Raw genomic sequence first — 115,979 nt, forward strand, 5'->3', positions numbered from 1 at the left:
GGCTTTGGGTAAAGCAAGCAAGTTGACCATATTGACATGATTAACGATTTCGGCTTTATTATGGTAACGGTCGGTTTTATCCTGTGGTTATAACGGTCGGTAACTCTAAAACTGGGACCATTAGCTTAAGGTAGGTCAGTGGGTTTGGTGGGTCAGTGTCGCTTCAAAACGGAATCGCGCACGTATATTCTTTGGATTTTCTATTGAGACGCGGTGCTTTTTGTTTTTACTTTCCCATATCTATATCCATATATTCATATGCTATTACATGTATAATACTGGCTACCGGACCTGTATCTGTTTACATTTGGTAATTGGGTGGATGTCAACTCCATTCCATTTCAAATATAAATATATATATTTAAATAAAATTATAATGAAGGTTAAAAAAAATATGTGAGGAAATTTATTATTAAATAGGAGGAAATAAAAAAAAGTAATGATTATATTATTAAATTTATAGAAGAATTGAGTGAATGAGAATTTATTATTAAAAAATTAATTGTATAATGATAGAAAAAAATATATGTGAGAATATATTATTAAATAAGAGAAAATGATAAAATAGTAATAATTATGTTATTGAATCTCAAGAAAAAAATGAAGTGGAGTGGAATTGAAATGGGTTTAACTCCGTTCCTGAACAAAACAAAGCTTGCATTACATCCGGTGTTGTATAATTGTTTTTGGATATACTTGAAGGTGTAAATTTATCATAAATAAAGCTATTAAGTATTAAGTAATATTTTAACTATTTCTTATACTTTTAAAAAATTTTAGTTTTGAAAATATAAATTCACAAAAGAGACCCCGTTGGCCTAATATAAGAAATAAAAATCTTAATAGTTATTAATAGAGTACGAATAATTACACTAAGTGTGTGTGATAACTCAAAATTTAAGTACTAAAATTAAAATTTTGGCACTTAATTAAGTTGAACTTGTTTGATAACAAAAAAAAATTATTTAACTTAATAATTCAGTAAAAAAGTGCTTAATCATTAAGTAGGTGTGAATTGTTTCGTTTGGGGATGTGGTGGTGTCGTCCCCCAGCATCCTCGAACACAGAGGATGTCGACAGCCTCCTCTATGGCCATGATGGTCGAGATTGAAGCCACCACTGTCCCGATTTCCTCTGCATAACAGACGGATTTATGCACGGACAACTCTTTCTTTTGGAAAAAGGAATTTTCCATCCATAAATCTGTCTATACGGTACAAATAGAAAAAAGAGACGAAAAATTTTGTCACTTGGGGATGAAAGATTTTAACTATAATTACATAAGAGATGGATTGTAAGACGTTGAAGTAAACCCGTTCATTTATTTTGAGATGTCGAGTTCCTTCTCTATAAAATGAGAAAAATGAGAAAAAGAAATCGATGATAATTTCGCAAAATCACCAACGTATTAAAATTAAACCATGATAGTCTCTTCAATCATAGTAAAATCTACATCAATCCATACATCAACCCACAAGCATCTCAAAAACCTACATCACTTCACAAAGTCACAATCTAGCAAAATCTACATCAGTCCACACATCAACCCATAACCATCTCAAAAACCTACATCACTTCACAAAGTTACAATCTAGCAAAATCTACATTAGTCCACACATCAACCCATAACCATATAAAAAACCTACATCACTTCACAAAATCACAATCATCACAAAACAAACTGTCAAAGATTCATGGATTCATAATAAGCTAACGAAACATTACTACTAATCCTCATAATCGGCATCATCGGCTTTATCATCGTCCTCATCTTCCTCGTATTCCTCGTCTTCCATGGGTCTGGGAATAATCTGCGAGAATATGCTCAAAAAAATCATCACCCTTCTTCCTCTTCTTCTTCTTAACCAGCTGCCCCATTATAGCAGCGAAACCATCGTTCATCTTGTCTTCCATGGATTTGAACCTTTTTAAAATCCCCTTATCGTGTTTCTTCAGCTCCTTCCCCAACTTCTTGTCCATTTTACTTTCCAGTTGGGCGAGCAATTCTTGCACCTTACTCAGTACCTCGCCCTTGAACTTGGAATTATGCTGCTCTAAGTGCGCTCTTATATTGGCCTCCAATAGAGAGACTTGTGTCTTCACCCGGTCTGGGTCCTCCTCCATTGCACGCGAAGAGCTGGGAATATTATTAAAGTGCTTCAACCAGTATACTCGTCCCTTCTTGTCTGGGAGCCCTACGAGGCCATGGAGCGACTATTCTTGGGAATACCCCAAGTTCGAACCCAAATGGCCTCGAAGGCACCGGGGTAGGACCCATGGACGGGCGCCTCTTTGGCTCAATGGCATCGAGGGCCCAAAGGCTCAAGCATCAATGCTCGAGGGCCACAAAAGCTTGATCCCCTCGGAGGTGAGATGGCCTCGAAGGGAAGGGTCTTGAAGGCTCAAGGGCCTCGTTGGCCCGAAGGCCTCGAAGGCTCCATGGCCTCGATGGCCCCAACCCCTAACCGAGTCAATTAGTTCAGCCCTCATACCAAAACATTAACCCAAGCGCGGTGTGTTTCCCGAACCACCGAACATCGATGGGTCTCTGACATAAAAACATAGGCCTCGAGCCCTATAATGCCAGCGACGACTCATGCTCAGGGAAAAAGCCAGCGCAATGGCCCATTCTTGCCTCAAAATGATGCAAGCTAGACTCGTATAAATAGAGAATTCGCTCATTATTCAAGGTAAGTACACATTTCTAGGGAAAGATTCCTATAGAGTTGCCTTTATTCTCATTTGAGCGTCGAACGGGGTTTCCTTGGGATCAACCTTAGGCCCCCACTAAAGATTGTTTCTGTTGAATTAGGCGCTTGATTGATCAGAGGAAAACACGAGAGATTAGCAAAGGAATTGACTGAAAACCTTGGGATTCGGGATCATTAAGAGAAGATCAAGTCTTGATAATTTATTTCACATCACATTGGAAATTTAAAAGCTAATTAAAAGTATTGAATTAGTATTTATTTATTGTACTTATAATGCATGCTTAATACAGTAAAGTATTTTCTTAGTAGAATATTTAATGCATATCTATAATGAATAAAAATATATGAATCATATGTAAATTGACTATAGAGTACATTCATGACACATTAACTAAAACAAATGGACATTGTTAAAATATTAAGGTACTACAATATGAAAAGATAAAATTATAAATAACACAATCAATATAATTAATATAAAATATTACAATAATGCAACAAATATAAGAATAATTAATATAGTTGGAAATATATAAAATTTTGATAATTTAATTGAAGTAATAAATTGAATATATTTCAAAACGAAGTTCGGGTTTCTACCTTATCTATCTATACATCTATCCATTAAATTAAATGAGAGTTTCAAAGGGGAATTCTTCTTTAGCCACATGTCATCAAATAGGAATTCGTATAATAAAATATCCAAGGATATATATATATATATATATGTATGTGTGTATATTAGGGTGTACAGCTTTTAAGAGGGATATGTCATTGCTTTCTTTGCATATTTATATTTGTATTTGTTTCAATTTATCTATCATATTCTTAATAATACAAGCACTTGAAATAAATTTCAAGAGTTCTTAGAACCTTTTCACTAAGAATGAATATTCAAAAAACAAAATATCATTTTCATTTACGTAAATTTAAGGTTGATATATTACTTATAAATAAATAAATATTTTTTAATTATATATATATAATTTTTTATTCTCAATTTTTTAAACTTCACAATCTTCTATAACAAACTTTTTTTTATATAGAGTTCTCTTTTACATTATCATATATATATATATTTATTAAATTTGATATATTAACATGAATTAATTACATTTTTTATATTCACGTTCATTACTTAAAAATTATTTAAAATAACTATGTTCGTAAATTTAACACGTATTTCATAATTATAAGTAAGTGTAATTCTTGACAATTAACATTAGCAAAAATAAATTTATTGTTTTAAAACTTTAGACCCGTGTATCTCGCGGGTGGAATAATTTAGTATATATAAATATCAAGTTTCCGGAGATTCTCAAAAGCCTGGGAAGCAAGCTAGTCTAAGAAAAAGAAAATGCACACTTTCACATTAGGCCAAATTGAGTCGTGTCCAAATCCTGAGAGGGATTTTGTAGATAGTGAAAATTTATAGGCTAATTGGAAATTGCCGTTCATTATATCTAATATTCCAATTAAATTGATACTAATATTTGGGACCCTATGGTGGGCAAATAAAATGCCATGTGCTCGAATATCCGATATGTTAATCACAAAACTAGTGTCATCCAAGGGCAGATTTGGTAATTCTCACCATACAAATATCCGGTGGTTAACCGATTTAAACGATATTATCTTAAAATAAATAAAGTAATTTCAAATAATTCGTAACCGACAATAGGTGAAGTTACAAAAATATTTGAAATGTATAATTATCTCTTTAAAAAATTAGATAGTTATTTGTAACTGATCAATCATGTGAAAATACGATGATCGACAAACTCTTTCTTCTTCTCTCCTCAATGAATAGGGACTCCTCTTAAATAAGATGACAACAAAATAGGAGGTATAAAGACTCGGTGAAGCTTTGCTGACGTCGAGACTCTAGCATCCTCTTTAAGCCTTGTCGAACCAAAGACTCAAAGGACTTCAAAAAGGACTCGGAGGCCTTCCAAAAGGATTCATCGAAATTAAGCACGAAAACTTACCTCGACTAGAACAAGTTATTCAAGCCCTCGATTGAGGCTCTGTTGCACATGGAAAAGAGTCAAAGGATCGTCTTGTACCATTAGAAATTGCACTCCCAGAAATATTAGACAATTGTAGTGCGTTTGGTTTCAAAGTTAAAGTAATTTTGATTTTAATTGTGGAAAATGACAAATGATTGTGTAGTGTGTTGAGTTAAAGTTAAAGTTAAAATTTTTAACTTGGGAAATATGTATTATTGTTGTGTAGTGTGTTGAGTTAGAGTTAAAGTTAAAATTTTTATGATTTTAACTGCGAAACCAAATGGAACATTATATTCAGTGGATACCTGTTAGAATATCCATCATCATATATTGTTATATTGTGCATATTATTATATTATAAATGAAAATTTTGGGACATTTGTAAAATGAATTCCTTTTATATAAGGATTGATATTTTGATGATACGACGGCTTTAAATGCCAGTCGTGCATTTACTATAACTATATTTAGCCATAGATTACTTGAACAATAAAACGTTGAACTAATTTAATAAATAAATCTGATTAATTATATTTTTCGCGATAGATTACATAAATAATTTATTAAAAGAATACTTCAAATAAAAAATCAATCCGCGATGGTCATTTTATATAAATCACGCTAAGTAAAGGATACTTGTTAGTACTTACTGCATCGTAGTTGATTATATAATGACATTTACAAGTTATTAAAATGTAACATTACATAATTAATTAGAATGTTAGAATAGCAAATCTTTACGGATGTGAATCTATAATTCACTGAAATTAATATTTACACGTAATATGACAAATTATTTTCTCAAAAATATAATTCAAAAGATAGAAAATAACTTATAGAATATAGCTCTTTGCACATGTAGAATTTTCAAACCAAATTTATGTTTAACATTCTGCACGCATTGCGCTCTTTGGTTCTTATATGATTATTATAATTGATCCATTCAGAGGATTCATTCGCTGGAAATAACATATCTCCATATCTCTATATATAACTATATCTATGCCCGTGTTACAAGTGGACGGATCTTATTTTAACAAAATCAAATATATATCTTTATTGTTTTTTACCATGTATCTTTATATTATGTCTCTAATTCTCAATGTAAATATAAGTCTCTTTCATAATTGAAAATTAACAAAATAAAATTTATAAACTATGATAAATTTTAGAATTAATTACCCAGAAAAGCACGATCTTTTCACTTTTTCCTAAATATAGCACGACCTTTAGAAACTATCATAGAAATGCACGCTATTTGCATTTTTCTTAAAATAATACGACTTTTAGAGAGTAGTACAGAAAAACACGACATTTGCATGTTTTCCTAAATATAACACCACATTTTAAAAATAACACAGAATGACACGACCTTCAGATTTAGTTACGATTATAGCACATTAAAAAAGAAGACCATGCCAAAAAGCAGTATCTTTCTATGCTACGTTTTAAAGGTCGTACTATATTTAGAAAAAAAAATGTAAAAATCGTGTCTTTTTTTACTATTTTTTAAAGGTTATGTTATATTTAAAAGTATAAATGTCGTGGTTTTTTAGGTAATTAATCCTAAATTTTATGACAACAACTTTAAATGATGGGCTATTTATTAGTGATTACATAGATTACGCAATACATAATCGGACATCTTCGGCTGCAATGCAAGCATGAAGCCCAATCCTCTGCCCCTAAGAAATGGGCTCACTCAGTCATACGAGAGTTGATAAAACATTGCGCGCCACGTGGCATCCCCACATTCCACCTGCGGGGAGGTCTCGGGGCATATAAAGTGGGTCCGACTCCCTTCACATGACCCGAGAGCATCCTCGGGCCCCACAAGACAAAGGCGCTGCAGTGTCACCCATCGCCACTTGTATCCGCAGGACAGGCACACACCTCCGACAAAGGGGAGCGTGAAGCTGACGCCCCCCATCTCCGAAGCTCTACCTGAGGGTCCGTTACCCGCACGCGCGGTCGATCCGAGCGTGGGGCTTGTTCGTGGCTTATAATGGTCTGATGAGGGAGTAAGGCACCTCACCTGCTGCAAGCGGAAAGGAAGGGAAAGGGGAAGCGCCTTGTCAGAGTGTCTGACAACCGCCTTAATCCCTCTCTCTCCTCTGTCCCTCTCATGGCGGAAAGAGGAAACGAGAAAAGCGAGGATCATCATGATCTCATCTCATCTCATCGCAGAAGGTCTGTTCTGTTCCGGTCATTCATTGCTTTGGCTGACCTCTGATTTGAAATGACTTCACAGTTTGCTCTGCTCTGAGCTTCAGACTCTCTCTGTCCGTCGTTCCCGAAGCTCGCTCATGTGAACCATGGAGGCACGGCCTCTTCGAATGGTCGCTTCTCCGGCCTGTCAGCTGTCTCTGTTTACGCGGAACAGTCATCAGCTCGACGATGCAATGTCTGATACGTCGGGACTGGAAGCAAAGGCTGGGTGGCCTGGAGGCAGGGGATTTTGGACGGGGATGATTGGAGGGGTGAACACCGTCGAGGAATCTGGGCCGTCCGTGAGCCTCCGCCTCGGGATCGGCGCCGACGAAAGTGCACGGAGCCCCGCGAGGGGAAAGGCTGGGGAGTTCTTCACGCATGCTCAGTTGGGTGAACTTTATCATCAATTTCTCGTCTACAAGTACTTAGCCGCTCGTCTTCCTGTTCCTCCTCACCTTCTCCTCCGGAGCTGGAAGAGCGACGCTGGTGGCTTTCTGTTTCCTGGTAATGGCGTACCGTGGAGCCATCACCCAACCTGTGAGTCTACCTTCTCTGCTCTTTCAGCTCTTTTCCTGCTTGCTCTTACTATTCTATGAGAAATGGGAATTGGGTATAATACTGCATAGGATTTTAGGTTGTTTAATTAATAGGAGCTTTTGCTGTCGTTCTGCTTCGATTTTCCGTATGGAACATCCTAGGATGGACAATGGAGCAACATTATGACACTTCCATTAATTCTAGAACGTGAGATGTGGTTTGTTGCGAGAGGAAACTGAATGCTGCTATCATGCATTCTTCGACAAATTGCAATCTCGACGGTACGACTTACAGGCAACTGGTGTTATGCAGCTGTAGGCTTCGGGCGTAAGGCGCTTGATTACATGAACAGGATGAGTCCGGAACCGGAGAGGTGTAGAAGAACCGATGGGAAAAAGTGGCGGTGCAGGAAGGATGTAATCCCCAATCGCAAGTATTGCGAGCGGCACATAAACAGAGGCCGTCGACGTTCAAGAAAGCCTGTGGAAGTTTCGAAATTTGCTTCTCCTTCTGAAACAAGAACGGCATCTAAGACTACGAACCGTGATCTTGGGCACTTAAAAGCTGATATCACTGTCGGTCTTCGACTCGGTACCAGCGTTTCGCCTGAGGTCACCACCGAGAACAAAAGCACACCAAATGACAACAATGGCTGCGGAACTTCCGTGTCTGCTGTGAACAGCAGTAGCAGCTACAGAGCTGACCTTAACAATCATGGAAAGTTTGCAGGCATAAACTGCACTGATCACCGTCCGCCGTCGCTCAAAACTGGGGTTGGCATAAACAATGGGATCAAAACTAATGAGCTCTCCGGATTGAGGTTCTCTCCTAAGAGCGTAGTTCAAGGTAATTATCATGATTCTTGACCCAGCAGTGGCACTTTCTTAAGATCAAAATAGTTTTATGTGTCCAGTGCCCTTTCTACGAGTGATAGTTACGTATTGGAAGGCTCTCAAGCTCTCCTATTTAAGCGATCAATGATGTCGTGAAGATGTCTGAGGAATTCCAAATTCAATCCTGTTTGCTCAGATGGCGAATTTGCCCTTCTTCTTTTTTTTCCCTTTCACCAGCAAATCTTGATGTAATTTTTCCATGAGAAATATGATAGGAAGAAATGTAATTCATCAGGCCTTTCTGGTTGTTCAATGTTCCACTGGCTTATCGCCGATTCCAAAGATCCTAGCTGATGATAAGATAATATGATCACAACCTCGCCAATGGAAATCATTTATAACCTCAGGCATTAAAATTATTCAACTTTAACTAGTTTCAACATGTGGTTTCTAAATATGCCGATTGCTTGTTCTCCTGTTGTTTTTTCACTATCAAGTCACAGGTCGCACCAACCCATTCCAACCCAAAGTTGTGGTGGAGCCTGAGCACGACAGGAAGAGGTGCAGGAGAACGGACGGCAAAAAGTGGCGGTGCTATAGAGATGTCCTTCCTGATCAGAAGTACTGTTGGCAGCATATGCACAGAGGTTCAAAGAAGCTGCCACAAGCTCGCCCATTAGGAGCCTCAGTTATCGACTGCGGTCCTCTCACGATTTCTATGGCGGCTAACGGCTCAGATCCTGCAAATCTGAACACCAGTCTTTCAATCTCAACTCCTGCTGCTAGTCAAAAGGATGAGAAGAGTTGTAGTACTAGCAGCAGCAGCGACAGCGATACAACTCTCAGCGAAACCACCGTTGTTGCATGTGAGTAAGTGATATCTCCTCATATGGATAGTAATGCCTTGGAGCTTCTAAAACCCTTACCTTTTGAGGTCTGTCAACAACCACTTTCGAATATATAGAAATTAAAGTTATGATTGATCCGGCACTGGCAGTGGCATCTTGTTTATAATCAATTACTGGTAGTGCGACTCTCACTGAACTGTTTATAATGTCCAATGCAAACTGAGATGCTATTTCGAGGATTCAGGTTTCCGATATAGAACGACGGAGCCTTCCTGTAGCATTCTGATTGCAGGAATGAAGTGGTTGGGTTGGCCAGTGTAACTTTTCTGTCCTGAATTCTCTTCTTTGGGCTCGTGAATATTTTGCTGCTGTTAATTTCAGATGTTGCATGACTGAATCTGATATGTTTTCGATCTATTATGAGCAGAGCACAATGAAATTGTAAAGAAAGGTTCCTTGCATATTAAAGCTGAAGAGTCTTTTATCACTCTTATTTGTACAACAGATATTTCTCTTCAAATAACAGCAGGGTGAAAAAGACTGAGGACAAAACTCGAGATGCACAGTTACGCTGCTAGATCCCAATGGAACTTTTAAGTCGGCCGGTCCCTCGATTCATGGTCATGGTTCGCTTGGGTTGCCCCGACTGCATCGCGGGGCAGCATCACCTTACTCCTAACCAGCTGCACGAAATAATTGAACGCTGAATAACGTGTTGTTTTCAGAATAGACATAATCCCCTCGCGAAGATGATAATGGTGCGGGTTTGTTGCCATCATCATGATTGGAAACAAGCCGATGATTGGCCACTTGAAGGGGGAAGCGAGAATCGAGTGGATAATTAACCCGAAAAACAGATCTCCCAGTATGGGAAGAACGTAGTTGAATACGATGTCGATAAATGCTGGGTCGGGATCTCCCTGCACTATCCATGAATAAGCGGCCAGGTACGAAAGTAAAATCAGACTCATCATGACCCGAGTTGCTTGATCTCTTGCGAACAAATGCATAGCTCCAGCAAGAGTCGCTAACCATTGAAGTGGGTAGACGAGAGCTTCTTTAAATGTTTGGGAGAACTGATCAGTTGCCTGGTCACTTGGCCTGCAAAGAAGGGGAAAGAGAACTCGACTGAGATGAAATAATAATCAAACGACGCGGTTCAATCGAGATCATCTTGAAGAGGCAACCGAGTGTGTATACCTTAGGGTCGGACGATCGGTAGAATTGGCACGAGACATTTTGATTTCGCGATCCTGTCCAACCACTAACTATAGTTTGGGGACTGGCTGATATGAAAAATCGCGTTTGGGCCGTTTGGAGAGCTCGTGGGCATTATGTAGAGGACGGTACCGTGGGACCCCCTCGTAGTTTCTTTCTTCTTTCTAGTTTTCTCAAATGAAAATATTAATTCCTGCGGCACGTATCATACTTCGACTTTGAACAGAAAGGCAGAAAATAAAATGGAACGTACTCGATAGAGCAGCACTGCAGGCTGCGACCTGCTAGGGTCAAAGGAATGTTAAGGACTTTTCATAAACGGATTTCTATCTATCCCAGATCTTAAAGGGTAATTAAAGAATTTTATCCGTTTGGGTCACATAAAGGAGTTTGAAAATTTTTAGTTAAAATCCTGTAAGGTTTGGGAGGGCACGATATTTTGCCAAATAAACCGTTTCAATCTCGTTAAAGTTAAAATTACTAAAAATTACCATCAGTAACATGTATTTTTCTTTGCCGCAACTATATTTACATTTATTTGGTGTGCTTCTGTAACATGTATTTTTCTCCTCGCTAGATTTGCTTCTTCTTTTTTTTCTCTGTAATTTACCCTCATGGACCGTTTCCACCATTTTTATCGTCAATGAATATTTTGCTGAGAAAAAAAATGATAAATGCAAATACGCAAGATAAAAGTGAGACTAAAAGAAAAGTTTTGGCTTTATATATTATATATATAATATAGTAAAGATAGATACTTATAAAATATGCGTACGAAATTTTTTCGGAGTGAATTTTAGTATTCGGAAGTTTAATAGTGTGTTTGATTTTAGAGTTGAGTTGAGTTGAGTTTTGATTTTAATTGGGTTGTAATGATTATTTTGTTGAATTATGAAAAAAAGCGTGAAAAAGTAATGAATAGTTGAGAGAATTTAGTATTAAAAATTAAATTGAATATAATGAAGGTGTATGTGAATTTATATATGAGCTCCACCTTTTTTACTTTGAAGAGTTGATTTTTGTTGTACAGTGAGTAGAGTTAAAGTTAAAGTTAAAATTTTAAAATTCGATTTCGACTAATTCAGTCCAGTCGAGTCGGTTCACTAAAAAATAATGTTATCTTAGCGTGGATTTTCTCCATCATGACTTGAACTTGAGAACTTACTTAAAGGGAATAAATGCTGAACCGTTCGAATCAACTCACGTTAGTTATATACATCAGGAAAGTGTTGGCTGAATAGGAAGCAATTTTAATCATCGTAAGGAGGAGAACACAAGTTCGAACTTAGAAAAATGCACTTGTTGGGAGAGAGAATAACAATTAATGCTCAATCATCGGGAATTGCGAGAGGACTGACTCCCATAATTTACTTATCGAAAACAAAAAAAAAGAGAGAGACCACGGTTATGATGCACCTGTCCATTTTTCACGAACTATAATTTCGAGTGGAGTTTTGAAGAATTTTATCCTTTGAATCTCATCTATATATATATATATATACACACACATATATATCTGTCAACTAGAATTACCTCATTTGATTTTTTTTGTGAAACTTCCATATGTAAATATATAAACATGCCCATTAGTCCGAGCCTTTCCTTGCATGCATAGGCCTCCATAGTTCATTGGGTCATAGACAAAAGTTTAGGTCCATATGGAGAAAACCCTTGATGAAAAATCATCATGCCAATCATAGTTACCAATCCAAAACCATGATGGTTGTTGTGGCTTCTTATACCCTCTTTGTTTGTTTTTTTTTTTTCAGGAAAATCAGTGCCATATGTATATATGGAACTTACCAATTTAACTTTTTTTTTATCACCATTGGTATTCGGAAACTCAATTGGATCATGACTAATTCAGTTGAACAACATCGACCCATTAAGAGGTAAAACTCTAACAGCGTGAATTTTATTCATTTACAAGGATTAAAACTCGATACAATTTAACTTTTTAATCATCTTTACTTTCATATATATATATTCATCTAAGACTTAGGAAATATGCAAATTTCCAAATTTAGGAAGAGAAGTGTGGTATAATGATACCATTTTCATTCGAAACCGAATGGTTTCGGGCTTGATTCTCGCCAACGAGACTTCCGTGCAGTCCTACATGTGCTCAAGTTTAGAGTCGAGTCTTACTGCTTTCACATGCTACTTAATCTTGCCTTGCTCAACTGCTCCAAATTCAGTCTATGTTGTAATCCATGCATTCTCCTCGTAGAAGAAGTTGATCTCACAAATCATTTGCTAATGTCTCGTTGGCGGGTTGCAGTTGCACCGAGCTTTGGCAGCAGTTAGGGAGAAACCTCCGCAAGGTACTAATGGTTGCCTATATGTTCTTATTATTGGCAACTCATAGATGGCTATCTTTGACGAGTCATGCTTCATTTCATTTGAAGAGTTTGGAGCAATTAAATTGATCTACTATGCAATTGAAGTCTTATACACTATCGCTCATCTAATAATGTCCATGAGATTGAGCTCCCACTGGACTCTCCTGCATGCAGAAATGATTTTCGGAATGCTCGGGTTCGAGATAATGCTGTGGACGTGCGTTTCCCTCCACGTGTGGTTCTTCATAAATGTAGGTATATTTTATGGTGCTTTACTATGTACGATGGGATGAGAACTCCTGCCCCTCCAGCAGACCGATCTCCAACCAATCGATGATGGACTATTTTCAGAAGTCCCTTCTGATTTAGTAGGAAATGCTTCGATCGAAATGGTTTAGTAAATTTCATTTCTTTTACACATGTTGTTAGTTGCTATATCGATTATATACATGCGAATATAATTGCCTAGTCATAACAACATCGAATTTTGGTGACAAAATGCTTGTTCCCCCATCAAATTATTGATGTTGATTTCCCACGGCTTGAGTGTTTCTTGTATTTTTTTTTTTCTCTTAGTGGATGGGGCAAGTTTTCGAAGTCGCACTCCACTACAATTCCTGTATAATCGATCCAAATAGATCACTTAATTAGTTCAAGCAGACCATCTAAATGGAATTCGAACTTTCATCGAGTCAATCCCGAACATTTGACGATTTGTATCATCTCGCATACACTCCAATGACATTACACTAGCCGTTTGGCTCCGATCGAGGGGATTAGAATAACTGACAGAGAATTGAACTTTTGAGGATTCCAATTGAAGCTTTTATTCAAAATCTTCGGTTGGGCCTTGAAATTAGCACGGAATGGCTCCCACCCACCATAGCCACCATCATCGCCGACGGTCGCCGCCCAACCTCCTCCCCGAGCCTCTGATCGACCTCTCCCGGCCTGTCTCCGCACGGCGAGGTCAAATCTGGCTTCGCCGTGACCAAATCTGACCGGCACGCGGGAGATTCGGCCCGGTAGGAGGGCCGGTCAGAACCCTAACTCGCGAGCCTCACCAGGACGAGGCTCCTCGAGGGCACCCGGGGTTTGCCCTGGGCTTGCGAGAACAGGGCGACCATGGGAGGAGGTCGCTTTACCCCACGGCGAGGCTCGTCGTGGACCGTAGACCTCGTGAAGGCCTCTGAAAGTCCCAGCCCTTTTCCTGCTTGTTTCTTCGCTGTTTTGTGAGGTATGGGAAATTGGGGTTTTCCCTGTTTCAGGATTTTAGATCGTTTTCAAATGTCGTTCTGCTTCCATGTTTTCTAGAGTGTGATCACTGTGAGGTGTGGTCTAGTGGGGGAGTGCTACTCCGCTGTTGTAATGTATTCTTTGACAAATTGCGATCTCTATCATACGACTTACCGGGAGCTAATGTTATGCAGCTGTAGGCTTCAGACATGAGGCGCTTGATTACATGTATAGGATGAGTCCGGAACCGGAGAGGTGTAGAAGAACCGATGGGGAAAAAGTGGCGATGCAGTAAAAGGATGTAATCCCCCATCAGAAGCAAGTGATATCTCACAAAACATTGGAGTAAGTGATGTCTTCATATAGCTGATGATGCATTGGAGCTCACCGAAATTAAGGCTATGATTGCACCCGTCCTGATAATGGCATCTTGTTTCTGATCAGTTCTGGTAATGCGACTCTCACCAATAAGTACGTTTTTTTTTTTAATGTCCATGCAAACTGAGAGATGCAATTTTGAGGATTTACATTTCCAACTTAATACGAGGGAGGCTTTTTGTAGCGTTATGATTGTGGAAATGAAGCAGTTGGGTTCGCCAATGTAAATTTTTTTGGATGAACTCCAGCGTTTACTCTTCATTGATACCATATAATGATTACAAGGCCTAAGAAAGACCCAAAATAATACAGATCAGACGCCTATGTAAATTTTCTATTCTGAATTCTCTTCTTTAGGGCTATTATTAGTTAGACCTGCATCCCGCTCGTGAATATTTTGCTGCTGTTGGTTTGAGATGTTGCTTGGCTGGATCTGAGACTGATCTGATCTCGATCTATGACGAGCACAGTGAAATCTCAAAAAATGGTCTAGTAAAGGTTTCCTTGCATATCAATGGTCAATCTGACCATCTTAGTTTGATGGAAGCGTCCGCTAGTTTTGTGTTGTTTGATAAGAAAGGTACCATGAGCTGCTTTGCCCTAAAACTGAATAAAGTCTTTTTTTATCACTATTTGTTTTTACAGTATACATCAATGAAGTGAACAATATAGCATACATTTCCCTTCATATAACAGCAGGGGCGATAAATAATGTGGGCAAAACTCGGGATGCACAGTTGTGCTGCTAGATCCTAATGGAACTCTTATCTCAGCTGGTCCCTCGGTTCATGGTTTGCTTGGGTTGTTGGGGTTCCCCTGACTGCATCATCGGGTGGCATCAACCTAACCCGCTGCAAGAAAGATTTGAATGATGAATAAACTGCTTCAGGTGTTGTTTTCAGAATAGACATAATCCCCTTGCGGAGATGATAATAGTGCGGGTTTGTGGCCATCATCATGATTGGAAACAAGCAGATGATTGGCCACTTGAAGGGGGAAGCGAGAATCGAGTTGATAATTAATCCGAAAAACAGATCTCCTAGTATGGGAAGAACGTAGTTGAATGCGATGTCGATATATGCTGGGTCGGGATCTCCCTGCACTATCCATGAATAGGCGGCCAGGTACGAGAGTAAAACCAGACTCATCATGATGCGAATTGCTTGATCTCTTGCGAACAAATGGATAGCTCCAGCAAGAGTCGTTAACCATTGAAGTGGGTAGGCGAGAGCTTCTTGAAGTGTTCGGGAGAACTGATCAGTTGCCTGGTCACTTGGCCTGCCAAAAAGATACAAAGGAATCATAAGATGAGAATAATGCATCAGAATCGGGGATAAAGTCGGACATTTTCGTGAACTACAAGGAGCAGTTCGAATAATTATTTTAAATTTTTACCGCTTTTACTTGTTCAAAAATTAAAACTTATTTTTTAGTAATTATATTTTAGCAACAATACTCTTAAACAAGTCTTATAACCATTGAAGGGGGGGGAGATGAAAGCTTCTTGAGAAGTTCTGGGGAAGTCAGTTGCATGATGAATTGGAAACTGGGCATATGTTAGGGTCAGAATATCAACGGAAAATTGGCACGTGATGTATTGATTTTCTGCTATTGTCCGACTGGCAATTAGAAATTATAATTTGGGGGCTGTGAGAGAGACACCTCGTGTTCGGGGAGCACGTGTCCGGTTTCCATGTTTGTTTATCTAAAGGTCAGTACAATTCTTCCTTTCGGAGAAACACGCCGCCGCAAGTATTATACTCTCTGGCCAGAACATTCCTAAGGGCCAGCAGCAGCACTGCAGCCTAGTCAAAGGATTTTTTTTTTTGTTTTTTAAATAAAAAGAGTCAAATGGATGTTGAATACATGTATCCTCTTATACTTGATGATGACGTTGTCCTCCAAATTTTCCACACGGAGGAAACGTCCATGGTTTTGCAACAATTATGGGGTTGTAGTTGCGAGAGATTTGGAGGAATTTGAAATTGGTCCACATAGCATGGTGGGAAAATATTAGGCGTGATCAATGCATCACCATTTGTAATTTTTCAATCTATATAAAAAAAAATCAAATTCAATACATTATTTCGTGGGGTTCATAACATTTTCTTTTTTTATTCTTCCTAACATTTTCATTAGAAATCGCACGTAATACATTGAGAAAATCATCATTGGTCATATCTGATAATAATATAGTGAGAAAAAAAAAGTAATAAAACGATCATGATTAAAAACAATCGTGGTAATTATTCGAGTGATTAAAAATCATTCTCCTGTTTGATACAATCCGATTGATATTTCCTTACACATTACACCACGCGACAAGATAGAATTATCGGAAAGTTTTTCTAATACCTAATTGTGTTAGTCTCGTCTAATATTATTTTTCTATGATCTCCTCAAATATAATACAATCCTATTTATTGCTATTGCTGGAAGTTGGAACAACCAATTATATGGATCGATGTTCAGCTCCCTCGCCAACGCACGCGGGATTCGAACTACCTACCTCAAGCTTAAAAGAACGTGGATTTAGGCGGATAATCATATGAAGTTCTATATTTGGTCATACAATGAAGACGAGGCCCTTTATCCATCCAAAAGACCAATATTTCTTTTCACATAAAAAAAAAAAGAAAAGACAAATATTTCATCTTGTTTTCTATTCTGCCTCCCTCGAATTCTAGTTAATTTTCTATTTTAAAAAAATATATTTTCGGGTTATTTTGGCGTACGAAATAAGATTTTCAACGTTTTGTTTAGGAAATTTCTATGCAACTGCTGCGGTTGCATACCGGGGCACTAAAGTGCAAACATTTTATTTGCATAATAGTTCTCAACTTTTCAACTTTCAATTCAATTCCCAATAAAAGAAAAAACTCTTTACTAAATTCTGATACATCTAATATTTATAATGCCCGGACAAAATAAAATTCACGCAATCACACTAGGTCAAGCAATTCAGGTTTGGTCTATGATTTGAGGATTGTATAGGGATCGTGTTCCTTTCTTCCTTCATTGTCATACCTAGCTCAATTTCTCGTATTCATTAGAGTAAAAAGCGATGCAACAAATCCAAAATTGGATAACATTCTTTTACCATTTTTGTGTTAATTGCGTAAAAACTAAAAGAAAACCTGACGTTTCATTAAGATTAGATTCTGTCCCGACGTTTCATTCACTGCAAGAAAATGGGGCTGGGGCCTGCGGTTTTGAATTGTGGCAAGAAAAAGCCTCCGCTACTTTTCCATCCATTTTTTACCCTTTAAAGATCAACCATAGAATTGGGGCCATTCTTCATGCACCCCCATAACTTTTTAGTTTTGTTACAAAGTTATCCCAATTATTTTTCAAATGAAAAATACATGAACACCAAAGCTCAGCTCGACATTCTGCTAAGGCAGAAAACAAAGACAAACGTGAAGAGACAGCAAAACAAAAATCGAGCACAAAGCTCCCACGAACTGCAGAACAGAGAAGTCCCCTCGATAACGTAACTAAATCTTGAGTCCTGGAGAAAGTCTTCAGTGCGGGAGAGACAGTCTTAGCATATGAATTTTCTTCTTTCCGAAGCTTTAGTTTTCGTGCCTTGAAATGTTCAAACTGCACAGATTGAATATTGACTGAGATCGAGCTCAATCCTCCCTGGAATATTATGGTATATATCCAGCAGCTTCATCGTTGAATCTCTTGTTGCAAGATTCGCCTTGTGTGGGATAACTGGCTCCCATGTTCTCCATATACACGGTCACGTACTGCAGTACACATCTCTACACAGGGACAGACACAGGATTTTAGTGGAGGGGGGGCGACCCTTTAGGAGGGCGAAAGGGAAAATGATTTTGCCGAGTTAGAGAGGGCGAATATAAGTAATTTCATTAAAACTAGAAGAAAAACTTATGATTTTCTACATAACATCAAAATTTTAAGGGGGCGACTGCCACCGCCGGCCCCCCTCGGTCCATCCCTGTCTCTATACATGATTCACAACATGACCATTAATAAGGAGAACAGAAAAATAAAAATAACCAAACAGAGAGAAAGAGCACCATCTAGTCATCTCTAGACATTAATTGTTCTCGATATTAACATATCATTGCGAATTTTTCTAGGATAATTTGTTCAAATCAATTAAACTCGCACGAAGCCTTCATTTTACATGGCAGCTCGAGCAACAGCGTGATCAGGAGCCTTCTCATCCTTCAGACGCCATCTACCTCTATTTTCTTTAAGGAACACAAAAATGGCAGCACATCAAAATTAGAACGTTATATCAATACGAAATAGAAAGATGATCCCTGTACATCTTGTTTGCAACTTTGATTTGGCTATATTACCACAATCCGCCATGTACGAAACTCGATGTTTTCCATGAGAAAATGTGAGATAATAACTTCACAGTTGGGTCACTTCAATCCACCTTTCCACTTATCGAGCTCCATTCCAGCTATTGTGAGGAAGAAACAATAAGCCAGAAAGCAAGGTGTGACTCCGACATCAGAACTATAGCCTTATCAGTACCGGCCAGACCTTCTTACTCTGTCCAGCACCATTATCAGAGAGTTGCTCCGAGCAACATCTTAATCGACACCACAGTCCCTCCCTGACGTCAAAATCCTCTTGTTCACTGAATAATTCACATGTTTGAGAGCAAATGACATATGAAAGATGAGAAAAAGCAGCGAAAGGAGTGTCAGAGACCGATTTGAATATGAAAGGAAGGAGTAATTGGTAGGACAAAAACAGAAGCCAGTGGAAGGCTGCGAATTTTCCTCTGGTAAGAAGGAACTCCTATAGTCCCATTTTAGCTTGCCTATATGGGGGAGTGGCAATTCCTTAGACAGCAACCAATGGAGTGTGCAGTGAGGTAGATGTGCTAAGGATCGACCAAAACGACCATTCTCTGCAACTTTTCAGCAATTGAATCATCAAATGCATTAATTTTTCCAGACCATTGTGTTTATAATTGTGCGTCATGAGAGCATTCTGGGCCTATGTTTTCCGAGAAACCATGAACTTAGAGATGTCGGTCGATGCTTTTCTTGTACTACTGAGGAAAGACACGATCTTTGGTTAGATGGGCAGAGTGACAACAGGATTTACGTAGGAATGGATACAGTAAGGACGTACACATATAGATTAGTCGGCCCGATCCGAATCCCGGTTGATCTTCTCGCCCGACCCGATGTTTAGTCGGCCCACTCCAATTCGGCCCGACTGTTTTCTTTTGATCCTACCCAATCATTCTCTCTGGGGTGGGCTGGGCTGGGCTCAAGCCCATAAAGTCAAAACCTCCGCCCTGTTGACTGGTTCAGTCCAATTTTGATCGGTTCTGGCCAGTTTGACCGGTTTGATCAGTTTGACTGGTCGGTCAGAATTGTCCAGTTCAGTTCAATTTTAAAACGGTTCAAGCCCATTCGATCTGGTTAGGGCCAATTAAGTCCGGTTCAGATTAATTAACTCCAGTTTATACCTGATTTTGGGTGTTTCAGGCCCAATTTTGAGCATTTCAGATCTATTTTTGCCCGGTTTAAGTCTGACAATAAATAATGGCATTTTTTCGAAATGTCTAATATTCTAAATATGCTAGTTGAAGCAACATCTCACCATAGTGAGCACTTTTGTTTAGATTAATCTATTTGGAATAAAAGATGTATTTTGCGTGTTTGGAATTTCATGCGAATAGTGATCGACCCTTAGGAAGGTCACTATTTGGTCGGATTCCTTATATGCCCTGTAGTAATAAATGTGAGACTATCATAAAGTTTTCCATGTGAATAATAAGTCGGCCCATAGGAAGGTTTATTATTTGACAGGAATGATTATCTGTGTTTGATTAGTACACTGAGAGTATCGCTTACAAGTTGATATTTCCTGTCCATAGACAGATTGTCAATGTTGTGTTGGGTATCTTGCAATGAGACCAACCATAATTTATTTATTTTTGGTTTTATTGATTGAGCGAACTGATTTTATTTTTCCTCCATTTGTTCTATGTTCAGTTGATACTTATTTACCTTCATTAATGTTACACTTAATTCATCCTGGTGCTAAATGGCACCAGTTTTAATGTTTGGAATGAGAACATTTTTTGATAGTTCTCGATTGCATAGATTTGAACATGGCACTTTGGATGGTACAATTTATCGCTCTAACAGCTGCAAGTCCTCTAAGGAGAAAAGGGATTTTGAGTGGTGAGATCACTCCGATTGCCTGAATTTAATGATCATAACGTGTGTGATTCCAGAAATTTCAATAGGTGTGTTGTCTGACGAGGCCAATGCCAAATCGTTCCTTACTGCTATTGAGAAGCGTTTCAAGAAAGGACTAAGATGAGTATGCTTTAGCAAATCTTATCTTAATAAGGTATAAGGGCAAGGGGGACATAAGGGAGTATAGTTAAAAAAAAAACAAAAAAGAAGTCTAATCTTGCTTCAATACTAAAAGTACTTAAGATAGAGCTGTCTAACGACCTACTAGTGCATCTGGTTTTCAGTATATCTTCATGCACAATTCAGCTAATTTAAGGTAAATTAGTTTATTTTAATTCAGTAAATCAATTTAGTTTGAGATCATTAAGTTTTATGATTTGGATGGATGCCCAAACAATTTAAGATCCACATCTGGTTATGTTTATTTACTGGCTGGAGGAGCCATCTCTTGAAAGAGTGATAAGCAAAACTCTTACCCACTACTTCTATGATAGAGGCATAGTTTATAGCTGTTATGCGCCATCTAATTATGGAATATGACTATAAAATTTTGTTACTAGCTGCGGATTATGTATAGTGTAGAAAGACCACTAAAGTTATTCTGTGACAATAAGTTGATAGTATTATATTTTAACAACAATTTCAAAGTGGCTAGGTATCTCTAGATCATATCTGTACAACTTCCATGATTGTAGATCCCCTCACTAAACGCCCTTATGAGCATGTTGCTCATAATGGCGTTATTTGTGAGAATACTACGGTTTAGTAGGAGTTAATACTTTGATGCTATTTGATTATACTATTACAGAATGGGAAATTACGGTTTATATAGAATACAATATATGGCATATTCTACTCTGGTTAAGTATCGTTTGATCTCACTAGAGATTACCGTGGACCAGTTAGAATTATGCATGCTCAGATCACACTACATGTAATTTTCATGTTGCACATCCATATTTGATATTTGTTGTTGGATGTATTAATATATGTGATCATTGATGAGTCTAGCCACGATATATAAGTGACGAAGATCGTTTTGATCCGATATTGATATGCTCAATGGACCATATTATTTGAGATGTTTGTAAGGATAATAATTAAATAGTACTCATAAGGTTAATTGTAATACATAATTCATTGGTGAAATATATGTCGATCCAAGTGGGAGATTATTGAATTTTATTAAACAATGTGGTTCAACATATGCACTAATTGTTATGTATTATGGGTGATCCTAATTGTAGGCCCGATTAGGTGATCTGATAAAGTTTAAGATCATGGGCCTTAATGATATCTCGGTCGATTAGGTGATCTGATAAAGTTTAAGATCATGGGCCTTAATGATATCTCGGTAAAATATGAGAATAAATGTGCAGATACTGCAATGTAATTTTTGGTTCTGTGATGGGCTGAATTAGAAATTACATAACCTCAAGCACTTATATGCAATCGAGGAGTTATGGTCTCCGAGTAGTACGTTAAAAGGTAGTCTTTTGAGGCCTCATTATCACTAGACTAACATAGCCTCTGTGTATTAACTTGAAAGATCACATACCTGTCATTTCCTCACGTAATCTACGTTATGAATTCAGGTACGATTCCGATTCAGTATTTTCTCAATGGTTTAGCATGTGCAATATTTGGGATTTCTGGAATTCGATTTTCTAATGATGTGTTTGGTTTTAAAGTTAAAAGTAATTTTAATTTTGATTGTAAAAAAAGACAAATGATTGTGTAGTGTGTTGAGTTAAAGTTAATGTTAAAAGTTTTGATTTGGAAAATGTGTACTTTTATTGTTGTGTAGCGTGTTGAGTTAAAGTTAAAGTTAAAATTTTTGTGATTTTAACTGCGAAAACGGAGCATAATAGTCTCAGCCTAGCATGACTCATTTCTGGCAGTTGCCTCTTCATTTCTGGCTGTGGGATCTCGAGTGGAGGCGGGGGCCTCGTCCGCAGCCAGCCAACACCTGCCCAAGGCCGCCGGCCACCAGTGCTCAGTTAAAAGAACTTTACCATCAATTTCTCGTCTACAACAACTTATTAGCTGCTTTCCACTCCGCCACTGAAACAGGAAGAGTGAGGCTTGTAGCTCTCTGTTTCCTGCTTGTTCTTACTCTATGACAAAACCAGGATGCTTTTCCCTTTTTCAGTATTTTAGTTGCTTTTGTTATCGCTCTGTTTCGATTTTCTGTCTGGAACATATGATGAGCTGCTCGAGCTTTATGTTAAATCAATCAGAAACTGTGTCAATGTTCTGCTTGGTAGACTCTTTAGAGCTAACGTTAGAGAGTCATTTATTGAAGACTCTTACTCTTACAAGATACGTCAATGAAGCTAACAATACAATAGGCATTTCTCTGTCAAATTACAGCGGGGCGAACAATAACAAGGACACAACTTGAGATGCACAGCGATTTCGAATTGCACGGCTAGATCCTAGTGGAACTCTTATGTCAGTCCACTGGTTCATGGTTAACTTCGGTCATTGGGGTTCCTCCTATTGTCTTATTGTTAAATGGAAATTTGAATGCTGAATAAATCGCTTCAAAAATTGCTCTCAGAATCCTCCCAACCCCCTCGCGGAGATGATGATGGTGCGGGTTTGTAACCATCATCATGATTGGAAAAAAGCAGACGATCGCCCATTTGAAGGAGGAAGCGAGAATCGGGTTCATTATAATTAAACTGAAAAACAGATCTCCCAGTATGGGAAGAGCATAGTTGAATATGACATCGATATATGCTGGATTGGGAATCCCCTGCACTATCCAAGAATAGTTGCCCAGGTCCGAAAGCAAGATCAAACCCATCGTGATGCGGGTTACTCGATTCACAGCAAATAGATTCATTGCTCTAGCAAGAGTCATCGACCATTGAAGTGGGGAGATGAAAGTGTTTGGGAGAACTCAGTTGCTTGGTTACTTGGTCTGCAAAAAAGGAAGACAAGGAACAGTAGGAATAATTAATCGGGGATAAATTTCGGACATTTTCACAGACTACATGGAGCATTTCGAATAATTAATAATCGGGACCGAGATGCAAGATTTAACTCATCGTCCTCTAGACTTGTCATACCTTTGGGTCGGAAAAGCGATGGAATCGGGATGAGACATTGGATGGGGCAATTATCGATCTGGACTTGGGGGCTTTACGTGAGGGAGGAGTTGAGAAATGGGACCGGCTGGGGGGTGGGGTGGGCCCCCCCTTGGGCTTATTATATATATGAGGCAAAGGAAGAAACGTATTAAACTCCGTGGAAAAGGACAAGAAATGTCCCCCGGCGGGCACTCGGGTGGACGGAGCCGATTTTGTCCAAAAATCGTTAAAATCGTCTTATTCATTTTCTGAAGAAACGTATTTATCTTATTTATCTTTTTAATTACAAGGGAGGTACATAAATTTATCTATCGTCTTTGATAATATGTATTATATTTACATTCATCTACTGAATATGATAATGAAGTGCATGAACTCGGCAACATGAAAAAATATTCATCCATGGTTGAGTTTCCTCTAGACAAATACACGAATCTCTTTTGAAAAATTAAATGCTCCAAGTAATTCAAAAAGCGATTAACTCCAAGTTAAGAGTTTTCAAATGAAGACGTCTCATAAGCATTTTTTAACTTTTATATATGATAATAAATTTACTGAATGTACATGGATAATGTATTATCAACTGGTGGGGCTTAATTTCATGAATAATGAAATATGAAAGTGTAAGGCTTTGTTTGGGATTAGGATTGCAATGATTAATGTTGTTTAATTATGGGAAAAAATTGAAAATAATAATGAATAATTGAGATAATTTAATATTAAAAATTGAATTGAATGGTAATTAAAGAAAAATAATAATAATTGTGTTATTAAATTGAAGATAAGTGAATTTAAGTAGATAAAATTTTTAAAAAAAACTTCAAAACCAAACATGCCCTGAATTACTTTAAAAATAAGTTTTCTTAAATCTAACATGTACTTTAAATTTTTTTTTTATAAAATCACAACATTTAAAAATTATTTTAAATTTAACATGTCGTTACGCTCCGTCAATTAACTGCCTTGAATTGCCGATATGACCATTAAATTGCGTACAGTTGGCCCGCCATTTCCTCGAGCATAGTCGAAAGCGCAAATGTTTATGTTGTTTTGGGGGGGGGGGGGGGGGGGGTAAAAGTGACCCGACCCGATAGTTTAGGGAGGTGAGACGTCTTCTGTTCCCTTAAAATTAAAAGGACGATTGAGATTACCCATTGGCCCTCACTCTATTTGAAATTTTCGTTTGACTGCCACTAAGCATTTCCATCCTCCTTGAAGAAAGCAGCCACAGCTCGCCACCGTTGACTCTGCTGCCGTCGCTTCTCCGATGAGTCGATGCCCCTCTTCCTTCTGTCTGGTCTCCTGACTAATCTGAGGTCTCATCTCTGCCGTTACCATGCGGGACTGTCCCCGACCTCACCACTTTGATTAGGTGCCATCGGCTCGCTAATCGGTCGAGCCCATCAGATCTCAGAGCTCTGCTCATAAAAGACTCCACCGTCTCGAGCTCGGAGATCGCCGGGGAAGATTTTTCTTTTCTTTTGTTTTCAATATAATATTTATCGACTCTTAATTTTAATATGTCTTAGATTTACTATATATTTCCCCGCAGAAAATTTTTGAGATTTTATAATATTATTGAATCTGACATAAAAATTTTAGCCATTTATTTATAATTTCTATTTTAATGAAAGGTACATTCTTGTAATTCTAAATAAATTTATTGTGCCTCATTCTCCTCCAATTGCCCTTTTGGGAAAACTACACTTTTAACCCACTATCCTCGAATTAAAAGTGTAGTTTTCCAGTTTCCTTTTCTCATCTATTCTATTTTAGTCACCGATAATTAATCGCCAAATCTATTCGCGAATTATTTGCTAATTATTGATCATGATGCTTTCTTGTGTACTTTAAGGTTACATTAAATCCTTACATTCATCAAAAAGAAAAAAATTACACCCGTACAATTACAACAGAATAGATGTAGAAATGAACCAACTACAGACAAACATATATATACTACATCAAGAAAATACAAGACTACCATATGACGGTCTCAAACATTACTATTGCCGTACGTAGCATTCGGTCCATTCTCCGGTCCACAGCTCATGGAAGAATCAATCCTTTCGGATCGGGTGTTCTTAGCCACGAGATTGGACCATACGGCAATGAATTTCTCACGCAGCATCTTACATGCTGAAGAAATTGCTTTTTCGATGGTCTTAGGGATTTGTGGGTGATTCATATATAAAACCGACATTATCAGAGCAGATGTGCTGATTATAGCGACCCATCTCAAGGAGGAGTCGAAGAACAATGTCGAAATTATCAACCCGAAAAACAGATATCCCAAAATGGGGACAAGGTACTTTGTCACTAGGCGCACGTGCACTGCGTCCGGATTCCCTTGTATCGTCCTCATCCATAAGTCCGCACAGAACAATATGATGAAAATCAGAACCGAGATGATGAGCGTTGTTTTATCCATTGTGAGCAAATGCTTTGCCCCGAATAGGGTAGTCATCATTTGGAGTGGTGTGATGAAAATTCCTTCGAACTTCTTGCAAAACTCATAGCCGCGGTTGGTCGGGCTAAAAGTTATAAAAGAAGAAAACAATTAATTGATATTATATTAATTAATAACAGTAATTAAACCAAAATTCCATAAGATTTTTCTAACATATATATATATATATATATATATATATATGGTATATATCTATTATTGTTGAGGATATACTGACCTAATTTGACCAGTTGTGAAACTATCCGAATTTGCTCCCGACATGCCCGCTTCCTTCTCTCAAGACGAATGAAAAGAGTTAGCTAATGAAGCTTTGGAGTTTGGGTTCTATTTGATCCAGTACGACTTGTAATTTATAAATGGGGGTGGGGGTGGGGTGGAAGGTGGGTCTCATCTTCGTGGACCCGACCAATTTCCTCCTCTTTTGTGTTAATATAACGCTCACGTGTTGACGTATTATACTCGAAGGGACCCAACGTTTTCTTTGAGGAGAGGTCAAACTCTATTAAACACCTTTTCTCTTATTATTTTCTCAATTTCTTTTCGCATTTCAAACTTTACTATAAACTTCTTTTATTATAACATTTAATTTAAGCCCTTATGTCACCCTTTTTTTTTTTTTTTGGTTAGCTAACCGGGGCCTAAGCCCAAGCCCAAGCCCTTATGTTACTTTGTCTTATTTGCAGCTATATCTTCTTTCGGAGTAATTTCCGGTTTCCACTCATATGGTATTTTAAATGACGCAATACTCATTCTTGACAAAAAAAAAATAAAAAAAAATAATAATAATAACACTCCACTCAACCAACTAAGTTACCTAATAGAAAAATGGGAAAAGTCAAATTTATTCTAACTTTAACTCTTTTTCTATCTTAGTCCTAAATCTTTTCTTTAACTGGATTTCGTCCTCAATCTTTTTTGCGCGGTATGAGTTCAGTCCTTCCGTCCAAAATTCCATCAATTTTCCCTGATATGATATTCGTCAAATGAGAGTGCGCCACGTGCGCGAAAGATCACTACTACTATAAACCGATTATTATAAAGTAAATCCGATTCTTTTTTTAATCAGTTTCGTAAACCGGACTATGATATTTCTGGTTCTTTTAGGATTTTAGCCATCGCTTCTCTTTCATTGTCTCACGCACCGACAGATGGCTAGAATCCTAAAAGAACAAAAAATATCTTAGTCCGATTTACGAGTCTGATTAAAAAAGGAATCGAATTTGCTCTATAATAACTGATTAAGAGTAGCAGTGATCTGTCGCGCGCGTGACGCACTCTCATTGGACGAATATACATGTCAGGGAAAATGAATAAAATTTTGGACGGAAGGACTAAACTCATACCGTGCGGAAAAGATTGAAGACGAAATACAACCAAAGAAAAGGTTTAGGACTAAGAAAAAGAGCTAAAGGTTGAGGACCAAATTTGACATTTTCCCTAGAAAAATTAATGAAGAGCTTTCCATATTAAGCTAAAACCCCATGCTTAACAAAAAAAAAAATTTGACACGCTACTGCACTAGCCATGTTAACCTACAAAGTAAACGTAATCTTTCTCGGTCACCGAAAACTATTTAGGTCTTTGGTTATCTAAGGTGATAGTATAACTGTCAGTGAGTTGAGGCACTTATCCTTAACATCTATTTTTCAAACTGGGACCTTTATAATCTGTCTTGGGGATGGGTGATTCCTGAGCAGTCACACTATAGTACCTGCAGTTATTAGCTGCCAGAGAGGACACCCAAAATTTCTTTGTGTTGATGGGTCCACCAGAGTGGAATCATATGTTTCTTATATAAAATTGCAAAATAATTATTTCATATCTTCAAGAGACCCCAATTCTTTTAGTACAAATTAAAAGTACTAAATACAATATGTTTTGATGCGAACATTTTATGCAGCATGTTGAGATCGTATTATCTTCACAAGAATGGAATTAACATTGTGGGCTTTATATGAACAAACTTAAATGATTTAGTTTATTTAAGGGAAAAAGTACAAAAACTTTAATTATGGTTTGAGCTTAAGACAAATTGCACCTTATGGTTTTTTAAGGATAAATAACACCTTGTGGTTCATTTCGTGAGATATAATAGACCTCACCATTAATTTTTCATTACTTTTGGACCTCAAACTTTTATTATTATTATTACCCTCAAACTTTTAACTTTTTTGCGATTAAGTCCAAAAATTCTGAGGAAAAAAGGGGGGAAGGGCTTGGACCACCGGTTGGCGACCTGACCCCACCACCGAGGTTACCGACACCCATAGAGGATGCCGAAAATCTCGAGGGTGGGGTCGGGGTCATCGTTGATGACCCTAACCCCCGAATCGACCGGAATCTCGAGATTGATTCAGGGGCAGGGGCCGCCAATTTGGGGTCCCGACCCCACATCCATGGTCACTGGCATCCTTTGTGGGTGCATGTAACCTCAATGATGGGGTCGAGGTCGCCGACTAATGGCCCTAGCCCCTTTCCCTTTTTTCCCACGAATTTTAGGACCAAATTGAGAAAAACTGAAAGTTTGAGGTAATAATGGCAAAAGAAAAGTTTGATGACAAAAAATGATGAAAAAATTAACGATAATGTCCATTATGTCTCGCGAAATGAATCACAAGCTGTTGTTTGTCCCAAAAAAAATCATTGGGTTCAATTGGTCTCAAGCTCAAATCACAACGGGTTACTTTTCCCTTTATTTAAAGATACAAGAATGCAAGATATACAATACCGATATGACTATTGTAAATTTTTTCTTTCGGTTGGAGACTATTGTAAAATTTTTACTTTATATCTTATATAATATTCCAAAACTCTTGAAGGTCTTTTGTTTTTATTATTATCCTCTCTGTTTTTTTTTTCAAAAAGGATATGCTCTATGAAAATGTATACAAATATTTTGACTAAGGATACATGAGAGAATACTTCATTGTAATTATGTAATAATATCAATATAGCTTATGATATGAATAGATCAAAATCATACAACAATTATTGATGAAGACTTAAATTTTTGGACTAAACCAATTAACTTTTATCATAATATTTGTTCAAATATCTAATTAATATCATATTAGAAAAGGCAATAACGTTAGAGAAGAAAATATTATATGGGCGAGAGTGAATTGATCACCAAAAGCAAAGGATGCAATTAAAGAGCCAACCTAGAATAATGTAATTAAAACAACTAAATTAAGTTGGAGAATTCAACACGTATGATTTTGAAATGCAATGTATTGATGCGTGCATCATCTTAATTTATTTTAAACTTATTCACTGATTACATTTGATTGGTTCAGTACTTCAATTATGTCATTTGCAAATATAAATGTGACATTGAATATTATTGAATATTTTAATTCATATAACCTAAAGAATGATAATAATATTATTTTTAATATTTAATATTCTCACAGCTAAAAAATTTTGGTAAAAAAAGAACATTAGATAATAATATCCTCATAATTTTATAGAAAATTTATAAATGTAAATATTGTGACCCGTGATAACACAGAGGGTATCTTGCCCTAGTGTAATAACTAGTAACTAAAGCAAGAAAAAGTAAATAAAGATACTAAAAGTCTCACGCAGTGGTTTATATTGGCCTTTTTTTTACATATCCATTCGCTCTTTATATACGCGTTTAGACAATCATTTTAGATGGTATCTTATCAGGAATATACCGATTAGATTATGTTATTACCGGCTCTGGAATTAGTGGGTCCATGCACAATATAGACAATCCCGCAAGGGCAATAGTTAAAGGGAAGTTAAACATGAAAATATGCATATTCATTATAACAATAACAAATAAAAATTTCTTGGAACACAAAACTAAAAAAATGTTGATAAAGAATATATATGTTATGTGTAAATTAAACAACACTATTTATTTATTACAAAGAAAATGACACTATTTATTTTTGGTAACTTAGTATTAAAGAATTTTTCTTAAGAAGATATATTAATTTAAAATCACCATTACCACGTTAAACATTGCAGTGTTCCCTCAGGGCATTAGCTGAAACCATAGTTTGTAAAATGCTTGTACCACTAAATTTGGGAAAATTTATAGATTTTCTTGGCCACGGAAAATTTATACATTAATTACTCTTTAAGGCCATTTTGTTCATTAAGTAACAAAAAATGCTAAGTGCCCATGAAAAGTATGCATAATGATTCTTATAAACTAACATTTAATAAAATCTTAGATCTTAATTACATTGCATTCTAGTCATTATGAACAGTTAGGACAAAGACTTCGCAAAACTCTATTCCGAATGTTTTTCTAATTTAACCTATTATAATGTAAAATATCCACGTGGATCTATAAACGATTTGGTCTATCTCCAACCCAAAAGTTTAACCTGATAAGTTGTGAGGCCCAATCCCATATAAACCACTATATTTTCTCATGTGCTTTCGATGTGAGATTAACTTTTCCTAATTGACTTTTATATTCCCAATTGACTTTTATATTCCCAACACCTTCCTTCACGTGGCACCGTGTGGTATTTCTCATTATTTGTCTACTTGGGCCACGTGAACCTTAACCACCTGCTCTCAACAACTTAGCTCGAGCCGGTCTATCATCTCTTATGGACTCGGACCTTAACTGACTCGAGGTGGGCTTCTTCTTCCACACTCGAGCGAGGGGGATCAACTACTACAAACCGGGCTTCTACTTCCGGTCTCAGACTTCACTGGCGTGATGTGGGCTCCTGTGCATACGCGTCCCCATGATCATTACCTTAAGCTCTGATATCATCTTAAATTTCTATTAGGCTTATATGGGCTCAGGCCCATATCCACTTAAAAGCTCGAGCTGATAAGTAGTGGTACCCAAATCTCATATAAGCTTATGGTTTCTTTATCATATTTTTTTGTGTCGGACAATATATCACAACACCCCCCTCACATGGCAGAGTGCGGTCCAGCACGTGCCACTTGCCCTTAAATATCCGCCATCAATAACTGACCACGAGTTGGATATCATCTTCTGTGCTTAGGTGAAGGGGACAAACACCAAACTAGTCTCGAGTTTCACACTCGGGCCTAACCAGAGGTACACTTTTAGCTACCTCAGAACTAGACCGGGCCACTCTCGGGCTTGATTAACATGAGGCGCACTCTTGGCTATCTCGGAACATAATATGACGTGGTACGGGTGCATACACACGAATGGACGCGCATATGCATAACCTGAGCTCTGATGCCATGTTCAATTATACTGGGTTTACATGAGCTTGAACTTTTGAGTTGAAAGTTAAGCATATAAACTCGGTAGAATTTAATATGGTATCAGAGCCCAGGTTACACGTATGTGCGTCCACTCGCGTGTATGTACCCATAACACGCCAAGCCCAATATGTTCGAGTGCAGTCAAAAGAGCGCCTCATGTTAGTCCCCTTCGCCCGAATATGGAAAATGGGCCTGGCTCGAGGTCAATTATTGAAGGCGGATGTTTAAGGGCACGTGACAACGTGTAGACAGAAATTGACTACACGTTGCACATGAGGGCAGGTGTTGGGAATTAAAATTCTATAGTGAAAAAATAAAAGAATAATCATTAGTTTATATGAGGCTTGGATCTTTTAAGTGGAAATGTGTTCGGATCCGTATAAGCTCATGGAAATTTAATATATAAAGTTTTGCAAAAGGAAAATACCCTACTAAGATCACTTAAATTATATGTAATTAATTTATTTAGAGTATAAGTAATCTAGTTGATATTACAAGAGTGATTTACAATAAATTAAAGTAATTTGATTTAATTGTACGTTATAATCATTTTAAAATGATTTACCTGAACTTTTTCCCCATAAAAAAGCGGTTACATGTACTTTCCCATAAAAATAAATAAATGCAGCTTTGCTGTTAGAGTAGAGTTCACCCGTGCTATGCATGGATAATTTAATAAAATCTCATCAATCTTGAGATATGCAATTACTTTGATCATGTCTCAGTACAATCTTGCAATTTGTCAGAATACCAAAGAAGCAATTTGAATACAAATGGAATGGCGGAGGTTTGACAATCTATTATATAGAAAAAGTTAAAAATGAGCACGAGAGTGGATTTAAGCCTTGTTTGGATTGTAAAAACTTTAATTTTAATTTTAACTTTAACTCAACACACTACACGACAAAAATATACGTTTCTCAAGTCAAATTTATACTCTCATCTCATTTGTCTTTTTTCACAATCAAAATCAAAATTAAAATCAAAGTTACTTTAACTCTGAATCTAAACCCACCATAAGACTTCATATAATGTGTCATGAACAATTTGACAAAGGCCCTAGGAAGACCAAAGGGAACATATCCAATTATGATAGTCCTATATATATATATATATAATAGATAACAACATATAGAAAAATCTCAACTCAGGTAGCGTAGAAATATACCCCATATGATACATTCATCAGCTTTTCCCATTTTTCCGAATTTAACTCGCAATAACTCTTGTAATAAGATCAAATATTAGACTTTGCATGCTCAAACCCTCATCCATCATCTTTCATCTTTTCATGTGCCTTTCTTTTATATTTACCCACAAATGCTCCAAAAATCTAACTAATTTTTGCAAATTTAAAAAATGTTAACCTTTGTAAGATACTTCAATATGCTTTCCTTATATGTGGTTAAAGAAAAAAAAAATGAAATTTCGATTTGGGTGGGCATAAAAGAGATTGATGAGTACAAAGAAGTATTCAACCTTACCAAACATACGTAGTTTCAACCCTTTTCAAAACCTGCTCAGCGGTTGATGCTAGCAAGAGAAATCCATTAGGGTCAATCTATATGAATGCCTCGATCTCACTCTCGACCTAAATCCTCAAATGCACATTCATACACCTGCTAATCATGAGTGAATTAAATCTCCACATTATGAAGCCAATTAAACCACAAAGAAATATCAAATAATCCAAAAATATAAATTCAAAGTTGTGAAACAAAATATTGATATCTTTTATTCAAGACATGCATAAATCTCCACATTACCTCGAGTTTGCTCAGACTGCCACTAAGGTAGTTTGAATCTTCTTCTCCACCTTGGTCACGAGAAGCTTGATTGCTTCTTCGAACAATTAGATAAAATAACAAGTCCAAGTAGCATTGCAACTCTACAATGGGGTATGACAGACGAAGGGAGTGCCACCTGCAAACAATCAATCTGCGCTGTGATCCTTTTCCATTCTCTATAGTACAGATTTTATCTCTATTGAATTAATAACAACTAACTAGCAAGTTGATCCGCGCAATGTGCGAGATTATTGTTTATAAAAAAACTGAAATAGTATATTTATATTATTTAACTTGGTCTTTCAGAATTCTATTTAGTCTATTATTATTGAGTTTACTCTTGGATAATCATCTAATTAACTATAAATAAAAAAAATATTAAGGTTTCTACTTAGTATTTTGCTATTTCTGAAAGGACTATTTAAGTTTTAACGCTGAAATTGTAAAAGATGTTCTTGAACTTCTGAATTTTATATCTTATAGAAAATAATAAATCAATATTAAATTTGAAATGTTTTAACTTAAGATAATGCAAATTTATGTAGCATTTTATTAGATTGACTTAGTTTTTTGTCCCGTGCATTACGTGATTCACTAATCTTTTTATTATTGATTTTGTTTTAAAAACCTCCATTTTTTTTGTTTATAGATTCTCATGCAAAAATTTGCCTTTTTAATAAGTAAATGTTACTACTTTGACTTAAGTTTTTGCATATAAGTAATTTGTTTTATTAAATCAATATTTGCTATTCAAGTGAGAAATAATTTATGAATTATGGATAGCAAAATAATTATTTAAAAGTTTTGATCAATTATGACTTTTTTTGGAATAGCACTTTACATGTTTTATGGGCCATGAAATAAATTTTTCATCACCAAAAAAGGGAAAAATAAATGTAGATTCAAATTCAAGAATATAAATTTAATTAAACTATTACATTTTTATTTTGAAAGATTGTTTAGTTTGGTCCGAGATACTAATTTTTAATTTTTTCCTACATTTTTTATATGTTATGTCAAAATCTATTGTATCCAAAAACTATAAGAGCAAAATGCATAAGCATGAAAGTATTCCAAATGTCATCATTTCTCATAATAATGAAACTTTTAAATTTCTTTTTGTATTTATTGTTAACATGAAAATTGCTAAATTTCTAAAAAAATTTAAGAATGGGTTTCGTTTTTAAGAAAGCAATTGGTTCTGAGACAGTCAAGTAGATAAGTCTGAAAGTACTTCATATATCAGGGTTTCTTTGAATATTGAACATTGTCGGAATATTTAGTATTAACATGGAATTGCAAAAGTTGCTAATTTTTTCGGAAGCCATTTACATATTTGAGAAAATAAAAAATTCTATTAAAATTTTAAAAAATTATTAGATGATTTTAAGAAATTATTGCCTAATAATCACAAGGTAATTCATACAGATAGGATTTTTCTTAAAAAAACTAAAGGCGGGAATTTTCGACTTTTACTACTCCTAGTTTATGTTTTTCTATGCTTGGAGGGAGTTGTTGAAGCTAAGAGACAAAGCATATCCCAGTATACCATAGGAGAGAGTGTTGAAACCTCATTCTGGTGATGACAATTGACACCCCTCAAGCCCTCTCTATGTTAAGCTCCGAAGGACGCTTTCGATAGTTGAGGTTATAGAGAGTGACTCCTAGAAATGAAGAACTAATAGGCTTCTTGAGATGACCTTGATCCAAGAAGACTTGCAATGTATATAGTCTGGATACCTTTTCTATTGCTGGCTCATGGAATATATCTTGAGCAAAGGAAACGCAAGGTTAACTTGGCATTAGCACATATTGATCCAGTTTCAGCCCTCATAAAGCACTACTTTATCTTCATGGCTGTTTTTGAGAAACATGCTTCAACTCTTAAGAGGGTAGGAAATGGAAAAACTATCCTAACATCACAAGTTTATTATGTGGAAAGGTTGAGGTGAGCAGAGATCAATATGATTTTGGCAATCCTTCAGAAAAGTTATGGCTTATTCTAGGACAGGAATGGTTTTGGTAGGAGCTGCAGCCATTGAAACTTTGAGACAAAATGAGTTGTCATTTGTGCAGATATTGGGTGAGTGTGGCTCATCCACTTGAATGAGTAACATCCTATCAATATACTTGTGAGTGAGAAATTGGCCCCATACATTGGTCCCACGAGTTCTCACACATATAAAGATTCTGATTGGGTTGTCGCTCTTCTACAATTGATGTATAATACTCACTGAATGTTTAGTCCAAGAATCTTAAAGGTAAGTCCGTTCAGGCTGTGTGGCACGCCCATCTAGCTTGGTTGATGAATATTGTTGCCAGTGAAAAAGTGCTGAAATAAAATTGTTGAAAAGTACATAATTGCTCATCATAGTGTTTGGAAGATCAATTAAGTTAAAACTGCTTAAAGTAAAATAAGTTATTGATTAATGCTTGGAGTATAGAATAAGTAGAAGTCATTTTCATGATCACCTATCAATTTGCCATAAAGAATTACGTTTTCAAACTAGATCATAGTTTGATATATTTTCATCAAAACACTTTTTCTTTAAAAATAATTTAAAAAAAATCAGAAAAATGCTTATGCGACCTCCCGCTGCACTCTCAAACATACTCTTATCTAGAAAGCATATAAATGTCTTAGTTCAATTATACATATATAAAGAGCGATCATAGTTCATCTGAAAAAATAAATAAATGTTTATGCGTAATCAATGTTAAGTTCATGCAAAGAGTCAGAGAGTAATGAGCTGGAGTACTACATGTTCAGCGTACATGGCGAGTTCTGATGATTCTTCGATTCTAAACAGTGACACTGTCCGAGGAGCCGTGCTTCGAACTTCTGAATTTCAAAATATTTGCCAAAATAAAAAAGGGAAAAAAGAAATCAGAAACACCTTGGAAGGACTATTTGACATGGCTCTCCGATACCAGTTTGTCGAGGACAATCCTCAGGGAAGCGCCAGCAGGGATCATCATCTAAATCTATTAAAGCGAACTGTGCAATGGATAAGATATATATAGATTAAAAGTACGATACAACCGCGCAAACCCCATTGGAACTTAGACGATGGTCTCTTCATTCGGTTGCTTTATTCCCTCGTTCAGTTGTGAGCAATGAGCATTCCATTCATGGAATGATCTGATCTTCATGAACTGTGGAAAGTCTATGGCTCTGAAGCTTTGCTGGGTTCTGCACTGTATATGACGCTAACCATCGCAGGCAGGACCGAAAATTTCTATAAAGGATTTCGTGCTTTCGCCGAAATATGATTCCCCTTAAAATATTACTGTTGACTGCAAATAAAGAGATGGTCACAATTCATACACAGAATTACCTTTTTGATCCCCATAAATCATAATTTCCACAAAGACAAACGATTCAGTCCTAACACACAAAAATGAAATGCCGCTAGATGATTACCTGAGAAACATGCACGTCTGCCGACCTCTTTACATCACCGGTGGCCTTTGCGTCTCTTGATTCTGCATAGTGGTGATTCGTTGCTACGTTCAAATTAACGCAACGGAGCTTTTGTGGCAAAAATGATTTTCGAGAAGAACTATACGTCTTTGAGCGTGGATGAGAACGTATGTCAAGGCAGACTCATAAAGAACAGAAGTCATTTCACATTTGTTATGCGTTTTATATTTCTGGGCCCCACTTTTCAATTAATGATTAATAAATAGAATATTATTTCGTTTTCACGTGTTGGGGCTGGCCGTATTAGACGTATGATACTTCCAGATTTCAACGTTTTATTTCTCTTTTGGGTTGGGCCCCACATTCGTTCTATTGAGGTGGTGGGGCCAAGACGTATCATACTCAGGAAAATGACATGAATGAAACGTAAGGAACCAAAGTACTAAACTTTGATAATGACATCTCTTTTAAGTCAGGTCTGACTGTTTTTCTTTTTTAAATTAATATCATTGTTTGAGGTATCATACTTGATGATTATTGAACTAAAAGATCAACTGAATTGGATGAATTTTTAATTACAACAGGATTTCCATCAAAATGAATTTTCATGGTGACGTGCTTTGTATATAATCCGTATATTTTTGTTCTTCACTCATAAATAGAAAAAGTACAACAGGATTTCAAAATTACATAAATTTCTTCTTCTCAACATGTTTATTTAATATTAACATAAAAAAATTAATGCATAAAAATGATTAAATTTGTAAGAAAAGGAAAAACAAAATCAAAATAGCAAAACGAATTAAACAGTAAAACTGGACCAAGTTTATTCAAAGGGAAAAAAAAAGCACCCAAATTTGAGTTGCCAAATCTAAAAGTTTGTTTGTTTCTCCAAATACAAAATTTTGTTTAGGCGATCTCTATAGGCATATTAAGCTTGAATTCTCTTGGTACGTCTTTTTTTAACACCGTTTTTATAATATTTCAACTTCCAAGTCGCAACGATTTGGCTCTTTCGATTGATTATAATCTTGTGCTTAACCTGCATAATTTCGCTGCCAGAGAAATATATGTATATGCATTCTTTAAGCCCAAAACGGAAAAGGAATATACGCTAAAATAATTTGAATATTCAGTCATTATGTGGGGACAAACGTTTTCTTCTCTTTTGGGGTCATATATACAAATGAAACGTGGACGGACTAATAATATTCCAAAATACGTTCATCTTTTCTTCCCTTATTATCTCTTTGCCTCGGAAAAATATGATACAATGCACATTAGATGACTACGAAAATAACAATAATAAAACTAGACCTATAACTCATGCATTGTGCGGGCATATTTGTTGACATTGTTGATATCATAATTTTATAATACAAAATGCTATAAATAAATGAAAAATAATTTGAGTAGTTACATTAATTAGTATTTCTTAAAATAATTGTAAAAGTCTCATCGGGAATGTATAATAAAATTGTAAATATATTATGAAAAATTTGGAAAAAATTGAAAAAAGTCTAAAATTATATTAATGGGCCAGGGACTCGAAGAGACAGCTAACCGCGAGCTAAGGGGCACGAACAGGAGATTTCGTGAGTCCAATACACTTATGTGGAAAACCCATGTTGCACGAATGGAAGAATTTCATAAAAGTAGACTAAATTTTTGTGTGTATATATATATATATATATATATATAGATTATGCGAGTAATAACATTAATTGGAACAAGGTCAAATTAATTCGACAAAACACCTCAACAAGAGTTAGTCTGGTAGTTATGTACCCCATGGATTTGTAGGGCTTTTAATGAAAGTCGAATGGTGATCTTTTTATTGGTTAAAAGATACGACTTTATCGTTAAAGACTTAGTTCAAGTTATTCTGAAATCATGTAAGAGAACACTTTATATTTGAGGCTAACTGCAGGGACAGAGCTAAAATTTTTTTGTAGGACAATATATAAAACTACAATGAACGTAACAGATAAGCTATATTTACTATATGAATGAATGACATTATTAGATGAAATTCATTGAAATTTGAAAAGAGAAAAAAGGATTTTTACAAATGCTCTCATCAGAGATATGAACATATGCTCAATTTAGTTTTTTTCACCATAACTTTCTTCTCTTTTGATCCTTTGCCTTTAACAACCAATTTCTTTTACCTTTACTTATAGCAGACTAAAAGTGTAGATCGAATTTCGCTACTTCTAATTTTAATATCACGTAGACTGGTTTTCTAATTCTTTACAAATAACAAAAATATGTCAAAATTTCCTCAACCATACCAGTTCTAAGAGATATTACTCCAGAAAAAAAAAACAATTAACTACTAGTCTTTTAAGTTTTAAAAAGCACAAAATTAAAGTACAACTTCTTTCATTCTCAATTAAATGGGGACTCATGAAAAGTCATATATTTTTACTGTGACTTGTAAGAGAATTCTGAGAGCAAAGTCAAAAAATAAATATCGTGGTGCATTTTTTGAGGTGCAAAATTTTAAAATTTGACAATTTTATACATATATTAGTTGAACGGGCGGGTGGGGTAGTTGTTGAGCATATTCCAACCCACCCCCCCCCCCCCCCCCCCCCCCCCCCCCCCCCCCCCCCCGAAATTTCAGTGGCTCCATCCCTGCCTGTACTGCTTTTTCCCAAATTTACCTGCCCCGTGGGCTTTAGATGTTGCTCATGTAGGCCATGGGATTAAAGGAATCGGACCAAATACTCATCGTAAATATATATAAATAAATAAATAAAAAGAAAAGCAAAACATAGGGTCCAACGTCCAGCCCGCCAAGCTATATCCTCTTCCCAGCTGAGGCCCAATCTCATCTTCTGTTCTTCAACCTCTAGTCAAGAGTCGTTAAATTCCTGTCTTGAAACTGAAAGCTGCTCGTTCAATGTACCTTAATTTCATGAGTGGACTTGTTTGCGCTGATTTGCTTGCCAAGATAGTCCTGCTCAGAATTTATGTCTGTGATGGCTAAGTTTCTTTGCTAATCAGGAGATATTGTTTGGCCTCCATATGCTATCTTTATACCGCGTAATTTCCTTTGTCTTGGGTTAAGCCTTTCTGCATTAAAAGGAAAAATGAAAAAGGAAATTAACATGCCGTGCATGATTTTCGTTTGTCCTCCACATGCTATCTTCATACCACGAAATTTCGTTTGTCCTGTTTTTGCATTAAAAAGAAAAATAAATTAACATTCCGAGCATGATTTTCTTTAGAAAAAAAAAAGAAAAAGGAAAACATCGTGCTAACATGACAAGTAACACGGAACAGAGATTCATGTCATTGATGAGATTGCAAAAACCGTGAAGCATGTCAATTATCTTAGCTATTATTAAGCATTAGATCGTATCATATCTATATGACAAAAGATACCCTCGAAGCACCTCTGGTCTCTGCTTTTCCCCCTCATATTGTATCCTCTATAGCTTTCTCGTTAATGACGTATTGATATTGTATGATAAACTGGCACGAAATTGTCAATATGAGACCGATTTATTCTTTTAAGTAAGACAAGGCGAAATCTCAGGTTATGCGTAGTGTGATGGATTAATCTCTGAGATTTGTATGTAATGTAATGGGATTAGTCTCAGGCTATGTGCAGTACCTTGACAAGACAATCGATTATTTCAGTTGTATGCTGCCAATAGTACTATCTTTTGTCTATCGGACCATGACGTTAGGATATCAATTACTGGGAATAGACCATTTCGTTGTGCCATATTTGCAGAATGGACCATTTACTTGTGCGTTTTCATCTTATCAGTTGGCCTTTGTAGCATTGTTGTTTTATACGGCTCAAGTGTAGCTGTCACGGCAGTAGGAAGTCAACAAAACTTGAAATGGAAGTCTCAACTGTCACGAGGCTCGAAGGAACCCTCATAACTCCAGATTTGCTTTCTGGTATTGCTTTCAGTATCTTCGGTAAGTTGGTTTTGTCTGTAAATTAAAACGCAGTCCAAAGAATGCGGCTTTACAATGAATTTTGGTTATGAAATGAAATCTGTGCCTGCTGGTGAGTGCACAAAATTGTTATCAGATATGTAGGCCTGTGCGCCCTGCAGCTGATCGGTAATGTGGGAATGCTTCCTGCATAACGAATTAGACAAACACCCTTTTCACCTTCTTTTTTATTTGATATCATGATGTACCGTTTGGTCCAGCCAAAGACAAGGGTAGCATAACTGCGATGAATTAACTGAAATAAATTGAGGATCCTTATGCTTACTTGGAGGACCGGTAGTTGCACATCATTTCATGGATGTATTTATCTCAATCAACTTCACTAGAATGGTTGATGGAACAAACGGCTGGCATGGACCTTCTCATGGTATGGCTCCTATTACCCAAACGTATTTAATGACGATGTTTTTATTCCCAAAACACTACGACTTTTGTCTCCAGGTGTGAAATTATTGCCTCCTGATTTTCCCGAGCACTGGTGGTCCCAAAATTCAGATTTCGGCTTTGTTAATTCAATTTCTTGAAGGGGAAGTATTTCTTTGCCAAAAGCAATAATCTATTCTCATGTATATGGATGTGTCGTCGTTGGTTGGATTTGGATGAGTTTCAGAGATGAACGAATGAGTTAAGACTGCAGCTGCCCCATGCAAACTCACATCGACCGATTGAGGTCGGGATCGACCTTTGCTGATGTCTGGGAGAGTCTGACCTGGGCCAAGCCTCCAACTGCTGCGGGGCAGATGGGTTTGAAACCGAGGTTGGAATGTGGTCGGGCCAGCCACCCTTGTTGATGAGACAGTCACTTGGTGATGGCTACTCTTAATACTGTCGAGTGGAAACAATGAAGGAGTGCACAGCTGCAGCTTCGAGTAGGCGTTTGTTATTCCCCTGCTAATCTTGGGAGGAGTGGTTTCCGGAAATTGGGATTGTAAGCGATTGTTACCGACTTTCCCTGTTAGTTTGGAGCCTCAATCTAACGAATAAATTATCAGCCGGGACAAATTTAATCTGCATAAAAGTCATCAGCCTACAGAATGAATGGCTTAGTATAAATTTTGGAGATCTTGTACAGTCACTAAATTGTCACAATCTCATGATGTTGAGCCATCCAATCGATTTCACGGGACGCAACCTGATTATTGACTTATAAGTAGCATTAATGAATTGAAAGGAGAGCAGGATGATAATCCACTTTTACCGCTGTCATCCTTACGCCAATTATTTCACGTCTTGATTGAAACAGATTGGCTAGTTGGCTATGGATCTGATAAGACAAAGGATTGTCTTGAACGTTCCAGTTTATTTGATACCAAAGGGATTACATATATACAAATCCACTCTCTTGCTAAAGAGGAAACTAGAAGAAACTAATTCTAGGTAAGTATCAAAAGGTGCCTAATCTAGGGAGATTACAATATTAAACATATTTACAAAGTGTATCCCGAGATATTGTCATAGAAGATTTAGCATATCCCGAACGTATCTCGTAATATTTCCCCTGAAGTTGGAGCATGAGATTGTCGAATACTCAGCTTTCCAAGGAGAAATGTAAACTAATCTCAACCCAATGCCTTTGTGAATATATCTGCGAGCTGCAACTTAGTTGAAACATGTGCAGTGGCAATGACTCGAGACTGTATGTGTTAACGAATGAAGTGACAGTTTATCTCTATATGCTTGGTCCTCTCGTGAAACACAGGATTAGCTGCAATATGTAATACAATTTGATTGTCATAGAAAAGACGTGTAGGATGGTCAATCCTAACCCCAAGAGAACTCAACAAACTCCGTAGCCAAAGTATCTTGCTTACAAGAGCAACCATAGCTCTATACTCAGGCTCTGTAGACGAGCGAGACATTGTAGTCTTTTTCTTAGTCTTCCAGGAAACTGAAGATCCTCCAAGTGTAATGAAACATCCCGTAACCGATCTTCTAATCATAGGACAGCCTGTCCAATCCGAATAACAATAGGATACAAGATCTAAAGAGTTGGGTTGTATGAAAATTCCTTATCCTGGAGATTGATTTAGATAACAAACAACTCTCATGGCTGCATCCCAATGAGGTTGACGTGAATCCTGCATAAATTGGGCTAATACGTGCACTAAGTAACTCAAATCAAGTCTGGTAATAGTCAGATAAATCAACCGACCAATTAGATGTCTATATTTGCTTGCAACTTCAAGACTTGGACTTGAATTAATAGAGAGCCCATGATTTTGCTCCATATGAACATAAGAAGGCCCAGACCCCAGCATACCGCATTCAGTGAGAATATCAAGTGCCTCTTTTCTCTGACTTAAAAAGAAGCATGAATCAATATGAGTCTACTCAATTCCCAAAAAATACTTCAATGGACCAAGGTCTTTAATCTGAAAGCACTAATGAAGATACTTCTTAAATGAAGCACAGTGAGCAGGACTGTTGCTTACCACTATAAAATCATCCACATAAACAAGAATTCCCAGAAAAACCTCTCCTTTCAAATAAATAAACAAGGAGTGATCAGCACCAGATTGATGAAATCCGTATCCTCGCAAGGCATCACTAAATTTAGAATACCAGCTGCATGAAGCCTGTCGAAGACCATAAAGAGACTTTCGGATATGACAAACAACTCCTTCTTTTCATGAAAAGAAACCCGACGATAGTCTCATATATACTTTTTCATCCAGATTCCCATGTAGAAAGACATTTTGTACATCCATCTAATGCATTTCCCACCCCCCTTCCACTGCTACAGTTAACAGACATCTTACAGTGACTAATTTTGCTACAGGAGTGAAAGTCTCGTGAAAATCAATACCTTCCACCTGAGTAAATCCCTTGGCAACCAAACGTGCCTTATAACGCTCAACACTCCCATCTGCTCGTCGCTTTATTTTGAAAACCCACTTACAGTCTATGGGGTCACTTGCCAGGAGGTAAAGTCTCCAATATCCACGTTTGGTTCAATTCCAAAGCTCATATTTCCTCCGCCATTATAGTTCTCCATCGAGAATCACGAACTGCCTCCCGATATGTCTTACGCTCAATATCCGAATCAATATCAGCCAAATAAGATAAATCAAAATTAGGAGAATCAGCATGAACTAGATATGTTTCAATAGGATATGGTGTACCTGATGATTTCGGTGGAATTGGGGAGCAAGGGGGGTAATAGGTGGCAACATGAGTAACAAATTCCTTATTTTTATGATCCATAAAATCCCTGAGATGCTTTGGCACCAAAATCTCTCTTTCCGACTGTCGCGAAATCATGGCTTCTAGGTTTTTGGCAGTCTATTCTGTCGTACTGCTCTGAATATTCTCAGCCTGCTAGGCCGGATCAAATTGTCTTTCGGGCTGGAGAATCTACACCTGAACTGGGCTGGACGAATTCGGCCCACTGGAGTTGTTTGGCTGTGGACTGGTCATTGCATCCTGAGCTGCCCGTTCCGTCGATTCACTGGGCCTGCTTAATTGTGGGCTTTCCTCTCCTTGTTTCGCCAATCCATTTTGGCCATTCAACCGTCGGTCGCTCATTAAAACACGGGCCCTTCCTTCCTCTTCTTGGTCGCCCATTAAAACACGGTCCCTTCCTTCCTCTTCTGATGTCGGCCCAAACATGTTTAATTGGCCCTTTTCACCTCCATCCCGAATCCCTTCACCAATATCCCAAATTTCATTCAACTCCCCCTCTCCTTTGACATTCTCCTCGGCCCATGTTTGAAAAAATAAAGGATTTCCCGCGTTCATCTTAGGACGACCAATCTACTCGTATGGAAATTCATTTTCACAGAACTGCACATCTCTTGAAACAAAAAATTATTCTTTCTCCAAATCAAACATCCGCCACCCCTTATTCCATGAGGATAACCTACATATATACACCTCCGAGATCTCTTAGCAAGTTTATCCTTGTCACGTGGTCGATGATGCGCATAACATAGAGAACCTAATACCATAGATTCGAATAATTCGGCTTTCTCTAGACAAGAACCTAATAGGGACTTTTGCCCTTTAGCACTTGCGTCAGCACTATATTGATCAAGTGAGCCACCATCGCAACACCCTCTCCCTAGAAACATATTGGAAGAGATGCCTTAAACAATAATGCTCTTGCAATGTTAAGGATATGTCTATGCTTTCTTTCGACTCTTCCATTTTTGCTATGGTGCGTCCGTACAGGACGTATGATGTATAATCCCATTTCGAAAGAAGAAATTTGGCAGTTCTCGAGGTAGAAATTCTAAACTGTCATCACTTCGAACTACCTTAATAGTTGTTCCAAATTGATTTTTGATTAAGTTGCAAAAGCCCATCAAACTTTCTCTTGCTTCTGACTTGTCCTTCAACAAATACAACCATAATGCTCGGCTATGATCATCCACAATAATCAAAAAATAACTAGCTCCAGATATTTCAACAAATACAACCATATGCCCGTCTATGATCATCCACAATAATAAAAAAATAACTAGGTCCATATATTGTTTTCTCCATATGAGGACCCCATAAATCACAATGCACAAGATGAAATGGAGTTGAAGCTTTATTCGAACTCAAATTGAACTGTGAACGAGTTTGTATAGCTTAGAGACATACATCACAATTCTTATTCTTCAAACAAGTAGAATCAAAGTCGATTTCCTTTATTGTAATACCATTGGATGGATGCCCAAGATGTTTGTGCCAGATATCTCTCGAGCCAACTCCCAATACCTGACAAGCCAATGCCAAGGACGCCACCCATTGCAAGTAGTATACCTCCCTTGCAGCTCACCTAGTCCAACCGTCCTCTTCGACACGCGGTCCTGTATAAGACATAGCTCAAGTAAGAAAGTCACAAGGCAGTTCATATCTCTGCTTAGTTGGCCAACCGAGATCCAGTTGCAATTAAATGCCGGCACAAATAAAACATCCTGCAAAATAAACGAATCTCGAAGTCGAACAATCCCAACACTCGTTGCTCGAGTGGAATTCCCGTTAGGGATATAGATAGAGAGTTTATCATCAGTCAAACTCAAATCACTCAGATTATTTCCACGTCTTGTCATGTACCTCAAGGCACCAGTGTCAATTATCCATTCTCCTTTCTCGAAAAAAATGAAATTATCATTACCGACAAGTGGTTCATTCCGCCCTTCGTAAGTTGCGATCATGTTTAGTGGGGTCTCAAATTATGCGCTGGATAGACCCGAGAATGAGCCCCCTATGCTGCTTGATGCCCTCCCTTCATGAACAGCGTTGGCCATAGCTGGGTGCCCTCCATTCCTAGACTGTCCCCAGAGGTTGCTTGTTGCACTTCTTGGAGCCATGAGCTTGTGTGCAACGTTGGCTGCTGTCAGTCGGCCTCCACTCCACTGCCCTACACCTTGTCCATATCCCTTCCATTGAGTTTGTGTCACCTGTTTTCCATGGCTTCCTGATTTCTTCCCTCTCCCTTTGCTGCTTTTGTCTGCAGGTGGACCATGGAGAGCCTAGCAGGAGCTCTTAACATGGCATGGTTGTCCATATTGGTCACAGATCGGTTTTCCTTCAGAAGTCCACCTTTGTCCTTGCCTATTCTCACTCAAACTCCTGGTTGCAAAGGCTCCTAGTTTAGTTCCCCCTTCAGGCGTGCGTGCTGCGTCTCTATACCGGGCCATAGCGTGTTGCTTTTCCTCCTCTGAAACCATTTAATAAACCCTACTCATTGTCAGTAAGGGCTCAATCTAAGGATGTCAAACTGCACGCCACGAAACTCATAATCCAATCCCATCAAAAATTGATAATTTTTCTCCTTATCCCTCTGAGCAACATACCGAACTGCTGCATCACGGGAGCATCCTGGTGACTCGAGGTAATTTTCGAGCTTGTCCCACAGTGTCTTAATGCCTGAGTTGTATTTTTGGATAGTCCTGCCTTCTTGCCTGTACAAACTTATGTCTGACTTCAACTGGTAGATTCTCATTTCATTTCCTTGAGAGTATCTCTCCTTGAGATCATCCCAAAGGGTTTTGGCTTCTGTCGCATAGGCTACACTCGGCTGGACTTCCTTCTCTAACCTGTTGAATATCCAAGCTAGAACGAGGGGATTGCACATCTCCTAGCTTTCCAGATTAGGGTCTCCTGCTGGTGGCTTTGGCACTTTGCCTTCCACGAATCCTAGCTTTCCGTTTGCCGTGAGTGCGATCTTCATCGCTCTTGACCATGTCAAATAGTTCTCTCCATTTGGGAGACAAGAGGTGATCTGTACCCCCGTTGAATCCGATATATTGATCTTGAATGTGGCCGAAGCCTGCATCCCTTTCCCAGAATCTTCAGCTTTGTCTTCTTTCCTTGCCATCCTTCCTCAAACTAATCCCGGGTCTCAGAGGTTTCGATGGAAACCTTGCTCTGATACCATGATAAGACAAAGGATTGTCTTGAGCGTTCCAATTTATTTGATACCAAAGGGATTACATATGTACAAATCCACTCTCTTTCTAAAGAGGAAACTAGAAGAAAGTAATTCTAGATAAGTATCAAAAGGTGCCTAATCTAGGGAGATTACAATGATAAACATATTACAAAGTGTGTCCCTAGATATTGTAGTAGAAGATTTAGCATATTCCAAACTTATCTTGTAATAGGATCCAGGGAAATTGTATGTGACATACACCAATTGTAATTTATATGTGACATCGATATTTTGGCCTTATTTGCCAGCTTCTTTCATAGTCTTATCTGCCAACCACATATCGTGCCAGTATTACATAAATTGGTGATCATGTCATGCGGTCTATATAAAGGCCCCAACCGATACTATCCCTCCGGCAAGAAAAACAGAAAATGCAAAAGGCCTGGTTGTATGAAGAATATGGTCCCAAGGAAGTTCTCCGAGTGGGAGAATTCCCCTTTCCTTCTCCTCTGCCTGACCAGCTCATTGTTCAAGTTCGAGCTGCCGCTCTGAATCCTATTGATTTTAAAAGACGTCTGTGTCCCATATTTCCCTCAGATTTTCCTGTAAGCAGCTGTGATGGTTATGCATTTTGTAATGTGCGATGCTTTTAGTTCTGGCCCTTAATTATCATATCTGCATAGCAACTGTGGGTAAATACGACAACCTTCCGATGCAGGATTCGCTCAGGGTGTTGAATCTGTATGTTTACGGGTTAAATGCAGAGAGGACAAACCCACTTGAAATTGAGAATTTTGCTGTTTCAGACTCGGAAACACGCACTCATTACTCACCAAAATAATTTGTTACATCTTGAAAAGAGTAGGAAGAAGATGAAGTTGAGATCATGTTTGTTGCCTTTGCTGAGATATCAGGGCATCTTGACAGTTGCAACTGGAGCAAGCTTTGTTACTCGACGAACTTCTAGAAACAAAATTACTAGTGCATGGGTTTGGCCTCCCAAGCCGAAACTACATGCTGCGTGAAATGTGATTCCAGAGGAGCATTGTTCTGAGATCATATGGTTAGGAAATTCATCTTCATGTACTATATATTAAACTTGCAGGTGGTCCCAGGATGTGATATGGCAGGTGTAGTTGTTTCAAAAGGCAACAATGTCACAAAATTCGATGTGGGAGATGAAGTCTACGGGAACATCCAGGACTTCAATGCTCAGGTGAAGTTGAAGCAGCTCGGGACACTTGCAGAATTCATAGCAGTAGAAGAGAGCTTAATAGCGAAGAAACCCCCAAACATATCGTTCGAGGAAGCTGCAAGCCTTCCCTTAGCAGTTCAGACAGCAGTTGAGGGATTCATAACTGCAGGATTTAAAGGAGGACAGACGGTTTTTATAGTTGGAGGAGCAGGTGGTGTTGGATCATTGGTTGTGCAGCTCTCAAAGAATGTTTACGGTGCGTCTCGGGTTGTAGCTACCTGTAGCACACCGAAGGTGGAGTTTGTTAAGAGTTTGGGGGCCGATGAGGTGGTTGATTATTGGAAAACAGATTACGAGGATGTCGAAGAGAAGTTCGATTTCCTTTATGACATGATCGGTAAGTTTGTCTTTCATGGTGCGGGAGCTCTTGTTAATAACAGAAAGAATTCTTGGACTAATTATTCGGTCGCAGGTGATTGCAAGAAGTCCTTTGTGGTGGCTAAGGACGGGGCCCCGGTGGTCGACATAACGTACCCTCCGTCGCACCAAAGAGCGGCCTATTCGAGCTTGAAAGTCTCAGGGGAGATCCTGGATCGACTCAGGCCTTATCTTGAGAATGGGAAGCTAAAGCCCGTGATCGACCCATCGGGCCCGTATGCTTTCATGGATGTGGTTGAAGCGTTTCGGTATCTCGAAACTGGAAGAGCCCTAGGGAAGGTTGTGATTTCTCCCTTTCCATCACAGTCTTTCAACTCCTGCTCCTTCAGGGGAGTTAACTGCAAGAATTGCATTTCCAAAAGTCGTTGCTCGGGGAACTTCGGCGATGCTATAATGTTGTGACACTTCCTCGGGTTGTTGTCGAGTTACTTGTATTCCAACTGTAACAGCGAGCGCAGGATTGCGAGTATATAGCACTTGAGATTTCTAGAACTAAATTGTACCAGTTTCTTCAATTAAGCTCGTTTAGATGCCGTATTTGAAGCCGAACGGAAAGCATTCCACGCAACCATGATTTCCTAGAACCATCAAGACATTATTATTTGCAGCCTCTTTTCTCTCGGTCGATTGATTTGCTGGCTATAAGAAAGGACTTCGTTGAGCCAGAAGAAATGATCTCAAGAAATGAAAATTATTCTTCGACTGTCAATCACCATCTATGATAAACAATTCCTAATATAAAAATAAACACATGGTCACGATGATCACACAGCCTAACAACTTGATAATATGACGATGGTCCATCTAACATGATAATGAATCATGGTAGCACATTTGGTACTCTTAGTTCAAGTGCTTCTGCTTTCACTTTAAATGTTTAGTATTTTGTACAATCCATCATAAATAATAAAAGACTAAACACCTGAATTGAACTACTAAATGCATCACCATAACACTATACCATGTTAGAATTTCCCCAAATTATAACCGGTAATACATAAGTGTCAAGACTGTGATTAAGAAAACTAATGAAAATCTTTGAGACACGGACTGCAAGAAGTAGCCGAGAAAAATCCATACTCTTTTTTTTTTTTTTTTTTTGCTAATCTGAGATGTCTAGACTTTGCCAGACTAATTCCCGGCTCTGTGAATCCCCGGCGATGCACAAAATAGGTAATCACGTCAATGGCGCTCCGACGACTCTAAGGGGTTTCGAACCCGAAATCGGATGGATACTTGAGCTCCTCCTTAACTACTAGGTCAAACCCTTGGAGTTAAATCCATACCTTCATGACTAAGCTTATTACCTCATCTAATCTAATTAAATGAACCATCCCATGCCATTGGTTGTTTGTCTTGTTTACATATGTAATGGCGATGCAACCAAAGACTAAAAGACATTTTCAATGGCTTCTTTTTTGTTTTTCTTCCTTCTGACCTCTTCTTTCAGTAAGTATAAAAACAAACAAATTAAGATTAAGGTGGAGCTAAATTCACACCTCATATGATTAGGATCATCACTTTTATAATAAATAGACAAAATTACCCTTAAAAAGTGGCCTCTATAAAATTGGATTTTATGAAGAAAAAGGATAATTTTGTCTATGGATAATAAAAATGGTGGCCCTAGTCATATGGGATGTGGATTTAATCCAGACCTATTAATGCACTATTTTTTTTAGGTAACATTAACAATTTAGTTTTTTTTTTCTCTTTTGTAAAATTGTGATATGTGCGCATTATATTGTGATGTGCGCATGCATCGGACTAGGGTTATGAAAAGAAATCGAAACCCGAATCATCTCTATTGAACCTTTCCATACCAAAACCCAAAAGCCGAATTAATTGGATTTCAAACAATATTTGGTTCGAGCAATAAGGAGGGGTTCCATGAATCATCGGTGATGCACGAAGCAGGTATTCACGTCAGAGATATTCCAGTGGTTCCAAGGGATTTAAAACTCAAAATTAGGTGGATACTTGAACTCCTCCTTAACCATTAGGCCAAACCTTTTAAATTAAATCCATACCTTCATGACTAAGCCTGTTACCTCATCTAATCTAATTAAATAAACCATCCCATGCCATTGGTTGTTTGACTTGTTTACATATGCGATGACGATGCAACCAAAGACTAAACGACATTTCATTGGCTTCTTTTCTGTTTTTCTTCCTTCTGACCTCAGTACGTACAAAAACAAACAAATTAAGATTAAGGTGGAGCTAAATTCACGCCTCATACGGTTATGATCACCACTTTTATAATAAATAGACAAAATTACCCTTAAAAAGTGGACTCTATAAAATTGGATTTTATGAAGGGATAAAGGATAATTTTGTCTATGGCAGTAAAAATGGTGACCCTAGTCATATGGGATGTGAATTTAATCCAGCCCTATTAATGCACTCTTTTTTTAAGGTAACGTTAACATATTAGTTTTTTTCTCTCTTTTATAAAATTGTGATATGTGCACATTATATTGTGATGTGTGCATGTATCGGACTGGGGTTATGAAAAGAAATCGAAACCCGAATCATCTCTATTGAACCATTCCATACCATACCCAAAAGCCGAATTAATTGGATTTCAAACAATATTTGGTTCGAGATTTCCAAATAGAATCGTTCTCGAAATGTTTATGCATGGTCTTCTAAATGTATAGACCATTTCAAGTTTTGATTTACTTTTCTTGTTGAACTATGGACGACCTTTTGGAGTTAGTGATTTCATATTTTGGTAACTTTCTCAATTACCCGGGAAAATCAATTATTGAGGGCCGTTTCATTGCAGTTAATGCTGAAAGCTGGGGCGAATCGTCATGTGCCCACCTTTACTTTTTTTTCTTTTTCCCTGGGTCATGAGAAACGCCCATATGTGTAGTACAATGATAATAAATAAAATGAAATAAGGGGCAAAGAAGTCATCGAATCCAAAACCCCTTAGTTTCGAGACGACTTCCTGTGCCAGCGCACTACGACCATTGCTCACCTCTGTTTGGAACTATATATTAACTGATTGGCGTGATCGAGGGGATAGGGTTTCTATAAACAAAATACGACTACAGCTTCCTCTTGTTAATATCTTGAGAAGGATAGATATGCCAATGTCTGCAATACTCATTCTCTTGGCAGTTATCGTACTTCTTCCTTTCATAGCCTTCTTGATTCTTGTTGGGAAACTTTTCACTGGAAAGTCTATAAAAAATCCGGAATATCCTCCGATTAATGGAACCATATTTGGTCAAGTCTTCTACTTCAACACTCTGTATGATCAACAAACCAAAGATGCCAAGAAGTTTCCGACGTTTAGGCTTCTGGCTCCCAGTCAGAGTGATGTGTACACAATCGATCCTCGAAACGTCGAGCATGTCTCAAAGACGTGCTTTGGCAAGTACATAAAGGGAGATGGCGACAAAGAGATAATTAAGGATCTGTTCGGCGAGGGGATATTTGCGGTCAACGGAGATAAGTGGCGGCAGCAGAGGAAGCTTGCGAGCCTTGAGTTCTCAACTAGGGTCCTCAGAGACTTCAGCTGTTCGGTGTTCAGGCAAAACGCTGCAAAGCTAGTCGGAGTCCTCGTCGAGATGGCAGCTCAAGGGAGGGATTTTGATGTGCAAGTCAGTGATTTTGATCACTAGGTTCTGCTTTTGGTTCCGGAAATGTACGCAAGACACTGATTCTCATAATATTATGTCTCGTTCATTGCAGGATATACTGATGAGAGCTGGACTGGACTCTATATTCAAAGTCGGGTTTGGGGTCGACCTAAACTGCTTGGAGGGTTGGAGCAAAGAAGCGTCCAACTTCATGAAGGCCTTCGACAATGCAAATGCTTTGATCTACTGGCGATACGTCGACCCCTTATGGAAGTTGAAGAGGTACCTTAACATCGGTGCTGAAGCCTGCCTTCGGAAGAATATCGAAATTATCGACTCCTTTGTGAATCGACTTATCAGAACGAAGAGAGAACAGCTAGCAGAACAAAGACACAGTGTAAGTAATCAATTTCGGCTCAAATACAATTCCGAAACTATTGATCTCTAAACTGGAACGTTTGTTCCGGTTCAATGATGCACAGAACGATAAGGAGGACATACTATCGAGATTTCTTCTCGAGAGCAAGAAGGATCCCGTGAAGATGAATGACAAGTACCTCCGTGATATAATCCTAAATTTCATGTTGGCTGGAAAAGATTCGACGGGCAATACCCTGTCATGGTTCCTGTTCATGCTCTGCAAGAACCCCCTCGTGCAGGAAAACATTTTCCAGGAAATAAGGGACCTGATTCCGATCGAAGATCCAGAGAGGGAAAGTAGAGCTGACCCTAACGATTTCGTGGCAAAGATCACGGAGTCAGTGCTCGATCAGATGCATTATCTTCATGCAGCTCTGTCGGAGACATTGAGATTGTACCCAGCCGTTCCATTGGTAAACATAATTCGTGCTCATCATGTTTTATTTTTACGCCACAGAAGAATTAGTAGATGGACCTTTCATGTTAATGTATATGTATGCATACTCATGTCGATTACGTTATTACGGTTTTGTATGTTCGATGGGAAGGACGGAAGGTGTGCCGAGACGGATGATGTACTTCCTGATGGCTATAAGGTGAAGAAGGGGGATGGAGTCTACTACTTGATATACTCCATGGGCAGGATGAAGAACCTCTGGGGAGAGGATGCAGAGGATTTCAAACCTGAAAGATGGCTCCGCGACGGGATCTTCCAACCCGAATCGCCCTACAAGTTTGCAGCTTTTAATGTCAGTATCACACATCATCCTCTCGTTACTGAAATCACGCAAGTCGAAATGATCATTTGTGACTGATTCTCCTTTCCATCTGTGATCATAATTCCAGGCAGGGCCTCGGATCTGTCTAGGAAAGGACTTTGCATATAGGCAGATGAAGATAGTCTCGATGGCCCTTCTTCGGTTCTTCAGGTTCAAATTGGCTGATGAAGCTAGGACTGTGACCTACAGGACAATGTTTACGCTTCATATCGATGGAGGACTCTATCTTCGTGCTACCCCTAGGATGAGGTCATAAATCCAATTCGCATGAATTTGATGCTCAATCTCACCAATGTACTGAACTCAGTTATTACGGTTTTGCATTTTCTGTGCTGTCATGGTTGCATTAGAACATAATCTTGTAAATACCATCTGATCAGACACAGGGATACTTATCCTCCTAAAATAATAATATGTTTGTCCCTTTTTTTTTCCCCAACACAATTATCCTATCTTTATTCTATTATAAGCAAATTGAAGCTCCATTTCAGATTAATGCATAGCAATCTTATGCATCCTGGCAGATAACTGCGGAAATAGTCTCCATATTACTTGCCAAAAGTCTAGAATTGATCTCCTCCGAGAAATTATCTTTCAACGAGCTAGTCCCGTCGAGAAAATAGGAACAAGAAAAGAGCATATAGTTATATCTGCATGCCAAAAATTTCGTCGAAAAACGAAAATACAAAACTTTCTAAATGAGGAGAAAAAGCTGTGAGTACCTCCACTTCTCTACATCCGAAAAAATGAGGACAGAAAATAGAATGACAAAGACACACTGCATAATAGATTTAAGGTTGCAACAAAGTATCTACCAAAGGAGGTCGGTGGCTCCCTGGTCTTGAAGCCCATCCTTTCCGGTTTCTGTAAGCCTCAACAGCTTGTAGACGAATCCTCTCTTTCGATTCGTCCAGATGTGTTTTCAGACCCTTCGTACAAAAGCAAAAGATCATCACCGAAGAGTTAAAGAGAGAAGGCTTGTTTTATGAAGTGAAGGAAAATGGCATGCAAGATTTAAACCTTTGGAACTGCAACCAACTTGGGTGGAGCTTCGACCACATCACCGAATTTCACCTTCTCGTGCCTGGGGAAGTCCAGATTCTCCTCCTCGTTAGCTTTTTGGTGCTTATTTTTCTTGGCCTCCTTATACCTGAATGGAGAAATTGCCAGACCGAGCCAACCTTCAGTTTTACTGGAAAAAGGAGGGGGGAAGAGAAGAGGCTGAAGAAAATCCAATCCAATGAAGCACTCACTCTTTCTGTCGCTTCTTCCTACGTTCCTTCCTTCTTGATGATTCCTCCACCAGTGATTGAAACCGAAGGTCTTCCACCTGCCCTCTCTTTCTTTTCCTCTTGTTCTTTTTATCAGCGACATCCTCGGTGATTTCGTCAGTGGGCTCGGATGAGATTGGGCGTTCATAATGATCACCAAGTTCAGTCATACTCTTGCTCGAAGGTTCATCTTTCAAAGAGGATTTCTGAGCAAATTCATAACTTAAGTTAAACAAAGAGGAATCCAACCACATATGACTGGAAAAGCTTATGACCTAGTGATAATATTTAAAGCATCTGACAAGCAACGCCCTAGCTTAATTCGCAAAAACAAAAATCGTTCTCTCTCAACCTTCTAATAAAATGCATTATTGGGGGAAAAGAGATGAAGATAAACGAGGCAAGAATCATTCAAAACACCTTCGAATGCATTCAAGTTAGACGAGAGCAAGTAGAAAATCAAGGGCGAAGAATTGATATGCCGAAACTCTAAGCCCATAATGGGAGAAAAATTCTCCTATTAGGCAGCCACACCACAGCGAACAATGACATTAAGTCTTCCTACTAAAATAAAAAGCTGCAGCTCTTTGGAATCACGAATTAACTAATGCCTAAATGCAACAAGAAGGGCATCCAACTGAAGCCGCAATAACCAAATAGTTGCTAAGACGACTTAGTGCAGTCGAGTCGTGACATCAGGGCTTTCCCAATCACCATGGCTTACAGATATGAAAAACTACCCAAAAAATTTACCAATCAATATCAAAAAAGAACAAGAAAACAGAGCAACAACTTAAAATTCCAGCACAGCTTAGAGATTGATTCCACATACAGCTAAATTCATCTTGCTTTTCCACCCTAATCGAAGAAATTGTCATCTACAAATCAAACTATCAAATTTAATAACAGGAATTGGAGCCACGGCATAGAATTAGTCTGACCTTGTCAGGATCAGTGTCCCTTCTCTTGCTCTCTCTCTGATTATCGTTTGAAGAATCTGCGAGAAATAGCACAAATCGGTCTCAGAACAACACCAATCAATAAACAAGATACAGAGAGGGGGGGAGAGAGAGAGAGCACTTGGCCCACCGTGAAGAGGAGAGGAGGAGAGGGAAGTGAAGGAGATCAGCCTGCGGAGCTTGGAAGGCAAAGCGTCGAGCTTGGAGAAGTCGGGCGGGGGAGGGAGGGTGGTGTTGCCTCCATGAGCGGACCTGTAGTTCTTCTCTCTCCTCTTCTTCCCTTTCCCTACCATCTCTGTCTGTCTCGGTGCTCCCTCTGCGCGTGTTGCTGCCAACAGCCCTACTGCCGCCTTTCGCCCTTCCGGTTGAGCTATCGTTCTTTCTTTTTTCTCCTTTTTCTTTTCTTTTCTTTTTTCTTTTTTCCAGGTCTTTGATTTCAAAAAAAAAAAACACTTATATTTGGAGGGATACCGTACAAAAATTATATTATTATATTTAAAAAAATAGATTAATTGCCTAAAAAAATATACTTTTTTTGACCTAAAAATGTACGAACTATCAATTTGATATCAATTTTAACTTGCCTAAACTTTTATATTAATTTAAACTAGAATTTGTGACCACACTCTCTGATCGAGTTAGCTGAGGTCGCTGATGATTTTATAGGGGCGGCAGGGAACCCAATGAGGCCCTCATTATCCGAATTTGAAAATAGAAAAAGTAAAATCGAGAAAAGAATGTAGATGGTAGGTGGTGAAAGTCTCATCGACGGCTACTATCCTCCTAATTGGAGTCATCAGAGACCTTTGCTATCATGGCAATCTCGATTATACGAGTGATGGTTGTTGTTGAGGCCCACCGATCAAAAAAATGGAAGTCGTGCTAACATTTATATCAAATTGATAGTTTATGTATTTTCAAGAAAAAATGTTTGTACTAGAATTGACAAAATGTAAAAAGTTTGTATGTTTTTAAATGATTAACCCTTAAAAAAAAGCAAGTAACCAAATTGGATTGACTTGATGATTAAGGGGTGTGACTTCATTGCAGAAATCACAAGTTCAAGTCACTTCACGAACCATGCATAAAATTACTCTTTATTGGGCCACATGCACGGTCTATGTGGTCGGACTGACTTGTTTCATGGGTTTGCAAGGTGTTCACGTGGACCGTGGGAATTATGGGCGAAGTTCGGAACCCCTTGTTATAAAAAAAAATAAAACAGCATAAAAGTTATCGAAAATTTAGACATGAACTTTCAGATGTGTATTGCTAATAATCAATTATATACTTCTTATTAATTTTTCTTCATTAAATTTGGCATTAAAGAGGTAGAATTTTCTCTCTTTTTTTCAGGTTTAGTTTTTAAATACCATAAAGAAATATAAGTCCGAACAAATTAATGAAAAATATTAAAAGCGAGACGGGATGGTAAGGCTTACCTTCGACCACCATCGTACTTGAGGGAGCTTGCCAACAACCTCATTCAGAACTTTTTTTTTTATAAGTAACCTCATTCAGAACTATGGTAGCCAGGAAGCCCCCCACCGCTCCCCTTTATCTCCCTCACTTTCTCATCCTCGCCTTTAGTGAGGCGCCAATAGTCTTTGAGGGCTCCGGCCACCATCACCCTTGTGAAGTAGCCGGAGGCCTCGAAAACTATCGACAATCTTGCCAACGGTTAGGGTGGCCTGCTCTCTCATCCTTGTTCTGTCTCAAAATCGAATTTAAAGTCTATTGGTTACCATGTGATAGTCCGCGGTATTATGGATCACCCTCTTTCTTGATTCCTCTGTTTTTTCTTTTATCTTTTTTATTTTTCAAATTTACTTTTTTCTTTTCTAATATATATATATATATATATATAAGGGAAAAGTTAGAGAGTTGCTCATGGTCTAAGTAGTACAACATCGATGATTCATGTCTAAATTTCCGATCCTTTATTTTTTCTATAAAATGGGTAAATAGAAAATCACAAACTCACATTTTTTCTCAACATAAACAAATTTTTAGCATAAACTATGAACTTTAGATTTTATATTTACTACATGTTCGATTTATGTGTTTTGTAGCAGCATCGATGTGAGTTTCTGATCTTATTACTAACTAGACAAAAGAACCATGCATACGTACGCGTCAGAATTCATCCGTGTGTGTATATATATATAGACCAGATGGTAATTATATAAAGGTAGTATAAAATTTAGCCGTGACCAATCTTTGTCTTTTATGAAGTTAATTTCCATCTTATTTTTCAATTGTGACAATTTATTTATTCAAAGTTAATTTTTTTATTAGTCATACTTTGATTAAAGTTTTTTCTTTTATTTTCTCATCAGATCAACTTTCACAGTAATGAGAAATTTCCTCAGTTTTAGGATAAAAGAGTTTTCTATTTTACTCTTGTGAAGATACTAAGAGCATATATCAATAAATTGAGAGTATTTTATAAGTGATTGACTACAATTTTTGGAGTTTTGTTGGTAATTGGTACGGTAATAGCATGCCCTTTGCCCACAGTGATAGATTAGAATTTTAGAGTCACTCAACCATAGGCTTTCTATGTCCTACCTAGCATGTCTTATGAATTATTTTAACTTTTATAATCAATACATTTATATATATATATATATATGAAAATAAAGTCTTAAACTGAACTCTGATGTCGTCATATCATCAAAAATATAAAACGGAGCTCATGGAGTTCTCTCACATTCCGACGTCATCACTTATGGATAAGGAATTCTTTTTATATTCTTTTATCATTAATTATGCAGAAGAATATATAGCTCATATTCATATAGCTCAATAGAACATACAAGGGAACAAAATATGCAGTGCCCCAGATTATATATATGTTGTTAGCATATATAGATTATATGTCGTTTGCATATATATGCATATATAGATGATCTTCGGTAGATTATATATGTCATTTCCACTCTTTTGATCTTTTATCTATATACATACGGTGAAAAATTAGGAATTGAACATAGTGCGTAGATCTTTTAAAGAAAAACAACATTCTAGTGTGCAACATGAGTAAAGGTAATTATGACCTCTCCTTCCCATCAATCCCGATCGAGTATGTGTCTGGCAAGACTAAATTCATTAATTTTTTTTATCAATTTATCTTTTTATGTATAATATTGTTGATTTTGAGGCCAACAATGATTTATTATATAATAAAAGAATTGATATCTGTAAAAGTACATGAAAAATTAGAGTGAGATTCATAAGATTGTGAGATGCAGCAAACAAAAGATTTTCCTTGATGAAGAGGTAAGTTTTGCACTTTTTTGACTAAATATTTTTTCTTATAATACATAATAATTTGATTATTTTATTAAATTATTACTTCTAATGAAATTAGGGTTCGTTAATGCATGCTAGCATAAGAAAGTCTCAGATTGATTTGTCGCGATCATTACTTCGTGAAGAAGGCTTATACAATGTCCTGTCCAATCGACATAAGTAGCAATATTGCACTTTTCTTTCTTGGATTGCCACTCTTATTTCCTTTTAATCACATCATCATATTTGAAAAATTAAAAAATATTTGTTCTACCTATAAATTTAAATAAAAATAACTATGCAAATTTAAAACGCTTAAAATAATTGTCATACTAATTTCCTTGGAAAAATAAAATATTTGTTAAATATAAGTTTAAGGTATATTAGAGATTCAAATGTAAAAGTATGTTTTATTATTTATATAGCAATCAAAACAAATTATAATAGCATGTTACAACATAATTAATCTGATATTTATGTAAAGATCATTCAAAATAGTGTATTTAATCTTCATAATATTTAGTCGGTAAGGGCGTCCGCGCAATCCGCAAGTATTCAACTGGTTGTACATAAATATGATAATGACACGTCATCCAAATTACCAAAAGAATAAGAAAATGTTAAAAATGGAAATTTTAAAAAGATAAGAAACATAAAACTTTTTTTAATGAGATTAAGGTTCACATACACTTTTTTTTTGGCTGGGTAATTCACACACATGTAAGAGGAAGAAAATCTCAGATTGATTCGTTCAAATTATTACTTTGAAAAAAAGCCTTATACACCATCAAGATTTTTAAAATAACAACCATAAAAAATTTTAATTAATTAATTATTATATATTTTGATCCCCATATTCACAATAAAAAAAATCAACATTAATTAATTCAAGCAGTTTGACGCTTACTCCCCTTTAAGTAAATGCATCGGGTTCAAGTCTTATAATTGAAAAAATTCATATTGTGATAACTTTGTTCTTTTAATTGACCGACCTAATTTGAGTTGAATTAGCTTGAACCCGTTAAATTTCTAAATCAGGATCTAAAAAAAAAAGGTCAAAACAAAATCTTCTCCTTGAGGACGTGCAAACCAATTAGCGGCAAAACTTGCTTAGTCAGGCTATCCTCACACATCATCCTTCATTTCATAATTCATAAACGTACTCCTTTTAAATTATAAATTATATCCAGCTCCTTACTCGGACCGCGAGAGCAACACTTCATTGGTAGACCTCATTCCGATCCAGCAACCTTAAGGAGGTCAAAAATAGTCCTTTTTGGACGGGCATTTTTTTTTCCCTTTTAAATGTATTTCATTATGTTCAATTTTTGAATGGTACATCGCCATCTAATCCATCACTCGGAAGTACAATAAAGAACAAAATACCAGAAAGGTCTGCCATTTCCAAAATTTGATCATACATAAACCGATTTACGAGCATAATGCTTTTAATTTACAAGACCTCGGAGACATTGTATAACAACACTCATCATTTACAAAAATAATACGCGGATGTGATTGTTGTAGCCCTCAGCTGTACTCTAATGTCCTAAAACCTATTCAATACAAAGAGATCCACCAACAATAGTTGTAACATCTCCAAGCTCGATCAAGAGCCTGAGTCCCACTCCGAAACCTTTCTGACACCCATAGGTGTTACGGCCTGCCTGGTTTTCATATCCACTTTGGGCATTTCTCCACTTGATCAACTCCAATAAATAGCACAGCCTCAACTTAAGTCTGGGGATCGACTCAACCCTTGAACTGAGAGAAAAAATCGGCCGCAACAGCCTTCAACTCAATTGGACCAGCAAAAAGATATCTCCTTTTATCTTGATCCCAAAGAAAAAGTGGGAGGCAGTTCTACTATCTCTTTATAAGAGGGCTTAACCCATCACCCTCCCAGCCGAGCTTGAGCATCTGATCCACAACTTTCAAGCTCAACTGACAAGAAAAATGAAGAATGAGACAGGCGGCGAGCAACAGGAACTCTTTCAACATTTTGCACTCTTGAAGGGGTGTTCACGTGCTAGAAATTCAATATACAAGCTGCAGTAGGCTTTTTCTATTTTATTTTATTTTTCTTACTGGAAGAAATGGCAATTTTTAATGCTCCAGTACTTTGGAATGTTGGATCAAATCTCGATTAATAGAGTCAGATTCAGTACACTCACCGATGGATCAGTAAAGATTATCAACTGCTTATCTGCAGTTGAGACCAGAAGATTTGTGCTTTCCTTGCTTCGAGCCAGAGCGGTGATATCTTGTCCTCCTGCAAGCTTCAATTTGTGATAAACCTGCAAGATGAAATAGTTGGTTTGCTTCCAAATTATTGGGAGATATTTGAATGCTCAAAAGGGTCTCTTCTGTAGAATTCGATATGGGTGCACTAAATGACTAATGAGAAATGCAATGCAGCACAATGGACTTGATTAACGCACCCAAAAAGTAAACAACAATATAAATCAGATTTATAAGCGGCAAGCAAAGTGAGAAAGAAATAATTCATTAACTACCTTCAGTGTATGCACATTGAGGAAACAAATAGAAGGTGGAGATACATTCAATACTTGATCAGCTTCATCCTTTTTCTGATCATCCTCTTCCATGCTAAACTTCTTGAAGCTGAAATCCCTGTACCCCTCAGATGATACCATGCTATCGACACTCTTGTTAACTGCAATCAAAGCATTCTCCCCATCTACGGAGAACTCCATGCAGCTGATGCAGCACGAGGAAGGCATCTGGGCACTAGCAATTGGAACCCCATTCAGAGTAAAAGTGCTGATCCTGTGCTGCGACTTGTTCCATGCCATCACAACTCCTCCGGGTGAGATGCACACAGAATGAGCCTCCACTCCTTCGAGCCTCCTGATAAGCCTGCCCCTCCTCATGGAGTGCAACAAAACATCAGATGAATGGGAACAGGAGACCACAATTCCCAGGTCTGAGCTGACATAGCAGCAGGTTATCTCCTTCCTATGTCCACGGAGGACATGAATTGGGCCTTCTATGCAACGTCTTCGGCTTTTGTCTGCCAGGATGTTCACTGAGGAACTGCCACTGGAAGTGGATGAGGATGGTGTAGGCCCACCAGTTGGAACATCTGAGATGCTGCTCAAGGATGAAGAAGCACGGTGTATCCTCCACAGTAAGATTGTTGTGTCTCGGGATCCAGTTACAAGGTAGTTGCTATCTGGGGAAAGGGCAAGGCAAGTGACTGGAGCACAGTGGCCTGAGGCAGTTTCTAGTGTTTTTGCTCCATCCAGAGATATTACCTTGATGCTGTTATCCGCATGTCCCCCTAAATCAAGTAAACCGATGAATTAAAATGAAATTGGAATATAAGCAAAATCACATGGAAAAGAAGCTAATATGTTCTCTCTCTCTCTCTCTCTCTCTCTCTCTCTCTCTCTCTCTCCACACACCCCCACAAAAAGAAAAAAGGAAAATTTCAAAAAATAGTCTAATTAATTGGATTGCCAGTTGACATGTGCAAAGCATTATTCCCAACTTATTCCCATAAAGAAAGGGTGTACAAGGATGAATGTTCCTACTAAATTTGGCAATGATGGTGCATTCGGATTATGACTTTTGCCTGTTGTTGCAAAAAAGTAAAATAAACAGCTAAAAGTTTCTCTGAGACATTTGACTTGCTTTTAGGAAAATCCTGAAATAACTAACATACAAGAAAGAGGTGGGTATGGTGCCCATCTTAAATTCAGATAGAATTCGATCTTATACATGTGGAGCTTCATAGTAACTCATGATCATATTTTTCTCTCGCTTTCTCCTTTATGGTTCCATAGAATAAAAACTCCAACATTTCCAAGCATAGGTGGTTTATGTTTCTTCTTTCGCTTTCAACATAGCAAAGAAACTAAGAACAACTCTGGCCAATTGTGAGTGCTTAAGGAGCAGATGGGTGACAATATCTTGTATCCTCATTTGCATATACTGTGAGATAGGCTCATAAAGAGGCCAGTCTCAACTGTTTCATGGCCTTGTGGGCAGTTTATGAGCCAGGGATGACCAAGGAGTCAACATTCAACCAGGGATGCAAAAACAGATATATTTTATACATGTAATATATATATATATATATATAAACAGATATTTTATATTGTATATAAAAATGCTTACCGGTGATGATTTCTTTATCACATGTTATAGCAGAAACACCCGAGCCTCTAATCCCAGTTGCGGGAAAAGCTAAAGCCTGGGGAAAGTGCCACTCTTCTGAGCCTGAGCCAGCAGGGCCTTTGAACATACGCATGAGCGCTCCACCACCGGAGCCTGCCATGGCTTTCCCATGCTGAAAAAGGAATGGCGTCCCCTGACCATCAGGTGTGTTGGGCTGCCACTTGTGCTGTGCAACATGTGCTGCCGGAGAATTCACATCGACTACAACTATTGAGTCTGAAGAGGCATGAATGACTGCTGCTGGTAGATTGCATTTTTCGGGAGAAGGGACAGCATATGGCTTAACTTCTTTAGGATTCCGGAAGATTGTCTGATGTATTAAAAAGAAAAAGGGGGTGAAAAAAAGACCATCAGATGGGAAGAGTAGAGCCAACATAAAGACAAAGTAACTTTTTGACTGGTTGAACTAGGAAGTGCAGGCCTTTCTAGTCCTAAAAAAAGCTAATAACAAGAATAGTATCAAAACCCATTGACAAATTGAAGAAGTAAAACAAGCCGATCAGATAGATAGCAGCTTTCAGATTCTCTTCAATATAGCAAACTTTTCTGAACTCCTATACTTGAATAATTGGTCCAAGTAAAATCATTTTTAAATGACTGAAAGAAATTACATTTCAGAGTTGTGGGTTGCAATGGTTTTCGCATTTGCTGCAAAATATAAAGTAGGATATTATTAGCATTTAGCCATTTTATTCGATTTAACATTTGGAGGGTTAAAACTTGCCTTCTGCACTTTGCCTTCTTGGAGATGGAAAAGGAGGAAAGTACCAAAAAGAAAGAAAATTTTGTTAAATACATGTCATGTATTTAAATTAAGTCAGCTAACATGTTTACAAGGGTTTTTTTTTAAGTGGTAACTAATTTTATTTTTACCAAAAATAAAGTCATTTATAAAGCAACTAAGAAAGTGCGAATGAGTGACATATTCGTTATGGAAAGATACTATTCTGGTGATTCAGTCTGGGATTTCATTAGAAAGGTACAACAGGTTAAAGTACAAATGATTCACCAAAATTGAAGCACGGTTCTGGATGAGACAGAAAAATTCAACAAAACATGATGATTCGGTCATGCATGAGTCGGAAAGGGCAAGAGTGTGGAAACTACACCAAACCACTAACAATGAAAGCAATGGTGTCTACCTGTAAATGAAGAACATCAGCCAAAGGCATCCTTTTCATATGTGGAACTGTAAGAAGCTGGGATGGAGTCTGTCCAAAGTAAGCAATCTGGTCTTGCGTGGCACGTTGCTGCCCCTATTGTTCATTTACAAAGTGGATTATGAGACAAAGTAAAATATCCTAAACAGAAGGCAGCAAAAGACAGCAAGAGATCTCACTGGATCAGAAATTTTATCTATATCGACTGTCCCTTCATATGTAATATAAAAGAAGACATTGTTTGCCGCTATAGCTTCCTTGCCACGTTGCTTGTACCTGAAGGTCAAATTAAAAGAGAGATGCAAATACTCGTTTATCCCTTTCAGAATTTGATGGTTTAACATTGCTCAAAAAGATTAGTTAATACAAAACTAACCCAAATATGAGATCAATCCATTCATGCAAGTGTTCCGATACATGCTCACTCTCAAGGGCCATTCGATGCTTATGAATGAAGTCAACAGGATTTTCAGCCCAAGATGGAAGCTTGACAGTATCTGAAATATATGTTAGAAGAAAACTATTAGTTGAGTTCAAAGGATTTTTCTGGTTCTACTCATGAACAAAGTTCTGATGAGAGCATACCAAGCTTGTCCCCTAACTGAGTTGTCCCAAAATCGATGGAATTGTTATTGGTCAAAATTTCAGGGAGGTAAAAGAGCTCCGGAACCTGGGATAACCATGGAAAAACCATTACAAATTAATCAGAGTAAATAAGAACAAAATCACAAAAGATGTTATTACTAATTTGTCTTTAATAACCTTTCTAGGGTCAATGTGTACAAAATAAAATGAAAGCATCATTTCTTTCTACTGATAGATAACAATGTTAGGCATACATAACAAAAAGGCCGTCTTAAAGAGAGTGACCAATAAAAGAAACCACATACCAGTTCTTTCACATCGCTCATGTCCTCGAGAACTCCACTCCAAGTGGCAGCAATGTCTGAAAACATTCTATCTGCATGGTCAAATTTACCACCTTGCAGTTGGATTGACAATGTTGTGAAAGGCTCAACCCTTACAAGATAATATAGAACCTGTGGAGGAAATTCAAGCAAACAAGCATTACTTTAAACAACTGACTAATTTCTAAACTGAAAAGGAGTACCAGGGAGATTGTAGAAAACCATTAGACACCTTTATTGTAAGAGTATGACCAGAGAGAATGAAATCTGAGGTATATGACATGGCAAAAAGAACAGTTCTCATCCATGAAAGAATTATCCACATGCAAAATTATTTTAGGACGATGTTGGCGATGAAGGACAAACTGGCTCTAGCCTACTAAGGAAGTGATCTAACAAACCAATTAGAATAAAAAAAAACCTCATGATGATTAACAAGCAACAGTACTGAGTATAAAGCTTCAGGTTAGAAAAACATACTGTTCCAGCACTGGAATAATGTGAACCGTAATGGAATTTGGGAATAACTGGATCTTCAAAGGTAGAATATCTCTCTTGGAACTTTTTCAGTCGGTCAGGGTTCAATGCACCGACAGGCTGCAGGCATGTTTTATGTTAAACACAGTTCATAGAGAAAGATGAATTATTTTTCAAAAAGAAGATTATATTCCCACCTTTGATAGATCTCGATAAGAAGAAGGATCAGAAAGATCTAAGGACTTCGAACTATAATCAGATAGGATCCAAGGAAAAACTGGATACTGCAAATTAAGCATACAAAAGTTAACAAGCCAATTATCTGATAAACAACAGCAACTATTTTGTTGGTTTATACAACAGCAACTATTAAGAATAAACTCTTAGAAAATCACCTGAGTAATGTCATTGTAGCTGCGACCTGCTAGAGTGTTTAGTTGCATTAAATATTCAAAGTTGCTAATCTGCAAATCATTCATAGTTTAACTAGTCAACATTTCTTTCCCATTCAAAGCAGGCAAGTGAAGAAGAAAATATTGATGCCAAGACCAGAATCATCTTTCCAATAAGTTAGACAATATATAACTCTATTTTGTACCTCTCGCCTAGCCCAACGCTCCATCAACTGAGTTCTCTTCAAGAGTTGATCAGGTCTCTACAAGCAAGTATTGAAAAGAGCATACAGCATATTGATATATGGCCAATGAAAAAAGAAAAACAAAAAGAAGAAGAAGAAGAAAATGTTTGCAACAAGCCCTACATCTCCTCACACTAGAACATGTAAAGGATGATGAACGGGCAAATGTGCATCCATGAAAGCTATATATATTGTAAAGTTCGATGAAACCCAATACTCTAGAACTGCCACATTTTTTTCTTTTTTCTTTTTTTTGTTGGGGGGGGGGGGGTGGTGTTGTGGGGGGAGGGTGGTTGGTGGGTTAAGTGTCTAGAACTGCCACATTAGCAGAAAATTTTCTTCTCTATATATAGTATTCATTTTGCCGCCTTCTTGTCCTTCTTCCCTCTCCTTCTCTACCTCTTATCCTTTCCAACAAGACACTTGCTATAAAGACAAGTAATTTCACAAACCTACTCTCTCTGTACTCTTCCAGACTAACAATTGTCTTTTGTTCAAATGCAACAGTTTCCTCACCAGCAAAAGTAGGAATAAAAAATTACTGGAGAATAGGTATGAAAATTGTAGTGTGTAAAATTCACAACTCTCTCAATTCAATATATCTTTCCATTTTATGAGACACTGAGCATAAAAATATGATCTTTCGGCAGTAAATGATGTAATTCCATGCAACACTTTGCATCTAGTTGCATCTGTAGAGGCTAACTTGTAAAAGCATGTGCGGATTCAAAGGTGATCTCCTAATTAGCATCGCAAAGGAGAAAATTGATATGAGCAACAAAACAAGATAGGGGCAAACCTGAGTCGCTAGATAAATATTGTTCAAATGAGGAGGCCGTGCTTGTACAATTGCTCGATATGCATTTCTCCGGCCCTCAGAACCCTATTGAAAGGCAAAGATGCCGAGGGACATTGAGATAATCAAATTATCGCCACTAGCCAGTATGCTTCAATTGTTTGAAAAGGCAAGCAGAAAAAGAAGTTTTACCCCAAAATCAAAGAAGAAATTTGCCCGGTCAACCAAGAATAATTCCAAAGCACTTCTTCTCAACAAATATCTGTGACAAAAAGAAATAAACGTGACATGACTAATGAAGAAACAGTCCTAATAACCAAGAACCATATATTAATAAGCTAGAACAATTTTAATTATTCCAAAGTACATGACAAGCATACTTGACTTATTGCCCTATGATGAAACACTTGGCCTGCTAGTAAATGAGCTTTTTTACATTACAATGCATTCAGCAGAGGAAGAAGATTTTCCACCTTGAACAAAAATGCTAAAACAGGGACAGAAGGCACAAATGAACCATCCAGTTAGATACTTTATGTTAACAAGTTCACTAGATATCTATGATGTAACTAAGCAATCTATATTCCTGCACAAAGTTGGATTCCTATGTATAAAAAGTAGAAGTTGGAAAAGAATACCCAAAATGCTAAAAACAAAGCAAATATGGAAAAAGTATCAACTCAGTTTTACCTTCGACTATATATCTGATGAAGTGAGGACAATGACAAGCTGTAATCTTTTTCGTGATGTCTCAATTCATCACTACCATCCAAACCACTAGCAGAGTTGTTGTCAACAATGAAGTTTATCCTCCGGGTCGTAATCTGTAAGGAGACAATACCTTGCATTTAGCACCACATATAAAGCTGAACAGCAAGCAATCTCCTCTCATCTGAAAACGCACACACTGCTGCCAGTTCTTTCCTCATATTTCATATTTCGTTTTAGGTACTTAGAAAGCAATAAAAACTGATGCCCCGTCTAGATAGGATGGTCAAAAAAGTATAAAATATAAATATGTATATATATATATATATATATCATAAGACATGCATTGGGACCAAAGACAGCCCCTAGAACTTACTTGAAATGTTCCTTGGACAACCCTTAGTGGACGAACCATTGACGAAGGAAGCTCGAGCAGAATTCTCTCATCAACCTGACTAGGTACATAACCAGGAGCAACTGCAGAAGAACTTTGCACCAACTCTGGGTCACTTGCGAGTTGAATATCAGTGGATTCTGCTGATACATGAAGGGTCTGCTCTGTGGTTTCAGACTGAATATTACTTCGCTGATCTCCATTACTGGCTCTACCTTCCAACTTATCCACTTCGTGTTCATCGTCCTCATTAACAGCCTCCACAGCTATAGCATCCGCTGAAAGAGCAGGAGCTTCAGAGGGATCTATTACCCTCTTCTGCTCTGGATTTCTGTTAACATCATCCTCATGGTTCGCAGCAGCACCAAAATGGTCAGAACCCCTGTAGTCTCTTCTCAAACATGGTCTCATTCTCGAAGAACTTTCCATGAAATCTAGCTTCCAGAAGACCTTACAACCATAAAATCATCCAAACACCACAATTTAGAACTAGATTAACAATATAAATGCAAGCTGTCGAAACATGGTAAGGAATATTGGCAGACAATCAACATAAAACAAGTTATCCCTCAACATACCCGTGAAGGATTGTACAACTGGTCGCTGAACGGTGCAAAAAGGCATTTCATTTCTATCAAGTAGTGGATGAGTTTACGCCATCCACGAGTTCCAGCAGATAGATGATGCCGAGCTATTGTGTCAACCTGTGCACGCCGGTCAACCTACAAAGTAGAAAGAAAATAAATGATTTGGGTTTCAATTGTCCTGAAAAATGGGCTCAGTATTTAGGTTTACACTAAATGCATTTAGGGGCTTCTTTTCAAAAGAGTAGCAATATCTACATGAGTGTAACGAGACATCTACTGTATTTTGAAGGAAGGAAAATCCACTATCCACAACAAATACCAATATTATACCTCTGATCGTTGCATATTCCTTGCTAAAGCAAAACTTGCAACAAGAACAGCAACAAACTTATAGCTCAGTGCATTAAAATCTTTTCCATAAACGGATTTACTGCCAACTGGCTGCAAACATTCCATCCAAGCAACTCCCATTGCTTCTGAAAGGCTCCATCTCCTGACACGCTCCATATCACCTGCATTTCGTCGTTGAGCAGATGTGGCCATTGCCACAGCACTGAGACCCCTTCCAGAACCAATTTTCGCATTTCTCTCAAGATCTCGTGCTGCTGCCAAGGCAGCAGCTTTAGCAGCAGCTTTATCCTTGGAACCGATGGTGATTTCATAGCTGTGTCCATAGGGTTTTGGAAACTCGAAAAAGTATGAAGTCTTGCTGTTTTGCGTTCAAGTAATGATGTGTCCCGCCTGAGCTGTGAGTTCGTCATAGGAGCTGGGGTATCCCCACCAGCAGCTCCTGCAGCAATCATTGCCAGTGCCATTGCAGCAGGTGGTGAAGCAAAAGCAGCAGCCCAGGCTGGGGAGATCATTGCAAGAGCAGCCTGAGGATAATTTAAATAGGTAAGTTTGACTGTAAGTCCATTGTGGTAGCATAACAGTTGATCTCTTATGCATAAGTTTTAGATTTACATGCGTAAATTAGCGAGTAACAAATTAAACAAATGGAGCAATTTGTCATTTTCTTCCCATATATGGACACCACAATGAAGTAAAGAGTAAAATATGCAGGACATTGGCCAGGTAAATAGGAACAATAGCATAAATTTATGAGAATTTCAACAGTTAGCACAGAAATTATATTCAGAGATTCTTATTTTTCAAAATCTTTTTTGTGCTTGTAAGCAGATATTTACTATGTAAATAAGTAAAGAATATTATACTATAGTTAATGACGTAGTTTGATAATGAAGCATTTAGAATCTAGTGTAGCATGAAAGACCTAAGCCCTCTATCTTTATAATTTGCTCACATCCTTCCCAACAATGCTTCACTGAATATCCTTGCTCGTCTATAATGGATGACATCTATTCCTCAGCAGGACCATGATTAAACTGCATGCAACATGCAGACTTGGTCCAGTACCGATGGTGCACCAGCACACTTTATTTGGGTTATTTATCATGTAATGCCTAGACGAGGTGTTCTGGTAAGATCATTCCTTGTGGTTATCATTCGATATTTAAATTCATCTGACATGGATCACGATAATTAGCTTCATCCAGCAAGTGGTTGTTGCTATTGAATGCTGAAATAAAGTAAGTGATGTCACAGTAAGTAGAACTATCTTAGCCAAGATATATCAATCTACTGGAACCAAACTTACAGCTGGCACCTTCTCTGCTATCAGTTTTACATATCTTTAGCCTTAGAATGAAACTGCAAGAAGGAATTTTTTTATCGAGACATCAAACTGTTGGATCCTAACACAAAAGTAACAACAATCGTGATTAAGGTACAAGAACACTGCTCCAAGTGATGTGCTGGGATCCCCATAACTAACGGCATAACTTCCATTTCCTGCAGGAAGCTTTATATTGGATGGCAGTCCCTCTAAGGTCCTGTAGTCTAGTGAATAATGTACAAAAGTTATTCATGTTACCCTATGGTTCTGCAACAAGCAAGACACTCTAAATTACGGTCTGTTATTCTGTAAAGACTGAATTCCTTGAATAGATATTATTAATTTTTACATGGTTAAAGAGTTTGGACTTCTATATTGTGTTCAGTAGATAAATTTGAGTAGGACGTGTACTTGGCCAAGAGCAATTTCAGAAGCTCAAGGTGAGGATTTTATACAAGAAGACAGGTTGAAGATTCCTGAAGACAAAAATATTTCTCTTATTACCATAGAGTAATGGTTGTTCAGTTACCTCTATGGGCAGTGAATCTGCAGCCAAAGCACGATCATCGACAACAAGAGGATTTAAACCATCAGCAGTAGCGAGTTCATGGATACCAGCCAAAAGCGGCCGCCACCTCCTCAACACTGCAACAAATGGAGGCACAATGGCCTCGAGGTACTGTTTTCTAAGAGCATTTCTATCCCTGCCCACTGCATGCCACACCTGTGGCAAAGAACAAGCAAAGATAACTACCATATACAATGATTACATGGAATCTCGATTAATCTCTGATCCCAAAGCTTCAAATGGTTTCTGGTTAGAGATGACAAGAACTTAATTATATGTTCTCAGCCATGAAAGCAGGCCGAACAGATAAAAACTAACCTCAGAATATAGAACACATGACGCAACCAGCACTCTCTGTCTCTTGGATTCAGATATTGGCATGTTGAGGACAGGCGAAAGCACACTGTGCATGAGGAGTACCGATTAGTTCATACTACTGAATATGGATTAGGTTATCACCAATGAATATGAATTAGATTATCACTGCTGAACAAAATGTAGAGCAGGAAAGGCATGATATACAACTATAAGAACCAGGAACAAGAGAAGCTAAGGACAATAGCAAGCTTCATTCACTGAACAATGATATATAACCAGCAAAAAAAAGGCTGCCGCATAATTTTATAATTGAGTGGTTGTCAGTAACGAGCAAGACTGCATAAACTACAAGGCTAAATGCATCACGGCGATCCACTGCTTTTAACTAGATACATCTGTATAAGCCAATAAATCAGATTTATAAAAAAATTTAAGTAATAGGCCATAATAAATGCTTTACCTTCTCCTCAACATTCTAAAACCAAGTTCATAAGCATTAATCGCAAGACTGATAATAACTAATAACTAGCAAATTACATTCTTGGCATATTCTTGGCATATCTGCATATTTGATCGTCTTTTTATCTGCCAAAATCATCTGATTCTTCTGCTTTTATCAATCCAATTCTAGATGTTTTGCTATACAGAAAAAATACAGCTTGTACAACACGAAGTTCAGCATTTCTTTGATTTTAATTTTGACAGTACTTCTGTCTGTTAGGCAATTTGGAGCATTACTATAATAAACAAAAGAGTATAGAAAACCTTCTACAGACATACCTCCACAATAGAGCTGAGCGTGGTGTCCTGCTTGATACCCGGGGACCGCCATCAAAGATCATTCTGCTGCTTCTTTGACGTTGCAACACATCTGATATTGCATCACCCATACCTGCATTTCTCATTAGATTTCTTTCCTCACCATCATCATCTTCTCTCATGGAAAGGAGTACCATTCTGAGCATGCATAAAAATGGCTGATCACTATCAAGCAACTGATAGAGTGCCGCCATTCCTCCCATACCAGTACCTGATCCTCCACCTATACCCAGACCACCACCAAGCCCCGACTCATCCAACAGTAAAGCTTGAAGCATGGCAACAGACTTCTGTATTAGTGGAAGTTCAATCCAGTTTCCATTTGCATCTCTTTCTAAAGCAGATCTCCAACACTCCCAGCCACTTCCTCCACCACTAAGGGCCGCTGTTTTGGACGGCAGGCCCACACCGTACCACAATCTGCTCCTGAATTTCCAGCCTTCGGCTAAATCTTGGGCACAACTCCCATATGACACAAAAGCACATGAAACAGATTCATAAGGCTCTGCTGCAGCTGCAGCTGTAAGACGTTCCATCACTGCAGCAGATATTTGGCCATTTACATCAGCCATTGAAGCAAGAACCTGAAAAGATTCTTAATGATGTAAGTTCAAGAATATAAATCCAAAAACATATTTAAGAGAAAGATCATAAAGCAGTTAAGGTAATTGATCTCGACAAACCGAAGAAGACGTGATTACTTCCTTAAGTGAGAATACTTTCATAGGGAAGCAAAGTTAGGGGAAAAGCTTCACAAAGATCAAGAGATAGGAAGAAAAATGTTTTCATTCACCAAAGAATGCTGGAGTTGGCAAAGGAAAACTACGGGTACAAAACTGAAAATTTTAACAAGAGAACTATAGATATAATATCCTGTGGATGTTCAAGGGAACAGAATATATGCACAATATTACATAAACATATGGCAACTGGCAAAAACTAAATTTAAATTATATATCAGTTATATGTCTGGACATAGAGAGAAACAGAATACTTACATCAAGAGGGAGTCCCCCTGAATCACTGGATAATGATCCACGATCACCCTTAGCATCTGATGACTCTCCATCAATCGAGGTTGATATATTGGAGTAGTTCGTTAAGGGTGATACCAACGAAAGGGGAGAAACAGCACCCTGAGTATTACGGGATGCACGAGATAATTTGCTTTGTAACCTTAAGTGATCTTCAACAAGCATCAGCATGACAATTGCATTTTCTACAAGAGCCACTGACAGCTGTGCAGCATTCTCTGCCTCTAACTTCGCCTCTTTTGGTGATAATCCTTCTGCTGCAACACCCGCAGCTGCTGCAGCAATTACTTGAGTCTGCAAAAAGCACAAAAGTGATGGATGTAGATACCATTGTACTTTCATCTTTTAATCAGCTAGAAATTTGGGGTAAAACTAATAGATCTTTTACTTTTCATTAGCTTGCCAAAAGTATAATATCAAATGCTTGAGGTACAAGGAAATTTCCATTGCATCTCAGAGGTACTGATGTCAATAAATCTGTTGTCCCCACGTTAATTGCAAACACTTGACCAGAATTAAAATCCATTTACAATGGCTCCTAAAACATTACATTTATTTCAATCATTTTGTCTTAAGACTTCAAAAACAAGACGTATATAATTTTAAAAAACTACTGCAGGATAAATAATGTATATTTTTTAATGAAAGCATGGTACGTTTTGCTATTTACCTTACTTCTATGAACAGGAATCTAATAACAGTTTGCAATCTGAAATAGCATGCTTTAGTGCTTTGGACAACAAGAAACTACTAGTAGCTCAAAAACAAAATGAACAAATGGGTTCTACACACTAAATTCAAATAAGATCAACTAAATGCTATGAAAATACAAGAGTGGAATCTAAAGCAAGATTTTATAGAAGACTTTTTTCCAGTTTTAATTATTAAAGAAAAAAAGTTACCTGAACCTGCAACTCTCTAGCAGCGAAGTCCAGCAACCCACCCAGAAGCCTTCTCTTGAAGATTGGCAATGATTCTTCACGTCTGAAGAAAACATGCAAATTAAGCAGAGGAAAGATCGGTCAGAATGTGTTCAAGGTAAATATAAAAGTTCGTGCAAGTTAATCAAGCCCTGACAAGAATAAAAAAATCGCATCATCTAAATACGAAGTCCATTTCTGTATCTCAGATAAGTTTCTCAGTCAATAGTAGCACTAAATTTGTTTCATTATAACATGGTAAGTGTACCAGGTCAAGAAATTTTCTGAAGAGTTGAGACATGAGATCTATTGCCAGCGGTATCAGCATCCCCAATAGACATGGCACAAAAAGTCAATGAATGGTTATCTAGCTCTAAAACCAACTACGTGCACTGTTTAGTTCTTTCAAGTTTCATCCAAAGTATAATCTCCATCTTGGATGAGCACTTTAACATTAGTAACCAAGATAAAACTATCTATCCACCAGCTAAAGAAAGTATTACCTAGTTCTTTGATCTCCTGTACTAGAACCTCCAACAATGGACAACCATTCCGCACAATGAATTGTAGCTTCTATATCCTGTAATAATACCAATTAACACAGTACAAGTTCAGAGTCATAATTAATTCAAATATTATTCGATTACTAAGGCACCAAATGTGATTCTGATGCAGAAAAAATGAAAATTTTAGCTTATTATTGGCCATAAACATTAAACAAGCAAACTCTTTAATCATGCTATAAAGCAACGTGAGAGTTTCCAGTAAATTATACCTACTCAAGCTTGCTAGTCGTGAACCAATTAAGAAGATTTTATTCAAACATGTATGGTGAAAACAAGACACGTCAAACTTTCCTGTTAAAAAGTAGGTACCAGATAGGTAGCAGCTTACATCCATTTAGAAATTCTCGTGTCTATGTCTAGAACATCCCCAACTAAATATATCATAAAATACAAAAAAAAAAAAAAATCCTCTCTAACAGATTTCACAACATAAGCAAGAGATAACATTACAATTGACCTTATAGTTAACCATAATCACACATCACACCAAGCAGTCTGCCTGAAGCAATGTCCCATGATTAACCGCGAAATAGACAATTGGTATAGGCTTGATCTCTGTCAAACCCACATAGAATTTAATGCTCGCAATCAGACTCAAGTACATAAAGCTATGGTTAAGTAGTCTGAACCAGTCAATCAGGAATTGCAGCATGAGGGACCCACAACATTATAATATAATAATTCCTATTTGAACATCCAGAATATAGCACATATGAAAGTTGGTAGCGACACCATGAATCTTTGTGACCTACCTTCCATCCATCTTTTCGACGCATTGAATGTTCCAATATGATGATCAAGAAATTGTGTATCAGGTCCTCTATATCTCCTAAGCTAGGTGAAGTTGAAGATTTGCCTGCATCCATCTGACAAATCAAGCAATAAAATTGTAATCTTTATGAAAGGAAAAGTGTATGTATGCATGGACATTACCCTCAAAAGTGTCTTACAATGTCATATCTCATATTTCAGCTACACCACTCTATGGCCAAAAAGCTATACTATCAGCAACCGCTTAATTCACAGAAAATCCTTTTTCAGGTTTGTTTCGCTGACAGAAAGCTAGAAAAGATTATTAAAAAACACTTTCAATCAGGTAGCAAAAAATAATTTTGAATAATGCCCCGTATTTTTAAGTCTGTAGGACTTTTTGCATCCCCTTACTTCTTTTGGATCAATAGATGTGAGGCATAACAGCCAAGAAACTAAATTTTCCCATTTATCTAGCTGCTACAGCAATTAATAATACCTCATAATTTGAAATTAGAATTTCCAGGATCCATTCAGGCCATTCCTCCATCTTTGTCAGACAGTTTCTATTTTCTGGGTGACTGCAAGCCAAAAACAGAAGATCCTGAAATCATAAGAAAAGAAGTGCTCAGAAGATTTAGAAAATCAAAGAACTTCAGATAGTAACAGAAAAGCTGGAATATGAAATGACGTATCCAGAACAGATGTACAAGGTATTACATCTAAGATGTTACTACGCATAAAATTTGCCAAGTTCCTTCTTGATACAGAACTCTACCAATATTGGATGTACTCATCATGTGAAAGAATATGATATGACTTATAAAGCTTACCATGATCATAGTTCAAAGAGTAATTGATGAATCAACATAAATACTCTGCAAGCTTAATGTACAAACAGTTCCATTCTCATTATTCCAATTATCATTTCAGGGGAATTGCCTCCTCTTCAACAAGCAGCTCACTATATCTCTAAAGCTTCTATTCCATCATGCAAAAAGATAAACGAGATATCCTAGAATCTGTTAAAACCCAATAAGGTATGCTTTGAATATGCAAATGAATTGAGTGCTTTGGATTGCTTATGGAGAATTTCCTTCAGCATTAAAATGATGATCAGCATTGATAATCCCTATACCTAAGTGATGTTGAAAAGTGAATCTAAACGCATGAAATCTGGGCAAGGTATGAAAATTAATACCTGTAGAGCCCTGCTCTGCAAAGCCCTAGATGCATATGGAAGTGATCTTAAAAGAACTAACAGCAGTTGCAAGTGCTCAAAACGATGACCAGAATCATAGAAGTTAAGCCCATCATCTGTTGAGGATGCATTAATCTGGAGAAATGAAATAAAAGAAACTCTTCAGCATTGAGCACAATACTTGAACTATAGGAATGACTCTGATCAAAACAAACATATTAAAAAATAATAATAATAAAGATAACAAAACAGAAGCTCAAAATATATGGCACGATCCTCCTCCTGAAGATTTCAGTCAGATATTAGTGAATTCTTCAATCCTCGTGGTGAGAACCCAAGGAATTGAAAACTGTCATGCGAAAAGGACACACCAAAAATATACAAAATGGACATTGAAGATCACTAGGATGGGAAAAGTCACTTACATCAAGTTGCATACTAGCATCCAAATGGTACAAAAGCCTATCACTGATTTTTGGGATCTAATGAATAATGTTGCTCTTTGTAGACTAAATAAATAATAATTATCAAAAGACAGTACCAGAAACTTCGTTTTTTTCTGATAATAGTAAAAGTACACCATCAATATCCCAATGAAGGAGACTGCAACTAATTCGAACTCTTTTCTATGTCTATATAATTACAACACATGCTCGTCTATGACAAAATATTCCGAAATACTTTGAAGGAATATTCATTGCCCAGATCAATTTAAGAAATTTTCATTCTGCGCTATCCAAAGTTTGAAAGTCATTATCAAAAATAGAGCTTTTGAATTGACACGAAAATTATCGACCAAAATGATAAACAGAGAAGCCAAATAGCATTTGAATGCACCTGAAAAATGATAAGTTTGGCGATTATTAATTCCCCACTACTAATTTATAATATGACTAGCCATGTGATGCACGATTGGACTTTTTATCAATCCTACATGCAGCAATATTTTGCAAGGAATGAAATTGATTTGAGGACTTTGATCTAATATACTTGTATCTTTATATTATTATCATTTCAACTTTTATGAGTACAAATTGTACATATACGTAAAATTATTATTTACTTTTTAAATCACCAATACTAATTCAAATATTTCCTACTGATTCCAGTTACAAATGGAGTTAATAATAATTAATATAATTTATAGGTACTGTACTGTACTGTACAAGTGGACTGAAATTCTATATTATATCTGTTAATATACATATTCAATTAATTTAATTTTTATCCCTATTAATGTACCTTATTAAATGTACAATTCTTTTTTACTTATATATATATAGAGTAGATAGATTAGATATTAGATAAGATTAGATTAGATTAGATCAGGTTAGATGTGAAGAACAAAATCTAGTGTTTGTCAACTTATTATAGATACTAAGATTAAGGGTTCAAAAGTCTATTTACCAAATTAGTCAGACCATAAGTTGGATATATAGTTACCAAAAAATCAACATTTCCCAGTATATCTCATCAACGCTTCTGAAGCCTAAGTATAAGATTCTCAATGCTCTCTTTCGCGGTTAAATAAACTTTTCAGTTTTGCAATAGCATTTCCTAGTTTCAACAGTCTCACACTCTCTTCATTACCTGCTTTACCTTTTAATTTTTTCTTCTCATTGATTTTAGAACTACCTATTAGCTAACTACTGCTCAAGAAAGATTGTTAAGTACCTCTAGTAATGCTTATTTTGAAGATGAGTACCTTCAGTAATACATATTTAATTTAATTCAAGAGCATGTTTAAGTCTTACTTTACGGTTGTTTATCTATAATCAAGCAATGATAAATTTGTAAATTACTTCTCATCCAATAATCTTTGTCACTGGCATTTATAGAACCATGAACACTTACAACATTTATTATTCTTCACTTAAGTTCCTTATTTTGATGGACCATGGTAATTATAAACAAACTTCTACTCTATAACAGCCATTGATGAATTTACCTTTCTTATATTTTCATAAGAACGTGCATTTTATACAGGGCAGGAAGTAAGCCCTGAATAGATGAAGTAATGCCTCAATGAAGAAATTAAAAGTTCAGGTAAAGCTGCAACCCGTTGGAGTCTTCTATATTCAAACATTAATTTCTACGAGTGGAAAACCCCTAGCACACAGAAATAAAGTTCATTGGTTCCTTTGAAGAAAGCAGGTCAAATATTCAGTCGACGTTTTTTCACTCTAAAATAACAAAATTGCATGATGAACGTTGGATTTCTAGAGTAACTATCCAATGACAATTGTCTCCACCCTCCAGGATTTTAAGAACTTCTCTCTTTTTCTTTTCTTTTTCCACCAGGGAGTTTAACTTGTTGGTGCAAATTGAGGAGATTTCATGCTAATACGTTAACATTCAAATAAGCAAGCAGACTGCTAGAATGAAAAAGATAAGCAGCAAATATAACATCCTCTTCGCAACAAACTTAGATAAGTCAGGGAGATGTAAGAAAGTATCATGACATACCGATGCTCCTAGTAGAGCCGTGTAAACATTGTTTGACAGAAGTCTATTTGGTGCAGCTTGGATAGCCTTTTGCAAAGCAAATAATAGAAGAGAAACTTTGTCCTCAAACATTGTGCCACTTCCTTCATTCAATCCAACACCCAATAAGTTGCTCGCAATATCCGGAGTAACAGGTGCAGAAGAACCAAACTTCAGAAGCCCCATTGCAACCAGAGCACCTACTAGTCCAATAATCGCAACAACAATCCCATCACTTTTATCAACATTATAGACATTATTCCTTGCATTGTCGGCACTGATTGAGAGGGTGATACCCCCTAAGTTCTTCATAAAAGAATTTTCAGGGACAGAGGTTGCTCTTCCAATTTTAGACCCTGTAGAAGCAGCACTTGGGCTGCTGTAATTATTGAATGGTGCTGTGTCAGAGTGCTTCTCATCTGCAACCAACTCCTTTATCTCTGGAGAACCTATCTCCTTGTCCTGATTTCCCTCTAAAACAGCATCTTCAATCTTGGGTTCATTTTCCTCATCAGAAATACCCACATTATTCTCAACTGAATTTTCCAGAACGCTCTGGTCACCTGCTTTAGCTTCACGTTGCAGCAAAACGAGAAGCGTTTCAATGCCCCCACATGTTATAAATGCCTCGGCAAACAAGTGAGCCCTTGAAGTATTAGGTTGTACCACCAATCTGTAGATAAGATGCAACACCCTTGCAACCTGGAGAAACAGCATAACAGTCACTAGACACACTGAAAAGGGAAGCTGTAATGATCTAACTGAAAAATGCTGCAAATAATCCATACTAATCAAATATATTGCTTCCCAGCAAAGGAGAAAAAGGTGTGTTGTACTATGACACTGTACCGTCTTTTCCTCCTTTAAGGAGAAGAACAGATTTATTTGAGAAAGAAAGAAGATACAACAGATGGCAAAAATACATTAATCATAGCTTTGATAGGTATTTAATTATTTTACCTCTATAAAAATTACAAGTACTAGCTCCACATACACAAGACACTTTTAGGGACTCGTATATCTCATTCTCTCGTATAAGTGGATCTTTCACTATGCATTAAGACCTCATTATTATGGTCTGTGCACTCTAAATATAGGATTCCAGAAACCATAAGATGCACAGGATAAGTGAACAATCTTGTCCAGCCATCAAAATATACTTCAGAAGATACCCAACTTTGGAGAACATCTAGGATATCAGTTCCTTGAAGGATAGGGCCAATCAACTACGATATCCATATAGAGCTAATCAACTACAATTTATATGAGACGTGATTTTTTTTTTTCTTTTCCGACGTTAAGCTTACATGTAACATATTCAGATCATGTCATAGATGAGCATTGCTTATCTCTCCCAACAATAACATGACATACAGGCTTCCTTTTCCTCGATCACAAATCATAGACCCATTAAACTGATACAGGCATTAGTTTCGTTATGTAACAATTGAAATGAAAGAATACCTGATTGGGTTGAGGACAATCAACCAAGAAACCAAGCAGACAGCGCACATCGTCTGCTGCAAATGAAGGAGGTGCTCCCCCAATCAAAAGCTCAATAATTACTAACAGTTCATCTACCAGAGCGTTGATTTCCCCAACTGGGCGAACTTCATGATTGAGAGAAAAATTATCAACTGAGTCCTTTTCACGAATTGTCCAATAGCATCTTCTGCAGCCATCAAGAAGCATCTGAATAGCATTCGCATCCCGCATCACAGAGGACTCTGTGAAAACCATGTCTGCCAATGATGAAAGCAGTTTCTTTTGTAACCCATAGTTACACAAACTCCAAACTTTCAAGTCCAAAAGCAATCTGCTAAAAAGCTGCACTTTAAGAATGCGATTGATCTTCTGAGACTGACATAAGGAGACAATGGCAGCAACAAGTTCCTCATCTTCGACTCCATCATTCTTTCCAGTATTGATTGATGACAAGGCTTGCAAGAGATAATCTAAGATTCTTGACAAAACCTCAGGTCCTCTTGAACGGGATAACTCTTCATTGTTCCCAGCATGTTCAATAGCCATAGATATTATTCTAAATATGGGAGCAGCCAGAGCAGTTGTTGCCAAATTCATTGAAAGTTGCCCTTTTTGAGGTTCTAAGCTATCTAAATCCACATTGCTCACTGCCAAAGGAAGTAAAGACATGGGGCCCCCATAGGCTAAGGCCCACAAAGCCTCCACCGGTCGCATTCTCGTAGCCACATGAACTTGTCCCAAAACTTCTGCTGGTCGTCTAAGTGCGCCTGACCAATCAAACAAGTATAATAACACTTAGAGCACCGCCAAGCTATTGAAAAGTCACAGAATGAATTGTATATCAGAAAACATTTGAGGTTCTAGTTATCTTTCCCACCACCTAAAGGAAGGAACCTCAAGTTGCTGTCAGAAAGTACAACCAAATCCTCATAAGAAACTAATCGAACCAACAAAAGTTTCTATTTAAAATGTCTACACAGAACTTAGAACCAAGACTTTTGGAACTGCAAAAAATTGGCAGCTACAGATAATGCAAGACCACAAATCAACTTGAACTGAATATAGTTTTATTTAGTATACCTCGTAGTTTCAAATGATAATATGAAAATAGAGATCTTTTTTTCCTTTAAATTTCTTCTTTCACAAATTTCCAGACAACACGGTACACACCAGTGAGAGTAATATCAGAACATCAGATAAGGTTTAGCAAGGAAAAAGCAAAATTCTTCAAGGAGACGATATGATATCTTTCAAATTTACATGCAATATTGAATATATGACTGCATACCAGAAGCACCTATGGGAGAAGCATCTGGACAAAAGCGCCCACTAAGCAGATTGGGATGATACAGAAGGTGTATGCATCCTCCAATTTCTGCATCAAGCATTGAACTTTCTTCAGCCATACTTCGCAAATGATCATTTGATGCCAACCAAGGCAACCCAGCCCCATTACCAAAAGCAGGCAGCACATCTCCTCCTCGAGAAGCCAAACGGGCCATCTTCTCTGGGCCAATTGGCTCCTTGAAAATATAAATGGGGCCCATCTCAGCAAACAAAGGGCACTGCCGCCTACGACGTTGTAAACCAGCCATTGTAGGAGGAGGATTTGTCCCAATACAGCAAAATGAAAGAGGCTTGCCGATTCGAGGAAATTCAAAAGGGCGACTTTCATAGAGTGATCCATCAATATAAAGCCTCAGTTCACTGTCTGCTTTGCCAATTATTCCTTGCTTACAAGTATGCTCAAGTCCAATAAAGTACCAGCATTGAGGCTTAAATGCATGAGTGAAATGCAAAGAGGCCTTCTTCCCTTTCCCACTGCCGTATTCAACAACTAAAAACTGAGCATGAAAATATGCCTCTATCCCCTGATTATCAGCAGATAAGAAACTGAACAGTCTTGGCATATGCGCAGTACCTTCACCAGCAAGTGCACTGGCAGCGGCTGCAGCAGACATGGCTGAAGATTTTCCAGACTTAGCGGCTGCTGCTGCTGCTATTGCAGCCGCAGCGGTAGCTGCATTCAATGTGTCTGCAAATGATTCAATATATATCCATGTAGCAAATGCATAACCATTCGTAAATGGCCAACGGCTCTCCCCTGGACCAAGCAAGCCAGAGCTTTCACCATCAAACTCAAATGTACAAGCTGGTCCCCTTGACTCCTTCCCAACAATTGCCTTCTCCAAAGCAAGCATCAGTCGACTTGCCCATACTGTGGTAAGTGTTCTTGTTATGACCCCAAACCATCTATGCAAATCATTGACACTAAGTGAATGCCCCACTAAGTATTGGATGCAGTAACATAAAGGAGTTTCATCCCATCTCATTAACTGGGATGAAGCAACTTCCTGAAGGTAAATCCGCTCGGCTGATACTAAGAGGACACCCAACAAGCCTGCCATGGAGCACATTGCTCTGTTTCTAGTACAAGCCCTCAGTATAGCAAGTAGACCCCTGACCATCCGTGTCCTAGGGGACATGAAGCTAGCACTATCCCCAGCCCAAGGAAGCCAGGGAATGAGCTCACCGGCCACAATAGCTGCTCGGGAGTTTAGCATCACACTGGGAGGATTATTGTCCTCATCCTCTTCAAAGCTCTCAACGCCACCCATTGTGGCAATTAGCGAATCAACAACCAAGTAGGCAATACTGTCCATTTCATCCCCGGACCCAAAGTTCTCATCACCGTTCACAATATTTTTTAGCTTGTCCAAGCTTTCAGGCTTTCCCATAATGGCAGAATCCACTAAATGCAACAGCTCTGGAGATACATTTGGCATAGCGGCTCTTGGCTTGGCCTTTTGTGGTGAATCAACCAGTGAATATCCAGAATCTGCATATAATACTGCATCAAGACTATTTGCTGACGATGACTGCCTCATGGCATAGCCCATCTGTCTCTCCGGCCCAGGGCTTGAAGTAGAGTGACCATGGTGCATTTCTGCCAGTGGAGAACCAAACTCTGGAGAAACAGAGTCATGATGGAGGCCCACATTGTCTGAAATTGATGACCTATTTGACCCTATTGAGTTGTCATGAACTTGATGACTGGAACTTCTATCTTGATCTAGGCAGACCTGCTCAAAATGGTCGTCGTCCATGACCGCAGGTGCAGAATTAATCTCTTCAAAAATCACATTTTTATTCTCTACTTCAGCCTCATCATTGTTCTCAGCCTCCAAATCTCTTTGGCGAGCAGGACCTGAAGCGTGCTCCACTGAAATAACTCGTTCAACATCAGCATCCTTTACAGGAGATTCACCAACCTCCTTAGTTTCTTCTTCTTCCATTACACAGTTATAAGTTACCCGACAGAACCCTCACACAGCACAACTATCATGCCAACTGCAAATAGAACGGCACGTGAAATGTTATATTAAAAACCTTGAAAAATTTTCCCAGTCGATAAGATATACAATTTGATAATAATACAGGTATGTCAAGGTCAATACACTGGATGAAACTCCTAGACAGGTTACAAGAATATTTTGTGCACCATTTCATAGTTCCGCTGAAAAGTTTTATCATAAAGATGGCATCCAACGTTGTTCAATACCCCATAGAGAACAAAAAAGAGTATCCTATGGCATATCCAACAGCTTCTTCAACAGATTAACGTAACTCAAGAACCTCAACTGAAAGATAAATCAACAACTCCCACATCATCAATGAAGAGTTTGAATCCTCAAACTCGTTCAGTTCGGGAGCAATAACAATTAGATAGCTGCAGAGGACTGCCACCATATGTCCCAGGCACAATCCAAAAGAAGCAAAGGCCAACGACGCTGGAGAACCCTTCATAGATCAACGCAAGAAACAGGGTAGACCAACTCGAACAAAACGAAACACACAAGCACGCATTACGGACTTCTCTGCGTCAACGGGAAACTACCAGAAAGGATAAGCAAGTAAAATGCGACGGCGTGAGCATAATCAAATCTGCGTGCGCGAGCCGCGAAGAACACAAGACTTCGAGGTGCATTATCTGGTGGTCACGGATCGGAGCTAGATAGTGGAGATTCGGACCGGATGAGAAGCTCAGATCGGGAGTTCGAAACGAAACACGACCGCGGGAATACGAATCAATCGGCGAAATGCAATGAGAAAGTTCACCGCTGCTTACCGGCGGGAATGAATTGCAGCGATTCGATCTCCTCCGAGCTGCCGGCGTGAATCTGAAAGAGATATCGGATGGATTTCGCAGAGAATATGAAGAAAGGGACGACGAAGCAGATTAATCAAAGATTGAGGAAATGCAGAGAGAGAGAGAGAGAGAGAGAGAGAGAGAGAGAGAGAGAGAGATCGAAGGTCTAAGAAGGAAGCGAATTAAGCGGGAGAGAGAGGGTGCAGAAGGAAACTCTGTAAACAAGCCAAACACGGGGAGCCTCTTCCCAGTCAAAAACCATCATCACCATAACACAAAATCACCCAGCCCAGGCCATGTTGAAAGAAAAAAGAAATTTGTCAAAATCTATTACCAAAAAAAAAAATCAAAGCCAAAAACAAATCTATTATACAAATTTTGCAGAATTTTGTCATCTTTTTTAACTTTCGGCATGGGTTTACGACTGTATATCACATTTTCCCCTTTAATTTTAATCGTTAATCGGATCAGGCAGAACCTACGAGAGTTGGAGATTGATTACCATACCCGATAACTCTAAACATCACGATTAAATAAGAAGGATGTTTACGCGATAATGATCTTATAATGGAGACTGAATTTATGATCTTATAGTGGAGACAGCAGCTGATATATGACACCGTTTAAGCAAAGGAAATGCTAATTAATATTAACAATAGCTTTTAAATTTATGGAACTTTAGGTTTTCTAACTGTATGGAATGTAATATAATAAGTAACTTAATTAAATTTATTCTGGCTTAGCTTACACGTGAAGGAAAAATTGAGTGGGTTTGGTTGTTAAACACAATAATATCTCCTCAGTAGTTAAGAAGAAAAAGAAAACATCATGCATGCTTTTCATGCATGCACTGTGTTCATGTAATCTTTTCCAACCGCTTATTAAAGTCTTATCAATCATACTAAATAAAAACAGAAAATAGAAAAGCTTTTAAACGTACATGACAAAAGCGACACAAAAATGATAAAAATAGAAAAGTACTCGAATCTACATGACTAAAATTATACTTTTCTCTATATATATATATATATATAAAAACTTGACAATAGAATAATAATAAGGTCATAACGGTAAATTTTATAAAATCGTGAGGATAAGAAATATCAATCTGTATTTAATTGATATTTGTATCAATTGAGTATTATATCTTAATAATTAAGCATTATATTTTGATAAATTGACCCTTAAATACTTAAACTAATAATGACAAATTAATGGTTACAATATTTTTTAAAGGAAAAAAAATAAGCTTAAAAGGAATATTGCTTAGATAATGACCATTTTGGAGATAATTGAAGATGTATGTTTTTTTATTAAGAATAAAATGCATTCAAATCTAAATAAGCTTAAACTTTGTTGAAGAATTTTTTAAATTATAGCTAATCTCGTAAAAGTTCAATTGAATAATCTTGCTCTGAATAGATCGGCCTAGGAAGAATTGAAATAATATATGTGTACCCAAATAATATATTTTTATATAGAAGTGACTGAGAATGATATACAAGAAAATGCTGAAATTTAAAATTTTAATTAACTATTTAATTAATATGGTGAAATTTTAAACTTTTAGAAATTTTGAATTGTTAGAACTTTAAAAATCATTTCTTGATAATTATATTGATAATTCAAATGAATTACGGATATATTATATAAACCCTCTAATAATTACTTATCATAATAGATTTAAAGTTGAATGTATACAAAATTATAATATAGGAAACAAAATTTATTTATCATAATATAAAGTTCAGAATTCATATCTATTTCTAAATTATAATTTCTTACGATAAAATTTTCCATACAAAACCCATATAAAGTACGGGTTCAATAACATAGTATCAAATGAGCTGAAAAACAAGATCATAAATATTGAATATAGACCATAGCCATCAAAGACCGAATATAATTAATTGAAGCTAGTAAGCCACAAACTCATACTAACACAATTCTCATAAATGTTTGTTTAGATGAAACACTTAGAAGAGATTTCAACATGGGATTTGTAAGAATACCAAACCATATCAATTGTGAGTTTGGGACCACTCAATTCTCATTAATGGAACTTATGTCCGTTTATTTTGCTTTATTTCTTATTATTTGTATAGACCTATGTTCCTGTCTCGTCACAACTTGCAACCACATACAGCTTCTAGTGCCCCCATTTAATCATCAGCAACACCGCAATTGAGCTACATTGGCAAGCTCAAGGTGATCCTTGCCTATTTTCAACCAACTCACACAAGCTATAAGGAGTATAATGAGGGTCGTCCCCCCTACTAAACTATATATATGTATATATATATATATAATAATAATAATAACAAAGCTCTGAACTAAATTCCCACACCGCCACGTGTTCAAATACATAAAAAGAAGCATCAAAAGAGGGTATAACGCAGTGGCACACATTTTTGTCTGATAATTAAGATGTTTCAAGCTCGATACTATTTGTGACCACTCGTACCCTTTTATTTAGGTTCGATACGAAACTCTATAGCGTTGCCACATCATCATTTATACTAAAGAAATTTTTATATTCTTCTATAAAAAAATATTTTCATATATGTTATTCTAACTGAATATATTCATAATATTACCAACGTGGGTTGGTTCAAGCGGTTCAAGACTTGTTCCGCTTAAGCAAGGTTTCGAGTTTAAGTCCTTATGAATGCAGAAAATTCACGCTGAAAAAGTTTTACCCCTTAGTGGACCCACCCGGCTCGACTGAATTATTCGAGGCCTAATTAAGCTTCCGAATACTAGGATTCACACCGAAAATAGAATATATACATTATATCTACACCGTCCACTAAATAGATTACATAGAATTGATATAGCTCAATAAGGGTAATTTGCATGTAATTTACCGTATATTATATCCACGGTGATTTCCACGAAATCTTTATATATCACCATAAGATAATGTTATCTTTAATTATGAATATATATATATATATATATATATATAAAAGGGAAGCAAAAGGGAAAGCAGAACCGTACTTGATATATATATTTATATAATTCTAAACATCTTTCATTCCTGCTCCAAAATTCATTTTTTCTTGGTTCAACTTTGATTTATTGAATGAATTTTTTAATGCGAATTTGAAATTAGTTGTTTCAATATTGATTATTTTGACGTGATCTATATTTTAATCAGTTATGGATATAGCTTCACAATTGTATGACTTTTTTTTTATTTCTATGCCTTGAATATTTCTTTTATTCTTATTTCATAATTTGATGAAAATCTTTTCTTCATGAACTTCGAGTTGAGTAGTTTATTTTAATTATTCTTATTTTGGGTTGAATCTTGATTTGTATAATGAATTATTTAATGCAAATTTCAAATTAATTGCTTCGATATTGAATTATTTAATGAATTATAATATGCTTCGATATTCGACTTTGAATGCAAATTTAAAATTGATTGTTTCGATATCGATTATTTTCGTAAGACCTCTATTCTATTTTCATTAGGGGTGTCACTTCAATAACTATAAGACTTTTCTAATTTTATTATTCCTTCAATATTTCTTTTTATTCTTATTTCATAATTTAATATAAATCGTTTCACCATGAACTTAAAGTTCAATAACTTTATTTATTTATTCTTATTCTGGTTAAATTTTGATTTAAAGATTGAATATTTTAGTGCAAATTTCAAACTAATAGCTTCGATATTGTTTGTTTCAGTAAAATCTTTATTCAGTTTCACTACGAATGTTACTTAGTGTAATATATGTACTTTTTCAATAATGTAATATATGTGCTTTTTATTAAAAATGATGTAGTATAGTGGCATATGTCCTTGCCTGGTAATTAAGAGATTTCAAGTTCGATACTAGAGTGAGATTACTCGTATCCTTTTATTAGATATATTTAGGATTTTTATTTTATTATACTACACTCATGGGGTTCACTTGTAATCGAAAAAATATATGTACATTTTTTTGTCAAAATCCAAGGGCTCCCTTCGCTCCTCAGAGAGATGATAATTGGGAAAATTTGAAATCTTTTGGCTGGGCTTTTCCACCGACTGTGGGGCTGGTCCTATAGTAATAGTAATGGGCCGTGAAATTTCTAGTTGAAGCCCATTTCTTTTAGGGTTAATTCAAAAAAAAAAAGCACCAGTTTTCCACTTTGCATCATTTCTACCACGATCTTTTGATAATTGCTCAAAAAAGCACAAACTACTGACTATCTATCATATCTAGCATGGTATTACTTTTTTCGTCAAATTTAACAGCCTTAGCGGACGTGGAACTTAACAGCGCCACATGGCATTCAGAAACTAACCAAGTGGGTTCAGATTAAATTTTTAATAAAATTATAAATTATTTTAATTTAATCTAGGTCACTTGGGTCAGTTTTCGAGTGGCACATGACATCGCTAAATGCCACATCGGCAAAGACTGTTAAATTTGACGGAAAAAGTAATACGTGTTAGATATGATACAAAGTCAGTAGTTTGTGCTTTTTTTTTTGCAATTATCAAAAGATCGTGTTGTATACAAAGTGTAAAGTTAATGCTTTTTTTTAACTAACCCTTTCTTTTGTGCAGTAATAAAAGAGATAAAAATAAACTGATTAAATTAAAGTTCTTTCTCTGGCCTAATTATAGATTAGAAGATTTACATTGTGTTTGGTAATAAAATTTAATTTAATTTAATTTAATTTGACTTAGTCAGATTTAAGGAGATGCAGATAAAGTAATTAGAAAAAATGTGTGAGAAAATTTGATGAAGAAGATAAAAATGTAATGATTGTGTTGTTGAATTGAGAAAAAAAATATTGAATAATTGAGAGAATTTAGTATTAAAAAATTAATTGTAATAATAAATAAGAAAAAGTATTAGAGAGAATTTGAAAAAAAAAATAGACAGTAATGATTGTGTTGTTAAATTGAGAGAAAAGTAAAGTAATGTTAAATTAAATTTGATTTTGTAAATAAATATAGCTACTTATGAATCGATATTGATTTGATACCAATAGTAATGGGTGTTTTAGTATTGAAAACTCGTCAACAATACCTAGTTTTTTCATATGCATTCTCTACCCTATTTGATATATGAAAGAAGAGATGCATATATGGCATTATTTTGCATTCCATTTTGATACCTGAATAATAATTTAATACAAGTATCAATATCCATATCTATAAGTGAATTAACAGAATGTTGGGGGGGGGGGGGGGGGGGGGGGGGCGCGCGCACAAAAGGCAAATGAACAAAGAAAAGGAATAATCAGTGCCCCTAGGTGGGAATATGTGGAACTACACGTGTCATTTTATTAATTATTCAAGATTTTTATTTCATCGTACTAGGCCTATGTGCCTCACTTATAAGTTATAACCAAAAAAAATAATCAGTTGACATTTTTTTTTCCTGAAGGAAAGCTCAAATGATGAAGTTGGAATATTGTTGCATTTGGTAATAGAATCAAGTTTGATTTAATTTGATTTAAGGAGATGAAAACAAAAGTAGTTCACAAAAGTATGTGAAAGAATTTGAAGAAGAAGATAACAAAATAATGATTATGTAGTTCAATTGAAAAAAATGTGTTGAATAGTTGAGAGAATTTAATATCAAAAAAATTAATTGTAATATAAAAAAATAATACATTTTGGCCTCTTCATAATATATTTTTATAGTCAAGGCCTTCTTGCTTTGATCATTGTATAATCAATCTTTTGAAAGGGTTAAAACTGACCCTTACTAAAGGTGTGATTTAATGACGGCCAATACACCTTATTAAAAAGGTGGCCAATTTTTTTTTCTTACCCAAAAAAATTGGTCACTATAACTCCATTTTCTTGTAGTGTTCATGTTGATAGACTTCACCAATAACCACACTCGCATGCCAAGAACATACCAATGTGAACAAAAGCTTGTGCAACTTTGTCTATAAAATCGTGTCAAATTGTCAATCAAATGAACCTCGTCTGTCCCTAGTCAATATCAATTCAACATAGTGTTTTTTTAGGGTTTGATGAAAATTAATGAATCTAGTACAATGAAATGAAAATCTTAATTATATCTAATAAATAGGCATGGATAACTCCACATGTGTATCATACCTAAACATCTTGATCACCAGGTGATATGTCATTGCGTTAAAAATCAACGTGGTTGAGGATTTCCATTTCTTGAGAGGTAATAATAAAGGTAAGAGAAAGAAGCATGCTTTAAAAATCAACGTGACATGAATAAGGCCTATGATAAGATGGGATTTGTGGAATGTGGATCCATTGTTTGGCAATACAGTTACTTCACTTAACTCTAATTTCTTTTCTCTCAACTTAACAACACAATAATTACATTTTTTTCTTTTTCTTTAATTTAATAATAAATTCTCTCACATACTTTTTCTTAATCATTATTACAATTAATTTTTTAATACTAAATTCTCAAAATTATTCATTTTTTTCCTTCAAATTAACAACACAATTATTACTTTTATTTTTATCTTTTTTCTCAATTCAATAATAAATTATCTCATATACTTTCTCTTAACCATTAGCACAATAAATTTTTAAATAATAAATTCTCCCAAATACATTTGTCTTCATGCCGTGGAGTTAACTAGAATCATATTTTACTTCATTACCAAAAGCCACCGCAATGTGTGCATACTGTGAATTATATTTTATATGTGAATGCACGAGAATATTACCTTCGAGAGGAATGAGACAAGAATGCTAGTCCAAGATCAATGGGTTAGTTCAAGTGATTTGGTACTACTTTCTCTTTGGCCATGGTGTAGAGCTCTCCCAACGTATATTTTCTACATAGACAAGTTTCAAACTCGAACATTGTTTAAGTGGAACAAATGTCGAACTACTTAAATCAACTCAAGTTGGTTCGTTCTCTGATTGGATTTTATAAATTTCTTTATGTTAAGGAGTCTCCTGGTGCCTGGTGGTAATATAATCCCTTAGAAAATAGTTTATTGAAAAAAAAATTGACCTTATTCTTTAAGGGTGAAAATGTATTTTTATCATTTTGAAATTGTAGTTCGATAAAATTGACTTATTTCATGTTAGAATATATTATTTATCAAATATACAATAAAAGAAATAATATATGCATTTATTTTTCCTTTAGAAAAATTCTATAGACAATTGCAAATTGAAGATCTGGCTGAGTGAAATATTTTCATTCAGATGATGTGGCATTTTGAGAAGACATTGAATAATTTGATGAGATGATGACTTGAGAAAGAGGAATCAAAGTACAATAACGTTGAAATAGCTTTAGTGAAACTTTAAATTTGAATTTATAAGTTCTACAAAAAAATCACTAAAGACATAGAACACATAGGCCACTCTTTTTAAATTTCAAGATATATTTTTATTATAAATTTTGTGGCAGTTTTATTTTTCAATTAGTTATATATATTTTAGAAATGATATTTAATTCTATAATAGGGTTTAGAAGGAAATAAATTCAAAATTCGAGATGGAAATAATTTAACTATTCTAAGAATAATATTTGACATATTCTAAAAATATCATTTTTAATTGTGAATCTCACCAAGTTATTTTACTCATATTTGTAGCCATTTTTATCTTTAATAAATTAAATATTCATTTAAATCTGATACTTGTAAATGTGATCGAGGCGACAAATGGTTCCCAACAGAGAACTGCTCATTATTTTTATAGGTGATAGCTACTATAACGAAATCAAATGCATAAAAGATAATAATTTTCATTAGAATATCCTAACTTATAAATAAACAAACATATCATTTTCTCTTTTATATATCTGCGGGAGAATTGCGTGTCATGTGTTAGTTCATTCCTCTAATTAACTATGATTAAAACAATAGACTAATCTTTTCCATTCTTGAAAAAGTTCCTTTCATAGGATTTACTCTCATTTAGTTTAGTGAATTATTATTTTACTGCATTAATGTGGAAGTTTTATATTATATTTTAATTATTATTAATTTGATTCCGACAATAGAAAATCGGTCGTTTCAATTATGTAGTCTCATTTCTATTTCCTTAATCGTATTTATGTGGTGCATCCATTGCTATTGGTAGGCAATTTTACTATGATTAATAATGAATGACATATTCAAGAGAGTGATTTATGGAATTTCTTTGGAATCGACCCCAATTATTTACTTTTTTCCACATATTAGTATAACTGCATGTTTGTTGCATATATAATATTAAAATATAGTGTAGTACAGTGATGCACGTCTCACCTAGTTAGATACTCAGTGGGACTATTTATATTTCTTTATTAGCTATTAAGATTTATATTTCATTGTAAATATCTTCACCATATCAGGAAATATATTTTGTATATTCTATTTTGTTCTATTTTTTTATTAGGAAGACTCATAAAATTAGTATATAAAATATATATTTTAATAGCATTAGTAAAAGGGCACCCATAATTCCACCAAATATCGAGTTTGGAGACTCTTAGTTGTCAGTGCACTATTGCGCTACACTCTTTTTGATTTATTCGTTTTCTTTTATATTTACAAAGCCATGCACCTTATTTATGAAATAATTTCCCACCCCCACCAAAAAAAGAAAAAGAAAAAAAAGGAGGGCACGTGATGAAAATGGTCTTAGAAAAATGACAACCTACTATAAATTTCGCTACAGTTGCACCTCAATAAAACATACTAGTGCCAAAAACAGATTAATGGAGCTGCTAGGAGCATCTTCTCTCCTTTCATTTTGCTTTCTATTCCTCATATGCTTTCACCTACTGCTCCGCTGCACCCGGCTGAGCGGCCGCAGCCTCCCTCCTGGCCCTCGACCGCTCCCCGTGCTTGGAAACATCCTCGAACTCGGAACCAAACCCCACCTAGCCCTGACTGAACTGGCCAGGAAACATGGCCCCATTATGACCCTGAAGCTCGGGTCTGTTACCGCGGTAGTGGTCTCCTCCCGCGAGGCAGCAAAAGAGATCTTCCAGAAAAACGACCACGTCCTATGTGGTAGAATGATCCCGGACGCATTCCGGGCAGGGGACCATCACAAGCACTCCGTTGTGTGGTTGCCTGCCTCGGCCAAGTGGAAGGGCTTGCGGAGAGCATGCTCGATGCAAATGTTCTCCCGGCAGAAGCTCGAGAGGACCGAAACCCTCCGCAGGAGAAAAATTGACGAGCTACTGAACTTTCTCCACGAGAGCTCAGCCAGGGGCCGGGCAGTCAATGTCGGTCAGGCCGTATTCACGATGGTACTGAATCTGATTTCAAACACGGTCTTCTCAATCGACTTGGCGTGCCAAGACGAAGACCCAGCAGGGCTGCATTTTAGAGATATTATCTGGGGGGTGATGAAAGAAGGCGGAACCCCAAACATCTCGGACTACTTTCCGAGCCTTTGGCGGATTGACCCACAGGGAGCCCGTCGGAGGATGAACGGCCACTTCAATCAGTTGATTGCAGTTTTCGACAGCATCATCAATGAAAGGACACGGTCAAGAGCTTTGCCAGGAGGTTCCCGGAGCGATGATATGTTAGATTCGCTGCTCGATCTTGGTGACAGCTCCGAATTAAGTAGGGAGGACATCAACCATTTACTTTTTGTAAGCACACATGGTCTAATTAATAGCTCATTGATTTTACTTAAGCCGTCGAAGTTTTTGGTCATTTATCATGTGATTGGAATTGGAATGGTCAAAGCTTGAAATGCTGTTGACAGGCCCAAAATTCAAAGAAGCTATAGCGCAACACTAACTTTTAGACTTTGCTGGTTATAATAAAAGAATAAGTATACATTAGGTGCTTTACATTTAGCTTAATATTCGATTTCGTCCTTTTCTTTTATTTATTTTTTTCTTATTTTAACCTCATTCTTTACTTTACAATAAACGTTTTATTTGATCGTTTAATTAATATAGCGCAAAACAAACTTTTAGACTTGGCTGGTTATAATAAAAGAATAAGCACACATGAGGTGCTTTACATTTAGCTTAATATTCGATTTCGTCCTTTTGTTTTGTTTTGTTTTTTTTTCCTTATTTTAAACTCATTCTTTACTTTACAATAAACGTTTTATTTGATCGTTTAATAAATCTAGCGCAACACTAACTTTTAGACTTTGCTGGTTATAATAAAAGAATAAGTCCACATTAGGGGCTTTACATTAAGCTTAATATTCGATTTCGTCCTTTTTTTTTTCTTATTTTAACCTCATTCTTTACTTTACAATAAACGTTTTATTTGATCGTTTAATTAATATAGCGCAACACTAACTTTTAGACTTTGCTGGTTATAATAAAAAAATAAGTACACATTAGGTGCTTTACATTTAGCTTAATATTCGATTTCGTCCTTTTCTTTTGTTTTTTTCCTTATTTTAACCTCATTCTTTACTTTACAATAAACGTTTTATTTGATCGTTTAATTAATATAGCGCAACACTAACTTTTAGACTTTGCTGGTTATAATAAAAGAATAAGTACACATTAGGTGCTTTACATTTAGCTTAATATTCGATTTCATCCTTTTTTTTTTCTTATTTTAACCTCATTCTTTACTTTACAATAAATGTTTTATTTGATCGTTTAATTAATCTAGCAGTTGAATTTTGCCCAGTGATGGAAAATTCTATGATACATTACATGGACATACATGTATTCAATGACTGTGATTTAATTTTGAAATTTCAAAAGTAAAAATTCAAAAAATTTCAATGATTGAGATTTTCAATACTCGGTCCCTATGGGTGGCTCAGTTGATTCTTCTTCTACCATTTTTTTTTTAAACAAGGATAGGCATGTGGTTTGACCAAATTCCATGCTTTAGCAAGTGCCTTATATATTTACATAGATAGGCATGTGTTTTAAGTTTCGTCTCAATTTTAGTGTCACCGTCAACCCACTTAATACTTACTTTGCTGGTCAATCATTGAACACATGGTCATGAGCTGGTATTATATGAGCCCAGCAGACACCTAAAAACCCATCCGTCCTTGTAGCTTGTTAAGGCATAACAGCTTTAATGACCATATCTTTTCTTTTTCGCCCGTGCTTATGCTGAAAAAACTTTTCTTTATTATATTACCTAGAAATTATAGTTGAAAGATCCTTGAATCACATTACCCCTTAATACTTAGATAATTTATCAGGATCTATATGTTGCTGGGGTCGATACAACCCACTCCACAGTTGAATGGGCCATGGCAGAGCTACTGAGACACCCGGAGAAGATGGCAAAAGCCCGTGCCGAGATGGAACAGGTACTTGGCATGGACACGAAGGTCCGAGAATCGGACATCCCAAAGCTCCCCTACTTACAGGCAATCGTCAAAGAAATCCTGAGGCTTTACTTGCCATTCCTGCTACCACGCAAAGCAGAATCAGAAGTCGACCTGTGCGGGTTCAAGATACCAAAGAACACACAGGTCATGGTAAACTTGTGGGCCATGGGTCGTGACCCAAGCGTGTGGCAGGACCCAGATTGTTTCCAGCCGGAGAGGTTTTCGAAGCTAGAGATAGACATAAGAGGGACTGATTTCGAGCTCATTCCCTTCGGGGCTGGGAGGAGGATATGCCCTGGGATGCCTTTGGCCTATAAAATGGTGCATTTGATATTGGGCTCTATGATCCAATCCTTTGACTGGGAGCTTGGGAACGGGGAGACACCTGAGACCATGGACATGTCCGAGAAGTTTGGGATCACTTTGCATAGGACCAGGCCCCTCTATGCCATTCCAATCGCACTACAACGTTAAATCTTACTTATAAAATTTCCAATGTAACAGTTTAAAAATATAGAATCTGGTGATATTCCAGTCTTTCTAGCATGACTCGAAATCACGGTAAAATGTTTTAGTACTTTATGTTTAAGTGTTTAGTATTCCAATTTAAGTGTCGAGTACTTTTAGTACTCGTGATTAATATAAACGTTAATTACTTTTATTTTCAGTTTGAATGTTCAGTAGTTTAATTCAAATGGCTAATATTTGATATAATTCATCACAAATAGTAAAAGTATTAAACACTTGAACTGAAATACTAAACATTTGAACTGATATACCAAGTGTATCACCATGACTCGAAGTCATGTTAGAATTTCCCTACTCTTTATATGCATCTAATATATATACATATATATATATATTTAATTTTCTGAATGAGACTTTGCTCTCAACTTCTCAACCGTTATACGAGTAAGAAACTCAAAAGATTATTTCTCAACTTTTTATAATTTTATTTTTACTTTTTCGATATATCTGGATATATTTTAATCTGCACTCATTACATTCTGTTTATATTAGGACACTTCCATTTTAAGAGGCCTAAAGAATTGCGGATATCTTTTGATACTATGGCTTTCTTATTTACTGGACCTAGGAATTTAGGTCTTTTTCACATATGAGAAAAGGAGAGTAGAAAGTAGGTGCAAATTGAAAGGGAGTGTAATAATAACATACACCCTCGCCTGACCACTGGATCAGTGGTGCTCAAGAAGAAAACCCAGGCAAACTTGGTGGCGCCTTTTGTGGTTGGTGTAGACAACCGATAGGCATGACCTGTCCTGGTATAGCCGCATTGAAGCTGAACGCCAAGCATTGTCGCACACTTCCTTTTGAGTTGAAATGGGTGACCGACAGGTGCATCCATGCTTGCTGCCTCATATTCTCTTGACCTTTTCCTGATTGAAAGAGCTGCTTGGGATGGATCAAGAGTGTTTGGGAAGAGCCTTGTCGTGTTCCTAAGCTACCACAAATAATCCAAGCGCACCACAGCCTATAGTATGAATCTGTGATGGATATCTGTCGGTATATGTTAGGAGATGAATTAATCCCTACAACAAGGTTAAATCCATTGCTGCCTCATATTCTCTTGACCTTTTCCTGATTGAAAGAGCTGCTTGGGATGGATCAAGAGTGTTTGGGAAGAGCCTTGTCGTGTTCCTAAGCTACCACAAATAATCCAAGCGCACCACAGCCTATAGTATGAATCTGTGATGGATATCTGTCGGTATATGTTAGGAGATGAATTAATCCCTACAACAAGGTTAAATCCATTGCACCATGCAGATGTTGCTGAGATGAGACGGCCTTATAGGCCAATCTAACTGGATCAAGACTGATGCGGCAGAAGTGAGGGCAAATCGGTATCTGGAGAAAAATAGGTTCTGATGACTTTATTTCAAGAGAAAAAGTGTTGAATAGTTGAGAGAATTTAGTATTAAAAAATTAATTGTAATATAAAAAAAAAAAGCATTTTGGCCTCTTCATAATATATTTTTATAGTCAAGGCCTTCTTGCTTTGATCATTGTATAATCAATCTTTTGGAAGGGTTAAAACTGACCCTTACTAAAGGTGTTATTTAATGACGGCGAATACACCTTAATAAAAAGGTGGCCAAATTTTTTTTCCTTGCCCAAAAAAATGGTCACTATAACTCCATTTTCTTGTAGTGTTCATGTTGATAGACTTCACCAATAACCACACTCGCATGCCAAGAACATACCAATGTGAACAAAAGCTTGTGCAACTTTGTCTATAAAATTGTGTCAAATTGTCAATCAAATGAACCTCGTCTGTCCTAGTCAATATCAATTCAGCATAGTGTTTTTTTAGGGTTCGATGAAAGTTAATGAATCTAGTACAATGAAATGGAAATCTTAAATATCTAATAAATGGACATGAATAACTCCACATGCGTATCATATATAAACATCTTGATCACCAGGTAATATGTCACTGCGTTAAAAATCAACGTGGTTGAGGATTTCCATTTCTTGAGGGGTAATAATAAAGGTAAGAGAAAGAAGCATCCTTTAAAAATCAACGTGACATGAATAAGGCCTATGATAAGATGGGATTTGCGGAATGTGGATCCATTGGCAATAGAGTTACTTCACTTAACTCTAATTTCTTTTCTCTCAACTTAACAACACAATAATTACATTTTTATCTTTTTCTTTAATTTAATAATAAATTCTCTCACATATTTTTTATTAATCATTATTACAATTAATTTTTTAATACTAAATTCTCCAAATTATTCATTTTTTCCTTCGAATCAACAACACAATTATTACTTTTTTTAATCTTTTTTCTCAATTCAATAATAAATTATCTCATATACTTTCTCTTAACCATTAGCACAATCAATATTTAAATAATAAATTCTCCCAGATACATTTGTCTTCATGCCGTGGAGTTAACTAGAATCATATTTTACTTCGTTACCAAATGCCACCGCAATGTGTGCATACTGTGAATTATATTTTATGTGTGAATGCAAGAGAATATTACCTTCGAGAGGAATGAGACAAGAATGCTAGTCCAAGACCAATGGGTTAGTTCAAGTGATTTGGTACTACTTTCTCTTAGGCCATGGTGTATAGCTCTCCCGGTGTATATTTTTTACATTCACAAGTTTCGAACTCGAACATTGTTTAAGTGGAACAAATGTCGAATTACTTAAATCAACTCAAGTTGGTACGTTATCTGATTGGATTTTATAAAATTCTTCCTGTTAAGGAGTCTCCTGGTGCCTGGTGGTAATATAATCCCTTAGAAAATAGTTTATTGAAAAAAAATAAATTTGACCTTATTCTTTAAGGGTGGAAATGTATTTTTCTCATTTTGAAATTGTAGTTAGATAAAATTGACTTATTTAATGTTAGAATATATTATTTATCAAATATACAATAAAAGAAATAATATATGCATTTATTTTTCCTTTAGAAAAATTCTATAGACAATTGCCTTTTGTGGTTGGTGTAGACAACCGATAGGCATGACCTGTCCTGGTATAGCCGCATGGAAGCTGAACGCCAAGCATTGTCGCACACTTCCTTTTGGGTTGAAATGGGTGACCGACAGGTGCAGCCATGCTTGCTGCCTCATATTCTCTTGACCTTTTCCTGATTGAAACAGCTGCTTGGGATGGATCAAGAGTGCTTGGGAAGAGCCTTGTCGTGTTCCTAAGCTACCACAAATAATCCAAGCGCACCACAGCCTATAGTATGAATCTGTGATGGATATCTGTCGGTATATGTTAGGAGATGAATTAATCCCTACAACAAGGTTAAATCCATTGCACCATGCAGATGTTGCTGAGATGAGACGGCCATATAGGCCAATCTAACTGGATCCAGACTAATGCGGCATAAGTGGGAGCAAATCGGTACCTGGAGAAAAATAGGTTTTGATGACTCTATTTCAAGAGAAACGGCCTCTGGAGCAAAACTCACTGCTTTGCTGTGATTTTTCGGTATTTAAGGCAAATTCTATGATTTAGGATCTCAAATGGGCATTTTATCGTTTTTAGGGTGTTTTTGTAATTTTAAGAAAGTTTATTTCTTTTCGTGCAATTTAGGTTTTTTTTTTAATTCATATTTAAGCTTTGTAAGCCCTAGAGCTAAAACAGTTGTCTTTTGATCAGTGAATAAAGTTCAGAGTTTTCGTGCTCTTTGTCCAATCTTAGAGTCGATTTGAGTTTGATGTCTATTTTCTGGTATTCGTACAGGTAGTAGAAGGTCGTAGTTCCGGTATTCGTGCGCGAATCAATAGGTCCGTGATGGGTTACTTGCGTGTACGCTGCGTCACAGACCATACGTGAAAAGTAACAGTGGAGAAGAGGAGGTCATGGGTATCATTTGCTGACTGGCAACGGGTGCAAGAAGTGTCGTTTAGCGATAATCTGTGACACAAGACAGATTTGACGGGGATGGGGAGGCAGTTCCATATGAGTTTCCGTAGCGGAAGCTAGTGCCTCTATCCAATGTTTGAGTGCGAGACGAGATGAGGGAAAGCGGTGTTGCTGGTCCACTACATAGGCAGAAGAGGTGGCAAGGATACCATTCCTAGCAGGAGACCATCTAAGAGTGTCCAAAGCAGAGTTATGCCGCGGAATTATTGATGAGATGTGCTGAACAGAGGAGGGATGGTAGAGACCATTGAGGGGTTTGTTCCATATCCTGGCTTGTTCATTGATGAGGTTGAGCTAGTAGTTGAATCTGTTTGCCATGCTCTTCTGTTGGTAGAAGACTCGATTGTTTAAATGTGCCGGGAGGGGAGGGGACGGGATTGCTGGAGCCACGGTTTCGAGATCGGAGGTTTCAATGACATTAGGGGTTGTTGGAGGAATGGGGTCGCAGAAGCTAGCATATTGGAACAGAACTCTTGAGAGATTTTGATACCAAGGTCGAAAAATCAAAAAGGAAATACTGGGTATTTATAAGGATTGAATCCACCATGCTATTAGCTCAAGTATTTTGAATGGATACAGGTTCAATTACTTATAGGCCCAATTGATGAAATTTTACATGATATCAAAGCAAGTTATACACGGCCGGCCATGGAAAGCGCTAGGTCCAATGTCTATTTGTTGAGAGCCGCCAGAGTGTTGCATGTGTTGACGTTGGCCTGAGTTCGAAACTTGTGGTCTATAATTTCGAACACTGAAAAGCAAGCCCGTCTCATAGTTAATTATTCCCCCTCCTCTTAGCCGAGTATGGGAGAGGAAGTTCACTTCGTGGTTATAAGTGCAAGCACGGAAGTGGAAACTCAAGCTCATAGACAGTTTTTGAAAGCGGGAATTCAACTCCCTGTGATATATGGGGAAAACTGTCCAAAGTCATGCATTGCTACAGGACGACAGGTGTTGTCAATTCTTGTAACTCACATTGGAAGATCAAATTATAAATCCCGAGTATATAAGACCATTGCTTCCAATATTTTGTGAATGAAATTTTACAAAAGTAGATGTCCTCCAGGTACGTATTGGAGAATATGAAAAGGTTTGAAGAGGCCAGGAGAAGTAAAATAAACTTTGTTCTGCAAATATATTTCCTTGTCGGTCTACTTTGCAATTTAGACCTCTCTTAAGGGTTATTAGGTGACATTTACAATAATAACTTTTAAGGAACACTACACGTGTAATCCTATAGATTTGACTCTCTTTTTTTCCTGCTTTAGTTCTTTTTCTATTTCTCTATCATTTACATCCTACGAACATTGAATACTTTTCTGTTTAACTTATTTTTTTCATTTCTTAATTCGTTTACATCTGGTACTTTTGATTAATATTCTGTTTACATCTTTTTATCAAACTTTTTAGTAGAGAAAATTATAATTTTAGTCCTCAAATTCTTGTAGCTGCTTCGTTCATATTAATTCTACTTTTCAATTCAATTTTTTTATGATATAAAACGTCTTGTTTCTCATAATATATATAAATTGCAAATTTATTATCTATTTTATGTAATTGTCTATATTTGCCAAAACATACAATTAATGGATGTAAGATATTTTTTGTCCTATAAGTTTAGCCTTCGGTCAATTTTGATCTTCCAAGTTTTAAAAGTGCTGAATTAGTCCTATACGTTTACTTCGTAAGGCAATTTTATGACTTATAGGACCAAAAAATGTCTTTCTTTTTCAAAACTTATAGGACCACATTTTAATTGAAAGTCGACATATAAGACAAAAAATGTATTTTTCAAAATTTATAGGACCAAAATTGTCTTACGAAGTAAATATATAGAACTGATTCGGCAGTTTAAATCTTATAAGATCAAAATTAACTGATTGTCAAACGTATAGGACCAAAAATATCTTTTTCTCATATAAATAATATACAATGAATAAATGAGAAAATGTATATTGAATAAGTTTAACTCAAAAAATAATCAATTAATCATATATATACAAATTATCACAAACCGCTAAATATATCAATGTATGATAGTAATAAAAAGAATAATATCCAACACTTGAAATTAAAAATTTTGAATAACGGTATACTTAAAAATGTGTGAGATGACATCTGTAAGTATAATATGTGCAATTTATTTGTGAGTTATAGTAAGGATTAGTAAGGTTATGTTTGGCAATTGAGTTGTGTTAAACTCAACTCATTTTAATTCCATATAAAGATAAATTAGGCAAGCTTTTTGAATGACTGGTGGGGCACAAGGGAACAGTGCCGTATATTGTATGCTTAGGGACGTCTACTCTAATTGTTGGCGAATTGCTTTTGTTTTTTTTTTCTCTGCTTTCCCTTTTCCTTTTGTCGTTTTGGGAGTTAAGTTGAAAATTTCTTTGTTGCCAAACAGAGCCTAAATATGTCATGTATATTAAATAAAAATAAGTAGCTAGAAATTTATTGACCATAATTTTCACTAAAAAATAATAAATATAGGATGTCAAAGAAAATAATACGCGAAGTACTGATTTCACAAAATTATGGTGACGAAAAAGTAAAAGTTTTAACTTATGATAGTGGAAATATTAGAAAAGATTATATTAACAAATCGCAAAATCACGTTTGTACATTAAGGCTTGATGTGCACTAGAGGGTACCCGCATTACACCCAGAAGGTGTACATCAAAATAGTAAAGAATTCGAGATAAATTTTAAAAAGAAAAAAGAGCAAAAAATAACGACATAGAACGTGGGATTGAGAGGGTGAGAATGATAGAGCAAAATAAGGAGAGATTCCGTCGGAGGAAAGCGAGTGCAGAGAATAATATCAAATGGACAGACCCATTGTCGTTCTAATAGTGCCTTTTATAGTGAAGTACGCACACGGAGCGCCTACTCCCCTCCCTCCGCTCCAGTCTTGTATACGTTCTACTCTTTTTTGTCGATTTCATTCTTGCTTTCCCGCCTCTCAACTGCTCGCTCAAATGCCTGCACCAACCATCCCACTCTCAATGCCGCCCGCTGTTAAATTTTCGAGCCAAAAAGGTGAGAGTTCACTTCCAATCAATTGTACTGACAATATATGCGTCCATTCATTGGAACTAGCCTCCCCTTCCGCCTACCCAATGTGTGCTTCATTACTCAATCGATTGTGCCCCTATATATATATATATATATGGGCATGCTTTTGCTCCAGAATAGCTTGATTGGTTTGGGTGAGTGAATGAATAAGTGGGCCATGATCGAAAATTTTTCTTCGTAGAAGACCATATTTTAGGTTTTGCTATGATCTGATGTTGTCTTTTCTCAAAGGGAGAGGCCATGAATACGGTTCAAGTCTGTTTTAAACGACAATTCTGAAATATGCATGTTTTGGCTTCTGTTCTGAAATTTGTAGGAGGCCTTTCTGTAAATTGTTTGACTTTTCTCCAAGTGTGATTTAATCTCTGCAGTGACAATATTATGTCTGCATAAAACGTAGGCTTCTATTGGAACTTATATTATTTTTCTCCTTTAATCTTTGAACTTAAAGCATACTTATGAATCCATAATTCACACCACTCTTCTTGAAATCTTATTAAGATGGAATGTAGGTGTACCATTCTCCAATTTTTTTGAAGAAGTTCACGGGTGCCACATTGGAAACCACTTCATAAATTAATTTCTGCAGCTAATCTTTTTCCCCTTTCTGCTTTGATATTGACTTCAAAATGACATTATCAATTCCCTTTCTGTCTGATGTCTCTTTTTTTTTTTATTATTATCACTAAAATGTGTGAAATGTATTCTTTGTTTTGCATCGGAGGTGCATTGTCGATATTTTGTTATGTATGGGAAGTTACTGAACACATATTCTGAATAATCTGATACTGGGACTTATTTTGCTCCAATTCGGGGTTCTGCCCCCGTTATAAGACTAATAAAATGAAAAGTAGTGCTTCCTTGCTCCCAAATTATTTTCATTACCTATACATTGTCTATCTTCGTGTTGTACCATTTGACTCTTTTTCATCAACGCATTGACCTTTTAATAAGAGACTTGATTTCTTATTTCACTGCATATACATTGTCTGCTATGTGATTCTTAGTTGAGATGCGATATGCTTCCACACCACAGAAAGGGCACAATCCTCTTCAAAGGAAAGCTTATTATACTCTTAATATTGCGGAGTTGATATTGGAATTTTATGGTTGATAATGCATAACCATTTTGCTATTCATATTTTGCTATTCATATAAGTTAGGTAATTCGGATTTATTATTTGAATACAGTGGAGAGGAAGTAGGATCGGCAGGATGTGCCAGGCATGAAACCGTAAGCAAAGGCCAGCAGTCAAAACTATGATCTAGGGAGCAGGAAGCAAGAGCCTTCCATAGACTCCCCTAAAAACTTGATCCTTTATTCGAAGGAGCCTCATAATGAAATTTATGAGCCATTTTAGTTAATGATATTACAGAATAGTTCTTGGTAGATTGTGCCCCATATTCAGTCTAAAACAAGATAAAGATTTAAGACGCCGAAACCAAATAAAATTAATGAGGTAGTAGGTAGAACAAATTTGAATAAATTTGACAAAGCATGTGCTGGTTTTGGTTGGATCGATCTTATCGGGAATGATTTGAGGTGCAATGAAATTTTTTTAATTCTACTTCACTTATCTTCAATTCAACAACACAATTATTACTTTTTTTTTTCCATTTTTCTTCAATTTTTTTTATCTTAATTACAATTCAATTCAATTTTTAATACTAAATTCTCTCAACTATTCATTACTTTTTCTGCAATTCAACAACATAATTATCACATCCTCTCAACTATTCATTACTTTTTTTCCACTTTTTTTTTCATAATTCAACAACACAATCATTACAACCCCAAATAAATATAATTATTTATAATTTGAATGGAGTGGAGTGGAGTAGAGTTAAAAAAATTCATTTTCCAAACAAGGCCTTAAATTCTAAAAAGTGATACTTTATTATTAGTCCTTGAAGTTATTAAAATAAGAAAAAAAAATCTCAATCCAATACAGACAGTTAAATTAAATATTTTCACTTTTTCTAGGGCCTCGAAAGAAAATCAATGGGCGAAAGAAAATGATAAAGGGGAAAATGCAATTTTTATGTGGAAAAAATATTAAATTTCGTATTTTTACATATATATTTTCCAATATTTTGAGCTTAATTTCTTTCCACACAAGGACAACAGATTTTGTGATTCTAGCAACGAAGGTTGTCTGGAACTAATTAATTACATTAGACATTGTTCATGTCAAAAGTGGTTGGTAGTGCTAGATTACATCAGTTAAAATGACACAAATATATTTAATGCATTCAGGCGTTGGCTAAGTTTCTATTTTAGGTGAAAATAGTGGAACCACCAATTAGTCTACTTGCTCGTCCAAAGTTTCAAATTTGACATTTATTCAATTCTACGGGTCGATATGCTCATGAGCTTCTTCTTCAAATTTTAGACCATTATTTAAGTGATTCAGTTTCCTCATGAACTCAATAATACCTTTCTTCAGTTTGGGCTCGTTTTTATTTTCTATTGTATTCAATACTTGAATAAATAAATTAAATTGTTTCATTACTATGATTTTAGAGATAACGCCATCTATGTTCACTCAACATAAAAGGCAAAGCCCCCGCGCCCGCCGCAACTTTTCCTCCCGTTTTCTACCTACAGTTGCTTAGTGGTAAACATGACTGGATCTGAGGAATAAGGCTATGTTTGGTTTCAGAGTTGTATTTTAGAATCACAATTCTAATTTAATTCTACCCACTACAAAACAAAATAACTCATACAAAGTCAAAGAATGGGTCCCATTTATATTACTTTTTCCCACAACAAAACAACATAACTCTTACAAAGTCAAAGGGTGGGCCCCATTTATACCACTCAAAATCAAAATCAAAATCACAATCTAAAATCCTACTATGAAACCAAACACCACCTAAATGTTAACGGAGTAGCATTCTGGATACTTATGGAGTATTACATCTTAATCATTCTGAATTATAATTTATTCAATGCGTTTAACTGTCATTGGAACATGATGCTACGATAAGAATTTGCAAATTACTAACATTGATTTTCAAACGTATACGCAGGTTCAGTTTTCAAACTAATTCTCTGGTTTCATTCTGAATCTTAAATCCACTATTTATTACAAGAATGGCTTTCCTAGATGTGCATGGGTTTCTTTAGATGTTTTCCTTTTCTTGAATTGCATTTGGATTGTTGATTTATGACTTGAGATAAAAGAAGCTCCTTAATTTAAGACGCTTCGAGTTTGTTGTCTTACAAATTCATCTTATTTGGTGGCAGATGCAGGAGTACATTGCCGATATAATTGGTGCATCATACATTTTCCATACAAGGATCGCGAAAAATGCAAATTATGTTAAGGAAATGATTATAGTGTATGATGTCTTTCAAGACGGTTGATAATAAAAGGGTTACGTACTTGTGTGTTACTGTTGTCATTATACATGTATTAGGAACAGATATATTAGATTTATTAGACCGATTGCAGCGTTACTTCGTGCATAAAATGTAATCATTTCCCTTTACTATATTTCCTCACTTGCTAATTCAATATATACAATACATACACATGCAACGCACGTGCTCTTCCACTAGTATATATATAAAAGCTGGAACGTGTTTATAAGAAGCGCTACGACTCTGCTAATTTTTTGAAGCCCTTAGCTTATGCATTATCGATGAAATCGTTGAGGAAGCTCCTCCTACCTGAAAGAGGTTGGTTACAGCCCTGACAAGATTCTGTTTTGTTTCCAGAGGTGCGAGGGAGACATGATTGAGAGGTCAACAACACCAACATCGATAGGGTACGAAGGCCCGACCTTCTGTAGGCTCTTGACCAGATGAATGAGCCCAAGAGGCCCTCATACAACCCCCTCCAACTTCCCCTTCAGGATACATGTCTACAAAATCCGTGGTATTGCAGCTGTCCCTATCGTCGGTCGTGTCCAGACCCTGTACGTGTCCTCAAGCCTGATATGGTTGTAACCTTCAGTCCCTTTGGACTAACCATGCTGAGGTCAAGTCTGTTGAGATGCACCACAAGGCTCTCCAGGAGGTCTTCCCTCGTGACACAGCGACAGCGTCGAGTTCAACACGAAGAACGTTACTGTCAAGGATCTCAACCGTGGGGATGTTAAATTAAAATCACGAGTGAGTTGTATTCATAAGACGTGTTACAATTATGTTTTAATTATATATATTTGTATATAATTATGCCTTCAATTTATATGCAAGACATCAGGATAAGTTAACAGGATCAAGCAATAAGGATCCTCCAGCTCCATTTAACCACTCTGAGCAATGCTTCAAATCATATATCCACCAACTTCTCGAGTTCCTCGCGTATAAACACACACATACATAGAATATACATAACGTCCTATAACGAGTGTACATTCTGGAATTAAGCAATAAGACTCTCTCTCTAATCCATTCATGAATGTCAGAATCAAAAAGTTGAGAAATATGTATATATATATGTACACACACAAATATTAACTACAATTAAAACATACGAACGCCTGCCCAGAGCGCGGGTTATACGGCTAGTTATGAATAATTACTATATGTAAATGAGTTCGTGCATCGCACATAATCAAAACTAATTTATCCCCAATTTCTGCAATTTATCTCTCTGTTTGTTGATGATTCCTTTTCCATTTTTGTTTTAAATTAATATACTCTTTTGGAACAGTACACCTAATCAACCTGTACAAAAAGAAAAAAAAAAAGAATGACCGACAAACACAATCTCGAATTTGGAGCTGGACCTTATCTGGGATCCTAAGTTTTGTCATTATATTTTCGTTTCCTTGGCATATATATCAAGCATATACAGTAATTTTGTAAGTTGTTTCAAAGCCGTAGTTTTCTTCTTCTTCTTCTTTCTTTTTTTTCTCGATAGATTAACGGGGCGGAAGCCCAAAGAAATTAAAATGAATAAAGACGGCCTTAGATAGTTCTCCTAACATGAAGTGGTCTAGACCATTAGGAATAGAAGTGAGAACATGGACGTCCAAAGAACGTAAGAGCGCTTGCCATACTAGCCAATTTCCGCAAGAGTTGCCTTCTCCAAATACATTCTGCACAACAACTTCCCAATCCTTCGCAATGGCAGACTTAAAAAGCCACCAATTTATCTCTTCAACAACCATAATTCTTCTCCATTTGAAGTGTAGTGGAATAGTCGATTAGTTATTAATTTTAAATTGCACAGTTAATTTACGAAATCATAAGTATGTTGCATAATATGGCAGATATAGTTGACCTGGCTGGTTAAAGAAAAAGAATTATTATTTTGTCATAAGAGGTTTGTCTCATTTAATTTTGTGATGTTTCATGCCCATACGCCTCCACATTAATAAATTCTAGCACGCGGGATGAGTGCAAATGAACATCCCATTAAATATATCTCTTCAACAGCTATCATTCAGTGCCACTCATAGAATGGATGCATCATCTCTCCTGTGGCTTTGCTTTCTATTGCTCATCTTCATTCACCTACTCCTCCAACGTCAGAGCAACCGCGGCCTCCCTCCCGGCCCTCGGTCGCTACCCCTTCTCGGGAACATCCTTGACCTCGGTACCAAACCCCACAGAGCCCTTACTGAACTCGCTAGGAAACATGGCCCTGTAATGACCCTGAAGCTCGGGGCAGTGGCTGCGGTAGTGGTCTCCTCAAGCGAAGCGGTACGTGAGGTTCTCCAGAAGAACGACCATATCCTGTCTAGCAGAGCAACCCCCGACGTTATGCGGGTACGAGATCATTACAAACACTCCATAGTGTGGCTGTCGACTACCTCGCCCAAGTCAAAGGTCCTGCGGAAAGCATGCTCGGTGCAAATGTTCTCCCGGCAGAAGCTTGACAGGACCGAAACCCTCCGCCGAAGCAAGGTCGATGAGCTATTGGACTGCCTCCATGTGAGCTCAATCAGGGGGCAGGAAGTCGATATCGGTCAGGCTGTGTTCAGGACAGTACTAAATATGATATCAAACACGCTATTCTCAATTGACTTGGCACGTCATGATCACGAAGACTCCGGGCTGGAATTGAAGGAGCTTCTGTGGGAGATGGTTAAGGATGTTGGGAGCCCAAACATTTCTGACTTTTTCCCCGTCCTTCGATGGATTGACCCACAGGGGGCCCGTCGAAGAATGGATGCCTACTTTGGCAAGTTGTTTGCAGTTTTCGACCGCATCATCGATGAAAGGACACGGTTTGGAGGTTTGGAAGGTAGCCGGTCTTCAACCCGGGGCGATGATATGCTAGATACACTCCTCGATCTCATAGACAGCTCCGAGCTGAGCAGAGAGGACATCAACAGCTTACTTCTTGTAAGTACACAAGTGTTCCCCTCCATAGTTAGTAATATTCAGTATTTACGCGCTCGTAGGTAGGTCCCTTAAATAGATTCACCATTGGAGGAAAATTACCTCTTAATACCGGCTCGAATTTTGGTAGTCATTAGGTTCTAAATATTAAGTGGTGCATTTTGAAAAAAAAAAAGAATTTCTTAAATAAAAGAATTACTAATCTATAGCCATGGAATTCTTGAGGTAATCCTACCTCATATATTGTGCGAAAAAGCATCAATTAAATTGTAATAGACAATTAAATGAGCTTATTAACACATTAATGTTTCTCGCCATGTCTCTATATGAAAAATGATTATTTAAAATTTTCTGCGTCTAATCAGTGTTCAATGTACCATTCATCTAACTGAAACTTAAACGTTTGAACATAGCAAGTTTCTTCAATTCAAATGACAAAAAATATAATGAAGATCTCGTACCAGTTGATTCTTGAAACTTCGACCAACTAAGTAAAAGAACTCGCGTTCATTGAATTCATTGTGTTTATATTTCTCAAGTTTCCATAGATTGCTCATTATTTTAATAAATTTTATTGGATCTATTTATATTGGTCAACTTGGTAGATCAGATATATAATACACTTCTGAATTCGATAAATAAGTTTCTTTGATTTAAAATCATAAAGAAAAATAAACTGACGTGAAAAATGGTTCCTAAATATAGGGATTTTTTTTTATAATCCTATAAATATATTGGTAAATAATCCTTCATATATTGAACTCATATATGTATACTTAGAAAATAAAATTATTATAAAATCAGCAAATCATAACTAGCTGGTATCTCTAGGTATTCTCGTAGTTTTTAATTCTGACACTAACTTTTACTCTATCGATGTTGTTCTTGGATAGTCCCAAAAAAAAAAATGTTGCTCTTGGATGGAACCTTTTAAAAATGTACTATTTCTTTGTAGTGTTTTAAAAAAAGTTTTACTTAGTAACTAAGATTCAAATTAAATAGGTATAGGCCCACGTGTTGCACCGATGTATAAGGAATTCTACTAAATTATAATTTGTTTGATATTTATTAAGAAATCTTTAATTTATAAGATAACTGTTATTTTATTACAATGTACAATACAACAATAAGTGACATAATTTGCTAAAATTAAAATAAATAAGAAACCTAAAAAAATTAGAGAGAGTTAAAAATTGTCAAAAGGAGTTCTCACATTTTGCCTCGGTTACCGCCATTACTTGAGACACTCTTTGAACCATTGTGACATTAATGCTGCCTCTTCATGTTGTCGATTACAAATTTTTGACACTGCCGATTATCAACTTGACTCTTCTTGTTGGAGAAATTTTAAAGGAAAACAAAAAGTAGTGGTCGAAAAAATTTAACTTCGATTGTGTTTAACTTACAGAAAAAAGTGGCTTATACATAGGATTTTTAGAATGTGGATAATTAAATTGTATGAAAGACTTTGCATATTCGAAGATGTCCTTTATATTGATCGAGTAATTTTTATTTTTAAAGAGAAATTATTAATAAGTAGTTAATATGTACATATAATATAATATGGACCGAATTAGAACGATTCGATGAATTTAATCCAAATGAGAAATATTGATAATTTTTTTAATTTAATCTAAGAAAGATAGAACTTAAGGGACTCTCGATGTGGAGTTAAGGGTTTTCTAATCAAGTTTAAATAGCACACCCACATGTCGCTTGTCAACTTTTATATATTATAATATACTCTCTTATGAACGAAATCAGTATTCTAACATTAAAATGAAAAAAAGATGATTCTACTACGGTAAGTTTAAAAATGTACCATGATAATATACAAATCTCATTCATTAGAATTATTAACTTTTATTCACGTCCATCCTTCATCATTATTTTTTTAGTTTTTACGTATGTTTTATCTTAGGTAGTTAATCGGAAATACTAACTTTTCACTTTTCACTTTTCACTTTTCACTTTTTAGAAGAATTCAATATAAATAATAATTAAGGAAAGTGAGCATTTTTTTTTTTGAATTTCATTGGCAAAATGGATCTTTAAAGTATATGTGTGTCTTCCTACCGCAAATAAAAAAGTATATTTGTGTCTCTCCGATTGTAATGTCATAATTATGACTTGCAGAATTAACATTCAACCTTGTCGTTACTATTAAATTTCATGATAAGATGATATAGATGGTCTCGACTTAACACAGATGTAGAATGAGTTGTATGAAGTATGTGTTGTCTCTATCAAAGTAGCTAAAATCGAGTTTTTAAATAAAAAACGATAGATGATCCATAAAATCAAAATGTGCAATTATAAGTTTCAATATAAAAAGCATATGATTCTTAAAAAATATTTTTATACCTTTTTAATTTATAGGAATAATAACTCTTACAAAACTATCCAGAGAAAATAAAAATCTTATGGAGCTAAAATTTAAGCTTCAACAAATAATTCTACGGACAACTCATCGTAAAGGAATTTCCTTATCTATTTTGTGTACAAAAGTGAGGTTAGAAGAACATTTCAATTCAAACCCATATTTTTCTTTTTCGGGATAATGATTCATTCTTACCCATATATTATTTACCCAAAAAAGAAAAAGAACTCATACCCATATTTCCAAGTTGAAATCTATATTTCTAAATTAGTTATATGATTGAGTTAACTGCTCTTAGATTAGACGAAAATATCAAAACTAATCAATTATATCCTCTTTTTTGGGTAAATTAATCAATTATCCCTGATTACTTAGCCGTGAGTTTCTAATGTTTTTACTAAATATAATCACAAATCGACGCCGGCTTATTAATTGGAGTCAACTTTCTAAGGTAAGTTGGCTGGCCATAAAAGGTAAAAGCGTAACAAATTGCCCTGCTCCTCCAACCAAAAAAAAAAAAAAGCGTAACAAATCGCAAGATTATAAACGTCATAATACCAAAAAAATTTACAATAATGGCCGTCTCAAAGATGCTTCCCTTACCAATTAAATTTAAGAGTTAACAGATGCTCATGTTGCGTGTGCAATGGTTAGATGGACATTCCTCGTGCTATATGGCGGGGAAGGACTAAACCCGAATTGCTAAAACTTTATTATTTTAGAGGGATTGACATCGTAAACTGTTTTTCTTTCTTATGAACTATTTTGACATGCGACTTTTTCTTTCACGTGCTGAAGATCTTTGTAGAAGACACAAGGGAAGTAAAGAAACAAATTGAAGATCTTTTGATCACATGTACTTCCATTCTCTAAGTACTTTTTTTTTATCTTTGTCAGGATCTAGTCGTTGCAGGAGTTGACACAACCCCCACTGCAGTTGAATGGGCCATGGCAGAGCTGCTGAGGCACCCAGAAAAGATGGCGAAAGCCCGTGCCGAGATTGAACAGGCCCTAGGCATGGACACGAAGGTACGGGAATCGGACATCCCGAGGCTCCATTACTTACAGGCAATTGTCAAAGAAATCGCAAGGTTGTACTCGCCGTTCCTGCTCCCGCACAAAGCTGACACGGAAGTGGACCTATGCGGGTTCAAGATACCAAAGAACACGCAGATCATGGTCAACATGTGGGCCATGGGTCGGGACTCGAGTGTGTGGCAGGACCCGGACCGTTTCGAGCCCGAGAGGTTCTTGGACATCGAGGTCGACATCAGGGGGACAGACTTTGAGCTGATTCCCTTCGGGGCTGGGAGGAGGACATGCCCCGGGATGCTTTTGGGCTATAGAATGTTGCATTTGATATTGGGCTCTTTGATTCAGTCCTTTGACTGGGAGCTTGCGAATGGGGAGACACCTAAGACTATGGACATGAGTGAGAAGCTTGGGGTCACATTGAATAAGGCCAAGCCCCTTTATGTCATTGCCACCCCAATCAAGCTGCAACATTAGAATTATTAATGCGGCGGACGGTTTAAGTTAAGAATGGTAGTAGTAACTTTTCTTATAGACCTAAGGTTTTTCCTTGTAATTTTCCAATGTGAGGCTCTTGCCCTCGGTAATAAATGTCACATCCTAGACAACAATATGTTGATGTATATAGTTTGTATAAATATGTTCGTCTTTAATATATATATATATATATATTTTTTTTTTGTTGCAAGGGAGGCCCGTAAATCTAGTGTAGTGAAATAGAAATTCTAATAGCTAATAAAAAGGCATGGGTAGTCGCGCTGAATATCGAACTTGAAATCTCATGGTTACCAGGTAATGATGTATGCCACTGTATTATATTTTCTTTTGATTCGTCTTTGATTGATTTTAGATGAAAGAACCATTCCAAAAGGTATATTTAGACTTTCTTATAACTCCACCATGAGAATTGAACTTGGCTCGAAAATGTGTATGTGTGGCCCCGACTAAAGCTATAGGTTAGAATCCATGCCGGATCCAGTTTTAAATCCAATATTGTGCTGATTCTGCACTCGTTTGTGTGGTTAAAAAAGTTGCCACTTGCGAGGATATGGAGGTGGTTTTTCAACTGAGTCAGCCTAATCTTCACTTTTGATAAAAGAGCTATTACACTATGAAGCTTTGGCTGGTTGGATTTGAGAGGACAGAAGAACGACCGGTATATCCTTATAGGCCATGTTCGGTTGTTAGGATATGGAACGGAATGCGATTTCAGAAATTCCAAATCTATGTTTGGTGACAGCAGGATGGGAATAGGAATTAAGACAAGACCGTATATATTTACTAAGGAGCTAGACCTGGTTAGGGGTGGGTTAAGGGTGAAATGGCATAACATTTAATGCTAAATGACGTTCTTATCCCAAATATGATTTCAAATTTTCAAAACCTGCCACTCAACATAAGAAGAATTGGGAGGGGTAGATACCTGTGACCTTCACACATCAGTGGTGCCCGGCGTTGGGCCATCACCACCGTCAGTCGTCTCTCTCTCTCTTCATGAAGAGAGAAAACACATATATCAGAGTTGTGGTGGCCAAGTTCCAGCTATCGCTTTCCTAATCAAGGTCGTCAGTGATATCATTACCATCGGGGATCTCAATATGGCCAGATTCAGGCTACCATAACACCAATTATTTTCTCTCTAGAGAGAGAGAGAGACAATTGAAGGCAGTGAGGGCCGATATCGGCCAACACCAATGAGTTGTTGGCGACCTCGCCTTGTGCCATGGTGGCTGGCCTTAGGACCCCCACTACCCCTCTCTATATCTAGGTTCTGCGACCTTTTTTCAAAAGATAAAAAATAAAATTCAGCACGAACATTTTAAAACACGATAAGTTACAAAAAATAAATAAATAAAACTTTCACTTTCGTCTCAAATTTATCTTGAATTTTTATTTTTTATTATAAAATCACTATATTTTAATTACATTCACATATATCATATCATCATTTGTAGTTGAATTTTTTGTTAATTGGTTGATGTGTCAGTGTTCCGTCCCAAAAAAAATAAAAATAAAAATAACAAAAATAAATAAATAAATAAATAAATAGCCCAAAGCCTCCATAGTTGTTGGGGTTGGATAACCTCCTTGGGGTCGTTGCCTAACCAATAGCCATCATTCCTAGAGTGAGATCATTTGGTGCCTCAATAGGTGACTGACAACCATATCTTGGGGTGTGGTGACCACCAGCACGGTCTCATACTTCCAGCTAAGATTGTTGGCCACCTTAAGAGGCACTGCTTACCTCATTTTAGGATGGTGGCCGCTAGCTAGGTCACTGAATCTTGTGTCCTCATCGATAGACACCATCCCAGGACAAGGTCGCCAACAACCTCTGCTAAGGGTGTAATGGCTGCTAACGAAGCCTCCACTATAGAGTTTTGATTTCCCTTTTTTTTTTCTTTTTTTTTTTTACGATTTTCCCTCTATTAAGAGTGGTGGTCTTGTTAGTGGTCACCACCCTCATAGGTAAAGTTATCAGTGCCTCTTGAAGTGATCAATGACCTTAGTCGAGGAGTGGTGGCTATTAGCGAGAACCCCATCCTTGAGAGTCGGGATCCTAAGTTACAGTCCCAATTCTCGAGGTTAGGGGACTCACTAGCGGTCCCCACAACCCCGACTTGTTGGGAAGATCCCTTCTATATGGAGGAGAGAAAGCACATAAATTCGGGTTGTTGGTATTAACATGTAATATAGATTAATAGAGATATTAGTTGTTGTTTGGATTCAAATCAGATGGGAGAAAGCCCGATATATTTTGGGCCGGGCCAACCCTAAGATTGCGTAACGATCAAATAAGGATAATTAGAGACAAGGAAATATCATTATTCAAGTTCTAACCCCTAGG

At 36.8% G+C, this 115,979-nt stretch overlaps 8 protein-coding genes and 2 long non-coding RNA genes across 18 annotated transcripts; 6 read left to right on the top strand and 4 right to left on the bottom strand.

Moving 5' to 3' along the window:
* The first annotated feature begins 6,746 nt into the window (after positions 1-6,746).
* LOC116206139 (growth-regulating factor 9) lies at positions 6,747-9,566 on the top strand. 3 transcript variants are annotated; one of them, XM_031538914.1, is made up of 4 exons: positions 6,754-6,910; positions 6,994-7,468; positions 7,781-8,314; positions 8,799-9,566. In XM_031538914.1, the coding sequence occupies exons 2-4, from the start codon at positions 7,036-7,038 to the stop codon at positions 9,173-9,175; spliced, it is 1,344 nt and encodes a 447-aa protein (XP_031394774.1). In that variant the 5' UTR covers positions 6,754-6,910; positions 6,994-7,035; the 3' UTR covers positions 9,176-9,566. The 3 variants fall into 3 exon arrangements, with proteins under 3 accessions (XP_031394775.1, XP_031394772.1, XP_031394774.1); XM_031538915.1 differs by having other exon boundaries at positions 6,747-7,468; positions 8,805-9,566; XM_031538912.1 differs by having other exon boundaries at positions 6,750-7,468.
* Positions 9,567-9,588: 22 nt separating this feature from the next.
* LOC116206140 lies at positions 9,589-10,505 on the bottom strand. The gene is made up of 2 exons (XM_031538916.1): positions 10,350-10,505; positions 9,589-10,250 (listed from the first exon to the last, which is right to left on the bottom strand). Exons 1-2 carry the CDS (start codon positions 10,385-10,387, stop codon positions 9,743-9,745), a joined length of 546 nt encoding a protein of 181 aa, XP_031394776.1. The 5' UTR covers positions 10,388-10,505; the 3' UTR covers positions 9,589-9,742.
* Positions 10,506-13,254: 2,749 nt separating this feature from the next.
* LOC116202653 lies at positions 13,255-14,660 on the top strand. The gene is made up of 2 exons (XR_004156111.1): positions 13,255-13,946; positions 14,140-14,660. It is a non-coding gene; the product is annotated as an uncharacterized LOC116202653 (long non-coding RNA).
* Positions 14,661-25,433: 10,773 nt separating this feature from the next.
* LOC116205038 lies at positions 25,434-36,790 on the bottom strand. Of its 6 annotated transcripts, none has more exons than XR_004156450.1 (7): positions 36,553-36,757; positions 35,891-36,425; positions 34,678-35,460; positions 33,108-33,264; positions 32,826-32,960; positions 26,321-26,373; positions 25,434-26,167 (listed from the first exon to the last, which is right to left on the bottom strand). It is a non-coding gene; the product is annotated as an uncharacterized LOC116205038 (long non-coding RNA). The 6 variants fall into 6 exon arrangements; XR_004156451.1 differs by having other exon boundaries at positions 32,821-32,960; XR_004156449.1 differs by having other exon boundaries at positions 26,321-32,960; positions 34,699-35,460; positions 36,553-36,790.
* Positions 36,791-47,296: 10,506 nt separating this feature from the next.
* On the top strand, positions 47,297-49,140 carry LOC116202415 (2-methylene-furan-3-one reductase-like). Its single transcript, XM_031533959.1, has 3 exons — positions 47,297-47,502; positions 48,003-48,489; positions 48,565-49,140. The coding sequence occupies exons 1-3, from the start codon at positions 47,329-47,331 to the stop codon at positions 48,930-48,932; spliced, it is 1,029 nt and encodes a 342-aa protein (XP_031389819.1). The 5' UTR covers positions 47,297-47,328; the 3' UTR covers positions 48,933-49,140.
* A 2,090-nt stretch (positions 49,141-51,230) lies between these two features.
* On the top strand, positions 51,231-53,769 carry LOC116204122 (cytochrome P450 704C1-like). The gene is made up of 6 exons (XM_031536202.1): positions 51,231-51,351; positions 51,441-52,147; positions 52,239-52,523; positions 52,609-52,959; positions 53,095-53,295; positions 53,393-53,769. Exons 1-6 carry the CDS (start codon positions 51,231-51,233, stop codon positions 53,579-53,581), a joined length of 1,854 nt encoding a protein of 617 aa, XP_031392062.1. The 3' UTR covers positions 53,582-53,769.
* Positions 53,770-53,854: 85 nt separating this feature from the next.
* Positions 53,855-55,969, bottom strand: LOC116205293 (pre-mRNA-splicing factor CWC22 homolog). Of its 2 annotated transcripts, none has more exons than XM_031537849.1 (5): positions 55,677-55,969; positions 55,538-55,593; positions 54,579-54,802; positions 54,346-54,475; positions 53,855-54,254 (listed from the first exon to the last, which is right to left on the bottom strand). In XM_031537849.1, exons 1-5 carry the CDS (start codon positions 55,846-55,848, stop codon positions 54,117-54,119), a joined length of 720 nt encoding a protein of 239 aa, XP_031393709.1. In that variant the 5' UTR covers positions 55,849-55,969; the 3' UTR covers positions 53,855-54,116. The 2 variants fall into 2 exon arrangements, with proteins under 2 accessions (XP_031393709.1, XP_031393710.1); XM_031537850.1 differs by having other exon boundaries at positions 55,686-55,966.
* Positions 55,970-60,220: 4,251 nt separating this feature from the next.
* Positions 60,221-84,941, bottom strand: LOC116205226 (BEACH domain-containing protein C2). Its single transcript, XM_031537751.1, is given in 33 exon segments — positions 60,221-60,793; positions 61,024-61,146; positions 61,366-62,153; positions 62,993-63,362; positions 64,195-64,308; positions 64,392-64,488; positions 64,589-64,709; positions 64,798-64,882; positions 65,103-65,252; positions 65,601-65,717; positions 65,795-65,881; positions 65,993-66,061; positions 66,196-66,252; positions 67,034-67,117; positions 67,223-67,292; positions 67,721-67,854; positions 68,115-68,582; positions 68,711-68,854; positions 69,050-69,360; positions 69,363-69,594; positions 70,924-71,118; positions 71,281-71,365; positions 72,061-72,683; positions 73,098-73,427; positions 74,036-74,117; positions 74,557-74,633; positions 75,372-75,485; positions 75,869-75,973; positions 76,571-76,705; positions 79,037-79,756; positions 80,519-81,306; positions 81,828-83,890; positions 84,669-84,941. Coding segments are annotated over 32 exon segments (8,961 nt in total). The 5' UTR covers positions 83,836-83,890; positions 84,669-84,941; the 3' UTR covers positions 60,221-60,715.
* Positions 84,942-93,357: 8,416 nt separating this feature from the next.
* LOC116202646 (geraniol 8-hydroxylase-like) lies at positions 93,358-96,592 on the top strand. The gene is made up of 2 exons (XM_031534241.1): positions 93,358-94,249; positions 95,794-96,592. The coding sequence occupies exons 1-2, from the start codon at positions 93,359-93,361 to the stop codon at positions 96,397-96,399; spliced, it is 1,497 nt and encodes a 498-aa protein (XP_031390101.1). The 5' UTR covers position 93,358; the 3' UTR covers positions 96,400-96,592.
* Positions 96,593-108,796: 12,204 nt separating this feature from the next.
* On the top strand, positions 108,797-113,792 carry LOC116202865 (cytochrome P450 76AD1-like). Its single transcript, XM_031534498.1, has 2 exons — positions 108,797-109,722; positions 112,997-113,792. Exons 1-2 carry the CDS (start codon positions 108,835-108,837, stop codon positions 113,606-113,608), a joined length of 1,500 nt encoding a protein of 499 aa, XP_031390358.1. The 5' UTR covers positions 108,797-108,834; the 3' UTR covers positions 113,609-113,792.
* Positions 113,793-115,979: the final 2,187 nt, after the last annotated feature.

Source organism: Punica granatum, chromosome 4 (genome assembly GCF_007655135.1).
Source record: "Punica granatum isolate Tunisia-2019 chromosome 4, ASM765513v2, whole genome shotgun sequence".
In the NCBI taxonomy this organism is placed as follows: Eukaryota; Viridiplantae; Streptophyta; class Magnoliopsida; order Myrtales; family Lythraceae; genus Punica; species Punica granatum.

What these genes read in the sequence shown, in the direction of transcription:
- LOC116206139 (XM_031538912.1), top strand. Translation starts at nt 7,036, where the DNA reads ATGGAGGCACGGCCTCTTCGAATGGTCGCTTCTCCGGCCTGTCAGCTG. An exon ending in GTGGAGCCATCACCCAACCT is followed by an intron (nt 7,469 to 7,780) that starts GTGAGTCTACCT and finishes GGTGTTATGCAG; the next exon opens with CTGTAGGCTTCGGGCGTAAG. An exon ending in TCCTAAGAGCGTAGTTCAAG is followed by an intron (nt 8,315 to 8,798) that starts GTAATTATCATG and finishes TTCACTATCAAG; the next exon opens with TCACAGGTCGCACCAACCCA.
- LOC116206140 (XM_031538916.1), bottom strand. Translation starts at nt 10,387, where the DNA reads ATGTCTCGTGCCAATTCTACCGATCGTCCGACCCTAAG. An exon ending in ACCGATCGTCCGACCCTAAG is followed by an intron (nt 10,251 to 10,349) that starts GTATACACACTC and finishes CCTTCTTTGCAG; the next exon opens with GCCAAGTGACCAGGCAACTG.
- LOC116202415 (XM_031533959.1), top strand. Translation starts at nt 47,329, where the DNA reads ATGCAAAAGGCCTGGTTGTATGAAGAATATGGTCCCAAGGAAGTTCTC. An exon ending in TATTTCCCTCAGATTTTCCT is followed by an intron (nt 47,503 to 48,002) that starts GTAAGCAGCTGT and finishes TTAAACTTGCAG; the next exon opens with GTGGTCCCAGGATGTGATAT. An exon ending in TTTCCTTTATGACATGATCG is followed by an intron (nt 48,490 to 48,564) that starts GTAAGTTTGTCT and finishes ATTCGGTCGCAG; the next exon opens with GTGATTGCAAGAAGTCCTTT.
- LOC116204122 (XM_031536202.1), top strand. Translation starts at nt 51,231, where the DNA reads ATGGACGACCTTTTGGAGTTAGTGATTTCATATTTTGGTAACTTTCTC. An exon ending in GGAGGGATTTTGATGTGCAA is followed by an intron (nt 52,148 to 52,238) that starts GTCAGTGATTTT and finishes CGTTCATTGCAG; the next exon opens with GATATACTGATGAGAGCTGG. An exon ending in TGTACCCAGCCGTTCCATTG is followed by an intron (nt 52,960 to 53,094) that starts GTAAACATAATT and finishes TTCGATGGGAAG; the next exon opens with GACGGAAGGTGTGCCGAGAC.
- LOC116205293 (XM_031537849.1), bottom strand. Translation starts at nt 55,848, where the DNA reads ATGGTAGGGAAAGGGAAGAAGAGGAGAGAGAAGAACTACAGGTCCGCT. An exon ending in TCCTCTTCACGGTGGGCCAA is followed by an intron (nt 55,594 to 55,676) that starts GTGCTCTCTCTC and finishes TATTTCTCGCAG; the next exon opens with ATTCTTCAAACGATAATCAG. An exon ending in AGTTGGTTGCAGTTCCAAAG is followed by an intron (nt 54,255 to 54,345) that starts GTTTAAATCTTG and finishes TTTTGTACGAAG; the next exon opens with GGTCTGAAAACACATCTGGA.
- LOC116202646 (XM_031534241.1), top strand. Translation starts at nt 93,359, where the DNA reads ATGGAGCTGCTAGGAGCATCTTCTCTCCTTTCATTTTGCTTTCTATTC. An exon ending in ACATCAACCATTTACTTTTT is followed by an intron (nt 94,250 to 95,793) that starts GTAAGCACACAT and finishes ATAATTTATCAG; the next exon opens with GATCTATATGTTGCTGGGGT.
- LOC116202865 (XM_031534498.1), top strand. Translation starts at nt 108,835, where the DNA reads ATGGATGCATCATCTCTCCTGTGGCTTTGCTTTCTATTGCTCATCTTC. An exon ending in ACATCAACAGCTTACTTCTT is followed by an intron (nt 109,723 to 112,996) that starts GTAAGTACACAA and finishes TATCTTTGTCAG; the next exon opens with GATCTAGTCGTTGCAGGAGT.